Source organism: Amborella trichopoda, chromosome 1, assembly GCF_054954075.1.
Source record: "Amborella trichopoda isolate Santa Cruz 75 chromosome 1, AtrichopodaSantaCruz75HAP2 v2.0, whole genome shotgun sequence".
NCBI lineage: Eukaryota > Viridiplantae > Streptophyta > Magnoliopsida > Amborellales > Amborellaceae > Amborella > Amborella trichopoda.
Window position 1 is genome coordinate 43,162,737 of NC_142336.1, and position 103,460 is coordinate 43,266,196.

The window sequence follows — 103,460 nt, forward strand, 5'->3', positions numbered from 1 at the left end:
GAAAAAAGATTAGGATTTCAAGTTTTAAAAATACTGTATATTGCACCAAATCATCTAAACCATACATTTCATCCTACAATTAAATGTTATCAAATCCATAAGATCTATACCATTTTGTACATTTCAAAATTTATTAACGTTATTGGAAATTGATTTTAGAGCCATCATAAGATTTCATCCTATAATTAAATGTTACCAAATCCATAAGATCTATACTATTTTTTACATTTCAAAATTTATTGACGTTATTGGAAATTGATTTTAGAGCCATCATAAAGAATTTCGATGGCCAAAGTGCTTTCCAAATGAGGATTTGAGGTGAAACTTTATTTTGTTTTTATAAAGCCTTGGCCCTATAGAAACTTCATCCATCTATAAATGCTTAAATTTTTTGAAAATGAATGGGCTATAAGAAGCACTAGTTTTTTTTTTTCATTACATGAACTAAAACTTTCAAAAGCCGACATCTCTATAGAAGACGGTTCGAACCACCTTATATAGATTATATTACTCAACACTTTTAGTCCAGAGCTTCAAATTTGTTGCGGTTTGTATAAGGCAGAGATACTAAAGAATCAAAGTAAGGCACACCTTCAAATAGTGGCGAAAGATGTTTTAGTATTGAAAATCTTTGAAAGAGATTGGAAAATTTATTTTTTTATCTGATTATAAAATTTCAAGCTTTCAAAATATTTATGAATAAATTGAACTATATTAGCGTAAATTCTCTTAATATGCTTTACAAACCCTTTTTCTTTTCGCACGCTCCCAAAGCATAAAGCAAAGCTCCTCACTTTCTCTTTTTCTCGGTAAATAAAATGCCCTCGGTTTCTTTCCCCCGTTTATCATCTCTCTTCTTCTCTGTACAATTTCCATTTCTCTCTCTACAATTTGCTCAGCCATGTCTCTCTCTGTAAGACACCGGCGCCCTAACCTTGCCCCTGAAGATGAGCAGGAGGATTCTTCTTCCTCCTACTCAAAACTCGACAAACCAGAGACCACGAAGCAAGATACAGAGACTGGTCTCAATTGGAGGCTCCCTTTCATCGTTCTCTCAATCCTGAGATATATGAGCGCCACCTCCAATATCATCCATGACTGTGATGAATCCTTCAATTACTGGGAGCCCCTTCACTACCTTCTCTATAATTCAGGTTTCCAAACCTGGGAATACAGGTATGCATCTTCCAATTCACAGTTTTGTATTTTTTTTATATGCCATTTATGCTACAAATGCTAGTACCGTTACTATTGCAGCTACTTGTTGTTTGTATGTTTTGAAATAAATGTGGGAAATTTATGATGTTTATGTGCAAGATCATACTGATGAGTAAAAACCAGTCAGATACAGATTTTTGTTTTCTATGTGATGTTTGGGATTGTTGGGATCACTATTTCATCGGACTCATTGCTTGTTTTCTGTATTTGCGTGATCATCAGAGTCATTGTTTCTTAGCTGTATTTGTGTGACTAGCATTTGTTTGGTTATTTGTATTTTGCATTGCTTTTAAACTCGGCTCCGGCCTGAAGCTCTGCTCTGGCATGAGTGAGTAACTTGGCCGACTTGGCTGAGCAATGTACAAGGCCCAAAAAGGCCTAAAGTTTTTTAAAAATTTCAAAGAAATTGCTAAATAATAAAATAAAATGTTAAAAGCGAAATAAAACTAAAACCAAACTAAAATCGAAACAAGATGAACAAAATATATAAAACATGGATTTAGAAAGCTTTGATTTATGATTGGAGACATTTCAGAAAAAAAAAAAAAGAGGATAATACAAAAATAGTGCACATGACAAGGAAAACTCACAAATCATTGTAAAAACCATCCAAATTACGTATATAATTTTTATACATGGATACCACAATTTTATATAAGCTTTTGAGCTAGTCTTGTTAGTTGGCTCATATATCTTTAGATTTTATGAAGTGGGCTTCTGAAGCTTATGGTTTAGCATGGGACGATAAGCTCCTTGTCATGAAGGTGATGATGAGCGAGAGCTTTAATTTTACCATGGGACTAGAGCTAGTATTCGTTGTGTTCTAATAATTATTGACATCTGGACACTGTTGTTTGTTGACTGAATAGGAGCTATTGATCACTACTACCATACTGTTACTATCAAGTTTATTGTTATTTATGAAGTTATCACTGTTGGGGGTTTTTCACATGAGGTTGGGAATGCATTTGAATGATGGTTAGAATTTTTGTCTTGAGCGGAGGATCAGTTGAGGAAGCTTTGGTTGCTTAAATCCAATGTTCATAATTTATGCGTAGATAAGAGATGTGAGAGATCTGCAGTTCCAGCTATAAATAGGTAGCTGTGAAAGGGGATGAGATGGAGCTCTTTAGAGATAAATAAGGATAATGAATCTTGAAAGATTCGAAGGATGAATTTGAATTCGTGATCATTTAGTAGGGATTTTGAGGAGCTTTTGAGGGATTTGTGTGGGGCATGTAAAGGATAAAGGGATTCTGTATATCTCTTAGGCATCTAGAGCTTGTCGGGAAATGAACCTCAGCTGATCATCTCAGCAATTGTTTGGAAGTAGACACAAATAGATGAATTAAGAAATTGGTCCATTTCTTAGTGAACTTACACTCCATTGTTTGCTGCCATATGTAACCCAATTGGCTGGTATTTAGTGAACTTTGTCCTTAGAGAAGGGTTGTCTAATGTCGGTTGGGATTTGTTGGTCCGTAATTTTTAACATGTTTTGGGCATGTTCAAAAGTAACGTGATTTGGGGAATGCCAATACTGAGGAACTAAAAATCATAGTTACTGGGATCTTCTAAGGAGGGGATTGCTCCCGCTCTAGAAACTCGATCCAGCTTTCCGAGACATGGGATCTCGATTCCCATTGATTCCTTAATATTTTGGATCTCGATTTTGGAAATCGGGAAACTCAATCCCATTTAATGGGATCCTATCCCTATGCCAAAATCCATGGTTCCATGAGTAAGCAAAACCACGATTCCACCAACTTGTAATTGAGTGCCCTCTACTTTGGGAGTGAGTTTCACTGGTACATTTTTTGTTCATATACAATGGAGTGTGGATCTCCAACTTTTTTGAAGAAAGGCAATGAGAGAGCGAGAGACAAAAGAAGATGGAAGGAGATGCAAAAGTTAGCTGTATGATGGTTTTATTGAGGAATTTCAATAGTCTTAACATCCGTGGGCCTAGTGTATTGGGTCATGTCCACCTCCCAAAGGACTTCTATCTCTTGAGTGTTTGTTAACCCATAGTTAAGGGAGCCTTGTGGGTAGGGTGACGATCTCGCTCCGGAACCTCGATCCCACGGTTTCTGCAAGGGATCTTGTAGGGACACTGTTTTTTTTATATTGGGATCTCACTCCCAAAAACAGGGGACCACATTCCATCCATTAGTGGAATCCAGTTCCATTTCGAAATAGATCCCCGTCAACCATGGTCCAAGGCTTTGGTATATTAAAATCTTGGGTTCCATGTTTATGGGTTCTACTTTCATTAACGGATGATACCAGGTTAGAGATTACCGTTGTCTGAAGTTCCCATTATTTAGGAATCATAAGTTCCATGATGTGAAATTCCAATCCCTTTTTTGCATAGCACGAAGTTCCATTATTTTAGATTCTTAATTTGAACTAGGCATAGTCTAGAGTGACCCATTGTTTTATTAAGTTCTATTGTGTAAGCCATCCCTCTTAGTTGTGAGAATATATATTTTATTTAAAATTATATTTATGATGTTCTGTTGTTTTAGAGTCTTAAATCTTATTATAGTTGTAAGATGAGAATATATGCTTTCATTTCAAGCTTTAAAAAACTTCTTTTATGCGAGAGAGAGAGAGAGTGAGAGAGAGAGAGAGAGAGAGAGAGAGAGAGAGAGAGAGAGAGAGAGAGACTCTTTAAGAACAACCCCATTTTTTTGTATAGTGGAGCTTAGATTCTTGCTAGTCAAAACATCGAACCCATTGGCATTGGATCTTGTTCCCATAATTCTAAGGATCTCAGTCCTTGTCTTGTTCATTGTACGGACGTTGATCTTAACCCCAAGGAGCTTCTACTATGGTTGGTTCGGCGAATCCTGAACCGATTCCGCTCCCGCCTCCAACAACTATGTATCAACTAAATCGAGCCACTTATGGGGTTGCCTTATGGGTGATGGAAGAACACATATGCTTGGAAACGTGAGGTCTCTCTTGTGTATATGTCTTTGAGCCCCTAGCAATCTTTGACAAAGGAGAGCTATTGGGATTTATATATAGCAATGTCTTTCCTTTTTTCTTGTTTTGCAAAGGAGAGCTTAGCTATCGTGGCATTTTTTTTTTTGGAATCAATCTATCCAAGCATCTTATATGTAATCACTAATTGATATTTGAGTGGGAGTCATTCAATCCAACCGATTGGTACAAACAATGAGGATGTGTACATATGCAAGTAGACCTATGTAGGTAAGTGTGCAATTCTTGTTATGGACCCACATTAGTAATATACTAATAGTGATTCTTTTTAGTGATTCTTGCTTTAGTAATTGTTTTTATCACCCTCCATTCTCACCGGTAACATGGGATCAAGGGCTTGGATCTTAAATCTCCACATTGGATTTTTAGTAGCACTACTTGTGTGAAATCATACTCTAATAACAACAAAATGCCAAAGATAATTTCAATGACATGATTCTTGTTTAGATTGATACTTGGGTTAGTGAATTTGGAAAATGTTAAACCTATTGGTCAATGGAATTAACTCTCAAATTACTATACTGTGGATAAGTGAACTTTGAGAACCTTGAGTGTAATCATTGCAGAACGTGATCCCATATAGTGACCCATATAGTGACGATTTCGTTCATGTCCATATATGGAATATGCTCTCCGAAAGTCAAGGATCTCGATCCCTTTACTTGACCATGTATGGACCTCGTTCCGCTGACCATGGATCTTCGAGCTACCTCACTGCACCCTCTCGCTTTCGATCCTAGAGCTCTTGTCACTTCCATTCCCGGTACTATGCTAAAAATGGCATGTGAGCACTTGGTGGAAATATTTGCCAATGCATTATGTCATAAAATTGCATTTTGTAATCAACTTGAAGGATGTGAATACAATGATTATTTGGAAATATGAGGAGTAGAGATTCATGCAGGGAAGCATTTTTATCTTCCCCTATTGCGTTCTATAAAGAATGTTCCTCAATCGGCATATAGAAATTAATGACCTGGATAGGTTATGTGTTTAACTTTCATGCGTTTTTATACTCTCCTAAAGGGCTGGCAACGGGCCGGCCCTGCCCCTTTCTTCTTTATTTTTTCTTAAAGGGCTCTGGCGCAGTCCATTGCCACCCCTAGTCCTAGTTCCCTTTTTTCTAGATGTATGAATCTTTCCCTTAGTAACTATCTAATTCAAAGAACTTTTTAGGAAAAGTTCTTAATTGATGCGAATAAAGGTTTTAGTTGCCATTGATGTGTATCTTGCAAAAATAGATATAGAGTGGTTTGTGTGTGAGTATCGTGTATATATATATATATATGGGAGTCACTGCTGTACGCCCATATGCGAATGGCCCAGACAGATTGAATCTGGGCCATTCTGTGGCCGATCTGACTCTCACGGATGTTCGATAGTGTTTGAATTTTAATTTTTTTCTACAAATCCAAATCACTTGAAATTCTAGGCGTGTGTTCTTCTCATCAAGGCGCACCTAATAAAAATATAAAAAAAATAATTCGTAAAATTGTTTTTACCAAAATATCCCCCATAACTTATCAGGGGTATTTTGGTCAATTTATTTCATGTAAATGTTTTTTTGATATTTTTTCGTAGATTCGCCTATTTTTGAAGAACACACTCCTAAATTTTCAAGTGATTTGGATTTGTAGAAAAATATTAAAATTCAAACACTATCAGACATCCGTGATCGTCAAATCAGCCCAGATTCAATCTGGGCCGTGGGCGTTTACTGTAGCAGTACGCACTTGGGCGCACCGCATATATATATATATATATATATATATATATATATATATATATAGGGAAAAGTTTATATAGAGCCGAGGCTCTAAACAATCAAATTTGAGCCGCCTCAAAAATTTCACTAGAAGAGGTTGTTTTGATGCCCAAATATCCTTAAATTTATCATCTCGATATCAAGGTGCATGAACATGAGAAAAAAAAATGGATTTCAAGTTTTGAAAATTGTGTTTTTTGTAAAGTATTTTTGGACCATCAATTTTCAAGTTTTAATAGACTATTGATCTACACTATTTTTGAAACTTTAAACTTTATAAATAAAAATGAAAATATATTTTAAGGCTATCACAAATATTTTCAGTATTGAAACTACATTTCTTGACATTATTTGAAGGCATGCTCTAATTTGATTGTTTAGTGCCTAGGCTCTATAAGAACCGCACCCATATATATATATATATGGAAAATGCTGAGAGTAGTCCACTAGCTCATATGAACATATGAGCCCAACGGCCCAGATTGAATCTGGGCCGATCTGACGATGACGATCTCATTTCGTGTTTGAATTTTAATTTTTTTCTACGGATCCAAATAACTTGAAATTTTAGTCGTTCATTCTTCTCATCAAGTTGCACCTAATCAAAATATTTTAAAAATAATTTGCAAAAAATAAATTGACCAAAATACCCCCAAAATGTTTCAGGGGTATTTTGGTCAATTTATTTCTTGCAAATTATTTTTTTGATATTTTAATTAGATTCTCCTATTTCTTAATAATGCACGCCTAAAATTTTAAATTATTTGGATTCGTAGAAAAAATATTAAAATTCAAATATGAAATGATGTCGTGATTGTCAGATCGGCCCAGATTTAATCTGGGCTGTTGGGCTCATATGAACACATATGTTCGTATGAGCTAGTGGGCTAATCTCAGCATTTTCCACACACACACACACACATATATATATATATATATATATATATACATATATACATACACATACATATATATGTGCATGCTTTCGTGTGTGCATGTGTGTCCTTTTCTATATATCCATCCTCTGAAGTGCACATGTTGATTCATATATTGCAGCTCAGAATTTGCGCTTCGCTCATATTTGTACACTCTTTTGCATGCATTGCCAGCTGCTCCAGCTTCTTGGATGTTTAAAGAGGAAAAAGTGAGTGCAATCAAATTCTTGCTTGGTTAATCTTTTATCCCTCACCTCCTTTTGTCTTACATTGGGCAATTACTACCTAAGTTTCTAGTTCATTCCTTTTCTGAACGCTTCATCCATTCTTAAAGTGTGGCTTCTTAAATCATTGGCAGGTCAGGGTGTTCTACTCAGTGAGGCTTTTTCTTGGTCTTCTCTCAGCAATCTGTGAGACTGTTTTGGTGGTAGCCCTTTCCAAGAAGTATGGCAAGCGTCTTGCCATGTACACTTTAGCAATGCTTTGTTTTACAAGTGGTTGCTTCTTTGCTAGTACCAGTAAGTGATTCCTATGGGTTAAAAAACCATGTCCTATTCCGTAATGGCTTTATATTCTTCTCCTGTTTTTGTTTCTTTATAGTATCGTTCTTATTGGATTGCCTGTCTTACTTTATGTAATTTATGCCATTGAAAATTTGTGTTGATTATATTCTGATGTCCAGTGTTTTGTGGGTCCCGTAATCAGGTTTCCTGCCAAGTTCGTTCTCTATGTATGCTGTGACTCTTTCATCAGCTTTGTTCCTTCTAGATAAACCGGCTTTGGCAGTTCTGGTGGCTGCTGCAGGTGTTATCCTTGGATGGCCATTTTCCATCTTAGTAGTATTGCCAGTGACTATTTATTCCTTGATATCTGGAAGGTTCCAGCAAGTGTTCCTTGCAGGGCTAGCAACTTCACTTGGCATTCTGGTTAGTTATATTTAAAACAGGATGAAATACTTATTTAAGTTCTCTTAATATCTTATGCCTGGGTTAAAGTTTTGACAATTTCCAGCTGGAGTTTCAGTTTCAGCACTTGTAAAAATGGAAAACTGAGCTGACATCAGATTTCCATAAGTAGGGCCTTCTACACCATAGTTAGCAAGTTTTATATTGTAAGACAATTTTTTTTTAAAAAAAAATCCCCTTTTTCAGATTTTCTTGAAATTTTCATTTCTCTTCATTGATTTGAAACCTTTGAATATTGGTTTTAAAATTTTAATATGCGTACTAAAATTGGGATCAAATTAAATTCCGAAAAGTTTTTCACGAAAGTATCCCAGAAAAAAAGTGTATTCCTTAAAAGAAGAATATTAGTAAAAAATAAAATAGTAGCAATGTAATTCAAGGAAAAATATTCTCCCAAACATCCACATTTCCCAAAAAAATTGTTAAGTTAAAAACAGAATAACCCAATGAAAAAATTTTCTTTTTCTTGAATCAAGAGCATCATTGCAAAGAGGACGAGAGGGTGGTTCAGTCACAATTAAAGATTTAAGCAGCCGGGAATTGGGGATGAGGTTCAAATATTTTTGTTTTACGGCTACCACATGTTATTTGGTACAAGTAAGCCTTTTGTTACTCTCTATGTATACTCTTAATAAAATCTTAACATGGTTTGTTTCATGACAATGGAGAAAGCATACCATGTTGTTGTGTCTCATGAAAATTTAGAATGAAAATTTTCCAAAACCCTAAATGTTACCAAGTTGTTCAATGACTTCATTGTATTCCCTTCAATAACCGCAAACTGTAATTTTAATCAAGTCACCTAAACATATATGACTTATTCACTATGTTTTTTGGAGCCAAATCCAAAATATTCACAATCTCTTAGCCTACCTAAATTATGACGATTCATTTTTTTCGCCCCGACTTTTTGCCTCCGAATTTTGGACTAAAATTGACATATTACCGGATTTTTAGTGTCGATATATTGTTATTCCTTGACTTGCTAACTATGTGCTGTGCAAATTTTCACTTAAACATGCACATTTTGGAATTGATTTGAAATGTATGTTTGATTTAAGGAGCATGCTTTTGTTTCTCTTCCAAGAATATGAGTTTCAAATTTGGGTGAAATATTATTTCTTCTTCCTTTTGGGAAGCTTTTCTTTTCTCTTCAGAAAAGAAAATCAGCTTTGGTCGAAGTCGAGTCTAAGGCTTTGCTTAGGTTTAACCTTCTGAAAAAGAGCTGGGGAAAAAGAACAACCGCGCCACAGCACTATTGTGGCCATACAATAAAAAGGGTCCAGACTCCTTTCCAAAAAGCAAAGGATGACGCTTTTTTTTCAGCAGCATCTTACATGATTTGGATTGGGGGTTCCCAAACCCCTAGCCCTGACTGCCTTTAAAATTTTGGTGTAATCGCCCGAACAGCTGCTTTAAACGTTTCGAAATGCTTTCTAAATTCCCAAATTTAAGTTTCTGCCTGCCGTTGAATCCCAAAGCTTTAATTTTTTTGTTTCAGGCATTCTCTGTTCTCACTGATCATCACTTTTATAAAAGATGGACATCATCGGTTCTGAATCTTGTAATCTATAATGTTGTTGGAGGTGGAGACAGCCATTTATATGGGACTGAAGGGACACTGTTTTATCTGCGGAATGGATTCAACAATTTCAATTTTTGCTTCATTCTAGCTTTACTGTTCCCAGTGATTCTACCAATCACCAAGAAGAAATATTATCCCCATTTGTTTGTTGTAGTTGCTCCCATTTTTATATGGTTGATATTTATGTCCTTGCAGCCTCACAAAGAAGAAAGGTGAGATTTCTGTTTCGTTAAATTCTCATGGTTGCTTACTATCAGCTTGCTGTAACAGTTTTGTAACTTATTACCAAATTCAGCTGTCATGTATTTACTTTAGCTCATTTTCCATGCTTGAAATTCTCATGAAGAAAAGGTATTTAAAGCATAGAATTGCTCCACTTTCGGCCTTTATGTCCTTTAATATCCTTTATGTCCTTTAATATCAGATGATTTCAAACTGTCATGTATGTTACATCATGCTTCATGCAATGTTAAACTACAAATGCTAATAGTTGTGGATTAGATGTTAGTTTTCAATTATTTGCAGTACCTACCTGTCTATATGGAAGGGTTTGAGTTGAATTAGCTTTTCAGGAGTACCACTGAGATGTATTGCGGTGGCTTTTAGATAAAACTGTGCCGAAGGTGCACCTATTTGAAGATGAAATGTGCTTGGGCAATTTTGTCAAATTTTGGAGACCAATAGCTGTCAATTTTAATTGGCAATATGCCCTTGACTAAAGTGGCATTTTTTGGCCTGGTTTCAGGCTTTTGCTGAGGTATTTCACTGTCGCTTCTAGATAATAATGTACAAATTGTTTTCCTGTTGTATAAGTTGACTCTCAGTGTTTTTTCTTATAGAACTGTGTCAGTATCAAAATTTAGTACGATATTGACATCGGGTCTTCGTCCTAGGAGTTCCCCAATCTTATGCGCATACACAACCATCGGTGATAGAGAAAGATGGATCAATGAGATGGTAGTGGAAATTGGGAAGATTTTTCATCTCTCCTTTGTTGTTGGAGGAGATCACGGAGATATTCTGCCCCTTAGTGAAAGAGCAGGTTGAAGTTAGCAGGGTATGGGAATATCAAGGATGACGAAGGTCAAGGTCAAGGAATTCGAGAGTTGGCTAACTTGGTTTCCACCTTCATCGAGAAGAAGTATGTAGCTGATGGGCTCATGGATTCTTGATGGCATTAGGGAAACACATCTTGGATAAAAAAATATATTGAGTTGAGAGCTCTGGAGCTGGAACTCATGACATCTTGAAACGGTGTAGTAAAACTTATCACCACTGAGTCGCATGGGTGTGAAGAGGACTTGCAAATCTTTTCTTGTGTTATTTAATATTATAAAATAACACAAGATGTAATCATAGAGGTTCTAACTCCAGGCTCCTCTATTAGGGGTAGCCAGATCTACTACTACAAAAGTTTCATGTTTGTATATAAACGAACGAACTACTTTTGTTATATAGACCTACTTCTTAAAATAAAAATAATGTCATAGATGTCTCTTGCCATGTCAGATTTTTTTGGAAAAGAAGTAGAAACATGGTAGACACCTACAAACTGAACACTGGGTGGGACACAGTTGGATAAGATTTCCTCATGCGTAGAGGAATTCCAGGAGGCATTTTGGAGGTGTCTACACTGAGTTTTCAACTTTGTTCATTTTGTGGCATGGTAAATAAATTCTTGTTGGTTATGACATTGGTTTATCATTCTAATTATCCTATATGATGATCTTCTTGGAAGTTTATTGGGGGATCCTTGGTGAAAGGAAGGTATAGAGTGAGCTCAAGCATGGTGTGTCCTTTGGAGTTTGTGCGATGTTAGAATTTACCTGATTTCTTCCTTGTTGAAGCTAGATTTATGTAATTCAATAACACAAAGGAATTAATGATGATAAGGTCAAACTATGTTCTCCTATCGATGGATTGAGAGATTCATATTTGCGTCTGCACTCTCCTTGAGCCTGTTTCCAGCAACTCTTACTATTTATTGCACACACTGCCTCAACAATTTGTCCCATTTCACTTTATGATAAAATGTGGTTTGTTTTCTCAGTTTCACAGGGAAGAGTTGGAGGGAATTGAAAATTGGGAAAAGGTTCCAAGTGGTTAGGAGATATTCATGAACTGCGATACGTTTGGCCTTTGTTTTTGTCTCTATGTGTGTTAGCACGTTTTTAGTTTTTTATTCTTTTTATTTTTTTGCTTTTGGGGGTTGGGAGGGATGAACAATGTACAACCAGTGTTTGCAAAACCAGCCGATCTAACCAGTAACCGCCTAGTTAGATCGGAACCGGCCAGTGGCCGGTTCCAGTTTTGGGCAGTTTTGGTGATCAATTGATATTTGTAAACTTTATATAAAATATTACTTCAAACTTATATCACTTACATTACAATGGTTTACTGGTTAGCATGAGCGGCTTAGTTGTACGAACTATGGTTCGAATCTCGCGCTAGCGTTTTTACGTTTTCTCTTTTAAGTTATTGTTGATTTAAACTTTAGATATAATATTACTTAAGTTCTTGTAAATTTAAGCTTTAGATATAACGTTACTTCACATTTATATCAGTTAAGTGGTACGTGAATCATGGATTGAATCTTGTTGCCAGTGTTTTTGCGTTTATTTACAATTACTTAATTGACAAAAAGAAGGGCCTATATTATATATAACTTAATTTTTTCTTCATTTTCTTTTAAAAACAAGAGTTGGTCAAGTCGATTTTTTTAACACTATTTTAATATTCTTTATATTATGGTAAAGATTAAAATATTTTGGTCAATGATACTTTTATATTTTCCCATCTTTTTCAAAAAATTTTAAAAATTCCCCTAGGCACAAATCAATTCGTTAAAATCTATTTTTTTCATTAATTTTCAACTTCATTTGAGTGTGTTCTGTTTTAATCGCATTCGTTATATGCTTTTCATATTTTAATAGATTTTTTTGGTATCTTTTTTATTTTTTAACACTTTTTTGATAGTACAGGACTTGACCGGTTAGAGCAGTTGAATCGGCTGGTTTACCGGTTAGGCTGGTTAAATCGCTTCCGGGCCCATGTCCGGTTAACCATTCCGGTTCGATTTTGCGAACACTGTGTACAACAAATGGCCCTTTTCGATGCAAATAAGTGGAGCAAGTAGAATCAAAGCCAGATAACTAACACATTCATAGGAATGAAGAGTTCTATTGGCACCATAAGTCCTGAGTGATTAAGGAAGGTTGCCAAAATAGTTATTTCTTCTACAAGCCTCTGAATGCATAAATAAGTTACTGCGTTGTCAGGTGAATTACTAGTGTGCTTTCTTTCAGAGGAGTAACTTCTTTGAGAGATGAACACACTATTGTTGGAGTAAACCAAGGAAAGAATGTCGTGTACCTAGGACATTTATGTCGAACACCTTGTTTCATTGTATCTTCAACCGTCCATTATGGAATCCATATCGTCACCTGTAATTAAAGTATCGGTAACTTACACCTGAGTGAGTGATAATCTTGGGTGCTCTCCTTTCCACAAACAATGAGGCATTTGAGTTCATGACTTCTCTCCTAGACATTGCACTGATAATATCCACATTTAAATCTGTGAGATTGCTGATCAATTTTTTTCTGTACAGTAATCATGAGCCATAATTGTTCTATTTTTCGGCTTCATTGTGAGAAACTAATCTCTACCAGGCCCGTTCGAAATTATACGAACTTGGTTACTATTAATCAATTGATCATTTTGCCATTTCATTCATCCTTTTGTCTCTGAGCATCGAAGACATATGACTTCATCGTTACACCATTGATGTGCTATGTTCATAATAGGGGTTCTCTAAAATCCATTTTCTTCTTCTTTGTTTCCTTGTTTTTAAGTACCTGATTTTATCTTTCGACTATTGTGGTTACAGATTCCTTTATCCGATATACCCACTAATATGTGTGGCTGCTGCTGCTGTCATTGAAAGCTTTCCTGATTTCTTCCGATATGAAAATAGCAATGATGAAAATACACCATGTGTTATGGTAAGTGGAAACCGTTATTTGCAGTTTTTATTGCCCACGGATCCATTTGTTTGAAAATGATGAAAATAGAAATGAACTTCGATTCACATTTATTTTCTGAGACAGATAGCAAAAATCCTCAGACCTTTGGTGCTTAGCCTCATTTTGTGTGCCTCCCATGGCCGGACACTCTCACTTTTACATGGCTACTCTGCACCATTAGAGATCTACCAGCATTTAGAACTCGATGATGATACTGGTGAAGGTTAGGATTAACTCATTTTTCTATTAATTATCTATTTTTTGTAAAAATTAATTGTAAATAAGCAAATATTTTCAGAATTGCGATTTTGTATCTAATGTCTTGGAGACATTGGACTATTACTTGTTTTACAGGCTCTGTGGTCTGTGTTGGGAGTGAATGGCATCGCTTCCCATCTTCCTTCTTCATCCCATCCCATGTGGGTCAAGTTCGATGGATAGATGATGGTTTTCGGGGATTGCTTCCTTTTCCGTTTAATTCAACTCTTGGGGGCACTGCAGCTGCTCCTCCTTATTTTAACAACAAGAACAGGGCATCTGATGGGCAATATGTAAGTTGGAACCATTGTGATCTAACATGTATTTGAACTGTCTTCCACAAAATTTCAAAGCATAATTTATCTTCCTTCGGTCATGCAGCTTAGAGACCTTGAAACTTGTACTTTCCTTGTGGAGCTTGAACTGCAAAGGCCGTATCCTACGCGTGGGAGTGACTTATCCACATGGGAGGTGTGTGTGTGAGAGAGTGATGATTGTTTTAAGCTCTTCTTTTTTATTAAAAGTGCAAAGAGCGAGAGAGAGAGAGTGTGTGATTGTTTTAGGATTTTATTATTTCTTTTTTATTGTAAGTGCGCAGAGAGAGAGAGAGAGAGAGAGAGATTGTTTTGGCATTTTATTTTTTCTTTTTTGTGATGATTCTTATTGGTTTACTGTGAATGGGAGTTGTAAATCAAAATACAGTACAGTTTTATTTTCATTTGTTTTCAGAGAGGGAGAGAAAAGAGGGGGGAAGGTTGACTCTGATGATTGGTTTTGGTTTCAGGTGCTTGCCGCCCTACCATATTTGGACAGAGAATTGTCACCTGTTGCTTATAGAGCCTTTTTCATCCCACATCTGTGGCAGCAAAAGAATGTCTTTGGAAAGTACAAATTGCTGAGGAGAAAGCCCAAGTGATCCGTTCAATGGTTACTTGAGCCACCTTTTAGGTTGCCTTTTGTAAAATCTTGAATTATGCAACCAAAATTTTGACCAGATCAACATTTCCATGTAATTGCTTGCGGGAATTCCCCTGAACTGAGATTTCTCTTCATTTGTGTGTTAACGCACTAATCAGGGAATAAATTTTAAATGCCTGAAACCAAGCAATTTGCATTGAATTCCCCCATGGCTTTGAACCCCACAAGATGTGGAGTGCAGGTTATAACGTATGCAAGTCATTTGTCCTCCAGGTCCAAATTATGCATGTGCTGTAAGAACCACGAGATTACTGTTCATTTTGCAAGAACGGTCTAAAATACAAAAATGTGGTATTATGAAATCAGTATAGTTGTGCATATGCGATGGCCATAAGGGCCTCTGCCTGAGTGGTGTGCACACATGCAGGGGTGTGAGTTTGTATTCGAGAGAGAGAATTAATGAGAAGAGTGAATTAATGAATCATTGACTACGAATTTGGAAGTTGTTTTTTTGGGGAAATTGTAAAAAATATCCCATAAAGTTTTTGAGTAATCTTCCTATGAGGCCTTCACACATATAGGACCCCTTTCAATCACCGATCAAATCTCTTACATACCTCGATGATATATGGGGTGCTAAGTTACTCGGTAAACAAATAAAAACCATCGGATTGAAATCATAAATGGGGTGCTGAGTCACCGGATCTCTTACATACCTCGATGATATATGGGGTGCTAAGTCACTCGGTAAACAAATAGAAACCAACGGATTGAAATCATAAATGGGGTGCTGAGTCACCCGATCTCTTACATACCTCGATGATATATGGGGTGCTAAGTCACTCGGTAAACAAATAGAAACCAATGGAATGAAATCATAAATGGGGTGCTGAGTCACCCGATAAAGATAGAGAAACCAACCTATTGAAATGGTAAAAAAATAGACATGGGAAAAATCTGTTGTCATTTTCGTGAATGGATGGTGGATACACTACCCCGCTCCTCGCATTAATTGGAGGGAAACTATCTGGATGTGATTTTTTTTTAGAAAATTCTACACCTTTTTCTCTCTAATCACCACATTCCCTCTCCCTCATTAAAACCCATCGTCTCCATTTCTCTCTCATTAGTTGTAGCAGTAGATGGTGAAAAGTTGATCTCTTTCTCCATAAAAAAAAACCAGTGAAAACCAATTTTCTCTGTCAGATAACCATTAAAATTTGGAAACCCTTTGATGGCTTCTTTGTTTCTCCTTTTTAACACAAACAACATTTCTTGTTCTTCCGTTTTTAATCCTAGTGATTCTGCAACCTCTGCTTTCTTGAATGTGATGTTCAATTGCAAAGAGATTTCCACACCCATGTGTTCAAGGGCGATCTCCCTGGACTCAAGAAAGAGGAGGTAAAGGTGGAGTTAGAAGATGAAAAGGTGCTACAGATAAGTGGAGAGAGAAAGTCATGGCAAGTTTCTGAGGAGGTTCAGGCTCGGTGAGAATGCGAAGGTGGATGGGGTTCAAGGCGGCCATGGAGAATGGAGTTTTCACTGGGACTGTTCCCAAAGTTGAAGCCCCAACCTGATGTCAAATCCATGGAGATCTTCAGTTGATTTCTCAATTTTCCAGCCAAATTTTCAGGTTTCCGGCTCAGTGTAAAATGAATGTGAGAGAATGAATGGTAGGGATATGCATTTGTAGGCGTGTAAAAAGATTGATAATGATGAGGTATTTGTATGTATATGAGGCGGTGTGTGTTTCTATGAAAAAGATTTGAGCTTTCTGGTGAAACCAATGTTGTTTTTCTCTAATCCCACACTTTTCATCTCTCTTTCTCTCTCTCTACTTCAGGATCCAACTTTTCTTTCGCCGAGTTAAAAGTCAAGATTTGGGGGTTTTTAGATTGAGAAATATGGATGCAATAATGATGAACATACACAATTGCTCGGCTTCGGGGAAGAAAGTTGGCTTTTTACCTAGTTGCTGAGAGGGAGAGAGAGAGCGACTGCATAGATTTTTCTCTTTCTTATTTTTTACCATATTTCAATCGGTTAGTTTCTACGTCTTTACTGGATGACTCAGCACCCCATTTATCATTCCAATCGGTTGGATTCTATGTTTTACAGGGTGACTCAATACCTAATAAATCATCGAGATGTGCAAGAAGATTTGATGGTGATTGAAGGGGTTCCTATGCAATGCATATGTGTGAGGGTCTCATAGGATAATTACTTATAAAGTTTTATGTATTTCAAATATATCAAAATCTGTCATTTAATACACATGTACCTATATTCTCTTAGTTTTCTCGTAACTGGTGTTTTTTCCCATCATTGACCTCTATGACGGTATATTAAAACCCCAAACCTGCCCCCTTGCCATGACTCTATTAGAGCCATGGTGGTTCGGGGGTTCCTAGAACCCATTGGGAACGTGTTCTCAGTGTCTAGGAGGTGCCCAAACCACCACGGATGTAGCTGGCTTGTGACGGTGTCGCCATAGCTCAAATACAACCATGGCAATTCAGGGGTTCCTAGTAACCTTTGGAATGCTTCCTCAATGTTCAGGAGGGGTCCAAAATGGCACAGACGTAGTAGGTCCTTGATGGTCTTGTCATGGCTCTATTAGAGCTGTAGCGGTTCGAGGGTTCCTAGAACCCCTTGGGGACACCTCTTCAGTGTCCATGAGGGGTCCAAACCTTTATGGATGTAGCAGGCCCGTGGCGGTCAAGGGTTCCTTAGAACATCTTTCCAACCATTTCCATTATTTCCTGTTTTGTTTCAAGTTAATAAACATGAGTTTTGAAACTCAACCGAGGTAACTCAAGCTCGGCTTAGTAACTTGGCCTCGCCCTATGGTGAGGCAAGGCCGAATCGGTTCTACACTATTTTTTTTCGTTTAATTATATTAAAACCTTTCAAATCTAAATCAGATATGTAAAGGTCTCTTCGATTTTTAGTCACACAATAAAGTCGAACCGTACCATTTTGTTACCACCGTTTTTAGGTTGTACTTTTAAAAATGCCCTTCTTTCTCGATTTTTTTTAAAAATTAGCTACATGATCCATTCCAGTGGCACCTTTTTTAGGTTGTACTTTTAAAAACGTCATCCTTTTTTTGGAGTTTTAAAACAAATTAGCCTCCAAGAGAGTGGATCCCACAACCTCAAAGATCAATTTATAGCAGAAACAATAACCAACATATCCATTTGACAATAAAAAGAGGCACCTTAACTATATATAATTTTATTTTTTATTTTTTTATTTTTTTTAAAAAATAATCAGCTCGACTCAAACACGTCATTTGACACACCCAAATAAATCGCTTCGACTAGAGCCCAAGTATCTTGACCGAATCGAGTTTTTGAACTATGCTAATAAATATCGAAGCAACAATGCATCAAAAGGGGAAGGTTCTTGCATAATTAGCATGTTCAAACGCAAGCAGCAATGCGTACCATCCTGCAAAGAATTATTCGGAAGTACCAAAATGCATCTGCACTACCCTCATCCAAAGAATTATTCGGAAGTACCAAAACGCATATGCATTACCTTCATGTGCAACGGGCAGGTTTGAGCTTTAATATACCGCATTCATGGAGGGGTAAAAACACCATTTACGAAAAAAATTAGGAGAACATGTGTATGTGTGTATTAATATCTAAAATATAGAGAATTTTATGTGTGTATTAATATCTAAAATATAGAGAACTTTATGAAATTTATCTGATAAATTTTTTTTTTTCCAGCTATATTGTGGAAGAAAAATAGGCCAGGGTCGGGAAGATAGAGAGGGAAACAAAGGTGCCTTTATCTTTAGAGATAGAAAAAAAGGCGGAATCTGAGAGTGGGAGAGAGAGAAAGCTCACTTGGGTGAGAGAATGGATATGGAAGGTTGAGAGTGAGAGAGCTCAAAGTGGGTGTGATGAGGGAAAGGGAAGAGAAAGAATTATAAATAAGGAACAAGTGCGAAGTTTTGAAAAGGAATTTAGAATTTGAAAATGACCCAAGTAAAAATAAGAAATCATAGGGAAGGATGCTAGGAGGGGTTGGTATGATAGATATTTAATGCCATACAATAAAAAAAAAAAAAAAGAGAAAGAAAGAAAGAAAGAAGGGGAAACAATAAAATTGAAGTTTTATTTAGGGGTCCGTATGATATTTTCTCTTGTTTTAATATGAATCCTGCCAACATCATCTCCACTGTCATGGTCGACCAATGGAGTGTTAATTTTTTGGATGATACTGTTTTAAAATAATGCAACATTGCTTGATATTTGTTCGAGCAATTTTGGTAAATTTGCATATTTCTAAGTCTTTAGGCATCAGGATTTTAAAACTCAATTTTTATAATCGTGTATTATACTATTGAAATGTAGACAACATAGATTGTACAAGTGACACTCTCTTTCACGATGTGTCATAGGACATGGATGATACAAGTTGGTCGCCTATCGTGGACTCCTTTATTCTTCTACACAAATGCATTTCTCGTCTTCCTTATTTGGATGATGATTCTGTTGGAATTTCACAAATCTTACTATCTCCTAGACTCCATATCTCAACCAACAAAAAGTCTTTGAAAATTGACTTTCTTTAAATTAAATTCAGCAAGATTTGTTTCAAATTGATGCCCTTCCTCTATGATCTAAGGGCAAATCATTATTTTGTGATCTCAAAGTTTTTATAAAAACCACAACTCGAAGACCTATCGGTGATTCATCGAAAAAATTGTATCCGGGGAGCGTACTCATCAAAACCCTATTACACCTTGGAATTCAGACCATATCATGGGAGTTCAAAGCTTTGTAAAAAGCATGATTATATGGTACCTTAAAGTCCCTTGAAGAGTATAAATCCAATGACTATTTTGTTTAAGTCTCCCTCTCTCTATCTTTCATGTATCCAATCTTGAACTCTGTCGAACAAGATTGAGATGTAATCTATTTCTCGAATATCTGGATTTCAAACTCTTTTGGAATTAGATTTATGTGTAGATTTCAACTAGATAGGATTTTAGCTAACTTGAATGCATAGGATTTTAGCTAACTTGAATGCATACTATGGTATCTGGATATAGAATCTCTCCTTGAATCGAGCTGAAGAGAATTACTTAAATATTAAATATTCCAAATCATTGGGGACTCAAATCTAGTACCTTTTCTTTTTATATTAAATCTAATGCTTGATATATAAAAGAACTCATATTGAAAAAAGTTTCTATGAGGTGTCGACCTTGTACAATAGAAGTGAGACGCGCCTCAAATATCCATTGGAAAATGTTGTTTTGACAATAGAAAACTCACCAATTAATCATCTTGATATGGAGATGTTGGATGGAAAGAAAAAGATTTTGGGTATCGAAAATTGTGCATCTTGTAACATATTATCTAGTCGCGTCTTTTTTTAAGATTTTAACGTGATTATATATTTGCTCGCTGTACACTATTTTTCAAACTTCAAATTTTATAATTAGTAGTGGAAATGGATTTTGGCCATAATTAAAGCTTTCACTACTGCCAATTGCATTTTCTAACAATGTTCGTAAGGGTGCCTGACTCGAGCCGACTTGAGGATGGGCAAAGTTTTCTGCATAAATTGCCATGAATAGTAAATTTTGGGTCTTGTTATAAGAAATTCAAAGAATTGAATAGAAAATTTACAAGATACTAGTCGATCTCAATCCTCCACAAAACTTGATAAAGAGCCATAAATTTTTGAAGAACTTAGTCCGATTTCTGACAGTTTGGTCCAGATTTTACCAACCGAAATTTCTAGAATTAAATTTGACTAAATTTGACCAAAGAAGTTTGGCTTCCACACCAATTTTTACTATGGACACGGTTTCTATGAGTCCATGTAGAAAAGTGTCGACTCTTAAAAGTCCATCTTTGAGATGGATTTTCGGATCCAATTCTTAAGTACATGTAATCTCTAATATGGAGATCGTGACTATAAAAAAGTAAATAAATTTTAAAAATAAAAATAATGACTTTATAAAAAAAATATTTAGACCGTTAGTTTAAATTGTTTTTAGATGGACCACCTATTTATATCCATCTTTAAGATGGATGCTTTATACCTTGGGAAAACATATTGTAGAAATGCAGTCCAGCCCGCAGGAAACAATTTTCCTTTTACTCTTATGTAACTTTTTATGAATTTCATCGAGAGGCACTTTTTCGATCTTTGTTTCCCATGTAACTAGTTAGAATGAAATTAGGCGGAAAACTTAGTAGTGAAAGCTTTTTGGTGTTGGACATGGTTTCTAAGAGTCCATGAAAAAATGAGGGCCCTTCTATGTATTTTTTAGATTAAATTTTGGACCCAATTTTTATGAACATATAATTTGTAAAAATATATTCTAAAAAATTAAAATACTAATTTTATTAAAAAAATATTTAGACCGTTAGTTTCAATTATTTTTAGATGAACCACCCACTACATCTATCTTTAAGATAGATGCTTTATACCTCAGGGGACGTAAATATAAAAATGCATCGCCCAAAGCATAGAACAATTTTCCCTTGGTGATAGATGATAATAAAAGGTTAAAACATTTCATGTCCCAAGGGTGCATACAATTCATTTACTTCCTCGGGCATAATCCAATTTAGGAGTATTTTTATAACATCCTCAACTCATATGTTATACTCAAAAGATTTTCAAATTCCATTCTCTATAGTCTTAAAAACAAGATAAATTTATTAAAATCCCCATCGGAGATTTATTCAACAATTTACCTTTTTGGTACTATTCCAACTCAAGACCATGTCTTTTCTTATTGGTGTTTTGAAATTAAGTCAAAAAGTATGGGTAAAGTATTACATTCTTAATCTCTCATTGTTAATTTGATAAATTTCAATGAAAAAGGTAATGCGTTTATATTAAATAGAATCCATCCTGCTTCAAGGATGAGATCTAAGTGTTAGAAAGCTCAAAATTCATACTTTCTCTTTTTGAATATAATCATATGGTCATGTTTAGGTAGTTTCCAAAATTTTAGATAAAAACATCTTTCCAAGTTAGTCTTCCTCCTGAAGGACTAAGTAAATGTACTATATGCTCCTGCAAAAGCATAATATATGTAGTCGTAAAAGTTTAGGAAAAATAATACAATGGACTTTATACAGTTTATGGAATAAAGGGTAGGGACCATCTGCCATCCGTTCTCATCATCTGATTGTGGAGATGACCTATAATTCTAGTAATAGATATCGATCTACTTTAAAGCAGAACAATAGATCATCTCCACGATCTGTTAATAAGGATAGATGGTGGGTGGCCCTATCATTGGAAATATGGCCTATCAAGGCCTAAATTCCAGTAGTCTCTCATTCAATGGGAGCGGTTGAGAGATTGAAATCTTGGCGTCTTGCAAAATGGAGCCCAGATTCTTTTACCCCGAGCACACATGAGGCATCGAGAGTTCACGTGTTGAGAAAATAATTTCTCAAGGAGGTGCGAGGGTTACTTCTTAGTCAGGATTTTATAGGTTAGCCTCATATTTAGCTGCAATCGGCCATGCTTGGAAAATCCAAATGAGAAAAATAAAACCCGAGTACTTATTGAGTATTCGTCATGTATGGAATGGACATAAGTCCGTATCTTGACACAAGACCATAGCATGGCATGTGCATTTTCATTTTATACAGGAAGCCACTCTTCCAAATGCACTATCCGAGTTTGGAAGAGTCAGTGCACATGTGCTTTGAGAGGACCCCTGTAATTGAGTTGGATCATGTCCCACAGGTGTACACCTGTAATCCAATGAGAGCCCAATAATCGAAAGTTCTGGCTGAGCGGCTTTGATATGACTAATTATGTATCCCTGCTTTTGACTGTGGAACATAGGTCTATTGGGTCAATCTGAGACTTGGCGAAACATCATTCTGGACTAGTCCGATGGAGTACTCTGATACTTATAGTTATTAGCCTGAGATCTCACTATACATTTTGTTCGAATTTATAATGACGAGAAAAACCTAATAATTGCTCAAAAATACTTTAAATATTTATTGTGATTTTTAGAGAATTTTTTGGAATTTTATTTACTAAAAAAATAAGAGCTCAAATTCAACTTTAGTCCTGACCTGTGCCATGTGGCGTCCGAATGGCCATAGGGCTGCCACATGGTACCCCACACCTCACTCTAGGATCACCGCCCAGCTAGGCACAGATCCCTAGGTGAGGGACTAGATTGATATTTGGTTGCTTATTTTATAAGGGGTTGTGTTATAGTGTTTTGTTATATTTTGTTATATAATGTTATAAATTAAGGCCCCCTGTCTTAATTAACTCACACATGGGTCATGCATGACACGTATAAAGTTTAATTGATTTATTTATTTGATATTAAAGAGAAAATACATTTTCAATTTTGAGTTGAAAAATATCTTCACACACATGTTTGAAGGGGACATTATCTTTAAATTAATTGGTTTGAAATTTTAGATCTACAAAGTGATTGACTTTGATAAAGAAGAATATCTTCATATTTGTGAGCTTTGTCAATTACTTTTTTGCCCTTTAGCCGTTGTGGTTATCTTCTCTAATACATTATTAAGAAAAACTAAGAGTATTTTTGTAAGGCCATATTCGATACAATTAGAACAAACACATGGGCCAAGGATAAAATGGTAAAGTAGCATAACTTAGGGCTAGGGTGAGTGATAATGGTGTGAAATCCCATCTTTTCATCCTAGTGGGTGGATGGGGATGGGTGGCCAGGTACATTAGACTCTCATGTGCCTTTGGTTTAGTGCATCAAGGGTGTTGATTGAATCTAAAGTTACATTCATGTTATAAAAGCACATCAGGAGATCTCAAACCCTAACTATCTCAACTCTTAAACCATTTTGAAAAATTATTGCTTCCCTATTTCTTCTAAGGTTTTGTGAGAGAAAATTGAAGAGAGAGCTTTTAGAGTTCCATTAATGGTGATCTTGATGGTGGTCCTCATTTCATATGCTTAAGTTTATAGTGTGCATTTATCAAGGTAAACTTCATTGAATTTTCTTTTCTCATAAGATTATATTCTTGGTATTTATAGTTGCTGAAATTTTGAATTTAGAAAAGTTTCAATGATCTTAGAATCCCCATTTGATCATCGTTTTCATCATGCTTATTCGTAGTGTGGTCCTTCTAACATATATGCATGAGAATCCATGATAATGCATAGTATCATTTAATTACTTTGTTTCAAACCCATCAAATAATTAAGTCTAAGAGTGTCACTCTATTTTCATAACTTTTTCATCACGTTTTTACGTATGGGGGTTCATAATCTTTCCATACAAGACTATTTTGGTGGTCCGAGGGACCACCGTGTGTAGTTTGGCCATAACTCTATTGTTTTTTATCTGATTCGATTCAAACTTTTTGCATTCTATTTTGGATGATAATGCCAGTGTGTTGAGATCTTAAGAAGTGATTTTAAGGTGTGTAATTTCTTCCAATTTGGATTAGACACTCTTGTAAGATTGAACCACTTTTGTACAATTCAAAAGGACAAAATTAAGTCCTTATAGGGCCCGATTGCGTGGCCCCGGCACAAGGGGTTTGAAACATGGCTTCCCTATTTTAATTTGGCATTCTAATTCCCTGTTTAGTTGATTTTATTCTTTAGAATTTTATTTAGATTAGTTGCATGATGTATTTAAGCTTCGAGACATAGTTTATGTAATTTGTGCTATGAAAGTGTAATTTATAAGCTAATATTACTTTATATGTAGTTGCCCCATAAGGGGTTGGTATTTGAGTTTATTTACAGTGGTTATACAAGGATAGAAATGGTTGTAATTGTTATGTAAAAAGATTGTAACTTATGCATTTAGCATGGTTTTTAGCAAGTTGCTTGTTGAAGGTGTCCATTTTGCCTTGTTTTTTGGCTTGAAAATTTGCTCTCGTCTTTGTATCCACTATCACCCATGTACCATATACTACACACAAAGTGTATCAATGTATATAATAGAAAATACATAGTATGATCCATTAGGTGTAATCCCCCCAAAAAAAGAAGGGATTGCCTACAAAAAAATCATTTACCTTTTGTACATGGAGGTCATAATCATTCATGTCCCTTAAATTTCAAAAAGGGTGGTTGTTAGAGTTATTGAATAGACACAAAGTTCTCAAAAAAATTCTCGTACTTCGTGACTCACCCTAGGCCATCCAATTTGACATCTAAAGAGTGTGAATGATTGTGATTTCCATATACAAAAGATAAATTATATCTTTGTAGACAATCTCGAAAAAAAAAGGTTATATTAGGCATCACCGAGTATGTCCCCAACCAAACAAAATTGACTTACCTTGTTTTTGGGAATATTACTCAAATTCCCCTAGTTTCGATGTTATCATAGCGCTCCATGTTAAAAAGTCTCTCACCTATTACTTCAAAATATTTTTTTTCTCAATGGCCCCCATAAGTTACTTTTTAGCGTTATTTATGATGAAAATGCCTTTAATAATGACTTCTATAAAAGTCAAAATAAACATTCATATTTATATTAAGACCCTGAAGCAGAGCGAAGCATTCTGCATAGTTTGATAAGGTTGTAAGATTAATCTGTCAATCCACCTTATCCCCCTTAAAAACCAGCAAGTCCCGGATAACTGCATTCGGCTTATCCACCCGTTGGAAAATAAGTGGGAAGACAACTTTCGGAGGGGACTCATCAAGCCACTTGTGGCGCCAAAATGAAATATTTCTACCACTCCCCAAACTCCAACGAATGTCCCTATGGATTACAAATTTATAATAAGAAATTGATTTCCAACAGGGTGAAATTCCTCCATTACTGCATCTGCCTCCAACCCACATCTGGAATCTATCCTCCCCTATTTCGCCGCAATTATTTTGTACCATAGCTGATCTTTGAGCTTAAGGCTTCTCCACCAGCCTGATTAACCAACTTGATTTTTTTTATTCCCAAACCACCTTCCTTCCTTGGTGTGTAAACCTTCTTCCATTTAAGGAGATGAAATTTTTTGGAATCACAAACAGAACCCTAAAGGAAGTTATGCATTAGCAACTCAATTTTACGAGCTATTGATGCTGGAGTCTAGTAAAAAGGCATCTGATAGATAGAGAGATTAGATAAACAAGCCTTAATCAAAAGAATCCTTCCCCCCTAGAGAAAGATATTTAAATTTCCATAAATCAAGCTTTGTTTGAATCCTTGGAATGACCCTATCCTACATAGCCAATGACAAACGACTATCAGAGATTGGCAGGCCAAGGTACATAATAGGGAAAAGTTCAACTTTAGACCCTAAAACATCTATCAAATCTTGCACTAGAGAATCATCACAATTAATATCGATCACCCCTATTTTCCCGAAGTTCACCTTCATGCCCAATGCCACTTCGCAACAATTTAAGAACAGGGCGATATTAGAAACATGGTCCTCCCTAGCCTCACAAAAGAGTAATGTATCATCAGCATATTGATGGTGAGAGATGTAAAGACCATTATTTGGCAATTGAAAATCAACAAAATGTCCTTTAGATACTACATTGAGGATAAACACACTAAAACAGTCTGTATAAATAGTGAGAGAAAAAGAGAAGGGGATCACCTTGACGAATACCCTTAGAAGCTCTAAAGAACCCCATAGGACTACCATTATACTAAATGGAAAAATGAGCCGAAGAGAGGCAACCAAAAATCCACTGCCTCCATCTATCCCCAAAACCTATATTTTTAATAATCTCCAACAGGACACTCCATTCAACTTTGTCGTATGCTTTCTTCATATCCAACTTAATCACCAAGCCAGGAAGCCCATTTAAAACACTAGAGTGAATACATTCCTGAGCAACCAAAACACTATCAATGATCAATCTATCCTTAATGAAGGCTGATTGAGGGCCAGAAATACTGAAAGGTAATACAAACTTGAGATGTTCTGCAAGCACCTTGGCTACGATCTTATATAGACTAGTCAGAAGACTAATAGGTATGATATCACCTAAGCTAACAATAACATATTTCTTAGGAATAAGAGTAATAAACGTGGCATTCACACCTCTGAACAACTTACCTCTTATAAGGAAACCTATAACCATCTCTAATAGCTCAGAACCTACAAGACTCCAAAAGGTATGGAAGAAAATTAAAGGAAAACCATCCGACCTAGGAGCCTTATCACTTGGTAAAGAAAACACCACTCTTTTGAGTTCTTCCATGGTAACTTCCCCTTCCAATTTAAATGAGAAGGAAGAACTTTGAAATCCACCCTATCAAACTTAGGGGACCCTGACCTCAAAGGAGAATGCATGTTGAAAGTGGTTAATAATAGCATTGGACATCCCATCTCTATCCTCGGGATTAACACCCTGGATCACCAGACCGGAAACAAATTTTTAGCGGGTACGAACATTAGCCATAGCATGAAAAAATTTTGTATTCAAATCCCCTTCCTTCAACCACTTAACACGGGAGCATTGTTTCCAATACACTTCCTCAACTCTCCTCAATGCCTCTAACTCCTTAGAACAACATGCTCTCTCTGCCACTAACCCTTCAGACAACACACCTGTGTTCTGAACCACTGAATCTATCAACTCAATTTTGTTAAGAGTTTCATCAATTTTACTTTTAATATGAACACGATTAGTTTTTTTCTAAGCCAATAATTTGTGTTTGATATTGAGCAACTTCTTGTGAAGCTGAAAGTCAAGGGAACCAACAGAGATAGAATTCTCTCAGGTACCCTTGACTAAATCAGTCACTTCTCTTTTATGCAGCCAACATATCTCCATCCTAAAAGGAATAGAACCCTTAGCGGCCTTCTTGGTACTCAAGAGGATCAAGGTGTTATCAGAAGAAAGCCTAGGCAAGGCTTTGACAATAGCTAAAGGGAATTTTTCGGACCACTCACCAGAAATCAAGAACTTATCAACTTTGGACATATAAAGACTTACAAAACTCCCATTAGTCTAAGTAAAGGCAACATATGAAATAGGTAAGTCAATCAATGCGTGGGCCTCAATAAAATGATTAAAGACACGCATCGCATGTGTCACCACCCCATCACTATTACTTTCATCTGGCCATGTAATAAAATTAAAATTCCCCCCAAGACACGTAGGAAAATCAATAGACTGAAAAATGTCTGACATTTCATTGATAAAAACATCCTTAGCAGCAACAACATGAGGACTATAAACATTTATCAAACCATTTAAAAGCTAAAAAGGACCCACAAAGCCCACACACAAAAAGTTTGTTTTAACCACTACAGAAAAGGATTACAAAATTATAGGATCCCAAAGAATCCACAGCCCCCCCAGAAGCACCCACAGCATCCACCCCCACAAAATCAACTACACCCGGTCCCCAAACTTCCCTGACACCAAACAAAACTGGGGCTAAGGAGTTTAGTTTTCTGGAGAATTAAAATAGACGGTCTAAACTTAGGCACAAAAAAAAAGGCATCTTTTTTCCTTTTGAGGTTGCCCAAACCTTGTACATTCCAAGAGAGAATATTCATTTAAAAGGGGGGGCAGAGGATAAACCTGGGCCATCCTTGAACGAACCAAAGTAGGCATCTTCCAGGAGCATTGCTTCTTCAAGACTATCACCCAGCAACCCTTCATCAACCGAAAAATCCGAGCTGACCTCAACGATCTGCTCATCAACAATGATGATGCCGCTCGCTGTTGCATTTAGGGCATCCGACCACGGGCCTTTAAGCATTCTGAAACCCTGGTGCCCTTAGTGAGACCCTTACCCTTGCTCTTAGCTTTACCCACATGAGAAAAGGGTGTATGAAACACCTCTTCCTCAGCTTGCATATTTTGATCACACATAACAACAATCGGCTCCTGCTTCTTTTTCGTAGACTCATTTTTCTTCTCCAACTTTTTCTTAGCAAGATTGTCGTGAAATACAACTCCAATCGGAATGTTGAAATCCATTCCACAGTCAGAAATCAAGGCGCTAATCTTCTCCTCATTAGCAGAAGCATCAAGTGCAGCCGCCACAACATGTTCAACAGATGCCTTCAAAGCAACGACCTCCTCAGGACCCATTGCCTGCTGCAACTCAACAGAGAACTGAAGCAATAAAGGATGATGCTTCTGGGGCAATGAATCGAGAGGAAGTAGGTCATCAGTAGGCACCAAAGCTAAATCCTGATGACCCTCCTCCAACAGCGGCACTTCAACCCCATCCCCAACCAAAGGATCCATTGCAACAACATCCTCAATCGGTAGCTGAAGAGCATCATCCTAGTCAATCATAATGATAGCCAGTAGATCCACCCCCTAAGGGTCGAAAGAGGGTCTCGGGGAGGAATGAATCCTATGAGCAAGGCGACGGTGCCTAAAAGGATACATCTTGGCCAAAATCACCAATAAAGTTTGAGAAACTATCGCGGAACACCGTTGATGACCTAGAAGAATCAAGGCATAGAAGAGCAAGAACCAACTACAGTGGCGGTTAGAGAAACCACTCACCGTCTTCCTAAATGAAAATGGATTCATCGACTGCAAATCTAAAACTGGGATGGACAGTCGCAATGAGTGGAAATCTGCAACCACCGACAGAAATTTTGGAGAAGCCACCATCATAATCTTTTCCTCCAAAACTTGGGCCACAGGCCTGCGATGCATGGATATGCCGCCTTCTTTTAGATTATAAGAACTTGGTGAACCCTCACGGCCAACCAAGTCAAAAGGTCATCCTTTATAACTTCTCCCTTTGACACAACTGAGAGATCCAGGAACCGCCCAACGGGAACCCACCATTTTTTAATTTTCAAATTTTGAAAGTTCAAATTGATGTTTCTAAAAATTCGAAAGGCGGACTTCCCCTTATCTAACCATCCATTCTAAATGGAGGGCTATGATTGCCCCAATCACAATGTCATGTCTCTATACTATTTTATTTTTAATTTTTTTTCTATAAACTATTGGGACAGGAAATTTTAGTTGTCCAATCCTCTATTAAACTTGCACTAGCAAAAAATATAAAAAAACTATTTTCAATAAAATAAAATGACCAAAATGCCCCTGAAAGTTTCAAGGGGTATTTTGGTCATTATATTTTATCGAAAATTTATTTGTAATATTTTTTACAGGTGCGCCCAATGAGAAGATGACACGTACCAAATTTCATATTCATACAATTTGTATAAAAAAAGTTAAAAATAAAATACTTTGAAACGTCGGATCTAAGATCACACGATAAGTGGTTGTCTTGATCAAAATTGGACTGTTGGATGGTAGGGGGAGGATAGTTCTTCTATGTTGTAAAGGAAGTATAGAAACCTTTCCCAAATATAAATAGGTGTATCGGTTTCTCTCTCTAAAATGCTCTCTTTCTCAAAGCATGAATAAATTTGTTGGCTTCGCTCTCTAAAATATAAATAGATACGTTGGTTTCTCTCTTTCTTTCCTATTTTTTCACTTTAGTGCATTCCAAATCCATTAAGCCTCTAGAGAGAGAAACTAACTCATTTACATTTTTATAGAGTGAGATGATATAAATGGAAATATAGGTTTAGAGGGGGAAAAAATGAGAAAAAGAGAGAGAAAGAGAGAAATATTATTGGGTTTGTTTTGTTGTAATAAATAAAGCTAAAAGTACCTTTGGAGTTAATGGGATTTTTTTTTTTTTTGGGATAATAGGTGTAAAAGACTTTTCAACAAGGGCATGAGAAGAACATCTAATCAATATTGCAAAATCGGGCTGTTCAAATCAAAACCACACGCCTAGATCGGAATCGGTCTGGTCGGTTCTGGTTTTGGCCTGGATACTATTCGGTTTCGATTTTGGTGATCCAACCGAATATTTAAAAAACTCAAATATATATATAAAATCTAAAAAATAAGGGATTTATTTCTAATGCGTTTTTAAATTTTTCCACCATTTTGAAAAATATTAAAAAGTGTATTGGCCATTAATAATTATATTTACATTTTTCTATTTTAAAAAAAAAATCAAAAGTACCTTTGGGAACGAATCGATTTATTAAAATCCATTTTTCACTAATTTTTAACTTCATTTGGATGTGCTTTGTTTCATCATGCTTTAAATATACTTTTCATATTTTTTTGGATTCTTTTATATTTTTTTAACATTTTTTGACCATTCAAAATTTACCTAGTTAGATCGATTGAACTGACCGGTTTACTGGTCACTCGGTACTGGCCCTTGGTTGGCTCGATTTTTCAAACACCTTATCTAACCTAGAGAATTTTAGTATTTTTATTTTAAGTGCGACAATGGTTGACCCTTTAGAGAAGTGTCGAAAATATAATAAGAAAAAAAACGACCCTTTATTGAGTTTGCTGTGCACAGGTGCAAACGTAACGTTTGGTATCGATGGCTTACCGGAGAGTGGTCCCGTTGTTTACAAAATGACACAAACCTCCTAACTACGATCGAAGATTTTTCATATTACGCTCATTGTTCTCTGCAATGCAAAACACGGGCAATGCACCAAATTTGCCCCAAATTCTCAACATTTTCAATTTTCTTGTATTGTCCATCCAAACTTTGATATTTTCTAGCTTAGTGGCAAGTATAGAACCCCTTTCAATGCCAAAATAGGGTTGAAATTATTACCAACTTCATCTTGATTCGATTGAAATTTCTACTAAAATTTAGGAAAAAATTGGCTACTTTAACAAAGAATTTTGCTTTGCGAAACACATTTTTCTTTTCTAGAGAAACTAGATTGGGATTCTAAATGGATTTTTTCATCGAAGTATTCGGATTTTCGGCCTAAATTGAAAAAGATTGGAGAGTAAAGGTTTGCTGATGACATTTCACAAAAAGATAGTGGCAGTATGCAATAATTCAAAGGTCATATCATAAACAAGATCCACTTCACTCGCTTCTCATGTGGTTTGCTTAATTAACAACCCAAATAAATGTATTGAACTCCACATTAAATAATTGTTTTTTTTTGGCCCCCTCATTTATTTCTCCATACTTCAAGCCCATATTTTTTCAGTAACACGCGTCTACCTGGCATTGGAATAGAACAAATTTCTCAAAATAAATAAATAAATAAATGCTTCCCATGCATGTACAGTAGAAGTCGGTGCAAAAAAAAGAAAAAAAACAAGCAAAATTATCAACTTACCCTTGCCCAAATAGTCAGGTATAAATAGGTGGGTTCACAAATAGAGTTGCTCACAAGTTTCTCATAGAGAGCTTTGAATTCTTGATCAGTTGAGTTAGAGAAGAAAACCTTGAGATTTGATTCTTCATTGAGATCCACAGGCAAGAAAAGGAAGCTCTGATATATCCTCCATCATGACGGTAAGCCCTAACTTAATGTCCACCGATACTTTCTTCAAATCATTTCCATTAATGGATTCGAAGAATGTTGCATTATAGGATTCAAACAGTAAAATGTAGATTACATCGACTGTCTCCTGTCGAGTGTTGATGGATGTTCATCCAACAGAGTGGACACGAAGTTGAGGAGCGGTTCACATCAACCATCGGTTGTCGTTATCAACAATCAATGGTAGTTGTAACATGCAATCCGGTGTAGTGTTTGCAAACTCTGCAGTCAAACTCAGAACCAGCGTGTCAAACAAGAATCGGGTACTAGTCGATCCGGTTTTGGCGGTCCGCCGAGTATTTTAAAAAAATAAAAAATTTATATAAAATCCCAAAAAATAAGGGATTTGTTTGTAATGTGTGTTTTAACTTTTTTTATCATTTTGGAAAAGATTGGAAGCTTATTTTTACATCTTTTTTCCTTTTTTTTGAAAAATTTCAAAAATACCCTTGGGTACAAATATTTTTTTAAAAAAAAAAATTTCATTTCTTTCACTAATTTTCAACTTCATTTGGATGTGTTTTGTTTAATTATCTTTTATATATAATTGTCATATTTTTAGAAAAACATTTGTATTTTTTAAAAAAACAAATTAGCACTTTTTGGATAGGTTAGGACCTGCCGGCTTAGGCTAATTGGACCGGCAGATTTTCCGGTTACTCGGAACCAGCTATTGGCCGGTTTCTGAGATCGGTTTAATTTTTCGAACACTAGTCTAGTGTTTATAAACTTCAATGCATCTTATTTTTACTCCGAGCCGTCGTGTCCTTCTTGTGGTGACCTTGTGAAGAAGGAAAATTTTCAGTTTCTAAAATGATAGATATTTTTGGAAAATGAGTTCAAGTTGCAATATCCATGGAGATTTACACTTTCTTGAACATCCAGAGAGTATCTTCTTCTCTGTCTTGTTTTCTTTTGAAACAGAGGTGAATTATGGGTGATATTAGGGTGCGTTACTGGCTGAACATGTTCACCCTCCTAAAATCCGTCTTGAAGATGGACTAAGGGTTCAAAAAGCTACATATCTATCCTCTCAGACTTCCACGATCATTATGGTGTGTTATGCGACCAAGTCCGAGTGGATTCGGCCGAGTCCCATAACACTGGCTATTACTATCCAAGATCATTGACAGCAAGTGTAAATGACATCGTTTGAAAACAAAGAGCAATTTTAGTGGAAAGTAATCAATTTTCAGTTTGAGAAAAGTAATGGATAATGACAGACAGTGTTCCGGGGCTCGGCCGAGTCTACTAATCAACGATTTGCAATTTGAGGAAGTCGGCAATGGTAGCATATTGTAATAAGAGTCCCTAATCTTTTTTTTTTGACAAAAACTTTAGATTGTAGACATGAGAGTGCACATGGACTGTCCGGGATGTGAGAGCAAGATCAGAAGGGCTCTTCAAAAGCTCAAAGGTATTGCTTTTATTGTTATTGTTGATATTTTGATAATGTGTATATTGTCCTCATATTTCTCTCTTGTGGCAACCTCAACTCACATTTTGCTTTGTAATATATTTGTGTATATTCCGAAATTTTGCACATATCAAGACCATACATCTACAATTTTTTTTACTTTTTGCTTCGTTTTTTTTCTTTAAAGGCATCACTAATAAATTCATTGCAAAAAATGAGAATGGGGAGCAGTTGTATACTGTAAGGCCATTTATCACAGTTAGTCTTACCCATTGAATGTGAAACTCGACGGCTTGGGATATGAGGCAAAGTTCAAAGCATTTTATTTTGGACTTTGTGTCCATTCAATGGTATATACCCTCAACCCTAATTTCACATTTGACGGGCAACCGTCATCAATAACCTAATATTTTTCTAATGAGTTCTATTTTTAAGCGCATGTTCATGCTTTTGCCGCCGTCTTTTTTTTTTTTTTAATGTTCTACATACACTAGTTAACCAACCCTTTAAATGTTAGTAAATAAGGATTGTATACTATAGGATCATTTAATTTTTGTATAAAGAGTTCATAATCATTTTTAACCACCGAATGTGAAATCTAATGCATAAAAGTATTTCGCAACATTTGAGAAATTTTGTTTTGGACTTTATGCCTAAATAATTACACATCCTCAACCACACAATTTCAAATCTAAAAGTCAATGATGATTGCAACCTCCTTGTATCAAAAGTAAATATATTTTCCAGTAAATAACATGAATTCTTACGGATCCGTCCTCACGCCAACCACTATATATTCGCTGCCAAAAAAAGAAAATTGTGTATATGATCCCTAGGGCACAGATTGGCTATTTGCTCCATAGGGTGAAGGAGCTACTTAAGAGGATATTTTAGACCTGAAATTTGGGGATCCACCTAATAATATGCTTATAAAATAAACTTGGTTTTTTGAATTCTTCAGTTCTTAAGTCTGACCTTTTAACTTAGGTTATAATCAGGCACATACAAAGTGCATTTGAAATGTTGGTCCCTAGATTTAAGAAGTTATATCCTCATATTTAGAGTCTAAAAATACTCATATATAAAATTACACCCCAGGAAGTGAAGGGAGACGAAAGGCTACTGATGAAATCTTTTCACAAGAAAAAAGAAATTCACCGGATTTTTTTTTATTGACTTTTATCTTTTATGCTCCTCTATGTGTATAATAGGTGTGGACACCATTGACATAGACATGAGAATGCAAAAGGTGACTGTTACCGGTTGGGCCGAGCAAAGAAAGGTCCTAAATGTGGTTAGGAAGACTGGAAGGAGGGCAGAGCTGTGGCCGTTCCCGTACAATGCGGAATACCATTCATACACCCATCACTACCATCATCAACATCACCTCACCACTCCAGCTACCTCCTCTTACAACTACTATAAGCATGGGTATGATGGTCATGTTCATGGATACTACCATCGCCAGGCTCACTCTACCATCTTGGATGATAGGGCTAATTCTCTCTTCAATGATGACAACCCACATGCATGTTCCGTGATGTAAATGGCTAGTGCTATGGGATAGAGGTTAGGTGGTTTGGGTGGCAGTACGCCACAATATGACGTCTTATAGGTGGGAGATGCTTCTCCGCTGAACTACCTAAAAAAATATAGTTAATGCCAATTTCTGTAACTAGTGTTTGTAACATAAAACATATGTTTTGTGGGACTCTAAGTTTCGTTTTTACTTTTTCTAATCACTCTTTCATTCATTAAAGTATTATGTACTATGTGTCGCTATGTTTAATCAACACATGATTCTGCATACTCCATATCAATGATATTAGACTCAATCGAGGTCACTTGGACTCAGCCGAGTAACTTGGCATCGACCTATGGGCGAAGCACGTTGTGAGCAAGTAGGTAGTACAACATTTTTTTTAGTTCAAGTATGATAAAACCTCAAATGTGCTAAAAGCCCTTTCAGGTTAGTACTAAGGGATACCTTTTTAACTCCGTCATCCGTAGGGTTCCAATCCCACCACTTCCAAAAAAACTCTTAACATGATGGAACACATGACCTCTCGTAAAAAGGTCCATTTAGGGACAGGAATCCAACCAACACACCAATTCATTATTAAGTGCCAATAGTAGCGCTCATAAAATATAAGGATTATTTTATCTTTATTTTTTTAAAAAAAATAAAAAATAAAAAAAATCTGTGTACCCTCTATATTTAAGTTTCATATCTCCATAGATTCGAGATTTCAAAATATATCTTAAAGCATAGAAATCTTTAGGTTTTATATCTTTTAACTATTAGATTAATTTTACCCATTTTAATCATGTTTTTTAATTCAAATAAATTGTACAAAAACAACTATTTTTAAACTCATTATTTCTCTCTCCTAACATGTCAATTCGCAAACTTCTCTTTCTTTTTCTGTCTCCCCCGTACTTTCCCCAAGCCCTTCTCTCTCTCTCTCCATATTACCCCCACCCTCACCCTCTCTTTCCCTCCATATTACTCCCCACTGTCTTTCACTCTCTCCCCAAACCACTCTCTCTCCCCCAACCCCTCTCTTTCCGTGTTTCCCAACCTTCTCTCTCCCCAGAAACATAGGTACGATGATGGTAATTGGCTTGTCAAGGAGCTGAGTAGCAAAGGGAGATGTTTGGGAGTTTGGAAACCCATAACCAACTGCAACTTTATCTTCAATAATACTAACAATGTTTATCTTCAGTAACACTAACAATGTAAGACTGCAAGTGGGTGATGGTTCAAAGATAGGATTTTTGGATGAACCACAGGACCGAGGGTTGAATACTTTGCGGACCATACCCAGAGATGTCATCATGGCACTAAATCCAAGTGCCAAAGTTGCTGAGGTTGTGGAAGGATGGGGACATGATGTTTCGGAGAAACATTAAAAAGGATAAAGAGACAGAGGCTCTCACAGCTTTGCCCCAGAGGTTGAAGCAGCTTTCGTTCAACTTAAGTTCACTGATGTATTAATCCTGAGGGAAGGTTGAGAAACACAGAGGGAGAGAGGGGTTGGACAAAGAGAGAGAGGTTTGGGAAAACAGGGGGTGGAGTGAGAGAGAGGTCGGGGAGGGGTAATATAGAAAGAGAGAAGGGGCTTAGGAAGAGTCGTAGGGGAGAGAGAGAGAAATTTGATAATTAACAAGTAAATATATAGAAGATAGGTTTAGAAGGTTTTGCTTTTTTTAAATTTGTTTGGATTAAAAAATAAGATTAAAGTAAGTAAAATTAGTCTAGTGGGTTAGAAGATATAAAACCTACGATTTCTATTCTTTAAGATATGTTTTGAAACATTAGGTCTATAGAGATGTGAAACTTAAAAATAATGAATACGTTAATATTTTCCTTAAAAAAAATGAGTTGGACTCGGGCAAGTTACTCGGACTCATATAAGTAAATCGCCACGGCCAAAGTCCGAGTATATTAGCCGAGTCGATTTTTTGAACATTGCTCCATACCAGTTTTGAGCAGGGAAGTTTTATGGCGTTTGTTTTAGTTCAAATATAATAAAACCTTAATTTTAAGACAAATGTGCTAAAATATTTTGGTTAGATTAAGGGATCACTCTTTAACCCCGTCAGGCATGAGGGTTTCAATACCACCATTGTACACCGCTTTTAAAAAGTCTCTATTTTTGGAGTTCCAAAAAAGAAGTAACCTCCTCCATTGGGAACCTTATAAAGGGGTCGAATTAATATAACCGTCACGCCAATTCATTAATAAGTGATAGGAATGGCGCTCATAATATATAAACATTGTTTTATCTATATTTTTTTTTACAAAAAAAAAAAAGAAGTTAAACTAAGTTGAGTTATTCGGACTCACCTGAATAAATTGCCTTAGTTAGAGTCTGAGTATCTTGGCCGAATCGATTTTTTGAACACTGTTTTTTGCCAATCTTGAAGGCGCTTCATTTGATTCTGGCTTAGAATAGATCCTCGAGAGAATTCATCAACCGAGATGTTCATCATTTGATTCATGTCCTTTTTAAGCTTTATTCTCTAACACCAAACTCCTCCGAGGGCCTTTGGAATCCTTCACTTGGGTCTGGGTTTGGTGTAAACCTCTGAAGACTACTGGTTGGAGTTTTTAGCATGCTAAACGTCTGAAATTCAAAGTTCATAGTGCTTGTTCATGTGCCTTTGCTCCCCTTAAATGCGTCAGATTTTATCGTCTCAAAATGCTTTTAGGGGCACATTCACCGCCTCCAATCTCAAATGCATGAATTACGCACCTATTAATCAACCTCAATTCCCAGAGATAACATATAAAAAAAAAAAAGAGAGAAATATATTTACTGATATGGAGTAGTCTTCAAAAGATCAACTCAACCAAAATATTCGAACCCTTGCCGAAACTATTTACTTGGAGGAATCCGAGTAACTTGCCTGAGTCTAACTCATTTTGCTTTTAAAAGAAAAATAGAGATAAAATAATGTTTATATATTATGGGAACCACTTATGTTCCTTAATAATGAATTGGTGTGCGGGTTAGATCGAATTGAACCTCATTTTAAGAGATCTTGTGTTCCATTCCCAGTCGGAAGTTAAGGTTTTTCTGAACTCCAAAAATAAAGACACTTTTTAACAGCGGTGGAAAATGGTGGGACGATGGGTCAAAAAGTTATCCTTTAGTACTAACCAGAATGGGCTTAGGACGATGGGTCAAAAAGTTATCCTTTAGTACTAACCAGAATGGGCTTTTGGCACAGTTGCCTTAAAATTGAGGTTTTATTATACTTCAACTAAAAAAACGTGGTACAATCTACTCACTCAAACTCGTTTCGCCCATAGGGTGAGACTGAGTTACTTTGTCGAGTCTGAGTGACCTCGGTCGAGTCTCATGATATTGATATAGAGCAATGTTTAAAAATCGACTCGGCCAATATACTCGGACTCTGGCCGAGGCGATTTATTCAGGTGAGTCTGAGTAACTCGTCCGAGTCTAACTCTCTTTTTTTGGGGAAAAATATCTTCATACTCTTTATTTTTAAATTTCATATCTCCATAAACCCAAGGTTTCAAAACATATCTTAGGGCATAGAAATTCAAGGATTTATATATTCTAATTTCCTAGACTGACTTTACTCACTTTAATCTTATTTTTTAATCCAGACTAATTTTAGAAAGATAGCCCTTTCTAAACTCATCTTTTATATATTTACGTGTCAATCCTCAAATTTCTATCTTTCTTTATCTCCCCCCATGACTCTCCCTAAGCTCTCTCTCCCTGCGTGTGTCACTCTCACTTTCTCCCTTGTGTTTTTTGAAACCCCTCTCAATTTCCCCAACACCTCTCTCTCCACTCTCCCTCTGCGTTTCCCAACCTTCTCTCTGGATTAATACATAAGTAAACATAGGTTGATCAAAAGCTGCTTCAACCTTTGGAGTATTGCTGTGAGAGCCTCTGTCACTTTGTCCTTCAATGATTCTCTGAAGCATAGTGTCTAAATAGCATCATGTTGCTTAGGTTAAAAAAGAGGATTAAAGTAGGTAAAGTTAGTCTATGGGTTAGAAAATATAAAACCTAAGATTTCTATGTCTGAAGATATGTTTTGAAACTTTGGATCTATGAAGATATAAAACCTAAAAATAAAAGATGCGAAGATATTTTTTCTTTATTTTTTAATTACAAAAATGGAGATAAAACAATGTTTATATATTATTAGTGCCATGTTCTAAGTGGAAAGGGCTTTTGGTGAGATTGGAACCGTAGCAGTTTTTATTATACTTGAAATAAAAAAAAGGTTGTAGAACCTGCTCGAAACTCGTCTTACCCATAGGACGTGGTCGAGTTACTCGGCTGAGTCCGAGTGACCTCGGCTTAGTCTAACAACATTGGGCAAAGATATGCATTATTCAGATTTTACTCTAAGCCAATCTCAAATAATTGGAAAAAAGGCTCTAATGGTGATAATAAAGATTTTGCCAATGGTGGATCGTAAAAGTTAGGATGTTCTTGCGGTGAAATCCCAAAATCACTATTTTAAGATTTTTACTAAAACCAAAGTCATACAACGAGCCAAAAGGTTGACTGGAATTGAAGTGAGCACTTGGGTTAGGGCATTCAACTTGAAGCAGGCAATTCAGTAAACGTCTTGATGAATCCAGGGCCAAACAAAATCAAAGGGCAAACACTCAAAATTGGCAGCGGTTTCATTCCAATCAAAGTATTTTACAATTTTCTTTGGATCCTAACTCAAATCGAAGTGCCCTAATCAAAGATTAACGGATAACCCAATGTTCCATGACTCGCCCAAGTTGAATCTGACTCGAGCGAGTTAATGGTGCATCTGAGTAAGGTTTATAGCCTCCATTATGTGGAATAATAATATGATGTTTAATTTAATAACATATTAACTCCTTCGCGGTTAGTTTTAACAGTGTGAGCCTTAAATTTAGGGATTGAACCCTTAAATATGGTTGTCAAAAAGAAATCCCTCAAACACCACCATACTCAGCATAGGACATATGATTATATTTCATTTATTTTTTTAAGGGGCTAAAAAACTGCTTTTTATTTTTTGAGCGGACTGGACTCGGGTGAGTCGAGTTACCCCATAGGACATATAAATGTATTTTATTTATTTTTCAAGGAGCTCAAAAGATTTCTTTTTAGATTTTTTGAACAGGCTAGATTGGGGGCGAGTCGAGTCACGGCAACTTGGTTAACCCCATCACCGATTTGCGACTATAAAGAAGGGGATGAGAGCTTTCGATGTCAGAGTTTATGGTTCTACCAAAACTTGATAGCCTTAGAATCAGCGTTTTGAGATTGGGTGAGGCGAGTTTTTTAGATTGTGTATGATGTTTTTCAGTTTAATTATATTAATACCTCAAACCTAAACCAAATGTATTAGAATGTCTTTTTAGTTAGTACTAACACATAAAGTTAAACCCTCTTACGGTTCGAATCTCATAGTATACAACTTTTTACTCTATTTTTAAAAATGACATTTTTTTAGAGTTTAAAGAAAATGTAGCCCCCCACTACGCCATTTTTAAAAACGTCATATTTTTTGGAATAAAAATATCTAGCCCCCACTAGAGTAGAACACAGTATATTTATGGTGGGGCACTAACCAACATGCCAATCTGTTGCTTGATGAGAAAAAGTGGCTCTCATGACTGTTTTTTATCTCCATTTTTTTAAAAAAAATAATGAGCTGGACTCGAGCGAGTTATTCGGACTCGCTCGAGTAAATTGCCTTGGCCAAAGCTTGAATACCTTGGCTGAGTTGATTTTCTAAACACTGTTTAAACTATTCAATGGAAAGTAAAACAATATAAAGCAAAAAAAAAACTTTAAACAAGTGAAGTATTTTAAAATACCTTCAAGATGGGCTCTGAAATGAAAGAATATGGGCCTGGAAGCAGAAAGATTGGATGCAAGACAAATTGATGAACTTTGTGCTGCTCAAACTGGCTGGGTTTGTGGTGGTAGCTCCCACACTCTAGTCACCTTGTTGGTTTTTATTCCCACTAATGTTTTATTGGTTTCTATTCCTACTAATGTTTTAAAAACCAACTAACTCCTAAATTATTTTAAAAAGTAGGTGGGGCATGTCTTCCACATTAAATTACCCAACAAAACTTTGTGATACCCAAAAGAAAACTGAAAGTATTATTGGCCAAAGAAAAAAAAAGGAAAATTATTTCATGCGGGCTAGACCGCATTTCTACAACATACGGTCCAAAGGTATAAAGCATCCATCTTAAAGATCGATGCAAATTGGTGGGCCTATCTAAAAACAAGTGTAATTAACGGTCCAAACGCTTTCTTAATATAATTAATATTTATAGTTTTCACTTTTTTTTTTTCTTTCATATTCCTGATCTCCATGTTAAATATATATTCTCTAAAATTTAGGATCAAATTATATTTAAAAAATTTATTTATTGCCAAGCCTGTATTTCTACCATATGCCGGCTGGCCGCAAATAAACCGTGTCCAAAAAAAAAAAATGATGATATTGGACCTTTAAAAGCCTAGGGTTTCAAGGAAAAATTGAGCCCAAGAGTTCGATTTGGGTCTTATATATGCTTTTCTGGGCTACAAAAAGACTGAGATTGCCCTCCATGAAACTGAAAAGTCCATGGCTTAATATTCACAAGCTGTTGGCAAAACCAAAAAGACAGGGGCAGCCCGTGGTCACTTCAGCCCGCCAAGCGGGTTTTTCAAAACCCTAATCTTAATCAAAGTGGCATTTTGCCTCAAATCAAAGTAAAATCGGTAGAGTTGGCCTATCATTCATAAGGATCCAAAGAAATTTATTGAAAGAATCAGGAAAGTCTTAGATTCAAAGGTGAACGAGAGGCGCGAGACCATGGTGACAATTAATCTGATCATTTTATGCATTTTTGCTTAAGTGCAACTGTGCAAGAAGATTAAGGAAATCAAGAAGATGATGCACTCGAGTTGCGAGTTTTTTGATCAAATACAAAAGGGTCGCTTTTAAGCATCACTTGTTAGGGATAAAGTGCAGTTAATCCCAGGTTTATGCAATCATCAAGGTTCATGCACTCAAAATTAATCTAATGATGTTCTTGTTAGGGAAAAACCGCGGTTAATCCCAAGTTTCTGCAATCATCAAGGTTCATGCATTCAAAATTAATCTAATGATGTCCTTTTAGAACATGGAAGGGCTCAAAACGCATCTCAAAGCCTCCTAATCAACGGAATTTCGAAATTAGAATTTGCTAGCATTTATTTCTCCAGTGAAAACCACAAACAAAGTTTGATTCATGTGATCAATGCTATCCTTGAGGTGTAGAAAGGGCAGGCAAGCAAATTGCATGGTCGCCTAATCAAGCACGGCTTAATCAACAAAATTTGGCTCTAGTTTCCTATCACAAGGTGCACCCAAAATTAATATATTTCTTCTAGATATGGTTTCAGAGTTTAATCTCATGAATCCGAAAATGAAATAGGGAAACATTCATAACTTACCAAATATATGTATGTGCGTGTAGATCTTTTCATTCAGACATACGAAAAGGGGGAAAATGAAAAAAAAAAAAAAAAAAGGAAGCAGAAATGAAACAAGGGAAGAGAGAGACGAAGAGCAGGGGGGAGCTCAAAAATAAGGAGATGAAATGGAAACCTAAATATTTGATAATAAAAAGAGAGAGCATGCCTAGATACAACGCGAGCTCATGCGGCCACATATGCAGCATTTCAAAACCCATATCAATTGGACGAATCAGTTACCCATAGATCTGTGTCGAATCATTGGATCAGTGATTTGGATCAATTGGATTGGTCCAAATTTATCTAGAAAATATTTAAAAATTAATAAAATAAAATAATCAAAATATGGATCATCTATAAGGTTTGGATTTAAAACGGACTGAATAGAATATTAAATAAGCTTTAAAAATAAAAAAGTGAGAAAAATATACAATGGAGAACCAGGTTGAACCCATACCATTCTAGAACCGATTCGATCCCGACCAATTCCCATCCATATCAATGACCTAGATCGAAAATCACCAGATATTAAAACACTGCTTCATGCTTATATATGTGCATGCATCCATGAAGATTTCTGTGGATGTAATTTTGTGAAAAGTGACCAGTTTACGTATAACATATGTGGGCACATCTTTGTGCCCAAAGATGCACATTGAGAGGGAGGCCGAGATGGGGAAGGGGGGATGGGAAGCCCAATCGTTAAACAACCATACTTCACTAATCTTTTAGTAAGTGTATCATACCCAACAATCAGGAGGAACAAGAAAGCGCATAAATTTCACATTTGGATCAAAAAGGACCAAACTTTAGAATACACAATGTTAAATAAACTCCAGTAGAGAGAATGGAGTAAGCAGCATATGATAGGAACTTAGCTAAACTTTGACCTTAGTTGTTTCAGAGGACATCAATTCGATTTCCAAGGAACAAACAGCCACGCAACTTACAAAGAGTATCACATTATTTGCTACAATAGCTGTTTGCAACATCATCAAGTGCCACTAGCATATAAGCGGGTCCATTCTTTTGCTGCACCATCAGAAGCACACAGCACACAATGAGACAAGGGAAAAATGACTCTGGTAAACCAAAGCCCGTTTCAAATTTATGATATTTTACCTGTTTCCACCGCTTCAGCTTCATTTGCCTTCCAATGCTTTGCAATGTTGTCAGAGAGTGGATCATCTGGGTTTGGAGCACTCAGCAATGCCTGTATGCTGATACACACACACAGTAACAATCATTAGCTTTATAAAGGTAAGAGAAATATACCATGTCCCACACAAACAGCACAAGAGAGAGGTGTCACCTCAGCAGCACGGTCCTGATCTGCAGTGCAGGACTCCATTTGTCTTTGAGGATATCTAGACAAATGCGGCCAAGCTGCATAAATTGGACAGAGTTTTAGGAAGATCAAACAAAGTGATATTTCAGTTTGTAGAGAGAAAGGAGAGCAGAAAGAGGAAGCTTCTTGCCTTGTCAATATTTGGGTGGTAAATCTTCGTAAGAAAGCGAACCTGTTCAAAATAGATCTGAGACATAAGTTACAAGACAGATACCCAAATGTTCAAAACGTCTTGTCATTCTGAAAAGTTGGAAAAGGGTGTCATTCCTCACATTCATATGAGAACCAGTTGAGAACTGGCGGTAACCAGTAAAGCAGGGAAATTTTAAATGGCATACTCAACTGTAGCTACAATTGCCAATAACTGGTTAATCATTGAGGTACCCTAAGGCTTAGTTGAACTAACTGAACAGGAAAATGGCACCGACGCAGTTCCACAATTCTTCAGTATATGGAATACCAGTGGAAGTGGCACAACTAAATGGAAAACAGGGGGGAATGGGGAGAAAACACATACAAACAATCATCATAAAGAGATATCTATACATGCAACCCCCGAGTTATCAATGGATAAGGCATCAGCTCCAGATGGGAATGGGCTTTCCAACACCATTATCTCAAAACAAGAAGTGGAAATTAAAAATTTCTTTCCCCTGAAAAGGATTATATAGACTAATAATCATACAGACTTCAGACAAATAAAAACCTTCCTAACTCATACGAAGTTTGTGGGCATATTCACCTGCATTGGTGTACATAAAGTTTAAGTTTGTGGGCATATTCACCTGCATTGGTGTACAGGCCAAAGAATTGCAGGTTTCCTCAATTCCGAACTTCTTGCAGTAACATGTCCTTAAATTAAACTTGCAGAAAAGTATTAGTTGCACATCATGACAAAATGCTAGACCTTCCCAAGACTATATTTTTGACAAAATGCCAAACATTTCTGATGAAGTGTCAATAACACATCTTAACACACTCAAGAAAGTATTTTAACACTAAAATGCTCACAAAACTCCACTATTTCCAGTAAACTGTCTCAAGGTTTCAACTTTTGCCAACATTTTTATGGTGTTTTATGAACAGCCAGTCATATGACGGAACTCTTTCTTCATTTTTCTTTTTCCTTTTTTTTTTTACAGGTCACAATCAAAACAAAAACCACGATGGAACTATCAATGTACGCAGGAGGTACATGCAAGCACATCTGATTTCAAAGTATTGATACATGTGGCCCACATGGCAGAGCAGTTGCAGGAATGTTGGACACCTATCCAACATGAAAACACAATGTATGTAAACTAAAGAAAAAGTGGAATGAGTCCTTCATGCAAAGTGTCCTTGATACCATTTGTTTTGCACAGTGTTTGAAAAATTTCTGGTCCTGATTGGGACCTATCCGATTCCTGTACTGAATTGACAAGTTGGCCATATGGAGTGACTTAAATCTATGTATAGACCTATGTTATTTTTATTTGAAATATATTACATATATCAAAGAAACATATCAAATAGTTTTTTGTTTGATTTTTACTTTTATGTTCTTTCAGTGATTTAAAGATCATCAATCCAGACAGGGAACCGGCAATCTAGATCAGGAATAGGTATGTGTTGTGCTGGTTCTAGGCTGGAATCAATGGTTTCATATCTCTTATAGTATATAAAATACAAATCTCACAAGGTTTCCTATCTTATGTAGTATATAAAATACAAAGTTCACATCATAAAACTAAGAAGGTTAGTTTGGTAAGAATGTGTGGCTGGAAAGCGAAAGGTTAAGTTTCAAGCCCCATCCTAGTGCTCTAATTGCAAATTTCCATTTACTTTATATTGTTTTACCTGATCACCAATCCAGCTGATCCAGATCAACTTTGGTGGGTGGGCCATCCACCCACTGATTTGCTTTTTAGACCACTTTTTTTTTTTTGGGCCGGATCGCTAATTAACCCGATTAAGATTGGAATCCCTGGTTGGGTTATTCGCCCCACCGATCTGTGTTTGAGAATAGCGGTCTTTTGCAAAATGCAAATTGACCAAGTAACTCTTACTTCTAATTGAAATATTGAGGAAAGCACAATTTTGTTGCTTCTTCAGACAGTATTCAAAGTCAAAAAGGACATTTTCACCTGAACAAGAGCACTTCAAATCCTGAACTTCCACGTACTGACCGCACATATTGATACTTGACAACTATATGCTAAAGAGAGCTATGTGCATTTTTTAATTTGACTTGCCTCTCATCTGGTTGAGACCATTCGATATGGTAATTACTAATTTCTTAACTGACTCATTGCATCAATCGTCTGAGTCTTGTGCTACCCCTAACATATACTGTATTTTTCTAAGTTTTAATCATGCATTCACACATTATCCAACAGGTATACACAAAGAAGAGGAACAAGCACGAGGAGAAGAGACTAAACCGCCTTGTTTTTGTTCAGGATAATCAAAAACTAAAGGAATGCAATGAAGTCGATCCCAATACTGGAGATGAGGAAGTATTCCATGAAGAGGACTTGAACTCAAGCCAAGTTTGGGAGTATTTTGGAACCCACTAAGCCTTGTACAGGCTACTATATCTCATCTCAAGGGAGGTTTAGGAGAGAGAGGCAAGAGGACGAGGTCAATGCGAACCCAAAGAAGACCAAGGGAAAAAAGCATTATGTGGAGGGGAATGACACAGGTCGTGATGACTTTGTATCATCATCAACTTCAGGTACATCTGGTGGTCGTCATGATGGAGATGGTATTGCTAATGGTGATGAAACTAGAAATTTTAATTTATCTTTTTTCTTCTTTGTTCTTTTTTTTTTAAGATTTTTGTCTTTTGAGTATTGACTTTTGTGAGTTGTAACTTTTGGTTCTTAATATTTGATTGTTGTAGATTGTGCAATATGTATTGACTTCTGTGAGTTGTGACATTTTGTTACTGATCTATACGACTTTCTATGAATTATATGCAAGTTTCAATATTCTAAAGTTTTAGTAATTCAATTTCACGTTTCAAACTCATGAATGTATTAATTTGAAATGGAAAATCACCATAACACACACAGAAGACCTTAGAGAGAGTTTACTTCTTTTAAATACTAGTTTATGAGTTCACTTGACGGGTTTGGGTTTGGCATCCAAGTTGAAACCCCCCCAAAAAATAGTCCCGACCAAGAACCGGCCAATTAGTGGCCACTCCGGTCCAGTCTGACCACCTGGACCAAAATGTCCATCAAAAAGATAATGAATTGGATTAGTCCAGTCTCTCTGATCTGATAACCTAGACCAGAATGTCCACCAAACCAATAAAGAACCAGCAGTCCAGTCAATGGAAAGGGTGCTAATGAACCTGAGATAATATATTTTCCTCCCCATTTTCTTCAACTTTATTTTTCCAATATTTGGGTTTTTTGGTTCTTTTTAATTCTTTGTAAGAGCATTTTGGTCTTTTGGCTCAAAAGGTGGGATTTGGGATTTAAATGCTTATTTTATAAAGAGAAAAATGCTTTTTAAATTTTTACTCTCTCCTTCTCACCACCTGAAAGCACCCCAACCCTAACCCTATTTTCTGGTGACTTCCAGGGAAGATTCTAGCCTTCATGCTGCCCGATTTGAAACCCCAATGGATTTGCTATAAATAGGGCTGCCAACTTGCTCTAGGCTCTGGCCTGACCTGGACATATTCGGTCAAAACTGGGCTTGGCACGAGCCCAAAATTTTGGTTTAGGCCCGGCACTCAAAACTAAAGAAGAATTAAGGCTTGAGCTCAGCCCAGGTCAAAAAGTTTAAAGGCTGGGCCAGGCCAAGCTCTAAAATAAATATATAAATATTTTGTTTATAATTATTAAAAATAAATATTTGATATATTTTACACATTTAGCATTTTTCAGGTTGGAAATGAGCTGCAGCAAGGCTAGCATCCTGAAAATGCATCAAGCCTTCCGAGCACGGCCCACCATGACCCAAAATAGGGCCAGGCCCAAAAGCCTGCAGGCCAACTGGGCCAATTGCATCCCTAGCTATAAACGAAGCTTTTTTTTTTAAATCAATGCAAAATAGTATTTTCTTTGTTGATTTTAGTGGTTATTTTACCTTAAGGAAGTTTCTTGTTGTATATTTTTGTTTTCTAGGAAGCCTTCTATGCAGTTTTTAAAAATAAATACTCAGTTTGCTTGGTTTTCTATTTTTATTTTTGTCCCACCATTCTTGTTAAAAAAAATTTGATTCTTTTGAGTTTCATATTTTCCTTTTTTTTAATACTCTTCTTTATTTTTTTCATTTTTCTTTTTTTTTTTAAAAAAAAATTATGTAAGCAGTCAAACTGGGGAATGGATGAGGAATGGCCTGTCAAACTGGACTGGTGCCCTCACTGGTTTGGTCACCAGTCTGGTCCAAATAACACTGCTAAATACGTCCAATATGAAACAATATGAGACACCACATCATTTTTATATATGGAGCCAACTTGAATTTTACCCCTTCTTTCAGAACATCAATTTAACTAGCATGAATTGTCTGTTTTCTTACAAAAAGCTTGTGGTTGCCCAATCAAGCTACTTGCAAGCCTAGAACTGAGACAGGTTTCCTTAAAAGTAATTCTTAAGAGTGCACAACACTCTATAAGCTCCAGGGACATATCTAGAGGAAGGCTTTTACTGACCATATTCACAAATCATCCTGAGATTTCCAGTAGTAGGCATATGCATCATGAAGCTGCAAGCCTACAACTATGCACATTCCTCATGTATGAGAGGAGATGGTGAAAATTCTGAGAGTATTCTATAGCTTCTAAAATTTGCATAATTTTTCACTTACAAACAAAAAATCCTAAAAAATATTCACAAATAACTCATTTGTTCTGAGCATATCATATACACCATGAGCAAAAATAAGTGACACTCAATTAGAAAGAGATGGCAAAAAATGGTTCAACGCCTGCTCAAACAATCCTACATTGCACGTGAGGTTAGACTGTAAGATTTAGGCAGGCTGCAAATGAAAATGAATCATCTAAAATGCAGATGGCCATGTGCTGAATTTTCAGAAAATGAGTTAAATAGTTTTGTGGTTTAGATTTTTTGGCTGCCATTTTCCATCTCTCTCCGCCACCTACATCTCAGTCCAACTATTACACTCCAATCTTCAAACACGACCTCCACCTCAACCTCCACCCCTGACCACCACCTCCACCTCCACCTCCACCTCCACCTCCATCCATCACGACCTCAATAGAAGAGCTCCTCTTCTTTTCATTATAGTTGCAGGAGCTAGGTAATGTGACCATTTCCAAAAGGCTTGCTGGTTGTTGCTTAAGAACCAGTAACCTTCACAAACCCTTGTAACTCATTTGAAAGAGTGTCATTTATTTCAATTTCCCAATATCTAGAGCTACCCCATCAGTGTCCAATCATTTACTTGGAGTGAAGAAAGCAAAATCCGAAAACCGACTAAAAACCAGCAAATAGAAATGCTCATCGTAGGAAAGTCCAATACAAACCTTTCTGACTGATAAATAGAAATTTTTCCATTTTTCCCTCTCCTATATTGACTACTACATTCTCAACTATGTTAAACATAATCCATCAGCTACAACTGTATTTTTTGGCAAGTAACATAGGAATGATCTCTAATTACAATACCATTGCAGGAGCATATACTCATCAACAGGAGAAGAAGAAGAAAAGAAAGAATTCCATTACGCTCAGGGTGAGAGAGAAAGAGAGAAAGAGAAACAGAGAGTCCTATTCTCAATTGACTTCACGACCACACAAGATCAGAGAGTTAGAGAGAGGGAATTCCGCTTCTCAACGAACTACGTCACCCAAGAACATGGACAGAGAGAGACTTTGTGTGAGATTCAATTGAATCCACAACTTTCTAAGATCAGAGAGCTATATAAAAACTCCATTCTGATCAACCACCCTGAAAGAAACCATACCATCCTAGGAAAAAAAAAAAGGAAAAGAAACCCTTTTTTCTGTTATAACAGTGTTCCCTCCCCTGACATATCAATGCCTCGATTAAAAGAACCCAAAACTGTCTCCTCTCTCTCATCAATCTCACCGAATTTGAACCCAAATTCCCATTACCATGACATAGAAACTCTCAAACTCCAATCAGTGCCTATCAATGGGGATCAGAGCAACATCTACAAGGACCTCACCCCCGTCACTTCTCACACCAGACGCCAATATTACCCTTTTCTCCTTCTCTTTCTAGAAAATAAAGCGGCTCAATTGAGGGCGAAAGTGAAAAAGGAGTAATAAATGAGACCACCGTTCGACAAGCATGATTTGGAAATGAAATAAAGAAAGAGGGTAAGACCTCTTCTTCTTTTTTGTTCTTCAATTCGCAAATGGAGCTTCATTCAACATTGGCATCCAAACATGCATCATTTATAACTTTTTAGTTTTCAGTATACATGAACACAGTAAAACGCCAAATGCCTTTAAACCATTGTTGAAAGTGGCATCCAAACATGCACTTAACCACAGGACATCTTTAGAAAGTATAGAAGAAATACATGTTTGTCATCGCATGCTGATAAGGATAACAGTTCCACCTGAACCCATAAATGATTTACTAATTTGGTGTGATATAAATTCAACGCATATTACAGTTACAAAATTTAAAGTTCCAAAAAAAAAATTTACAGTGGCCAAATTTACATGAATTTGGCCATAGTTTCTATCTGTCAACTGCCATGTCTCTCCACAATTTCCTCATACATTTCATTGTCAAAGCATTTTCCCATCTATCTCCTTAATTTCAAATATGTTTTCATTTCCTTGAGAGACATTCAAATTGTTTAGGGGCTTTAAAGACTTAAAAAAATAATGAATACAAACAGGGGCTATGTTCATCTAAATTCTAAAATCTCTCCATTTCTCTCAGCTATGGCACCCTCCTTTTTTGCCAACTTTTTTGTCGTATATGGTACGTTTTTTAGATCCCTTATTCGGACATTTTTGTTGATAGATAAGCTTCAAATGTGTTTTCGTTTTCATTTTATTGCATGATGGTGTTTTCTTATCTTCATATTTACTTTCCCTTTTGAACTATTTCTTTCAATTTACAGTTTGTCACACTTTAGTTTTCCACCACGCAATAGTATAGTGTGGTTATGTGCTGATTTTTTTTTTTAATATGCTTTTATTTATTTGATGCTTATGGCAATGAATTGGTGCACTGCACCATCCGTAAGCTAGTTAGAAATATTTTGAATTCCAACTATCGAACTCCTACTAAAGGACACATGAAGACAGGGAATACTGAATTTGCACAAGACAAATAAATCTAATGTTTTCTCCAAAGATACACTTAACCAACTGGGAGAAGTTTCTCAGGGTCAACTCTTTTTGTTCAACTGCATGAGACAGCTAAACCATTGCCAAATTTCCATAGAGACACTACATGGAAACATGAAACAATCTTTCAATAACAATCCGAAGTTCAAATAGTTTAGAACAAAACAGAAGAAAGTATCACTTCACAAGAAATAGATGGAACCAACAACAAAACAGAGATTTCATCAGGCATTTGATTCTAGTTTCTTAGATGTTGTCGTGTCCAACAAATGAGAAAACAAAACAGAACTTCCATTCACCTAGGAGGTATAAAATCGACAGCATCCAAAGTCCTTGAAAATTTATGCATATAAGCCAGAAAATGGACTTTCTGATACACTTCAGCAAGGAACAAGACATAGGAAAGTATCAGTTCAAAAGAACTACTTGGTATCAACTATGAAACAGAGAGTTTTGTCAGGCATTTGATTCTTAGTTTCTTGGATGTGAGGAACTGAGCTTGGGCTTGAGTGGCTAGCAACTGACAATTAGCATCTCTACATCTCAAGTTTGATTTCTACCACTGAACTACCCAAAAAAAATAAAAATTCTTGGATGTTGTTATATCCAACAAATGGGGACACAAAATATTGAGATGAGAATATTCCATTCAGCTAGCAGGTAGGAAAATGGCAGCATTCAACTGCCACTATAATTTGCATAGAAGCCAGATAATGGAAATTCTGATACATTTCAATGATCTTATTATTATTAACTGCACCTGGAAGCCATATGATCAAGTTTTACAGGGGCGAAAATATCATACGCAAACAAAATATCCACATCTCATGCAACACATCCAAAGACAGGATACATTTAGAATCACAGACTCAGCTCCAACATGGACGGTTATGACTTCCTCAAGCTGTAAACGGTGACTACTTGCACCATGAATCACAATAGAGAAATATATAAATCAAAGAAGCCATAGTCATAATAGAAAGAAACTGAGCTTGATGATTTTGTAGAAGCAAGAGGAGCTACTTTGACCTCGCCACTATCACAGGCACTAAGCAAGACCTAAGAAATTAAGTGCAATCAACAGGAAACCAACTGATATCTTACATAAACTAAAACACTACACCTTTGGGGCTGCCATTGGATATTCTTCTGGCAGAAATAACTCCAACTTGAAGACTCCTCCTAAACATACACGCATAAAGTAAAATTAATTAGTCAACTATATCAAATTAGCAACCGAAGTATCTCTCTAAGAGAAAATTCATACCAGTTCGTTCTCTAACTAACTGATCAAAAGCAATTTAGAAGATCACTCGTGTTGATACAGTAAATCCACATATATGGCAAGAATAACATGCAAATATAGGCTTGAGAAAAATCAGTTCTAAACGGAAAATTCAGTTGTACAACAACACTACCAAGAAGAATCCAAGCCCAAATAGTTGGCATAAGGCTCGATGATGATGATGAACAACATTTTCAAGAACAAGAAAAAGGAAAAAGGAACTATTCTTTTCACTCAATAGATGGAATATATGTTTCTTCCTTCACGAAAACATCAAACAACCCACAGGTCATTTGGCCAAACATTAGTTCCCAGTTTGAGGATACCCCCAAGAAGTGTATATAAAAGGAGCAGGAGGAAGCGGGGAGTGGGTAAAGTAAAACTTGGAATTGCCTTGGGACAGCATAAGAAGCACAGGTTTCTAAATTGAGAGACACAGTAGCAAGTATCTAGCAACAAAGTCCAGTTGAGCTGTGCCAGTAAAGCCTCAGTTTTAACCTTCTCAAATACACACATATATGTATTAGAAGAAGAAAAAAAAATTGTTGGCTAACCAACACTAAAAAAAACACATAGACACATGTCAATGACATCAACAAGGAATGATCCCATCTTGTATTACGAAATGCTCACCCAATCCAATGTGTTAAGACAATATGGGCTCAACAAATGAGAAAATATGAGGGGAAAGGTATAAATCTCCTTAGGGACCATCTGGTCCACGAGTGTGAATTTTTTATTTTTGGGCAGTCGGCAGCCTTAGGTTAAAGGAGGAACCTATACTTGGGCACAATAAAAGAAGAGTTTAAGAAGGGTTATGTACATGCTAGTTTGAGGTGTAAGTCTGACGTAGTGGATTTTTTATTTTTTATTATTTTTATATTTTATGCATTAGAGTTGTTTTTTGTATTTTCGTCCTTTCAGATATTTAAAGGGCAAAACAGGAAATTTTCTATAGGAGTTAATTAGGATATATTTTGTTAAAAGTTGTAGATAAGGGAATCCTAGTTTTAAGGGATTTAGTAAACTTAGATATTTCTTAGGAAGAGATTAACGCGAGATTGGGAAAGGGGAGATTTACCAAGATTAGGAGAGGGGAAAATGTGGGGTAAAGATAGAGAGAATATGTTCGGAGTTTTATTTTATTTTCATTTTTTTAGTTTGTATTTAAAAGGGAAAGACATACTTTTATTGAAGATAGTGAATTGAAAATTGTTCTAGGTCTTGTGAAAAGATCTTTGGGTTGGACTCCCTTGCATACCCTGAGAGAGGGTATATTCCTTGCAAACCCTAAGAGAGTGTATATTCTGCCATCTATTTATTCTTATTGTTATTTTCCTTCTTATTTTTTTCAGCACATTAGTTGGTATCAGATCCAGTACACAGAGATCAGAGATCAGAGATCCATATACCATATGGAGCATATGTTGTCCATTATTATATGCTCGGAAATCTCATGCTTGATAGTGTATTATGCATCCCATGATGATGGAAGTTGAAAAAACTAAAAGCAATCGACATTTATCTCAAGCGGTTGCATTGATAATCTAAATGCACTTGGGTTTAAAATTAAACTGGGGCCAAGTTTCATGCTTTGAAAGTCCCCCCCCCCCCCCCCCCCCCCCTCGCCCCTCCTTTTCCCCCTCTTTCAATGAGTAGCAATAGTAGCTAAAATGAGTGTATATCTAGTTGTAGACCCCAAAGATCTTTTCACAAGACCCATATCAATTTCTTTACTCAATTCACTATCTTCCATAACAAGGATGTTTGTCCCTTTTAAATACAAACTAAATAAAGAGAATAAAATAAAATAAAACTCCAAAAATATTCTCTCTCTACCCATGTTCTCTCTCTTTACCCCATGTTTTTCCCTCTCCTAACCTTGGTAAATCTCCCCTTTTGCAATCTTATATTAATCTCTTCCTAAAAAAAACTCTCAGTCAATTAAATCCCTTAAAACTAAAATTCCCTCATCTACAACCTTTAACAAAATATATCCTAAGTAACTCCCATAGAGAATTTCCTATTTAGCCCCTTAAATCTCTACAAAGACAAAAATAACCCTACACATAAAATCTAAAAATAGCAAAATAAAAAGTAAAAAAGCCCATTGCATCAAAGCCACTCTCAGTAGTATTACAGGTCTCAAGAATCACAAGATGCGCAAATGTTCCCAATGTTGATTCTATCTGTCGCAAACAGGGCAAAACAAATGACGTCCTCAAGTGAGTCCATCAAAGCCAGAAAAGAAAATCTGCTTACATGTGATCAATGAAATGATCAAATTAGCCAAGAATACATCTCATCATCATAATTGCAAAGAAAAGCACATCATGAAGGAGAGTTTGCTTATGATTCGCTCTATGGGAAGTCTTTTTGTTGTTTCTAGTCGTACATAGTTCATAGCCTCTCAGAATCATGACATCCTCCTTCACAGAGAAGGGGGGGAAGGAAAACCATCGAAGCATGATACTTGGCCCCGGGCTCATTTTAGACCCAAGGACATTTAGATTATCGTTGCAACAAATTGAGATAAATGTGGATTGCTCTTAGTCTTTTCAACTTCCATCAACATGGGATGCAGAAAACAGTATCAAGCATGAAATTCCCCGCATATAATAATGGATAACATATGCAACATGCATAATAAGTAGTAAAATAATGCATTTCTCTATTGTATGAAAGTTGTATGTCCAAAGACAATAACATAAGCAATCAAAATATTAAACACAAGAAGCAGCAACATCTAATACTAGAATTCCAATTTTGGTGGTACTAAGTCATAATAATTATCAAAAAAAAGGTTGTCCAATTCATAACAAAGAAAATTATAGATCCCAAGTTGCACCCAGATCAATACTTCTATACTCAAATGTTCGACATGCATTCATATGCTTGTAAGGCGAAGGAGGGGAGAGAGAGAGAGAGAGAGAGAGATAGATAGAGAAACACCATCAGAAGCTCACAATCAGTTCACCCCCTCCCTCCGAATGTGAGGTTTCATAACAAGGTGGGCATATGCAAAATGGAAAATCTAAAAAAATCAATTGACAGAGTCTGGAAACATCAAAAAACACAATTTACAACAGGGACATTACCTTTATCTAGAGTTCTTATAATTCACCATCAGTCATTGCTTTCTTAAGAGTTAAAAGCTAGAAACTGAAAGGATGCTACTGAAGGAAGATGGATACCTTCATATGGAGACTGAGTAGGCCCAAGAATCATCACATTGAAATATCGCATATTGTCTTCAGAAGGTGATGCACTGATGCCAGGAGCTGTACTCAAACATAGCATTGAAGAAAAATATTCCCCATGCATGGCGTGTGATGAATGAACAGCATCCCAAATCAAACAAACAATATACAAACAATAATATATAAAAAAAAGCGCAAACACTATCCTAACGAAACATGACAAAAGGTACAAATTCATGATCAACCAGCTCCCAAATAAATACCCCATTAATCTGGTTAGCTGCCATGAAAATTGAAGAGATTATTTTAAAAGAGGAGTTCCACATCGTGATTTCACATACCCCGAAATTGTGGTCAATCAACCCAGAAACACCATAGCAATGCATCAAACGAATGAAATTGCACATCCAAACCATCTCAGCGCGATATTTCTCTCACAAACCAACAAAAGAAAAAGCAGAACAAACAGAAAAACATAAGAACGAAGAACTTCCCAAAGGCATAATACCTGGGTCGCTGAGGAGCCTCTGCGTCTCCTGATCAATCAATCACACAAAGAAAAACACAATAAACACCAGGATCAATAGTACACAAAACAATCAGACCATATAAAACAAAACTAGGGTTTCATAAGAAGGCAAAAAAGACTCAAACTTCATGAACTTCAAGGGGCCAATGAAGCTGTATTCTCCTACAAGATCCAAAGTACTAAGAGAGCAGGGATGAGAGAGAAAACCTTGATTATACGGCGAGGAAGATTGGTGTTGGCCATGGAAGACTACAATCAGAAACCCTTGCTGCTCTCCCTCTCTGCAACAAATTGAGGATGGTTAGGTGTTCTCTCAACAATTGGGGTTTCCAACTAATTGTTATCATCCATTTATATGTGAGGAAAGGGCATATACTTTTCTACTGTGTATACAATCAAAAGCATTTGAGAAGGGGAAAAGACGGATGTAACCCTGAGTGTTCCAATGGACTCGAAAGATCACGGAAAAAGTAGCTTGAAGAGGACACAATCTGATGGTCCTAAATTCATTTTAGTTTATTTTATTTTTTTACTATAAAAGATCTGTTTATTTTTATTTTTTTAGTATAAAAAGATCTTGCATATTTTAATTAAAGGGGAAGCCTTCTATGCTTTTCCTACATTAAACTTATATACTTCCTCTTATCAACCGTTCATTCTGAATTTAGGGCTAAGAATGTCTCAATCATAATATCACGTCTCTACACCATTTTATTTTTTATTTTTTTTATAAATTATTTTAACACCAAATTTTGGACATCCAATCCATTGAAAAATATAAAAAAAATATTTTTAATAAAATAAAATGACCAAAGTACCTCTAAAAGTTTCAAAATGTATTTTGGTCATTTTATTTTATCGAAAAATTATTTTAAATATTTTTTAAAGGTACGGCCCAATGAGATGATGACATGTACCAAATTTCATATTCATACAACTTGTATAAAAAAGTAAAAATAAAATATTTTGAAACATCGGATCTAAGATCAAACGGTGAGTGGCTCTCTTGATCAAAATTGAACTGCTGGATGGTAGGAAAAGCATAGATCTTTTATGCTGAGGGGAAGTATAGAAACCTTTCCCTCAGCAAAATCCCTCATTTTTTTCTTCTTTTTTTTTTTTTTTTTTTTTGTAAATAGCTCAATGGTAGGATTCAAACTCGAGATGTAATTTGTTCAGTCAAGTTCCGCCTACTTATCAGCTCTACTCGTTCAGCATAGTATATTCCTAAACATTTTTCTGTATGGCCCAACTAGGTCACCTATACTTTATTTTTATGGGTAAAAAAGTTAATCAAAAAATTATTGTTAAATATAGATATAAATTTAAGTTTTGTTAAAATTATTGTGTTGCATTAAATGTAAAAAGTTTGACAAAATTGTTTATTATAAGCATTCTATATACCACAAAAGTGTTATGTTGTAAATTTGAAGTTATTTTTCATTAGTAAAAATTTGCTAAACAATTATTGTTAAATAGAGATTTATAGTTTTATTATTTGTTTAAATTCTTTCATTCTACAAATAGTGTAAATAAATTTAACAAAACTTTTGACTTTAAACATTCTATATACCCACAAATGTATTATAATACACATTTGAAGTTCTTAATGTAATCTAATAAGCTGTTTAACCTAAAAGGAATTTGGGACTCCTTTTTCCTCTCTTCCTTAAAGACCTTCTTTGTTTCTCTTTTTTTTTTTTTTTTCTTTTTTCTTTTTGTCTCTTCAATTATGAAACCCCAACAATCAAACTGAAAGGTTTTTTTTTTTTTTGTGGGTAAGTGACTTATAGGGTTTTCCTTTCATTTCTTTCCTTTTCTTTCCTTTTGCCCTTTCTTTGTTTATTTTCTCTCTCTCTCTTCAATTTTTTCAAAGTTACTCGAGAGAGCTACGTTTCTTATTTGATATTGAAGTGGAGTTTCATAAATAAAATTTTCGCACATTTTAACTAATTTACATAAAAAATAAACTACTCTAGAGAAATTGAACATTAAAAATATTATTTATATGATAGCAAGTTGAGAGAGCATAATGGTTATTTTCTTGAAAACTTTAAGAATTCCACGAGTGAGTGGCGAGTGTGCACACACAATGCGTGTGTGTCTGTATGCAATAGAGAGATAGAGAGAGAGAAAATAGTACTTAAGGGCAAATTTCAAGTTTTACTTGCGTATGGATGTGTAAATAATAAAGAAAAACATACAAAATCAAATATATTGTATATGTGCATGAAAAATAAGGGATTGTCTACAAAGAGACCATTCATCTTTTGTACGTGAAGGTTACAATCATTCTTATCCCTTAAATTTCAAAATGGGTGGCTGTAAGAGTGTCATTGAGTAGACACAAAGTTTCAAAAACAATCTTTGGATTTGTGACTCACTTAAAACCATCCAAATTGAAATGTAATGAGCGGGAATGATTGTGACCTCTATGTACAAAAGATAATTTGTCTTTTTGCCAGCAATCCCAAATAATGACCTAATATTAAATAGAGAAAGTATCCATTTTTTTAATGGTCAAGCACTGAAGTTGATTTTCATATAAGTTGATTTTGCCAAATAATGTGCATGTAAATTTATAATACACATAGAACTAGGAGAAAACAATAGTTTGTGGTTTTTCCTACTTTGATTTAACACAATGGTGGCCTACCCTGAAAAACATAGCAATGAAATGAGCCAAAATGGCCTATACTCAAATCCCACCTTAATCTATTTTTAAATCCTCTCTCTCTCTCAAAATAAAAAATTACAAACATCTATACTGTCTAAACCCTGCCTTATGTAACCCTTTCCTTTTTTTGGAACATTAACAAGGATCACTTTCACTAAACTCAAAAAAATAAAGTGCAAATACAATGAGCAACGCAAGGTACCGGGGACAATGATTCTTAAACAATAAAACAATCACCATTTACACCTTTGCTTTGCAAGCATTTATGCCTCGTGATTTACCTCTATGTCAACATGTATAAAACTAAGATGATTAAAATACCCAATATCTTTAGCTTCCTACACTATAACAGCCAACTTCCAAGGAACCGGTTGCTTCCTCCACAATTTGATTGCAGTCAATGAATACCCCTCCACTATAATTCAATGATGTAAACTACATAAGATTTTTAATCCTTGTAGTATTGCCATCACTTCTACCTTGTTAGTTGTAGCAATTCCTTGGGGCTTGAAGAACATCATAATAATTGTTCCATTATGATCCCTTATTATCTCTCCTGTACTTGTGTCTCCTGGATTACCAAATGAGCTATCATAAAATTCTAATTTAATTGATCCTAATGAAGATGGAGGCCAAATCATTGCTCTTTTATGTACACACCCATTCATTTTGAATGCCTCTTTGATATTATTAATCAAGTCCAATCTTGGCATCCTCTCCATACTTGCTCATTCGATGCGGCCCAATCTACCAAAGTCTTCTTACATCTGTAACTCTTTGTAAGTTACAGACCTGACCTTTAAAAGTTCTATTTATTTCTCTCTAAACTTCCCATAATAAGGCAAACCTATAAATTTTCCATAGGCTAGCTCTTGTCTTCAAAAATCAAGGGAAAAGGAGACCATCAAGAATCTCATGCGCATGATTAGGAAGAGGATCTTGCAATTGTTCATCATTCATAACCTAAGCTCAACTTTGGTAAACAAGTGATTACTAGTATCCTCATTTTCTTTATAGAGTAAATAAACATTGATAACAATATTCCTTCTTTTTCTCAAATTATCAATGGTCAAGAGTATATTTAAAGATTTGTGAGGTACTCATAATTTCCAAATATTTGCTAAACTTGATTGGGTCCATTGAAACCTATCATGGTATTAAATATGATATAAAGATCTGATTGAGAATATATCTTTGGAAAATGGTTGCCATATTGTTTCGTCCTGATCATAAGGCTAATAATGTTGGTACGTGTGAGTGGCCATGGGACCTCACATGTCTCATATTTCTCTCTCTTATTATTTATCTTAATGTTTTAATATTTATCACTTAAAAGGCTTCTTTGATAGAGAAGATGCCTTTATCCAACAGGTAGATGATAAGTACCCACCTCCCAAGGTTAGAGGGTCATATTTCTCAAAGATTCTTGGAGAAAGCCGAACGTTGGAGAACAGCCTCCTCAATCCCTCTATAACTAGGTTTCTATGGCTATGGAAAAGCACACACATAATTAATTGTTGAGTTCTCAGTTGTTCTGGTAAAACCTGATATTTACGATCCCTACTCTCACGACACTACTATTAATCATGGGAGCTTGGTATTTTTCATCTCTGCCTATCAAAAGTCCAACATTGGTATCAGAGCAATAAAGTTCCATTACTGATTTATTTATTTTTTATCATTGCTCTCTTGATATTATTTCATGTTTAATCTATGCTCATCGGTTATCCTATTTCTTTCGATCAGACTTTTGAACCTAATTACGCTATGACAAAGAAAATAAAATCATCAAGTTGTTCTTTCTCTCTGCTTTTACTTCTTGCTCATCATTAAGACAAACAATATATATATATATATATATTATGCTGATCGTGGTATTTTTTTTATTCATCCACTGTAAAAGAAATTTTTTGAATATAGCAGGGGCTTCAACCACACGGATATTCATGTTTATCATATCTCTTGGCTTTTAAACGATAGAAATAAATCATCAATTTTTATGTTTAACGCCAACTCTTATCTTCTCTTGTTGGCTAAAAATAATATTTTGTTATACCTTTCTTTTTCTTTTGTCTTTTACATAAGCATCATCCAAACACTTTTTCTTAAGTACAGGGATTATTAAATGTTTTGAAATACAAAAGTTACCTTAACAGTGGAATTGTTTCTCTCTTCATTGTTTTTTGTACATATATAAAGTAAGACTCACTTTTTGTTTCTTTTGTTTTGGAGTTCATTGTTGACCCTGTTTTATTCCACGATTTTGGTTGGTTTCGTTATTTTCTGTCTCTTTCTAGTTACATCTTATTTTCACACATCTGGTTAATCATTCTAAATTGAGCTATTAATAAATGAGGCCCAATGTTTGCTTTTATTTGGTAGCAAGAATCTAAATATCTACCAAGCTTTATCAATATTTATGCCTGTTTTTTTTATGTGCTTTGCCATCCGTTGATGTAACTCTTTACTAATCATGGACTGCTAAAAATCAGTCGACTTGCATATCTTTTTTCTTCCACATAACTGTTGCTGAAAATTAGTACATATTTTTCTTGGATTATTTAAAATTATTATGTACATAATAACTATTTGAGCAAAGGTCTACATATCAATTGCTTGCATTTTCTTAGTTTATAATTTAGGGATTTTCTACATATTTTATTTGCATCGTAACTGTCATTGCATTGTAAAATTATCCTATGCTTTGGTCTCTTTAAGTAAGAAAATTTCATGATCTTGATTTTGTGAATTCAATTTTTTGTGATTATGTTATGCCATAATTTTGTCGAAAAATATTAAATATCATTGTAGACTCTCTCTCTTGAGCTAAAATATATTCATCTATTTATGAAAATCAGTCGTGTGCAAGAATTACATAAAGTAGATTGTTGCCTTACCTTTTGATTTTCTTGCAACAAAACAATGTGAACATAAATCTTTTGAGAGAATTCTTCATTGAAGTCAATGCCCATACAAATTCGGCAATATATTTATTTGACTAGCACATGACCCTTTTTTTAAACACAATTAATATATATATATATATATATAATGCTTTTAGATATTATCCAAAAATTTAAAATGGCATCTAGGCTAATCATGTCAAAACTATGAAAACTTGAAAAACTCGATCGAACCAATTGTTCTATGTAGGAAAGAAAAAATGGATATATTATATTTCAAGATAGTGTAGACTATGTTCTAGATACATAAGCACCAATTTTAGAGCCTAGTACCAATGGTCAAGCTAGAAGACGACTTGACAAATGATTAGAAGATGATAAAATAGCTAGGACTACTATGTTGAGTTTTGTAGAAAATAATTTAATTAGAGTCTTTGAGGATCACACTATAACTCAAAGTATAATGGGTGCCCTATTTGAAATGTATGGGATTATTTCTGAAACTCATGTGCAATTGTCATTAGAAAAATATAATTCTTGCAAAATGAAAGAATTAGACTCAGTGCTTGAGCATGTCAATAAAATGACAGTGCTCGCAAAGGACCTTGTTGTGGCCAGGAATCAAGTCCCTAATCGCATCCAAGTGCCCATTGTCCTTAACAGTCTCCCTCCATCTTGAGAGCTTGTTGTAATTGTATTAAACCATTCTGCACAAGGGATAACTTGTTGAATCTTCCCATGCACCTCAGTATTGAAGCTGAGAGGAGAATGATGAAGAAATCAAATGAGCTCTACTTTGCCCAAAGTTCATCTTCTTAGATCTCCAAGAAACCTTACAATAATCAGAACAATAATAAGTATAAGGGAAATGTGAGAAATTTTAAAAATTGAGAATCCCTATTTTTATTGTAAGGAAATTGGACACATTAAGTTTAATTGTCCTAAGCTGAAAAACAAAAATAGGAACCAGAAAAGACTTGATCTGCGTAGTCCTAGAATATTTAGTTGCCGACCATGATTTTAGGAATTGGTGGGTCGACTCAGCCTCCACTCGACATGTTTCGAGGACTAAGAGCGGATTCACGGAATTGAAGGAGATCGCAGCCGGTAACCAGTGGATTTATATAGAGAATGACTCCTACTATAATGTACTTAGTGTCAGTACTTTCAAGTTGTGTTTACAAGGAAGAACGAATCTCCTGTTGCCTTATACTTTGTATGCGCCCAATATGAGGCACAATTTGATTTTTGTCCCTAGGCTAGATGATAGGGTTATGAAATAAGTTTCAAGTCTGGTCGAGTCACAATTGGGAAGCATTCTAGAGCATTGATGTATGGTACTAAAGTTGACAATTTGTACCAATTGAATATTAATGAAAGTTAATCTCTTTCTGGTTATTTTGATGTCTCTTTTAATGATTTTGTGTGTATGGATGATTCATATTCATGGCACCTAAGATTAGGACATATAAATAATGATAAAATGAATCAAATGGTTAAAAGAGGCTTACTTCCTAATTTTGTAGAAATTGTATTGAAAACATACGAGCTATGTATTTCTGGAAAATTAACTAATAAGTTTTTCCATAAAGAGAAAAGTCTAACGAACTACTTAGTATTGTTCACTCTGATATATATGTCCCATTGAATGTAAAAACACATAGATGTATGAAATATTTCATAACATTAATAGATAATTATTTACGTTATAGATACGTATACCTAATCAGTAAAAAATCAGATGCTTTAAAAACTTTTAAAGAATATAAAGCTGAGGTAGAAAATCAATTATGTAGACATATTAAAATTCTTTGAATAGATAGAGGAGGTGAATATTGTTCCATCTTATTTATCGAATTTTGTAATGAGTATGATATAATTCACCAAACAACCATGCCATATACACCTCAACAAAATGATGTAGCTAAAAGAAAAAATAGAACTCTAATGGACATGGTTAGGTCTATGATGAACCATTCAAATTTATCACCTCGTTTTTTAGGTGAGGCTCTCAACACTGCAATGTATATTATTAATCGTGTTTCAATTAAATCTATAGACTTGACCCATATGAATTATGGACAAATAGGAAACATGACCTTATTATTTTGAAACTTTGGAGTTCTTGGGCACATGTGCTTATACTACCACAAAATAAAGATAAATTACAAAGTAAAACTATAAATTTTTTATAGGTTATTCAGAAAATTCTAAGGGCTATAGATTCTATAACCATGATAATATATCAGAAATAAAGAGCTGCGATGCTTATTTCTTAGAAAATATAGATGATGAAAATATTTTAATTAAGCCTATTGACTTACATGAAATTGATAAAAGATAAGGGTCTCCAAGATCTTATTTTTCAGTCTCCCTCTACAATTGGTGAGAATAATTCAATTGAATTAAAGCCATACCTACGACTTTAGAAGAATTTTACGTATTTATGAATGAAGATAATTATTCTTCAATAAGTGATGATTCAATAGATGAACCTCGAAGCTACAATGAAGCTATTAGCTCACATGACTTAGCTAAGTGGACCTCCCTAAAGACAAAAAAGCCATTGGTTGCAAATGTGTCTTAAAGAAAAAGCTTAATGCAAATGGATCCATTGATAAACATAAAGCTAGGTTGGTAGCAACATGATTCATCAAAAGGGAAAGCATAGATTATGTATATACTTATTTTCCAGTAGAAAATTTTTCATATATTAGGATCATCCTAATATTAGTTGCACATTTAGAATTATTTCAAATGGATGTCAAAACAACTTTCTTAAATGGAGAATTAAAAGAAGATATATACATGAACAATCAGAAGGACATGTAATTAAATGCCAAGAAGACAAATTATATAAACTTAAAAAATCTTTATATGGTATAGAACAGTCTTCTAAGCAGTGATACATTCCTTTTCATAATGCAATCACTGAAATTGGTTATGTAGCCAATATGTTAAACCATTGTGTATATGTTTGGAACAGTGGGGGCAATTTTGTTATATTGTTACTATATGTAGATGATACTTTGATAGCTGGTATTGATATTGACATGATTAACCATACCAAATCTTGGCTAAGATATGAGAGAAACCTCATATGCATTGGGCATTAAAATAACAAGAGATAGAAGTTCGAAACTTCTATGTTTATCTCAAGAAAATTATTTAGAAAGTATTTTAAAAAGATTTAAGATGAAAATTGCAAGCTCATAGATACACCCGTTTATAAAGGCTTGAAATTGTCAAATAAAATGTGTTCGTTAAATAATAATGACAATGCTGAAATGGAAAATATTACATGTGCTCAAGCTGTAGGATGCATAAATTATGTCATGTTGTATACAAATCTTGATTTGAGTCATGCATATGGCTTTGTGAGTATATTTCAAAGTAATCATGTGATGGCTCATTGACAAGCCGTAAAAAGGAAGCTCAAATATATTCAGAAAACTAAAAATTTCAAGTTGTGCTTCCAAGCTGATAAGTTAGAGGTTACTAGGTACTCTGATGTAGACTTTACAGGAGACCTAGATGATAGAAATCAACTTCAGGATTTGTATTCCATTTTGGAGGTGGATGTGTTTCTTGGTATAGTAAGAAACAAGGTTTTGTAGCTCAGTATACTATGGAAGCCGAGTATATTGTTTATAGCATTCCTACAACTTATACCATCTGGATTAAACACTTCATAAATGATTTGAAGCTGGATATAGCAGACGAACTTGTTAATTTTTTGTGTGATAATCAGGCCGTTATCTCATCAATTAGAAATATAACTTATAGTTTCAATGGTAAGCACGTTGAAATTGATTATCATTACATTTATGATATCATTGGAAAGAATGAAATAACTGTAAGTTATTTGTTATCTTTAGATATGATTGCAAACCATTTAACAAAGGGATTAAGTTCAGAAATATTATCAAAACATGTAGCTTTGATGAGATTTAGAAATTGAACGAAAGACCTATGCAATTTTTTACCGGGGAAATATATATATATATATATATATTTATATATTTATTTATTTATACCACCCCTTTTGTTTTGGCAAAAGATCACTTCTAGGTAGTCTTATTGCAACAACATATATTTCAAAATAAAATCAACATTACAATAAAACCAAGATCTTAAAACTTGATGCCATTGAAATAACTATGCATTATGCTTGAGAATAAAAAATAAGATTGCAAGAAATAGAGAGAAGCGGGCCGAAGATTACCTCAATTGGGCTTATTACACCCCACACTGAGTCACCACCATCTGATAGTGCGAGATCGACGATCTTGCTTCAATCTCAAACCGCAAAAGCAAGTTTAGGCCAAACCACACCAATAGAACATAAACCCCTTTGATCACATACTCAAACCCTAGGTGAATTCCCTTAGCAACCTAGTTTGAGAGATATAAATTCTTTTTTTTTTACTAAACCCTAAAACCCTTACCCATAAATCCATAGTAGAGAGATATGAGAGAGAAGATTTCCATAACATAAACCCTTAGGTTCTTTCACAATGTGGGAGAGAGAGAAACTTTTCTTAAGAGAGAGAAAGAAATTCTAAGTGGGATATGAGAGAGAAATATGAAATTAGGTAGAAAAGATAAGGTGTATAGATTTTTGGGTAGAGACAATCCATTTTTATAGGCTTGGAACAAAATTATGGTTTCTAAGGGTGTTCCCTGACTTCCCATCAATAGAAAATAAATTAAATTAATGTAATTAAATATTGTGCATTCCATAAAATAACACATCTCTACACATATTTTCTATAAAATCTATCAAAGATATATCAAGTCAATATCTACTTTCATATTAAGTCAATATATGGTTAATACATACTCAATCTATAACTTGACCACATGTCACAATTTAAAGTTACCAAAACATAAGATCACATGGACCACAAAACAAAACTTTCCATAAAATAGAAAGTAATAAGAGGTGGGGCATGCCACCCATGGGAGGCACATGTGGGCCCCAATTTCTAGAAATATAGTGGGTCCATGAGCACAATGGGTCCCTATGATTATTTTTTTATGTATTTAAAATTAATAAAATAATTTCTTCTGAATATAAAAACATTGCAAAATCAATATCTTTAATTTTATAAATAAAAAATTTATAAATAAAATATCCAAAGGTTCATAAAAATTCAAATAATAATTCTAAAATAATAATTATCATAAAAAAAACACAATTAAATTAATTTGATGGAAAATAGATCCATATGGTTTAGGAATTGAATCAACAATCATGGGGCACTCCACCTTCAACAGTTGACGACGGACCACACTTGCTTTATCAGACCGACCCAGTGTTTCCCATGACCCACAGTCAAAGCAGGGGCTCATTAATGGGTTACCAAAGTTTGGCCGATGAGCCAAGGGGTCACAATCTCAGTCTGTGGATTACAGATCCTCCTCTAGATATGAGTCCAGGTCACCAAGACCTGTTGCGACCACAACTATATAACGCATAGGGGGATCTCTCGCACATGCATACGCTTCACCCTAAAATGTGGATTTCTGGCTTTCTCGAAAGATCTATCGACATGTATGCTGTGTGATGGCACATGGATGAGGTTTTGGCCCCCATCTTTGTAGGCCACCATCACACACAAGGGTCACACAGTCCCTCGGCTCACTCATCCGGGTATGCTCTCCGACCTCATCAAGGGCTAACCCATAAACCCTCCTCAGTTTGTTCTTCATGCCTATGTAATATGGGTTTTTCTCAACCGACTGGCCTAGATCGTCAAGCACAGTCCGGCATACGTAAATATTGTTTGCATGGTATGGTCCACGAGAGACCACACTCCTACTAAATTCATGTTCCACTATATCATTTAATTTTACAAGCACTCATAAGGCCTTTAAAAGCCACATAAACCCAATAGAAATATATACGTCAGGAACTCCCAAATGAAATTTTTTTTCTTTGATACCTTGGTCATGAAAAGAAAAATTGCATTAACGTGAAAAACCCATGACATAACTTTAGATATTTTTTATGTTAATGAGATGCATAACCTCGTTAGCGTGAAAACCTCATGACAAGAATATACGAATAAATGTTAAACTCATTAAGTGGTATAAATTTTATGATATTTTAATGTATCTAGCCTTCATGGCCAAGTAAGAGATTTTGGTACGTGTGAGTGGCCATAAGATCTCACATGTCTCATATTTCTCTCTCTTATTATTTATCTTAATGTTTTAATATTTATCACTTAAAAGACTTCTTATAGAGAGAAGATGTATTTATCCAACGGGTAGCTGATAACTACCCACCTCCTAGGATTAGAAGGTCATGTTTCTCAGATATTTTAAGAGGAAGCCGAACATTAGAGAACAACCTTCTCCATCCTTCTATAAATAGGTTTTTTATGGCAGAGATAATTAATTTTTTAGTTCTCAGTTATTCTGGTAAAGCCTGATATCTGCAATCCCTGATTTCACGATACTGCCATTAATCCTGAGAGCTTGGTGTTTTTCATCTCTTCCCATCAAAAGTCCAACATATAACAAAGTCTCTACAACAAGCCCAATAACTCTTGAAATTGATCTATAATAGGGTCCAACATCTTGTTACATATACAACTGATTGATCAAGGAGCATTATAACTTGCACCTTCTACCAAATTATTGACTTTAGCAAATTTGTTTACAACCTTTTCACAAAATTTGGAATGATAACTTTAAAGGTCTACTAGCTATTCATTTGTTGGACTAAGTACTGGCTTGCCCAACATACTGTCTGCGATGAGCATCTTCCCCCTAGCACAAAGACCCCTTTCCCCGAAGATTCCAATCCCCGGAGTCCCGAACTCTCCTCTCCTTCTTCCCAAGCTTATACAGCGGGAACCTGGTTTTCGGAATTCGAGGGGCCTCTAGTGTTGAAAACTGCCAAGCTTTTTTTTGCCTCTTTGTTTTGTTCAACATGTGATGCTCTGCCACCATTCCTGATTCGCCGTTGCATCATCAATCCAAACTCTGTCCAAATTGACTACAATAGCTTTCCTGTCACTAGCAATAGTTGAAAGAAAAACATTGGGCATTTGGCGACCCCTGCACTCTTGTAAACAAATGGAATCCACCTTCGCTTACCTTTTATAACACAATAATGATGACAGCCTTTTTGTTAGGATCACTGTCTAACCCCCAGGAGAAATCTTTCTTTTTATGCTTGATTTTTGCCAAATTTGCTTCTTCTGCTTCTTCTTGGTTACCAAAGTCAAATCATCCAAGGCTAATTATTCTCTCACTCAATAGGGTCTCTTGGGAATCAGTGATACACATAAAGGATTATAGAGGGAATCTTACTTCTAAGCAACACCAACTTTTGGCAGGAACTCGATCAGAGCTATCATGTCTGAATCATGGAATATTCATCTTGACAAAAAAGGATCCATATGGTAAGATGTCTATGACAAGGGTAGGGCTATAGCTCAGTTAGGTAGAGCACCTCGTTTACACGTGCGCCAATGCTTTTTTTGGGGAGTCCATCATGCAATCAAGGGAATTGGTCTAAGAGATCGATGTCTTCCTCCATTGATTCTAGGAAACGAGAGAACAATAGCCTGACAAATATGGCGGTTTGGTCCTATTTTATAGGGTTTGGGTACCAAGCCAAATAGAACCAATCATTGATTTGATAATTTATAAGGTGAATACCCAATCCATTCAATGCTGGGCTTAATGAGTATGGGGACCTCTTTAGAACAACCTCTTTTTGTCCTATGAACAAAGTGGTGTATGAAGCATCATATTTGACTCTTGCAGCGGAACGATAGGGACTCCATTGGGGTTGATCCAGGACAGAAGCAGACCTACGTAAAGGTAACCCTTTGAAACACTTTGGTGTTGCTCCGGGATCAGAAGAAAAAAAAGGAAACGGAGCATATGGAACCATATCGTTATCTTTCTGTAAAGAAAAAGATGGTGGACTAACTGATCTTTCCATCAGTTGATAAAAGAGCCCAATGCAAAAGCAAAAAAAGTGTACTAAGAAAGGGGAGCTCATTCCCACCAACTTTCTCAGATGTGTTAAATATACATCTCTACAACTCTATATACCTCTTTGTACTGCCAAATTCTTATACACCATTACTTATAATCCGAGATTCATTGTCAAATCCATACTCTTCTAAACATCCCTCCTCTATAGGTTACCATCTTAAACACTCCTTCACCACCATTTTGTCAATAAATTTATGTTCATCTTACTAAGATTTATAATTCCGATAACACCTTCCGATTTGGGGGTATAAATATTATCCTATGCAACTAGGTGAATTTTCTTGATCCCACCTAATAACAAATTGGAAAGGTTTCTAAGCTTCCCCTACAAAATAGAAGTTCTGTCCTCCCCCTACCATCCAGCCGTCCAAGTTTGATCAAGAGAGCGACTCATCGTTTGATCTTAGATCCGATGTCTCAAAGTATTTTATTTTTAGTTTTTTTATACAAATTGTATGAATATGAAATTTGGTATGTGCCATCTTCTCATTGGGGAACACCTATAAAAAATATTTAAAATAATTTTTTGATAAAATATGACCAAAATACCCCTTGAATCTTTCAGGGGTATTTCGATCATTTTATTTTATTGAAAATATTTTTTATATATTTTTTGCTAGTGCGAGTTTAATAGAGAAATGGACGTCAAAAATTTGGTGTCAAAATAGTTTATAAATAAAAATTAAAAATAAAATAGTGTAGAGACGTGACATTGTGACTGGGGCAATCTTAGCCCTTCATCCAGAATGGACAGTTGGATAAGGGGGAGGATAGAACTTCTAGGCTATAGGGGAAACATAGAAAGCTTGCCCTTTTAATAACAACATCCCAAATAGAGCATGGAATCATTCTTTCTATTAATGGCAGGCCCAAATACCTCACTAGAAATTTGTCTACGTCACACCCCATCCTATATACCAAATTATTTCCACAAGCCACTCCTATCAACTTAGTTTGATTCATATTCACTTCTGGCCCAGTCACCACTTCAAAACATAATAAGGACATTTTTAAGGTTCTAACTTTAACGTTGCATGTATCAAAAAAATCAATACATCTTCTTCATGTTGTAAGTGAGTTATTGACATGCCTTTACCAATTTGGAATCCTAAAACTAAGCCTTCTCCTCCATAGTTTTAAAAATAATATTAAATTTCTATGCAATAATAATGAATAAAAATGGTGATAATGGGTCCTCCTGCCTCACTCCTCTCATCGCTTTAAAGGAATCTTTAGGACATCCGTTAATAATTACAGATAATTTTTTTTTTTTTTTTGACAAAGATTAGGAAATTTTATTACTAACTCAAGATAGAGGTTATGTCATTAGAAATTAACATAGAAGGTAAAGAAGCCCCCCTCTTAGCCAAAAGATCCGTCACTGAGTTAGCTTCCCTATATACATGGATGAAAGATACTGAAAGGGCAACCAACTCCATACTTTGTAGCTAAGTACTGCGAAGTTCCCAATGTGAACCTTTTGCTTCTTTTTACACCATTTGATAACATTTAGGGAATCCCCTTCAATTAGGCAAGATTTACCATGATATTCCGTCGCTACCAATTTTACACCAAACAATAGGGCACTCAACTCTGCAAAGTTTACCGTTCTAACTCCAACCGGGCCAGCAAAGGAGCATAAGACATAACCTGAATAATCACATATTACTCTACCAATACCAGCTAAGTCACGATTCCCCAAAGAGCTCCCATCAAAATTCAACTTCAAACAATCACCATGAAGCGCCTTCCAAATATTCCTTATCCTAATGTTAAGCTTTCCAAGTAAAAATAGATTACCGAGATTAGCCATGACATCAACCTTGTTAATATTTCTTCCCTCCTTGGTAACAGAGATCCATGCCTATATAGAAACCTTGGTATTGTTTAAGATAACTTCCACTGGCAACACCTTCCCCTCAAATGTCCTTTTATTCATCTCTTTCCAAACCTCTCAAAGGATGGCACCTTTTGAGAGATTCCAAACAATTTTGCCAACCTATGACAAGTGAGGTATAGATAATTGTGAGACAATACCTATCACTGCGGAAGGGAGAACAATGGAGATTCCCACCAAATCAAACAACCAAGACCAAATCCGAGCCATTAAAGTGTAATGTAAAACCAAATGGGCTCTAGCCTCTGCATCCGATTTACAAATGAGACATATATTTGGTAAAATTTTCCCCCTTTTAATTAAATTGTCCACAGTGAGAACCTTATTCAACGCTGCCAACCATATAAAAACTTGAACTTTATGGGGAACATGTCACTTCCACACCTTTCCAACAAAGGGATTAGAGCTACGCCATCGATCATGGAAGAGAAGATTGTAGTAGGATTTGATCGAGAACTTCCCATCACATTCAATTTCCCAAATTAAATCATCTTTTGCATTTGCTAAGATATATATGTCATTCAATCGGTCCATTAACTCGCACCATTGTGACAACACCATATTGCTTAATCTATTATACATCAATGAAACATTCCAGGAAGTCATATTACCCAATCGATCTGTTGCCTCACAAACAGACAGTTCAGGCTGAGTAACTCTCTGAAATAACTCTGGATACACCAATTTTAAAAGGTAATTTTCAAGCCATTTGTGGTGCCAAAAGGAAACTTTCCTCCTATCACCAACAATCCATTTGAAATATCCTTACACCGTTGGTCTACAATTATAAATTGCTCTCTATAAATACGAAAGCTTGTTACCTCTCCCACCTCCAATCCACATATTGTTGCATTCCATCCCATATTTGGACACCAAATGGTCTTTAAGAAGGGAGCTACGCCACCACCACTTGCACATCAATGCCTGATTAACCAAAGTAATCTTCCTAAAGCCCAAGCCACTTTCTTTCTTCGGAGAACACACTTTATCCCATCTAAGTAAATGAAATTTCATTTTTTCTAAGCTTTTTGCAACTTCTGCAGGGATATGGATAAAAAACATTTGGTAGATTGGTAGATTAGATAAACATGTTTTCAATAAAGTAACCCTTCTCCCTAAAGATAAATATTTATGTTTCGATAGAACAAGTTTATTTTAACCCTTCCCCCTAAAGATAAATATTTATGTTTCCAACAGAGCAAGTTTATTTTGGACTCTCTCAAGAATAATATCCCATACTGCAATATTGCGAGTGAGTTATTGACATGCATTTACCAATATAGAATCCTTAAACTAAGCCTTCTCTACCATAATTTTTAAAATGACACTGAAGAGCTTTGCCATAATGGTAACTAAAAAGGGTGATAATGGGTCCCCTAGTTTCATTCCTCTTGTCACTTTAAAGAAACATTTAGGACATCCGTTAATAATTATATAGATATGACAAGAAGAAAGACACCCCTAATTCAATGTCTTCCATGAGCCCCAAATCCCATAGTTGCTATAATATTAAGAAGCACATCCCAATTTCACACTATCATATGTTTATTTTAAATCCACTTTACATATTGAGCCCGGTTTTTGCTCAATTTTATTGAATATAGACATTCTTGAGCTACTGGGTATACTATCGGTTATCTGCCTACCTTTAATAAATGTATATTGGTGTCCCAAAATAACATTAGCATATTGCCTTTTTTTAGCCTAATCGAAAGGATGGTTGCAATGATGTTTTTTGGGTTTGTCTGGAGACAAATGAGTCTAATGCCCCTTAGGTTTTGAATCTGGCCCTTCTTTGGAACTAATGCTATAAAGTGGCATTTATGGCCTTGTTGATGTGTCCCCTTTGATAGAACTCTTCCACCATTAGAACCACATCCTTCTTAACTACGTCAATTAGGTTCAAAGAAAGACAAAGGGAATCCATCTAGCCTAGGGCACTTCTCCTTGCAACCTCTTAACTGCCTCATGAATTTCACTCTTATAAAAAGGTCTTTTAGCTAATATGCTATTAGGTTTATGTGAACAAATTATTTCCTAAATCATATAGTTTAACACCTCATGCTTTTCCAAAACTATATAATAGAAACAATAGGCCATTTTAATTTTCAAGAGAAAGATTTGTAAGTTTTATCCAAATTTGGCATTTTGATTGATATTTAAGGTCCATTTCAAGACACCCCTAACTTGCTATTTTAAACAAAAAATTCAAAATTTATTGTGTAGAAAGGGTTTTTACTTTAAAATATAGCCCAAAGAGCCCAAAAAATATGAAAGCGGAAAACGTAAGTTTTCATGTAAATTGCCAAACCACAACTTTGAGCCTCCTGGCATATTTAGAGTGTAGCACATGGTCAGCAACCTATATGACGTTTATATTTTATATAGATATATAGATATGGATATAAATAGATAGAGAAAACTAACAATTTAAGACTCGATCGAGTCCACCAAAACTCGGACAAGTTTCTCAGTGGCACCCTATCGGCGAGGAGAGTTGCGTGTCCAACTCGCCAAGTACCAATAAATACGTAAATATATAAAAATGTTAAGAATAAAAAATATTTGGGAATATGGTTTTCAGGTATTTTGATGGTGTTTTAAGATGATTTGGGAAATTTTCTTATCAAATGATCCATTTTTTGATTTTTTTTTTAATGAAATATTCATGACATGGATAAAAATTTTCAAGAATCCATCTTTTACATATTTTTTTCAGCTTATAGAGTCTTTTAATTATTTTTATTACTTATTTTAATCTTTATTGCTTTTTATTTTATTTTTATAATAATATTATACATTTGACTCGTTCGAGAAACTCACCTCGAACTATAGGCAAGTCCTCTGCAAGAGGCGATTGTGAAAACATATGATAGAAGATACAAATTGATACCATAACTTTTTATCACAAATGGGAAATTATTCACTCATGAGTATTGATTTTGTTATTTAAAAAAAAAGAAAAGAAGTTTTCATAACTAAAAAGGCTTTAGAAACGCATGATTTTTATATTGTAACTTTGTAAGTTGAGAAATATTTTTCTCAAAGTGAAATTTAGAGTATTATTATATTAAATTTTAAAATTGAAGTTCTCTTTGGGTTTCAGTAAAATTCTGAATTTCAAAAGAGAGTCAATCTCTCATATTTTATTTATTTAATCAATGAAGTTGCTATGTTACAAATTTTAATTTATATTTAATGTTAAATTAAAATATATTTATTAACAAAATATTTGTGATTGTGACATTTTTAAATTATGCTAATAAAATTGTTTTAATTGTGAATTTTTCAAAATTTATCACCTTTAAAATAGATCAAATTTGAAACATTTATTAAATTTTCCAAATGGCGTTCATAGTTCAGTTTTATTTTCTATAAGGGTCTCCTTTCAAGGAAATTATGATTTAAAAAATATTTTATTAGTATAATAATATTTTAGAATTTTATAGGATTACATCATCCGTCTTTAAAGCCTCCATAACGTAAGGAAAGCTCGTTGTAAACGTGGTCTCATGGGATCATATTGTATACATATTGGGAAACATATAATTGTTGAGCCAAACTCTCCTACCATATTTCTCGTGCGCCACTGGGCTCCCAAGCCATGTGGCGATAGATAGACATTTTATGTTTTTTTTTCCCACAAAAATGGAGCATCCATGCATCCAACAAAGGCACACTCAACAATAAGAAATCAAAAATTACGTTAAGTAAAACAAACTAAGTAGAATTATCCAGAATGGAGCTTATTGTTTACTCGCTTAGAATACTTTTAGCATGGAAATGACCTCCTTGACCTAGCAAATTAACTGGATTAGAGAACAAACACTATGTAGCATGAAGAGAATAATGCCTTAAGATTGAATGCCTTGAAAATTGAAAAAAAAGTGCCCTATTGTGGTTGGGGTTGGTCAGATTTAGTTGCATTGGAACTAAAAATTCAAATTTTTGTTTAAAATACGCTAGATCCTAGAAATTCATATGTAAAACATTATTTGTGAAGTAGGTTTTTTTTCTTTTTGAGGGAGCAACTATACTTAATAACATGTTGTACTTCTTTTAGTCATGTGTTAGAGAAGACTCCTCGGCAAGGGGACACTTATGAGGGCATTATCGAATTCTGTTTATACAGAAGTTTAGTTACTCTAAGCATAGAAGGCCCTAGATTATATATGTAAAATTAATAAGTCTTCTATGATGATATACTTAAATATAAATCAGTAATATAAAACTAATAGAAAAAAGGGACTACTATATTTCACCGGAGCTTTTCAGAAGGTTGAAAGCCTATTTTTTTTTTCTCCAAAGCAGAATTTGATAATTTTTAAGGCATTATGATTGTCTTTCAGAAAAAAGGGTATTACCAAAAGGTGTTTTAGGTTCAGATCGCTTATCTTTGAGGTTTTGACTGAAGGGGGAGAACCCTACCCATATGCTGGAGCACAACTGACAGACTGGGGACGCGCGTGTATGTTTGCTGGAGCACAAAATTGCGATAAGGGGTTTGTAGGGGATTCACGATATAAAGGGAGTTAATATGAGTAACGCCAGTGTGACATGAGGTTGCCAGTGGTTTTTGAGATATATTGCCACTGCAGATTGCATATATATATATATATATATATATTAGTCAATATGTGTAGATCAACATTCACTACCAGTGATATCGCCTTTGTCACATGTTTTTTTTCCTGATTTAACCTGAAATATATAGGAGTTTTTAGCTTTTCTCTATATGGGCTTTCTCGTAATGTTTTAGTGCATGTCAAAATTTCACTAAAACAAGTACCCCCCTGAATGTCACAGAAACAGGTGTGTATTTTGGTAAATAATTTTCTAGGCTCACAACTCTCAAGGTTCTTTAATGGAAATCACGAGGCCGTGATAATTTGAAATTATAGCTTCAGGTTGACATGCTTTGCTGGCCCGGTGTCGGTGAATGTGCGGCTCGACGAACATCATTTGCCTTAATGGTGATGGCCTAGTGATTTTCCTCATCAGTTGCGAAATATGGCAGAAGCCACATACATCTTTTTTGTCTTTGGCTCTAGTTTGAGTTTGAGCTGTTGGATTTCAACCTCTATACAACGATATGGCTATTCCATATAGTCGTGTGAAGTTATCTCCATTGATTTTAGAGATCGACGGTCTTTGAACATGTTTTGGGATATGCCTTGTACTGCTCAAAGGAAATTTTATCCATGTTTTGAGATCTGATAAGGATACGGGAGTTTAAACCCTTAGCTCTTTGGGTGTAAAGACAAGATGCAAGATGTCAGTGAAGTATTAGTATGGGGGCAAAATATATGGTGCGATAAGGGGGTTTTTAAGCAAAGGGTATTATTATAAGGATTATCTTTATTGCATACCTTTAAGGTTACCAGTTGGTGTGTTTTCTTCACCTTTGTACTGCTAGGAAAGATCCTTGTGGTTTGGTGAGAGTCTGCATCTTAGGATTTGTAGGTATTCCACCTGTTCTTCTAAATATGTTTTAAGACATGTAGACACCCCATTTTTCTAGCTGAGGAAATTTCGAGAAACCAAAGACCTTGGAAACCACATGGACCTTCCTACTCCCATACACCTCACACCCTACCAAACACGATAATCAATTAGTTAACCCCAAAAGAACTAAATCCCTCGTATGTGCCTGTAGGCTAGTAGGCCAACGCCATCTTTATATATATATATATATATATATATATATATATATATATATATATAACAATAGTTGGGCAATTATAATAAATAACAATATAAGTGAAATTTGAACCGTCAAATCTTCATAATGTAGTTCAGAATACATATCACTATATGAATTTTAATATTTTTTAGAAATCTTAATTAAATTTTAGACGTGTGTACTAAAAAATAGGGCACACAATTAAAAAATATATAAAAAATATTTCTCAAAATATAAAATAACCGAAATACCCCTGAAAAATTACGGGGGTAATTTTTTTATTTTAAATTATTGAAAATATTTTTTTTTATATTTTTATATGGTGTGCAATAGTGTTAGGTATATACACCCTAAATTTTATCTTAATTAGATTTGTAAAAAAAAAAATTAAAATTCATATGATGATATACATTCTGAATTTTAATTAGAAAAATCCTTCAATCTTGAAATAGCTTCAAGTATCGGGGATGTGCTGCACTTTGAATCGGTCTTCGCCGTCGACCCTATCTAGTCACTTCATGAACACGGGAGGCATCTCAAAATAATTGAAGGGCAGTGAGGTGCTGTAAGCCTTGAGGCAGCCCTTTCAATTTGTTGCAATTTGAGATGTAGTGTTTGGAAGCATGGCTCCCTCCTCTTCCACTCTTCCAATTCTTGTAAATGATCGAGGCGGGAAGCCTATTGCGCGCATTACGTACAGAGAAACATCATATTGGGCAACCTTTGGAGGGCAACAAATGGATCTTTGTGCAATTTGGAGTGGTATAACCCTAAGTCACTGAGACACTGTAGAGATGCAACGCAATTCGGAGAGGCCCAATGATACTTACTCTTTGCAGAGTGGTTTGGGTGGGTGTGCAGAGGTGTTTCACTTGAGGGGAGGGAGACCTCACTCCTCTCCAACTGAATTTTCAATTTTCTAAGATTTCTCAAGTTCCCCAACTCACTCAAAATATTTGAATTATCCTAATGTTTGTAGGTTTGCTAAATTCCCCATCCCATATGGAACCCTCAAACCCCAAATGCTCCAAAGGTCTCTTTTTAACAGAAAGAAAGACCACGCTTTCGCACCACATCATGCACCCTGCAAGCTTTGAATTGCCCAGTATAACCAGTTCGTGTCACATGAATCAAATTTCGAGCTACCAACTCTTTGAAGTAATTATTGGCTACTTCCATTAGTGTCATATCTGTCCTTCCTTCAATGAAACCCTCAACAACCCACAACCTAATCAGTTTTGAATGGCGTATCTCAAAGTCTTCTAGAAACAAGCAGCAATACAAGAAACAATACTTTAAGAGGGGCAGCAAATCTTTATAACTCAGTCAAAAGGCCGCTTCTAGCCTCATAATCGCTCAATTCCCATGAAAGGCTCGCCTCGCATCAAACCAATCGGGTATTGTACGGGCTCTTTGAGACATCATACCACCTACAACAACAATCGTAAAGGGAAGACCATCGCATTCCTGAATAATGAGTCTCCCTTGCTCCTCTAACTCCATAGGGCAAGTATGCCCATCTTCCAACCAAAATGCCTTCTTGCAAAAGAGGGACCAGGCACCATCTGTTGATAGTCATTTGAGCTTATAGACTTCACTCCTTACATACATTGGTGAGGCGACACCTCCCCGGCGTGTTTTTATGATAAAACGGCTTCCATTCTCGAAATTTGGAAACGAAGCATGAACCACTCTCAGCACGTCTTCACTCCACACATCATCTAATACTACAATATACTTTTTATCATGTAAATACGTGTGAAGCTTTTGTTGCAGTTCTCTCTCTGCCATGCCCTCTACGCCCTTTGAAATCTCCTTATAACTATCCTTGAAGAAGCATTCTAGGGCAGTTAAAAAGAATTTTTTTACCGTGAGTGATTAAGAGACGGTAACCCAAGCATGACAATCAAAGTGTTTTTTTTACAGTGTCACCATTATAAATTCTTTTAGCAAGAGTAGGTTTTCCTAGCCCACCCATGCCTAAAATGGAGATTACCTTGAGATGTGGGTCACTGGGTTCTAGCCATTCTTCTACCAACTCCACATTCTGATCAGCTCCAACATCTTCAACAGAAGAAGAAATAGCTTTTAAATAGGCTCTTGTTGTGGCCATGGCACTTGAAGAGCCCGCTTCTTCTTGTATTTGTAGTTTCTCCCTTCTATTTGCAATATCATATACTCGCGCTCTGATACTCTTTATCTTAGTTGGAATTTTTCGCCGGATGTAAACAGATGGCCCATAAAACGTCTAATGTGGAGGATGAATTTGTCGAGAACATCCTTGGCATCATAGACAACATCTCGCAGTCGAGCAACCCAATCATCTACCGCTAAGTCCCTCTCTCTAACTTTATCAGCATTGTTCAGGAAGGATTTCATGCTTTCGAGCTCACCTTTGATCCACTGAATGTCATCCTTTACTCCACCAAAGAGCTGCACCTCCTAAGTGCTGAGCCTTTGCAACTATTTTTTGTTTGCCTTAGAGGTGTGAACACCAATGACAAAAGTCACATGAATGTGGAAAAATTTTGATGTATAAAAGAGAGGTGATGCCTTTTCTTCGAGTCATTTGCCTCTACAGCTTTGTTTCTTTGGATTTTATGCAGGTGATCTTGATAAAGAAAGATCAACTACCGACTATGTTTTCAAGTTTGGAAATGAACCCGTAAGTTGGATGTCTAAGCTTCAATCAACGGTGGCATTGTCCACCACCGAGGCGGAATACATGGCGGCAACCGAAGCAAGCAAATAAGTTGTTTGACTTCAAGGCCTTATGGGAGAATTGTATATCCATTCTAAGCCCATGGAAATACTTTGTGATAATATGAGTGCCATTAATATGGCTAAGAATCTCGTTTATCACAAGAGGATGAAGCACATACTAGTTCGATACCATTATATTTAACAAGTTGTTGAAGATGGTTTAGTTGGAACCAAGGAAAATGTGACAGATATGCACACGAAGACGGTTCCAGTAGAGAAGTTGGAATGTAGCTTAATCTCCTAGGCTTCATGAAGAAGTAAAAAATGGATTATCAGCAAGGCAAGTATGTGATTTATTATCAAAGTAGAGATTGTTGAATGGTGATAGAAAAATCACTCTTTTGGATGCTTTTATCTTTTACCATTTGTTTGAGGGCTTTTTTGTCAATACAATTAGGTGGCTTGTATAAAAGCCAAAATAAATGGATTTTTTGAGTAACTTGATTCTTCTTGGTTTTAAACTCCTCTCTCTCTCTCTAGAAAAGGGGCTAGGGCTTCTTGGGTTGTGTTGAGAAAGGGAAGAAGGTGAAAAAGGATTTTCTTATCCTATTTTTGGGAGAAATGGTATGAGCTTGTGTTGCTCATGTTCTTGGGTCATTCGAAGTGAAGCGGAGTAAATCGTGTTTTTGAGTGATCACAAGGAAGGTATTCTTGGTGATATTTTTTCATCAATTTTCTCCTCCATTTTTCTCTTTTTGAAGTAATATTGTATCCTCTATAAATTTCTCTTTTGATAGTGGAATACTTACCGGCCTGCCCGTAGACGTAGCCCTACGGGGTGAACCATGTTAAATTGGTGTTGTGGTTTGTCTCTCTAATTTTCTCTCATGACTATGTTTTTTATCTCTAATTTATTTTTTTAAATTGTTGTACATGATCCTTGAACTTATTATTGAATCATTGATTTTACATATTTGGTATTGAGTGTGTGATATTCGGTGATCGGTTAAATTGGGGTTTCAGGTATTCGAATTTTCAACAGAACTCCATAACCAATACAGTACAGGCTGATGATCTTTGAAGATTAAATTGAATGGTGATGTTTGTATATAAGTTTCCCATCTTATTCTCTACAAGTAAGGCACACTTCTAAATTTTGTTAGAAGATGTAGTTGTGGTGTCAGAAACGCTATGTTGGCTTCAAAATTATGAATGGTGCAGATCAAATATATCTATAAACACTTGAAAATCTTGAAAATAACGTTCTAGATAATTTGTTAGACGATATAGTTTTTTAGAGACTTGAATATTTTTTTATATTTTTTATATATTTACATATCGAGGTCTAGATGATTAATTGAATTGTTTTTTCTACTCAATTTTTGAGGCGCACCGTACTTTTATAATATAGGGTGGCAACCTTATATAACTCTTTCCTAAAATGAATTATAAAATAGGAAGAAGTATAACCTAATAACATTTTAGGGCTCAAAATTCATTTTCATCGTGGTGGTGTAGTCGATGGACTCGCGAAAAATTAGTTCTGACCCCCGTGCGCAAGATATATATTGCTGGACACACCTAAAACCTACAGGTTTGAGCCAACCCCAATATGACCGTACTCATTTGTACACTACAAAAAAATGGGGAAATTACTTTGTTATTCCACACATATGACTAATATGTAATTTGAGAGATCCACAACTGTCCATTTAAGATCGGATAATTAAGAATAACTTGTGATCTCTAAAATAAACCCCATATATAATATGAGACAACTCCTTTTTAAATTTGTAAGGGGCCGTTTGGTTTTTTGGATTAAGATTTCTAAGAATTACTGCTTTTGGAGAAGTTTGGCTAGTCGTGTTTAGTTCACTTGGAATTGACATTTTTGTTGGACTTAAAATTTTCATGGGATTCATGAATGCTCATTTTAAGCCTAAATTTTGAAAATCTCAATTCCACCAAAATAGGTAGAATTGACGTTTCACGGAAATAACCCATTTTGCTAGTGAAGAACAAAATAAATATTAAAATTTTAGAGAGGAAAACTATATTTAGGGAGAGAAAACACATTAAAATTTTAGATAGATCAACTATATCAAAATTTAGAGAGAGAATGCATACAAAATTTTTTAGAGAGAGAGAAAATATAAAAATGTTTTTAGAGTGAGAAATTATAAGAATTTTTTAAATTATCTTAAACTTTTATGAGTGAGAAATTATCTCAAATTTAAAATTTTAGAGATACCAAATTAAAATTTGAGGGAGAGAAACTATCTCAAATCTTAAGTTTTAGAGAGAAAAAGTATCTTAAAATTTTAGATAGAAAAACTATACACTAAATTTTAGAGAGAGGAACTACTTAAAATTTATTAGAAAGAAGTATCTCAAAACATTTAAAGAGAGAAATCATCTCAAATTTTAAATTTGAGAGAGATAGCATATTAAAATTTTAGAGCTTAGAAATTACATCAAATTTTAGATAGAAAATCTACTTGAAAATAGTTAGAGAGAGAAACTATCTCAATTTTTTAGTTTTAGAGAGAGAAAATATCTTAAAATTTTACTTAGATAAACTATATCAAATTTTAGGTAAAGTAGTTAAAATTTTTAGAGAGAGAAACTATGTAAAAAAAATTAGATAGAGAATCTATCTCAAATTTTGAGTTTTAGAGAGAGAAAATATCTTAAAACTTTAGAGAGATAATCTAGATCAAAATTTAGATAGAGAAAGTACCTAAAATTTTTTGAGAGAGAAACTATTTAATAATTTTTAGATAGAGAATCTATCACAAATTTTAAGTTTTAGAGAGAGAGTATATTAGAATTTTAGAGAAGGAAACTACTTGAAAATTTTAGAGAAAGCAACTATCTCAAATTTTAAATTTGAGAGACATAAAATATCTTAAAACTTTAAAGAGAGAAACTATATCAAATTTTAGATTGAAAAAACTTATTCATACACAAATAAACCATCTTCCACCAATAAAATGTTAAAAGAAATTACAAAAGTAATGCATTACAAAATACCATAGTACTAATGCATAACCAATTCATTATACTAATCAACCAATTAATTTAAAGAAAATGTAAATTAAATAAAAATCCTATCAAAAAAAGAAATCTTATATAATAAAAAATAAGTTATGCATACCTTTTGATTATGATTCTCCAATTAAGTGATGAAACTACCACTCTAAGATGCGCATGGATAACAAAAACAATTCTTCTCAATTTCAAGAAAAAAAACCTTTGATTTGATGAAAGCTCCAAAAGAAGGGGATGAAGAAAAGGGATGAAAGAGAGAGAAGAGGGTAAGGGAGGTTAGATATTTAGGGCATCAATATTTCCCTATTTTTTAGGAGGGCTCCGGAGAAGAAGCTGCTTTTTGTGTATATTTATTTTCTTTTTTTGTATTCATTTTGTCAAGAGTATATTCATGTGTATTTATTTTATTCCCTATGGTTTTTACCTTTTTGAGTGCATTTTAGATGAATCCTTCTATCTAAATTCTCATATTACTTTTCATTAATTTTTGGTGTTGTTTTCATGAAGAAAAACCACGTTGTAGTGCGCATTTTCGATTTTATTTGAGTCCATTCTATGTAAAAGAAAATCTTCGGTTTGGAATTTTTCTTTTTGTGTGCTTTACTAGAGATTCAGTGAAAAGTACTTGCTATTTCTTTATGCTTTTATAGATTTTCATTCCCTTTTTTATTCTAAGATCTATCATGTTTCCTTTATGCTGTGGTTGACTTAGTTTTCTGATTTTCTCAGACCTTTATGCTTTGAGTTATTCATGTAATTTGGGCTTCATCTAATTATTTCTTTATGGAAAAAAGTTTATATTAGGTTGCAACCTTAAAATGTAGAATTACAGATTCATCTAAAAAATCCATCGAAAAAGGTTCGTTTTAATGTTGAAAAACCCTCTAAGTAATCATCTTGACATTGAGATGTATGAATAATATATATATATATATATATATATATATATATATATATATATATATATATATATATATATATATATATATATATATATAGAGGAGAAATCTTAGATTAGTTGGCTCGCTCATGGCATTGAGGTGCGCCGGACGGCCGAGATTTAAGATGCTTCTTTAGGCTGCCAGGATGCTCTTTCACGGGCTAACGGTTTGAAAATATAAAATATTCTTTTTCTGACGGACCCGCAGAGGTCTTCTCTACTCTCGCGCTCTCTGGGAAAAGGCGTCTTCTCTCTCCCCACGCACTCTCCCTGCGCAAAGGTTCTTTCTGTGCTCCATCCCCTCTAGCCCTCTCTGCGCTCCATCTCCTCTCGCCCTCACTGCGCTCCATCTCTCTGGCAAGGCAATCACTTCCCCTGCGCGAAGGCTCCCTGTGTGCTCCATCCCCTCTAGTCCTCTCTGCGCTCCATCTCCTCTCGCCCTCACTGCACTCCATCTCTCTGACAAGGCAAGCTCTTGCTCTCCACGTATTCTCTCTCCTCATCAGAGAAGTTGATCCCTCTCAAGGTGTACTAACTCTATCTCTCTCTATCTCGTTTCGCCACTTCCCCATTGATAAAAACCAAAACCCCCAACTCTGGTCTTCACCATCGATAGAAACCAAAACCCTATGGTTTTGTATCATTGCCAGAGAAATTCGAATTTTGGGGGCTTCTATTTCCATTTTTTCCCAGTTTTTTTGGGGGTTTCCGATAAAAAAACCCTAATTTTGTGGGGTTTTCATACTCTGATAAATAATTTTTGGGGATTTTCGTTTTTCTATTTCGATTTTTTTCATAAGTAGTTAGTTCATTTGTGTGCTTTGCTGTGAAGTCTTTCCCCACTATTTACCCTCTGATTCTAATACGATAGTACAGTTTTTTGCTATCGTATGAACTCTGATATTTTCCACAATTTAGAGATATGTAATGTTTGATCTGTTGTTACCTTTTTTTTAGAATAATTTTTAATATTTGATTTTGTTTTTTTTGTTTCATTTGATTTTATTCGAACTACTAGTCTGTAATGTTCGATTTGCTGTTACTTTTTTTTCTTTTTCTTTTTGCAATGTTTGATTTGCTGTTACTTAGAAATCAGATTGTCTGTAAGACTCTTTTGGGTCATAGAAAATCCTTTGTAGTTCCAACTTACGTTTGTTCAACAATTTGTCTATGTTCTTAAAGGTGAGTCATGTTGATTTTTTGCTTAGTATATAGGATATTCAAATATTATTGGACATATTATTTCTAGTTTGTTTTCGTTTCTTGGCAAATATATGGTTCTTTCTCTATATTTGATGTAAAACCCTGTGTATTATGGTCTCCAATTATTGAATAATGATCAAGGTAAAAATGTTGCTCAATATTTGGGATATTCAAATACTGTTGTACATATTATTTCTAGTTTTCTTTCGTTGAATAGTGATCAAGGTACAACTTGTGCCAATCTTGTTTCTCATTGTTTGGATGTGAAATTAGATGGCTACATTATTCCATTGACCAAGCTCAAACTTTGAAAGAAATTTCAACTGAATTTGCGAAACACCCATGCTATTAGATTTTGACAAAGGAAAATGGTCTTATTGTATCAAACCCTTATTTCAGTATAATTGAAATAAATTATGTTGCAATTTTTGGCATTGAGCATCCCTTATGTCACAAATATTTGTGTACTTTGCAGTTTCACGTTGGGTAAGTCAAAAAATTGAGATGGATCTCATAAATTCAGTCTGTGATGCATCTAGCACATACTCAAATGTAGGCAGCATTGATGAAATCCCTGATGGTGGTCGTGGCTCACCAAACAAAGGTCAAGAAATAGAGGAACCATATGTAAGAATGAAGTTTGGATTAAAGGATGATGCATATGAGTTTTTTAAGTCCTATGCATTCACCAAAGGTTTTGGTATTCGCAGGGGGAGTACTCACCAAAGGTAAATGGATCGTTTATGTTTGCTCCAAGGACGGGTTTAAACAAAAAAAACCTAATAAAAGTGGAAAGATTTGCCCTGAGTTAAGGTGCGGGTACAAGGGTAGGATGTGCATAAGTAGTCAAAAAAACGATGAGTGGAAAGTGACTAGCGTCGAACTAGATCATAATCATGATCTAGTTAGTCCAAGAAAAACTCGTCTAATTCGCACACACTGATCATTGTCCAGTGCTACAAAGTCATTGATACATTCAATAAGCTCGGCAATGGTTAAGCCTAGAAATATTCATCACATATTCATAGAACAGGCTGGAGGGATCGACAATGTCCCTTGTATACAAAAGGACATTCAAAATGAAATAGCAAACACTAGAAGAAAACTTAGAGGAGAAGATGGCATTTGCAATGGCTCTATAAAGAGAAGCAATCGAACCCATCATTTTGCTATAGATTGAGATTAGATGATGAGGATCACATTCGCAATATTTTATGAGTAGATTCTACATCTAGAGTTTCCTACTAGTGTTTTTTTGATGTGGTTACCTTTGATACCACATACAAGACAAATGCGTTTGGTATGCCCTTTCGACCTATACTTGGTGTAAATTACTATTTCAATACAACTTTCTTTGGATTTGACAAGAAGATAGAATCATTTATATGGGTATGACAAGAAGATAGAATCATTTATATGGGTATTTGAAAATTGGTTGAAAGCCATGGGTGGACGACAACCAGGTGTTATTCTCATTGATCAAGATCCTGCAATTTCATATGCAATGAGGCAAGTTCTTTACCAAAGTAAGCATCATTATTGTAAGTGACACATATTTGCAAAGATCAAAGAAAAAATGTGTCATGTCTTGCGTATGGATCTTTCTTATTCAGATACATTTCGGAGGTGTGTGGCTAGCCTAACTATTGAAGAATTTGAATCGGCACGAAAATCAATGATTGATAATTATAACCTGGAAGACAATGAATGACTTATTAGGTTTTATGGTTGTCGTATGCAATGGGTTGACACATACTTGGCTGGTACGTTCACTGCTTGTATGACTTCTACTCCAAGGAGTGAAGGTATGAATTGTCACTTCAAGACGTACTTGACACCGACAACAAGCTTACGTACATTATTAGAAGTTGTTGCAAAAGTCAAAGATAAGAAGGTGAAAACATAGAGGGAAAATGACTTGTAAGATATTCAAACTCCTCCAGTCCTGCGAACAACCACTTTCATTGAAACATATGCATCAAAAATCTATACTCAAAAGGATTTTAAAGATATTTGGGGAAGAAGTGGCTAATTGCTTTAATTTTACAAGGGAGACATTTAAAGACAATGGACAGGTTGCAACCTTTAAGGTGACAGTCCTGGGCACCAGAACTAAATCCTACTTAATGAAATTCAATTGCCATGACAATTCCGTTTCTTGCTCTTGTCACTTATTTGAGAGGACGGGCCTTCTTTGTAGGCATGTACTGAAGATTTTTATGGTGAAAGATTTTTAACCATAGTCTTCTTATCTTCACCTAGAATTTCATCACACCGCTCTAGATAGCCGCATCCAATCTCATTCTAGTGGTTAACACGATTAGATAAGTGTGTATTAGAGATATGCTTACAATGGAAAACCAATATGCTTCTACATTATCTTAATGAAAGAATATTACATACCTTCCAGTTAGAATATTTATAGAAATGCCTATTGTAGTTATCATGTATCTTTGCTATAATACACCTATCCGACCACATCCTAGTTTGCGTTTATAAATCCTTGGAGGGAATTCTTATCGAGATCCATTCAGTTAAAATTATCAGATGAGCTCAAATGCCTTATTCTCCTTATATCACATCCATGGATTGCATCAGCCATTCAAGTGAACATATGCAAACTATTTTATCAGATAGCAAACGAAAAACCAAATACCAAAAAGTAAAGCATGACAGAGAATACAGTAGAGGAAAAAAGGTCACAATTTTATCATAGTCTATCTACATAAACTCATTTTTGTCTTGCACAACCTTGCATTGTCAGCCCTAAACTGAACAACATGACTCCTCTCCCTGACCGCTTTGTTGACACGCAAGTCCACCTTGAGAGTTAAGCCTACCATCTCAGTGACCAAATTATTAGTTAAAGGATTTAGAACCCTCTAAAAGCAGAGCCAAGAAAGGCTTGAGATTAGAGGTGTACATACGTCGCATTACTAAGTGATGCACATGTTGGTGTGCTAATCTTAATTCAACTTTCTTATTTTTCTTTTCTTATTCAGGTAACAAGCAACTCATTGAAGAACAATAGATGATAAGCAACACAACCGCCGAAAAAAAAAAGAGTATGTGAAGCTTAACAAGGACACTAATGGCATGAAGGTTCTAACCAACTTTGGTATGAAGAATCCAATCAAATGCCTGCTCTTGCCAGGACAAATAAAATGAAAGCAAGAGGTAGTCTATTCCTAGATTTTATGAAACAAAGAAGTTCAGTAGGGACTAAATGAGTAGATTATTTAGAACAATTGTAGTTGATTATATAAGGGATACTCAATCCCAAAAATTACAACAGAATTTATTTTAATTATACTGAAATAAGGGTTTTAGACAATAAGACCATTTTTGGTCAATGGAATAATGTAGCCATCTAATTTCGCATCCATCTAATGCCAAGAAACGAAAGCAAACTAGAAATAATATGTCCAACAATATTTGAATATCCCATATACTAAGCAAAAAATCAACATGACTCACCTTCAAGAACATAGATAAATTATTGAACAAAACATAAGTTGGAACTACGAAGCATTTTCTATGACTCAAAAGAGTCCTACAAACAATCTGATTCCTAAGTAACAACAAATCAAACAAAAAGAAAAAAAAGTAACAGCAAATCAAACATTACAGACTGGTAGTTCGAATAAAATTAAATGAAAAAAAAAAAAAAATGATTTTTTTAAAAAAGTAACAGCAGATCAAACATTACATATCTCTAAATTGTGGAAAATATCAAAGTTCATACGATAGCAAAAAACTGCAACTATCATAACAGAGGGTAAATAGTGGGGAAGGACTTCACAGCAAAGCACACAGATGAACTAACTGCTTATGGGAAAAAATCAAAATAGAAAAACGAAAATCCCCAAAATTAGGGTTTTTTTTAATCAAAGTATGAAAACCCCACAAAATTAGGGTTTTTTTATCGAAAACCCCCAAAAAAAACTGGTAAAAAAAGGAAATAGAAACCCCAAATATTCCAGTTTCTTTGGCCATGATGCAAAACCATGGGGTTTAGGTTTCTATCGATGGTGAAAACCAGAGTTGGGGGTTTTGGTTTTTATCGATGGAGAAATGGAAAAACGAGATAGAGAGAGATAGAGTTAGCATACCTTGAGAGAGATCAGTGTCTCTGATGAGGAGAGAGAATACATGGAGAGCAAGAGCTTACCTTGCCAGAGAGATGGAGCGCAATGAGGGCAAGAGGAGATGGAGCGTAGAGAGGGCGAGAGGGGATGGAGCGCAGAGAGAGCCTTCACATAGTGGGAGTGCTTGGGGAGAGAGAAGATACCTTTTCCCATAGAGTGCGAGAGTAGAGAAGACCTTTGCGGGTGTCAGTAGTAGCTCTGTCAAAAAAAGAATATTTTATATTTTCAAACCATCGGCCCGTGGAAGAGCATCCTGGCCTCCCAAAGAAGCATCTTAAGTCTCGACAGTCCAGCGCACCTCAATGCCATGTGAGCTGGCTAATCTAAAATTTTGCCACACACACACACACACACACACACACACACACACACATATATATATATATATATATATATATATATTATTTTATTTTATTTTTTTTATTTTTTCTTTGAGTCCGATAAATAGTTCATCTTGCAATACATTATCTACACTGTCCATTTCAAGTTTTTCATATGTTTATATATCTACTTGATTTTAACCAATTTTAGAGTTTAAAATTTTATAATTAGATATGAAAATAAATTTTGAGATAATCCTAATAATTTTTTAATTAAAATTACATTTTATGATAAAATTTGGAGGTGCGACTTAATTGGATTGTTTAAGATTGCAACCTTATAGAAACCACACCCTTTCCTTATCGTGGTGTCTCTTTTAGCCTTTTGACTGAAACACTTATGATTGTATGGTGTATGACTTGTCTCTTTTTTGTCTGGTTTGGAGTATCCAACATGAAATACAAAGCTTTTCAAGTTTTTTCTTTTTTATGTGCACTTTGGTTCTCCTTCTAATAAATTCAATAAAATACCGCACTATCGTTTGGAAAGCTATTGCTCTTTGGATTGCTTTATTCTAAATATCATTGGATTTATAGACATCATGAAACGTATTGTGTTCCATTGAATATTATCACATATATATGAAAATATGTGCTTTATTCTCTGAAAAAAAAAGTCGTGTATTGTGTCCAGTTGAAATTTGTCATTGGTAAAAATTATTTGTTGATTCTTTCAGCTCCTCCCCTTTCCAATCCTTTTTCTGGTCTATGTATTACATGTATTTCCGTTTGATTTCCATTTCTTATGTAGATGATTTTTCTTTTTGTGTAGTACAAGTTGTTCTTGTTTCCGAACCATTTTCTTTTTTCTTCTGGTGTACTTGAATCCACTTAAATCCAGGATATGCCTGCCTTGTTGATTTTGCTCTTCTCAGAAATGCATGTATTGCTTCTAAGTTATTTTTTTAGGATATGGATAATACCAAGGAATTTTGTAATTTTGTTTCGATATCATGGCACTACCAAGGAAATAATAATGAAGGAACAAAGATGAGGTCCTATTGTACTAGAAAGACAAACATGTCTCAAAATTAGTGTTGCAAGGAAAGGTAAAGAAAATTATTGTTTATGTCAATTTTGGATTAGATCATTTATACGATACTCGAAAGACAAACATGTCTCAAAATTAATGTTGCAAAGAAAGGTAAAGAAAATTCACGTTTATGTGGATTTTGGATTAGATCATTTATACGATTGAATTGTACCTCGTGTGCAATTTGTTGCTCTAAAGTGCTTTATTTATTATAGGAGAGGCCAATAATTTATATTGATGAGTCATGTAGTGTCTTCTGGGCGTTGCACATTATAGAGGAGCAACAACGCAATATTGTGGAAAGGGCGGGGTTACTGGCAAAGAAACACCCCCGAAGATATTGACCATCATGGTGGCTATGGCGGAAAGGTAGAATCCCGAAACCAACACCGCCCATTCCATCATGGTGGCAATGGCGGAATTGTAGCATCCCGAAACGAACACCGACCATTTCACATTATGTATAGGAGAGATGATGCTAACATTGTATGATGCATGGCAGATTTACCAGCTCAACACCGCCCATTTCACATTATGTATAGGAGAGATGATGCCAACATTGTATGATGCATGGCAGATTCACCAGCTCAAGGTTCACTGGTAATCCTGTGCTGACAAGAGACTGCTGGCCTTCTGTTACATACTTGAATAATTGGCTCGGAAATTGCTTGGAGGAGGGAAGACTTCTGGCACTTAAATTCAGTTGGTTGAGGCAGAATTTTGTGGAGTTAGTTGAGAATACCACACGGGCACTAACGAAGTTTGTGACAATCAAATCCAAGTACCCAAATAAGCCGATTGAGGAAGCTATTACCCGTCTCTGCTACTCTATTTCAGTTAATAAATCTCCATTTTAAATATTTTCAGTTCCCATTTTTTCCACCTTTGACAATAATCGTTGTTGTTTTGTTTATATGTTGTGCTGTCATGGGCATTGGAGCATTTTAGAACTCTCCAACCAAATAAAGGAAATATAATTGTTTGTGCAAGGTTCCCTAGAGTCGCAAGATAGAAGCCTCAAATCCACCGCGTTTTTTTGATTACACTATTTTCTTCTTTTTATTTTTTTTAAAGACAAAAGTAAAACATATATTTTTTTTTAATTTTTTTGATGATATTATTTTCTTCTTTTTATTTGTTTTTTTTATATGATATATATATATTTAAAGATAAAATAAAATCACAAAATAGCATCGAACTTGAAACATCCCTAGAAGAAATGTAATTGAAAACCACGATAGCCCACTCTCAATGTTAAACACCTTTATACAATAATAGTTTATATTGAATAACATTTCAATGTTATATCACTTGCCTCGAATTTCACATCGAAAGAATCAAACAAACTTTAAGAACTATAAGTACCTATTCAAATAGCTTTACCATAAGCTTGATCGAGAGAAGGGGTATACCTCCATGAAACCTTTTTAAACCAAATTACCAAAATATCTTACGAAGTCATTTAGAATAACGATTTATGCTTGCCGAACCGACCTATGACGTCATATCCGCTTAAAATCACGATTTAAAACGAGTGATTTAGTATTCAATATCTTATTTATTTACTATTCAATATCTTGATCTATTTTTGAGGTGCATCCGTAGTTCCCGATTTATAATGAACGATTTACTATTCAATATTTTATCCATTTACTATTCAATATTTTTATCCATTTTCGATTTATAACGAACAATTTACTATTCAATATCTTAACCATGTACTATTCAATATCTTTATCCATTTTTGCAGTGCTTCTATCTTATCAGTAGAGGGAAAGTGAATACATCATTTATCTTATAAATGAAAAGGTTGCATCCTTTTATAAACTTTTTCCTTGTTTTATTCTTATCCTTCCTCTTCCGGTCTTCGTTGTCGTTGTGAGGGCTTCGGACTGCCAGGACTTTCTCTCTCAGCTGTTGCATCCTTAATACAAACTTTTTCCTTCTTTTATTCTTTTCCTTCCTCTTTCGGTCTTCGTTGTCAGGGCTTCGGATCGACTTTCTCTCTCACATTTCTAACTGCTTCATACCTCAGTTTCGTTCTAGGGTTTCTCACATTTCTAACTGCTTCATACCTCAGTTTCGTTCTAGGGTTTCTCACATTTCTAACTGCTTTATACCTCAGTTTTGTTGTGAAGGCTTCATCCCCACTTTTTATGGCTACTCATCAAATTCTGGTCAGGTTATTGGACGGCCAAACCAGATGTATCCAGATCGAAAACCCTAGAATCACTGGTTCATCCCTCAAGAATCTAATCAGAGAGAGAACTGGTATCCCTGTTCCCTTTCAAAGGTTGGTGGCTGGAACCCTAGAAATCTCTGAAACTAGCTTGCTTTCATCGATCAATGGCCTGTTCCCTTCTTGTACCCTCCTCTTGAGATTGAGAGGTGGAAAGGGAGGTTTCGGATCTCTTTTGAGAGGGGCTGCCACCAAGGCTGGCCAAAAGAAGACCAACAATTTTGACGCCTGCCGTGATATGAGTGGAAGGAGGCTTCGTCATGTGAATGCAGAGAAAAAACTTGAGGAATGGAAGGCTGAAGAAGAGGAGAGGAGGTTTGAGAAAATTGCAGAGGAGTTCTTGAAGAAGCAGTCGAATAGTTTGAAGAAGAAGAATGGCAAGGATGTGGATAATTATCTGGAGAAGTATAGGGAGGAAACTGCAAAGTCTATGGAAGAAGTAGATGAGGCTGTTAAGGCGTCGATTGATTTATGCAAGGGGGGAAAGCGTAGGGTTTTGCATGAACTAGAAGCAGGATCAAAAAAGCTAAAGCTCTGGTAAGATTTTGGAAACCCTACTCTCAGATTTACCATTGTTGATTTTTCAGATTTACCATTGTTGATTTTTGCAGAATTACTCCCCCCTTCTCGCTAAATTCTGTCTTGATTTAATTTTTCTTGTCCTGCTTTTATTTTCAATAAAGGGTTCTTCTAACAATCACACTTGGGGTTCAGTTATGTAGATATTATACATTGAGGACATGGTTTCTATGAGTCACCTCTTAAAAAATCTATTTTTGAGATGGATTTTTGGACCTAATTTTTAAGGACATGAGATCATGGATATGAATAAATAAATAAATTTTAAAAATTAAAAATAATAATTCTATTAAGAAAACATTTGGACCCTTAGTTTCAATTGTTTTTAGATGGACCACCAATTTCCATCCATCTTTAGGATGGATGCTTTATACCTCGGGACCATAAATATGGAAATGCAATCCCCTACGCATGAGACAATTTTCCATACATTAAACAACGTAGAGACTGAATTTTTCCCCACACATTCACAACTTAAACTTAGAGGGTGATGCACAAAAATTATTTGGGCCTGACCATGTCAAATGTTCAAAAATTATTTGATTCTGACCATGTCAAATGTTCAAAAATTATTTTGTTTTGACCATGTCAAATGTTTACTATATGTCAAATGTTCAAAAATTATTTGGTTCTGACCATGTCAAATGTTTACTATGATCATAGGATGCTTGAAGAAGAGGAAGAAGATGATGACGAGGATGACATGGATGGGAAGTCTGTAGTCGTTGATGAAGGATGTTCTACTCAAAGAGAGTCTTTCAATAAGGAAGAGTGTGCAAGTCACGATATTTCAGTTACCAGTGGTGCTTCTTGCTCATCATCCTATCGGTCCCTGAAGAATGACTCCTCGGATAGTGATTTGACAGAGAATGATTCACTCAATTCTCTTGAGGTTATATCTGAAGAGACAGAAGAAAACTCTGCCAAGGGTACTGATGAATGTCATGAGCTTAGTCTTTCAGGTAGTGTTGTTGCTGAGGGCTGTTTGGTTGGGGAAATTAATGCTCACAGGGAAGATAAATTTGAAGAAGCTTTGGAAGGAAATAAGGAAAATGGTTGTAATTTTGAAGAAGCCTTGGAAGGAAATAAGGAAAATGTTTGTAATGGGAGCACGAGTGCTCGTGGTTCAGAGATGCCTCTGAACTTTGACAATTTCAATGCACCTCCAGATATGGAGGTATGGATTCATAAGGAGCAGTCTATTTCATATGTTCTTTGACATCTTATTGTGTGTCAATTTATTTTGTTGTATGAATTCCAGTCCCCCCAAATGTGCCAATCTGAGATATGACATCTTTTTGAATTCTAATTCCAGTCCCCCCAAATGTGCCAATCTGAGAAATGACATCTTTTTGTATTCTTATGTTGGTATTTAGTAGTTACATCCTAATTTTTATTCTAATATTGGTTGTTATTTTAGATCTCTTCTTATGGGGATCTTATCTTGACAGTTGGAGGACTATTATTTCTAAATCAGGATATATAGAACACAATGTGTGCGGGTGCGTGCGCGCTTGTGTGCATACGTGTGTGTTTGTGTGCGTGCCTGCAGTCTCTGTACAACCCATAGTTGTTGGAAACGATTCTGAATTCATTTTAGGCAATTGTGATCAGCTAGAAGATTCTTATTTTTGGAATCAACATCTATACAAGAGGAATCGTGGAAACGAGATTTCTATTTTATAGGAATCGAAAATTGACCAAAATAGATTCGACAAAACATAGATGGAATTGAGATTCCTAGCTCTTTGGAATCGAGTTTCCGACCTATTTGGAATCGACCAATATGGAGTCGAGATTCTGTCATTTATGGAATTGAGATTCTGACATCTTTGGAATCGAGATTCCTAAGCATTTCAAATCAAGAATCATACCAGTTTGGAATCGAGATTCCTAAGCATTTCGAATCAAGAATCATACTAGTTTGGAATCGAGATTCGACCCAATATGGAATTGAGTTTCTTAGCCATTTGGATTTGAGTTTTGATCCATCTCGTGATCGAGATTTGTAACCCCTTAAAATCATGCATCAAGTAGACATGGGGTTTAGCAGTTAATAGGGGATTATATATTGCATGAAATCTGGAGGACTACTAATTCTATATAAGGATATATGGAACACAATATTTGTCTGTGCGTGTATGTGCCGTGTATCCGTGACCATGTGTGTGGTTGCGTGCGTGTCTGTGTGCATGCCTGCATGTGCATGTTTCTCTGCATACCACCATTCCATGAGGAATTACATAAAAAATTGAACTTGTTTCTATCGTGTTTAAAGGGAAACTGCTAGTTTACCTCCTTTTCTTAGTTTCATTATGTCGTGCAAATGGTTGTTTATTAGCAGACCTGTTACATTTAATAACCGGTCAACAATAAAAGTCATTAAGAGGTGCATATTTTGTTCCTGCTTTTCTACTTATTTGCTAATCAATTTACTTTAACATTAGGGGGTTATCAAATGAGGAACATTTGGGTGATTAGTTTTGATCTTGGAGCCCCTGTTCAAGTGAATGTAGCTGGAAAACAAACTGACCTTGATATGGCATGAATCATCGATCTCGGGATTGTAATTTGAATCAGCTATCCGAGTTAATTTAGGAATTCAAAGGATTATATTCAGTACAATCTAATGATATTGATGCCTCTAATTGCATACCTTGAACATTATTTGTGATATTGTTGCCTCTAATTGCATACCTTGAACATTATTTTACATGGTCGTTATTGTTTATGATAACTTTGGAGAAATTTAGCTGCTCTTTCAACCTAAGTCAATTTAGGAATGCAAAGGGTTATATTCAGTACAATCTAATGATATTAATGTCTTTAATTGCATGCCTTGAGCATTATTTTACATTTCGTGGGATTTAAGAGTTTTAGTCTTAGGATTTTAGGATTAGGATAGCTAAGTCAACTTCATAGCATTCATGTGACTGGAAAGAGGATTTGAATAAATATTTTTGGGAATTTAGGTAATATGGAGTATTTTGGCTATTTTGAGAAACACGAACGGGGTGTTTGGGATCGAGAATGTAGGCCAAGGGTGTTTATGGGATCCTAAGTGTTTAGGGTAGATTGATTATTAAAAGTATGGGCTATAGGTATTTGGGTAACATGAGCAAAATTGGGACTTTTTTGACATTAAAAGAGCTATTTCCAATGAGGGAAGGTGGAGTCATCGGGACTTCTATTAGTCATACATTTGAACCTGCCATATGGGTTTTAAAATTTGCCTTTCCAGGGATCTTTGAATAGCTCTTGAGAATTCTTAACCATTAGCAAGGGTTTTTACATATCTGGAAAAGTCAAAATCTAACAAAATAGGATGAAGACATAAAGGTACACTGATAGTGTTGACACTCTAAGACTGCTTGCTAATAATGGGGGTTGAGACTCAATGGCATTTTAGGAGATCCAAAAGTCTGGTATCTACAACGAAGTCTGTCCCTCTGTTTCTCTCTCTCTCTCACACACACATAGGGGGGTATGCTTTTCTTACTAGACATGGTGGCCCATTCATACATCCATTCTCTCTCCAACTTCCTTTTTTGGGCAGTTCAGTGGGGAAATAGGGTCCTCTACTTGTTGTGGGAATGGAACCCCAGACGTCCATGTTGTGGCAGTGGTACCCATCACCCTAACCACCTAGGCCTTGAGCTCATTTCTATTCTCTATCCAATTTTAGCTCTAGAATGGTATCATGGATAGAGGCTTCTTAGTTCAAGTAGAGAAAATGCATTGGGACTGATTTGATTTTTAAAGGTTATATCACAGATCTATAACCGTTCGTAGTAGTTTTGTCACTTGCTTTGAGTAGTTTGCATTTTTATGCATTGTCTTTTGGTTTCCATACAAGTCTTTAAATTAAAGGTGATCATATGTAATGGTTTTGTTGCAAAGTGGGGACCTGTTTCATGTTTTATGTGGTAAACATAAGTTTATTATTCATTGGGCAACTACGACTCTTGTCTGTGGATGCATGATTTATTATAAAGAGATTCATGCAACGAAAGAGGGGCGAGGGGTGCGTCCATGTGCTCATGCTAGTTGGATAATTTATAGTTTTTATTTGGAGTATGTTTTCGAATTTTAGACTTTCTAGGAGATTTTTCTGAGGTTTGTTGGGTATATGTGTATACTACAGTGGTACATGGATTTCTCACCATATATACACTTGCCCCTGTAGCTCACTGAATTTTGAAGAAGTTGTGTAAACCAATTTTCCATACGTTTAGGTGATAAAGGTGTGCTATTTGGGGCAATCAGCAAAGGTGTTCTCCGTTCTGTTTATGATGTCAAGGAGTTATTATGAGAAAAAAGAACCAGGGAGGTATTTTTCTTTTGGGTAGTTCAGTTGTAGGATGTTAACTGGGGATGTAGTGGTGCAGCCTTTTGGTGAAACAAATTTAAATAGTGGCTTCTAATCTGTTGCTTTCAGTGGGAAATAGTTATTTGGGATGAATTTCCCAAAGCAAGTCTAACACTTCTTCATTTCATTTATTTTATTGTTCTCCATGTTTTAGCAAAAGCCTCTAGGGAAGAGTTAAATTTAGGAGTTATGAATTCCAACTGTTATTCTCTCATTTGGGAGGTAAAGAGGTGCTTCCAGTTAGAAAGGTTAGGGATTGTTATGCGCTTCACACTGCTAGTTGTGGATGTGAAGGTGAAGATGGAGATTTACAGTTGGATTATGGTCGGGGTGTACTAAATGTGTGTGAAACACTTCCTGGGTATATGTATGGTCTTGTTTTTATAAGAAGACTGTCTTAAAGGGGCTGTTTCGAGATTCCTTATAAGGTTGATTGATGGGCCTTTTTATTTTCGAGGATTTAATTGAAAAGGGAATTGCACTTGTTCAGTGCATTGAGGTTGTCTAGAGGTTGTTTATCCTCTATTTTAAGCAATGGTTGCTTGGTTAGAAAATAAATCAATATGGGTTTCATTCATTAATGCACTGCTTTTGGGTTGAGCTATGAATCTCTTCTCTTTTTATTTTATTTTTTTGGAAATTGATGTATTATTAATATTTTAAACGAGGATACATTATTAACACTAGTACAGGAAAAAAGAGAACATATGAATACACGATTGTCTACTGTAGTGTAATTGAAACTCTTTCAATAAAAGGCAGATGCACCCTGGGAGCTAAGAGATGCAAATGCCTAATCTTTGTAAGGCCCATGGGGAGATACACATGAAACGGAGGCAAAAGCAAATGCCCTGTCTACTGGTCTCAGATTGTGTGCCGCTTTAGGGGTCCTTTGCTGGGGTAAGGTAACTCAAAAAACATATCTCGTGGGCAATCTGGCCGTCCATTGGTGTAATCTTTCCCTAAATCTTAACAGAAGTGAAAGGATATCGTGTCTGTCGATCAGTAATCATGTTTGGAGAGTAACAAATGGTAGAGCAGATGGATTAGCAAGGAGGGAACCCTATCAAATTTGCACATGATACATCATGAAGAGCATAGAGATTCATAATGTCTGCAGAAGTGAAAGGATAACGTGTCTGTCAATCATGTTTGGAGAGTAGCAAATGGTCGAGCAGATGGATTAGCAAGGAGGGAACCCTATCAAATTTGCGCATGATATATCATGAAGAGCCTAGAGATTCATAATGTCTACAGAAGTGAAGGAATATCGTGTCTGTCAATCATGTTTGGAGAGTAGCAAATGGTCTAGATGGATTAGCAAGGAGGGAACCCTGTCAAATTTGCGCATGATACATCAAGAAGAGCATAGAGATTCATAATGTTTATAATTTTTTGTGTAGTTTTATGCGGTACTCGTTCAGACACTCTTTGTTGAAGTGACATTTACAGTTAAACAATCAAAAAGAAAAAAAATAAAATCAAATGCATGTGTTATGGACTTCTTAACTAGAGTGATATGGAGTTCTGAATTTCATTTTCCATGTCAATGTTAAAAAGGACAGGTGAGGCCGCCCAGGTGGTCGGGGATCCCAACTGCCTGGGCGGCCACTGTGTAAAAAAAAAGAGGGGGGGGGGCTCAGGGTTTTTTTTATAAATTTATAATTTTTTTTAGGTAGTTATAAATCTATGATTTTGCATTATAAATTATATAGACATAGCCATACATAGTTATATAGCCATAAATATAGCCAAATATGGTCATAAATATACTATAATCACAAAAAATAGCAACCTAAAAAAAAAGAACCCCATTTATGATGCATAACATAACACAAGGTAAAGCCAACTAATCTCTCTGGTTCGAGAAAACCCCACTCATTCTCTCTGGTCGGAGAAAACTCGTACTCGAGTTTTGAAGTGTGCTAAGATGAATTGAGCATCAAAACCACGTTCTTCAACCTTCTTCTTCTTGGTTTGCTCAAGGATTATATGTGGTAAAAAGAATTTCTCAAGAGACGGATCCTGATATGCATATTGAGGAATCAATGCAAATTTATTAATTATGACTATCCTTGAGCTCTTATTGAAAATCGTATAGAAAACTTCAAATCCAATTTTCTGGTCTTTAAAAGTTTTCTCGACATCTATTTCATTACTCTTTGAATTTAGGGCCACAATTTGCAAATTTTGAGTCAAGCATGCTTCCATTGCACTACTCTGATTCTATTGCCCTAAATCTCCTAAATGTTCCTCCTCTTTGATATTCTTGAGATCTTCATTTTTTTCTTCTTCAAAGATCAATTCACCCACCAAATTTTTGTCTTTACCATAGATAGGATATCCTGCAAGGTCTTGTACTTCATCTGCATCAAAGATTGGTGGTGAATCCCAATCCACAACTTGCTGATTCTGGATGCAACTTGCATCAAAATCAATATTATCCTCCTTCAAATAGAAAATCCTAGAGCGATGTCCCCCATGTAGAGGTATTCTATTACTTTCATCTTCACTCGACTTTCTATGCGAAGCATGAAGGTAAAAAAGGTGGTACTCGAGTTTTTCGTCAAAATTAAGCTTCCGTTGATGCCATCGTGCATCAAACCTATCTATGTAGTTTGACATCTTACCAGTCCGTTCCCACTCAAACCCAAACTCTAATTCGCACCATTATCCATAAAAACCCTCGAGATTTTGATCTATCCTCAATTAATTCCTCTTTGTTTAGGGCACGTTGTTGATGGCCTCGCTTGTGCAGCCATACTTTTGTAACTCTCTTTATCAAGTTGTTGATTTCCTCGTGTAGCTGGATCAGATCGGCATCCCTACGGCTAAGACCGCCACGACCGACCATCGCAATCTCTAACTGTCTTTGAACCATATGCTCTGATACCACTTGATGTAGAAAGGAAAGGTGGGAAATTAAATCCACCATTTTCTTGAACTTTAAACAAGTAAAATCAACCATATCGGAGAAAGAACATTGCTTTATATTGGAGAAGAATTTTCTTCTTTCATAAAATAAATTCCATTCCAATAACATAAGTCTTCCAAACTTTGACATCCAATCTTTTATAAGTCTATGAAACCCAAAAATTAACTTGAGACGTAAGTAAACATTTAAGACTTTGAAATACCCCTAATAATACTAAAATTCCAGAAATATCCTGTCCCGCATAAGATAATGTGGATGATCTATAAAAGAGGAATGATTGGACACTAGAGAGTGTTTTTAAGGGTTCTGCGTCAGGGTGAGGGCTGTTACTAGACATGTAGACTTTGGCTAATGTCTTGTACTTCCTTAAGGTTTTCAGCAGGTGATCCATGTGGATGGTGCTGGTCTTCACTCTGTTATGGTATACTATTAATATACCCACTCGATATGGTAGGCTCCTATTTTATGATTTTGGCAGGACCTTAGGATATTGGGCTTTTTTATGTGGAAATTTGATTGGAGGTTAATATGCAGTTAATGAATGTAGCACATGTTTTTTTCCCAAAATATAGAAAAAAATTCAGCATTATTTTCAGTGTTGCATGTTCGAACTTTGTCTTTGAAAATTTTGGGTCCTCAGCTTTATACAAAGAAACTGACGTGTGGTGCATATTATTTCAGGTATTAGGTCTGGAGAGGTTGAAATTGGAGTTGCAAGCGCGGGGTTTGAAATGTGGAGGTACCCTCGAGGAGAGAGCTGTGAGGCTATTTCTGCTAAAGACTACACCTCTTGATAAGTTGCCCAAGAAGTTGCTTGCTAAGCCTAAAGACTAAATCTTCTGTGCTTATTAATTAATTTTCCATCCTTTTGGTGAATCTTCTTGTATTTTTCTTACTTGACTAGCACTGCTTTTGTAAACCAACTTTGTTATTGCAGCATTGACCCCAAGAAAGTGGTTTTGTGTATCACTAGACCGTGTAGAAGCCCCCCTTCTGTTTTCTTTCTTGCAGTATATGTTTTGGAAATCATGTCCTTGTTCTGTGAATCAAGTTCCATCTTATTTGTTTTCTTTTTGTCTTTTTTTTTTTTCCTCCTCCTGTGAATGATTACTTATCTGTCTTTTTAATTAATTTGTGAACCATACAATTATATAGAAATATCAGTGGTCTGTACATTTATTCACAATAAAAACTGGTTGACCGGCGCCCCGATTGGCAAGGGCATCAGCCTTGGTATTACTTCCCTTATTGCAGTGACTGAATTCCTTGTCCCAATCTTGGGTGAGATGATTTCTAATTTGGTAAAAAACTGGACTCAAGCCTCCAAGGCACCATTGGCTCCTCTTTGCAATGACTTCCCTTTGGAGGGCTATTTAAGGCCTTGAGGAAGAGCCTTAAATTCAACTTCATTAGCAATACAATTGCCAGCAGGGCCCCAGAATGACCCTGGAATTTGACTGCTGTTATCTCTAATCACACCCCTAACTCCTAACAAGCCGGGGTTCCTAGTGAGTTTCCATCAAAATTTGATGGGATTTTTCCTTGTGGTGGTGGCATCCACTGGTTAACTCGTTTTTTTGCTCAAGTTAATCAATTCCCAAGTTTTGTCAGTTATGTCATTCTTTTGACAAGCCCATTCTGCTGCTGTGCTTAAAATCACGCCTTTCAAATTTTCTTGTTCCATAATCTGGTCTGGCAAATGCCTCCGATTTTACTCATTCCACCAGTGTCTAAGTACTGAAAACAGTAGAGATTTTGTTAGGATGCAACTTATCGTTGAAACTGGTGGGGACATCCTCTCTTCAAAGAGGTGCTGCACAGCGCGTGTTGAATGCTTCACTGAAATCTAACTAGACTTGATACCCAATACCACAGGTTTGTCACTGCTGAGCAGCTCAGGAAAAGGTGAGTGATTGCTGTCCTTGTTCATCTTCTTAGACATTAAATTTGGTAGAATCTACTCTCTTTTTTTCAAACATGGCAGAATCTACCAAACAATCGTGACCGCGCAATGAAACTTGGACAGTGATGAGCGTAGGCGAAATCACTATTTATTTTAGCCTATCGGCGTTAGGAAGATTTTTCTTATATATATATTGGAAAATGCTGAGATTAATCCACTAACTCTTATGAACATATGAGTCCAACGATTCAGATTGAATCTGGGCCGATCTGATGGTCCCGATGTCATTTTGGATTTGAATGTTAATGTTTTTTTTACGTATTCAAATAATTTGAAATTTTAGGTACGCATTCTTCTCATCAAGGTTCACTTAATAAAAATATTTTAAAAATAATTCGTAAATAAATAAATTGATCAAAATACCCACAAAATGTTTCAAGGGTATTTAGGTCAATTTATTTATTGTAAATTTTATTTTTGGATATTTTTATTGGATTCTCCTATTTTGAAAAATATACGCATAAAATATCAAATTATTTGGATTCGTAAAAAAAAAAAAAAATATTAAAATTAAAATTCAAATATAAAATGAGGTTGTGATCGTCAGATCGGTTCAGATTCAATCCGAGTCGTTGGACTCATGAACACATATGTTCAAATGAGCTAGTGGGTTAATCTCAGCATTATATATATATATATATATATATATATATATATATATATATATATGGAAAAGTCTTCCC

At 35.5% G+C, this 103,460-nt stretch overlaps 5 protein-coding genes and 2 long non-coding RNA genes across 10 annotated transcripts; 3 read left to right on the plus strand and 4 right to left on the minus strand.

Annotated features, from left to right (window-relative positions):
- Positions 1 to 436: 436 nt before the first annotated feature.
- Positions 437 to 14,860, plus strand: EBS3 (Alg9-like mannosyltransferase family). 2 transcript variants are annotated; one of them, XM_006852348.4, is made up of 10 exons: positions 437 to 1,176; positions 7,049 to 7,136; positions 7,286 to 7,445; positions 7,633 to 7,853; positions 9,394 to 9,689; positions 13,367 to 13,481; positions 13,587 to 13,725; positions 13,857 to 14,053; positions 14,142 to 14,231; positions 14,545 to 14,860. In XM_006852348.4, the coding sequence occupies exons 1-10, from the start codon at positions 902 to 904 to the stop codon at positions 14,674 to 14,676; spliced, it is 1,713 nt and encodes a 570-aa protein (XP_006852410.1). In that variant the 5' UTR covers positions 437 to 901; the 3' UTR covers positions 14,677 to 14,860. The 2 variants fall into 2 exon arrangements, with proteins under 2 accessions (XP_006852410.1, XP_020527934.1); XM_020672275.2 differs by having other exon boundaries at positions 761 to 1,176; positions 7,102 to 7,136.
- A 16,565-nt stretch (positions 14,861 to 31,425) lies between these two features.
- Positions 31,426 to 41,179, minus strand: LOC148783850 (uncharacterized). The gene is made up of 3 exons (XR_016055318.1): positions 40,754 to 41,179; positions 37,247 to 37,655; positions 31,426 to 32,201 (listed from the first exon to the last, which is right to left on the minus strand). It is a non-coding gene; the product is annotated as an uncharacterized LOC148783850 (long non-coding RNA).
- LOC18442119 (heavy metal-associated isoprenylated plant protein 28) lies at positions 31,841 to 35,203 on the plus strand. The gene is made up of 3 exons (XM_020672285.2): positions 31,841 to 31,951; positions 33,321 to 33,396; positions 34,608 to 35,203. The coding sequence occupies exons 1-3, from the start codon at positions 31,946 to 31,948 to the stop codon at positions 34,940 to 34,942; spliced, it is 417 nt and encodes a 138-aa protein (XP_020527944.2). The 5' UTR covers positions 31,841 to 31,945; the 3' UTR covers positions 34,943 to 35,203.
- Positions 41,180 to 42,515: 1,336 nt separating the features above from the next.
- On the minus strand, positions 42,516 to 42,898 carry LOC148783851 (uncharacterized). 2 transcript variants are annotated; one of them, XR_016055333.1, is made up of 2 exons: positions 42,850 to 42,898; positions 42,516 to 42,640 (listed from the first exon to the last, which is right to left on the minus strand). It is a non-coding gene; the product is annotated as an uncharacterized LOC148783851 (long non-coding RNA). The 2 variants fall into 2 exon arrangements; XR_016055328.1 differs by having other exon boundaries at positions 42,516 to 42,695.
- Positions 42,899 to 43,094: 196 nt separating this feature from the next.
- On the minus strand, positions 43,095 to 56,340 carry LOC18442120 (ubiquitin-conjugating enzyme E2 36). 2 transcript variants are annotated; one of them, XM_006852350.4, is made up of 8 exons: positions 56,260 to 56,340; positions 56,032 to 56,059; positions 55,518 to 55,604; positions 52,162 to 52,220; positions 43,871 to 43,912; positions 43,705 to 43,778; positions 43,515 to 43,612; positions 43,095 to 43,424 (listed from the first exon to the last, which is right to left on the minus strand). In XM_006852350.4, the coding sequence occupies exons 1-8, from the start codon at positions 56,293 to 56,295 to the stop codon at positions 43,387 to 43,389; spliced, it is 462 nt and encodes a 153-aa protein (XP_006852412.1). In that variant the 5' UTR covers positions 56,296 to 56,340; the 3' UTR covers positions 43,095 to 43,386. The 2 variants fall into 2 exon arrangements, with proteins under 2 accessions (XP_006852412.1, XP_088722556.1); XM_088866430.1 differs by lacking the exons at positions 52,162 to 52,220; positions 55,518 to 55,604; positions 56,032 to 56,059; positions 56,260 to 56,340 and adding an exon at positions 44,526 to 44,587 and having other exon boundaries at positions 43,871 to 44,482.
- Positions 56,341 to 78,275: 21,935 nt separating this feature from the next.
- LOC18442127 (putative disease resistance RPP13-like protein 2) lies at positions 78,276 to 84,383 on the minus strand. Its single transcript, XM_088846100.1, is given in 6 exon segments — positions 78,276 to 78,555; positions 78,844 to 79,061; positions 79,128 to 79,154; positions 79,156 to 79,298; positions 79,481 to 79,667; positions 84,150 to 84,383. Coding segments are annotated over 6 exon segments (1,089 nt in total).
- An 8,206-nt stretch (positions 84,384 to 92,589) lies between these two features.
- On the plus strand, positions 92,590 to 101,783 carry LOC148783852 (uncharacterized). The gene is made up of 3 exons (XM_088866440.1): positions 92,590 to 93,468; positions 94,174 to 94,687; positions 101,496 to 101,783. The coding sequence occupies exons 1-3, from the start codon at positions 92,849 to 92,851 to the stop codon at positions 101,646 to 101,648; spliced, it is 1,287 nt and encodes a 428-aa protein (XP_088722566.1). The 5' UTR covers positions 92,590 to 92,848; the 3' UTR covers positions 101,649 to 101,783.
- The last annotated feature ends 1,677 nt before the right edge of the window (positions 101,784 to 103,460 follow it).

What these genes read in the sequence shown, in the direction of transcription:
- EBS3 (XM_006852348.4), top strand. Translation starts at nt 902, where the DNA reads ATGTCTCTCTCTGTAAGACACCGGCGCCCTAACCTTGCCCCTGAAGAT. An exon ending in TTGCTTCTTTGCTAGTACCA is followed by an intron (nt 7,446 to 7,632) that starts GTAAGTGATTCC and finishes TCCCGTAATCAG; the next exon opens with GTTTCCTGCCAAGTTCGTTC. An exon ending in GTGACTTATCCACATGGGAG is followed by an intron (nt 14,232 to 14,544) that starts GTGTGTGTGTGA and finishes TTTTGGTTTCAG; the next exon opens with GTGCTTGCCGCCCTACCATA.
- LOC18442119 (XM_020672285.2), top strand. An exon ending in GGCTCTTCAAAAGCTCAAAG is followed by an intron (nt 33,397 to 34,607) that starts GTATTGCTTTTA and finishes TGTGTATAATAG; the next exon opens with GTGTGGACACCATTGACATA.
- LOC18442120 (XM_006852350.4), bottom strand. Translation starts at nt 56,295, where the DNA reads ATGGCCAACACCAATCTTCCTCGCCGTATAATCAAG. An exon ending in GAGGCTCCTCAGCGACCCAG is followed by an intron (nt 55,605 to 56,031) that starts GTATTATGCCTT and finishes GTTTGAGTACAG; the next exon opens with CTCCTGGCATCAGTGCATCA. An exon ending in ATCCAATGGCAGCCCCAAAG is followed by an intron (nt 43,913 to 52,161) that starts GTGTAGTGTTTT and finishes TATTTTGAACAG; the next exon opens with GTTCGCTTTCTTACGAAGAT.
- LOC148783852 (XM_088866440.1), top strand. Translation starts at nt 92,849, where the DNA reads ATGGCTACTCATCAAATTCTGGTCAGGTTATTGGACGGCCAAACCAGA. An exon ending in TCAAAAAAGCTAAAGCTCTG is followed by an intron (nt 93,469 to 94,173) that starts GTAAGATTTTGG and finishes CTATGATCATAG; the next exon opens with GATGCTTGAAGAAGAGGAAG. An exon ending in ATGCACCTCCAGATATGGAG is followed by an intron (nt 94,688 to 101,495) that starts GTATGGATTCAT and finishes ATATTATTTCAG; the next exon opens with GTATTAGGTCTGGAGAGGTT.